General features: G+C 48.1%; 28 protein-coding genes across 28 annotated transcripts; 16 read left to right on the forward strand and 12 right to left on the reverse strand.

The window, feature by feature from the left end:
* Window positions 1-18,680: 18,680 nt before the first annotated feature.
* Window positions 18,681-19,309, forward strand: EDB91DRAFT_1086209 (uncharacterized protein; the record flags this gene model as incomplete). The annotated part of the gene is made up of 2 exons (XM_041316005.1): window positions 18,681-18,712; window positions 18,736-19,309. 2 exons carry the CDS (start codon window positions 18,681-18,683, stop codon window positions 19,307-19,309), a joined length of 606 nt encoding a protein of 201 aa, XP_041172029.1.
* Window positions 19,310-19,863: 554 nt separating this feature from the next.
* Window positions 19,864-20,808, forward strand: EDB91DRAFT_1060787 (uncharacterized protein; the record flags this gene model as incomplete). The annotated part of the gene is made up of 2 exons (XM_041314376.1): window positions 19,864-20,454; window positions 20,506-20,808. Coding segments are annotated over 2 exons (894 nt in total), but the record flags the coding sequence as incomplete, so codon positions are not given.
* Window positions 20,809-21,211: 403 nt separating this feature from the next.
* Window positions 21,212-21,508, forward strand: EDB91DRAFT_1025443 (uncharacterized protein; the record flags this gene model as incomplete). Its single annotated transcript, XM_041312627.1, has 1 exon — window positions 21,212-21,508. A coding segment is annotated over one exon (297 nt), but the record flags the coding sequence as incomplete, so codon positions are not given.
* Window positions 21,509-24,754: 3,246 nt separating this feature from the next.
* EDB91DRAFT_1253636 (uncharacterized protein) lies at window positions 24,755-25,358 on the forward strand (the record flags this gene model as incomplete). The annotated part of the gene is made up of 4 exons (XM_041323683.1): window positions 24,755-24,889; window positions 24,936-25,012; window positions 25,067-25,159; window positions 25,211-25,358. The coding sequence occupies 4 exons, from the start codon at window positions 24,755-24,757 to the stop codon at window positions 25,356-25,358; spliced, it is 453 nt and encodes a 150-aa protein (XP_041172032.1).
* Window positions 25,359-40,670: 15,312 nt separating this feature from the next.
* On the reverse strand, window positions 40,671-41,111 carry EDB91DRAFT_1001974 (heat shock protein 70 family; the record flags this gene model as incomplete). The annotated part of the gene is made up of 2 exons (XM_041312246.1): window positions 40,671-40,784; window positions 40,935-41,111. Coding segments are annotated over 2 exons (291 nt in total), but the record flags the coding sequence as incomplete, so codon positions are not given.
* Window positions 41,112-41,464: 353 nt separating this feature from the next.
* Window positions 41,465-42,213, forward strand: EDB91DRAFT_1086212 (uncharacterized protein; the record flags this gene model as incomplete). The annotated part of the gene is made up of 4 exons (XM_041316006.1): window positions 41,465-41,605; window positions 41,655-41,726; window positions 42,020-42,130; window positions 42,184-42,213. 4 exons carry the CDS (start codon window positions 41,465-41,467, stop codon window positions 42,211-42,213), a joined length of 354 nt encoding a protein of 117 aa, XP_041172034.1.
* A 1,369-nt stretch (window positions 42,214-43,582) lies between these two features.
* EDB91DRAFT_1060800 (uncharacterized protein) lies at window positions 43,583-44,384 on the forward strand (the record flags this gene model as incomplete). Its single annotated transcript, XM_041314377.1, has 4 exons — window positions 43,583-43,803; window positions 43,851-43,995; window positions 44,046-44,194; window positions 44,246-44,384. 4 exons carry the CDS (start codon window positions 43,583-43,585, stop codon window positions 44,382-44,384), a joined length of 654 nt encoding a protein of 217 aa, XP_041172035.1.
* A 2,477-nt stretch (window positions 44,385-46,861) lies between these two features.
* Window positions 46,862-47,365, reverse strand: EDB91DRAFT_1086214 (uncharacterized protein; the record flags this gene model as incomplete). The annotated part of the gene is made up of 1 exon (XM_041316007.1): window positions 46,862-47,365. The coding sequence occupies one exon, from the start codon at window positions 47,363-47,365 to the stop codon at window positions 46,862-46,864; it is 504 nt and encodes a 167-aa protein (XP_041172036.1).
* An 8,081-nt stretch (window positions 47,366-55,446) lies between these two features.
* EDB91DRAFT_1162827 (WD40-repeat-containing domain protein) lies at window positions 55,447-57,752 on the reverse strand. The gene is made up of 8 exons (XM_041319878.1): window positions 57,617-57,752; window positions 57,397-57,570; window positions 57,258-57,341; window positions 56,969-57,205; window positions 56,526-56,915; window positions 56,262-56,478; window positions 56,146-56,203; window positions 55,447-56,094 (listed from the first exon to the last, which is right to left on the reverse strand). The coding sequence occupies exons 1-8, from the start codon at window positions 57,703-57,705 to the stop codon at window positions 55,790-55,792; spliced, it is 1,554 nt and encodes a 517-aa protein (XP_041172037.1). The 5' UTR covers window positions 57,706-57,752; the 3' UTR covers window positions 55,447-55,789.
* A 124-nt stretch (window positions 57,753-57,876) lies between these two features.
* EDB91DRAFT_1239438 (transmembrane protein 6/97) lies at window positions 57,877-58,621 on the forward strand (the record flags this gene model as incomplete). The annotated part of the gene is made up of 4 exons (XM_041321855.1): window positions 57,877-57,939; window positions 57,997-58,187; window positions 58,242-58,291; window positions 58,344-58,621. The coding sequence occupies 4 exons, from the start codon at window positions 57,877-57,879 to the stop codon at window positions 58,619-58,621; spliced, it is 582 nt and encodes a 193-aa protein (XP_041172038.1).
* Window positions 58,622-59,532: 911 nt separating this feature from the next.
* EDB91DRAFT_867939 (ribosomal protein L37ae) lies at window positions 59,533-60,323 on the forward strand. The gene is made up of 6 exons (XM_041328653.1): window positions 59,533-59,614; window positions 59,668-59,712; window positions 59,774-59,809; window positions 59,860-59,907; window positions 59,960-60,069; window positions 60,121-60,323. The coding sequence occupies exons 1-6, from the start codon at window positions 59,612-59,614 to the stop codon at window positions 60,155-60,157; spliced, it is 279 nt and encodes a 92-aa protein (XP_041172039.1). The 5' UTR covers window positions 59,533-59,611; the 3' UTR covers window positions 60,158-60,323.
* A 1-nt stretch (window position 60,324) lies between these two features.
* Window positions 60,325-61,985, reverse strand: EDB91DRAFT_867985 (uncharacterized protein). Its single transcript, XM_041328654.1, has 5 exons — window positions 61,860-61,985; window positions 61,548-61,811; window positions 61,282-61,474; window positions 61,169-61,227; window positions 60,325-61,090 (listed from the first exon to the last, which is right to left on the reverse strand). Exons 1-5 carry the CDS (start codon window positions 61,909-61,911, stop codon window positions 60,423-60,425), a joined length of 1,236 nt encoding a protein of 411 aa, XP_041172040.1. The 5' UTR covers window positions 61,912-61,985; the 3' UTR covers window positions 60,325-60,422.
* A 74-nt stretch (window positions 61,986-62,059) lies between these two features.
* Window positions 62,060-64,522, forward strand: EDB91DRAFT_1228589 (uncharacterized protein; the record flags this gene model as incomplete). Its single annotated transcript, XM_041321026.1, has 3 exons — window positions 62,060-63,384; window positions 63,433-63,784; window positions 63,886-64,522. Exons 1-3 carry the CDS (start codon window positions 62,106-62,108, stop codon window positions 64,520-64,522), a joined length of 2,268 nt encoding a protein of 755 aa, XP_041172041.1. The 5' UTR covers window positions 62,060-62,105.
* A 37-nt stretch (window positions 64,523-64,559) lies between these two features.
* EDB91DRAFT_1162843 (topoisomerase II-associated protein PAT1) lies at window positions 64,560-68,303 on the reverse strand. Its single transcript, XM_041319879.1, has 10 exons — window positions 67,999-68,303; window positions 67,796-67,939; window positions 66,738-67,741; window positions 66,375-66,687; window positions 66,123-66,325; window positions 65,920-66,071; window positions 65,800-65,871; window positions 65,412-65,748; window positions 65,247-65,359; window positions 64,560-65,194 (listed from the first exon to the last, which is right to left on the reverse strand). The coding sequence occupies exons 1-10, from the start codon at window positions 68,189-68,191 to the stop codon at window positions 64,852-64,854; spliced, it is 2,874 nt and encodes a 957-aa protein (XP_041172042.1). The 5' UTR covers window positions 68,192-68,303; the 3' UTR covers window positions 64,560-64,851.
* On the reverse strand, window positions 67,994-73,806 carry EDB91DRAFT_1314484 (glycoside hydrolase family 13 protein; the record flags this gene model as incomplete). The annotated part of the gene is made up of 14 exons (XM_041325150.1): window positions 67,994-68,632; window positions 68,692-68,772; window positions 68,831-69,153; window positions 69,202-69,288; window positions 69,346-69,860; window positions 69,917-70,384; window positions 70,433-70,973; window positions 71,029-71,125; window positions 71,176-71,582; window positions 71,637-72,148; window positions 72,197-72,785; window positions 72,837-73,429; window positions 73,481-73,626; window positions 73,681-73,806. Coding segments are annotated over 14 exons (4,689 nt in total), but the record flags the coding sequence as incomplete, so codon positions are not given.
* A 1,165-nt stretch (window positions 73,807-74,971) lies between these two features.
* On the reverse strand, window positions 74,972-78,168 carry EDB91DRAFT_868247 (uncharacterized protein). Its single transcript, XM_041328656.1, has 3 exons — window positions 77,374-78,168; window positions 75,242-77,313; window positions 74,972-75,186 (listed from the first exon to the last, which is right to left on the reverse strand). The coding sequence occupies exons 1-2, from the start codon at window positions 78,026-78,028 to the stop codon at window positions 75,257-75,259; spliced, it is 2,712 nt and encodes a 903-aa protein (XP_041172044.1). The 5' UTR covers window positions 78,029-78,168; the 3' UTR covers window positions 74,972-75,186; window positions 75,242-75,256.
* Window positions 78,169-78,179: 11 nt separating this feature from the next.
* EDB91DRAFT_1162861 (mitotic-spindle organizing gamma-tubulin ring associated-domain-containing protein) lies at window positions 78,180-78,938 on the reverse strand. The gene is made up of 4 exons (XM_041319880.1): window positions 78,875-78,938; window positions 78,757-78,819; window positions 78,596-78,699; window positions 78,180-78,537 (listed from the first exon to the last, which is right to left on the reverse strand). Exons 2-4 carry the CDS (start codon window positions 78,806-78,808, stop codon window positions 78,472-78,474), a joined length of 222 nt encoding a protein of 73 aa, XP_041172045.1. The 5' UTR covers window positions 78,809-78,819; window positions 78,875-78,938; the 3' UTR covers window positions 78,180-78,471.
* EDB91DRAFT_868273 (uncharacterized protein) lies at window positions 78,908-79,807 on the forward strand. The gene is made up of 3 exons (XM_041328657.1): window positions 78,908-79,162; window positions 79,217-79,435; window positions 79,484-79,807. The coding sequence occupies exons 1-3, from the start codon at window positions 79,003-79,005 to the stop codon at window positions 79,765-79,767; spliced, it is 663 nt and encodes a 220-aa protein (XP_041172046.1). The 5' UTR covers window positions 78,908-79,002; the 3' UTR covers window positions 79,768-79,807.
* A 40-nt stretch (window positions 79,808-79,847) lies between these two features.
* EDB91DRAFT_1086222 (Pkinase-domain-containing protein) lies at window positions 79,848-82,275 on the reverse strand (the record flags this gene model as incomplete). The annotated part of the gene is made up of 2 exons (XM_041316008.1): window positions 79,848-82,117; window positions 82,167-82,275. The coding sequence occupies 2 exons, from the start codon at window positions 82,273-82,275 to the stop codon at window positions 79,848-79,850; spliced, it is 2,379 nt and encodes a 792-aa protein (XP_041172047.1).
* A 150-nt stretch (window positions 82,276-82,425) lies between these two features.
* On the forward strand, window positions 82,426-87,177 carry EDB91DRAFT_1208074 (ATP dependent DNA ligase domain-containing protein). The gene is made up of 28 exons (XM_041320730.1): window positions 82,426-82,696; window positions 82,748-82,807; window positions 82,858-82,992; window positions 83,045-83,175; window positions 83,227-83,312; window positions 83,362-83,498; window positions 83,547-83,722; window positions 83,771-83,866; window positions 83,917-84,002; window positions 84,053-84,088; window positions 84,138-84,412; window positions 84,462-84,498; window positions 84,548-84,644; window positions 84,701-84,865; window positions 84,916-84,959; window positions 85,012-85,101; window positions 85,148-85,202; window positions 85,249-85,288; window positions 85,339-85,420; window positions 85,473-85,533; window positions 85,581-85,663; window positions 85,719-85,824; window positions 85,875-86,208; window positions 86,264-86,293; window positions 86,340-86,539; window positions 86,605-86,739; window positions 86,789-86,865; window positions 86,925-87,177. Exons 1-28 carry the CDS (start codon window positions 82,499-82,501, stop codon window positions 86,936-86,938), a joined length of 3,066 nt encoding a protein of 1,021 aa, XP_041172048.1. The 5' UTR covers window positions 82,426-82,498; the 3' UTR covers window positions 86,939-87,177.
* An 889-nt stretch (window positions 87,178-88,066) lies between these two features.
* On the forward strand, window positions 88,067-89,270 carry EDB91DRAFT_868582 (uncharacterized protein). Its single transcript, XM_041328659.1, has 4 exons — window positions 88,067-88,297; window positions 88,347-88,438; window positions 88,490-88,905; window positions 88,957-89,270. Exons 1-3 carry the CDS (start codon window positions 88,226-88,228, stop codon window positions 88,860-88,862), a joined length of 537 nt encoding a protein of 178 aa, XP_041172049.1. The 5' UTR covers window positions 88,067-88,225; the 3' UTR covers window positions 88,863-88,905; window positions 88,957-89,270.
* An 878-nt stretch (window positions 89,271-90,148) lies between these two features.
* EDB91DRAFT_1022189 (uncharacterized protein) lies at window positions 90,149-91,422 on the forward strand (the record flags this gene model as incomplete). Its single annotated transcript, XM_041312584.1, has 7 exons — window positions 90,149-90,218; window positions 90,274-90,392; window positions 90,449-90,610; window positions 90,662-90,741; window positions 90,782-90,918; window positions 90,966-91,150; window positions 91,198-91,422. Coding segments are annotated over 7 exons (978 nt in total), but the record flags the coding sequence as incomplete, so codon positions are not given.
* A 495-nt stretch (window positions 91,423-91,917) lies between these two features.
* Window positions 91,918-94,984, reverse strand: EDB91DRAFT_1228613 (uncharacterized protein). The gene is made up of 4 exons (XM_041321027.1): window positions 94,370-94,984; window positions 94,208-94,309; window positions 92,982-94,157; window positions 91,918-92,925 (listed from the first exon to the last, which is right to left on the reverse strand). The coding sequence occupies exons 1-4, from the start codon at window positions 94,889-94,891 to the stop codon at window positions 92,254-92,256; spliced, it is 2,472 nt and encodes an 823-aa protein (XP_041172051.1). The 5' UTR covers window positions 94,892-94,984; the 3' UTR covers window positions 91,918-92,253.
* A 2,891-nt stretch (window positions 94,985-97,875) lies between these two features.
* On the forward strand, window positions 97,876-98,867 carry EDB91DRAFT_1350209 (uncharacterized protein; the record flags this gene model as incomplete). Its single annotated transcript, XM_041326051.1, has 3 exons — window positions 97,876-97,983; window positions 98,041-98,364; window positions 98,422-98,867. 3 exons carry the CDS (start codon window positions 97,876-97,878, stop codon window positions 98,659-98,661), a joined length of 672 nt encoding a protein of 223 aa, XP_041172052.1. The 3' UTR covers window positions 98,662-98,867.
* A 4,506-nt stretch (window positions 98,868-103,373) lies between these two features.
* EDB91DRAFT_1253656 (uncharacterized protein) lies at window positions 103,374-104,274 on the forward strand (the record flags this gene model as incomplete). Its single annotated transcript, XM_041323684.1, has 4 exons — window positions 103,374-103,487; window positions 103,545-103,592; window positions 103,650-103,967; window positions 104,026-104,274. 4 exons carry the CDS (start codon window positions 103,374-103,376, stop codon window positions 104,272-104,274), a joined length of 729 nt encoding a protein of 242 aa, XP_041172053.1.
* Window positions 104,275-107,175: 2,901 nt separating this feature from the next.
* Window positions 107,176-110,557, forward strand: EDB91DRAFT_1314520 (adaptin N terminal region-domain-containing protein; the record flags this gene model as incomplete). The annotated part of the gene is made up of 16 exons (XM_041325151.1): window positions 107,176-107,197; window positions 107,250-107,278; window positions 107,327-107,598; window positions 107,654-107,795; window positions 107,854-108,027; window positions 108,088-108,123; window positions 108,149-108,206; window positions 108,229-108,421; window positions 108,469-108,778; window positions 108,829-109,044; window positions 109,099-109,396; window positions 109,445-109,488; window positions 109,511-109,898; window positions 109,927-109,979; window positions 110,034-110,126; window positions 110,181-110,557. 16 exons carry the CDS (start codon window positions 107,176-107,178, stop codon window positions 110,286-110,288), a joined length of 2,436 nt encoding a protein of 811 aa, XP_041172054.1. The 3' UTR covers window positions 110,289-110,557.
* Window positions 110,558-112,296: 1,739 nt separating this feature from the next.
* On the reverse strand, window positions 112,297-114,082 carry EDB91DRAFT_1060813 (major facilitator superfamily domain-containing protein; the record flags this gene model as incomplete). The annotated part of the gene is made up of 7 exons (XM_041314378.1): window positions 112,297-112,544; window positions 112,597-113,104; window positions 113,155-113,314; window positions 113,374-113,508; window positions 113,556-113,716; window positions 113,781-113,846; window positions 113,900-114,082. The coding sequence occupies 7 exons, from the start codon at window positions 114,080-114,082 to the stop codon at window positions 112,297-112,299; spliced, it is 1,461 nt and encodes a 486-aa protein (XP_041172055.1).
* A 1,613-nt stretch (window positions 114,083-115,695) lies between these two features.
* On the reverse strand, window positions 115,696-116,807 carry EDB91DRAFT_868859 (EAP30/Vps36 family-domain-containing protein). The gene is made up of 2 exons (XM_041328660.1): window positions 115,970-116,807; window positions 115,696-115,915 (listed from the first exon to the last, which is right to left on the reverse strand). The coding sequence occupies exon 1, from the start codon at window positions 116,747-116,749 to the stop codon at window positions 115,997-115,999; it is 753 nt and encodes a 250-aa protein (XP_041172056.1). The 5' UTR covers window positions 116,750-116,807; the 3' UTR covers window positions 115,696-115,915; window positions 115,970-115,996.
* Window positions 116,808-122,424: the final 5,617 nt, after the last annotated feature.

Genomic DNA, 122,424 nt, shown 5'->3' on the forward strand with positions numbered 1-122,424 from the left:
GTGATGAAGTCATCAAAGTCAGTCATCAAAGTATCTCATTCAGTGCATGTGATCCATCTCTTTCTCTCTTGTTCTCTTTCTTCACAGTCAATCTGAAGGAGGCACAAGATATCATTTTTGCATTGCATGTAATAGAAGATGGTCATAGTGGTGTCTTTTTGTTCTTTTCTATCGAACTCAAAAGCTATTGTTGCTGTAGGGGTTGCAATTGAAGCGCTTTGCACCCATTGCCCTGCCCTTGTATCCCTTACCAAATCCTCTTTCTAATTCCTATTCCACGACTAGTTATTATTCTTTGAGTAATCAGATTCGGAATTCATGCAGAAAAAAAATAAAGAGTCATACATCCGTAGGAAGGTTCTAATACCAATAATATGTACACAAAGTACTTTGTTGACCTCCTTTATTTCCTATAACATGTTCTTTCCAAGTGACAACACCACCAAGTGTGTCCACAACATCATTTGCTCTCATAATTGGCTAACAAGGGCTTCCCGTAATTGCTGGACCAAACACCCACAATTCCTTTCCCATTACTCACAATGATGACGAGCATCAACACTTGTCAACTACAACAACAACAAGCGCCAACACTTGTTTGTTCCAACATCAATGACGAGCGTCAACGCTTGTCAGTTCCAGCAACTACAACAACAATGAGCGCCAACACTTGTTCGTTCCGACATCAATGACGAGCGTCAATGCTTGTCAGTTCCAGCAACTACAACAACAATGAGCACCAATGCTTGTTCATTCTGACATCAACAACGAGCGTCAACGCTTGTCAGTTCCAGCAACCACAACAACAATGAGTGCCAATGCTTGCCAGTTCTGACATCAATGACGAGTGTCAATGCTTGTCAGTTTCCGACAACTACAACAACAACAAGTGCCAATGCTTGTCAGTTCCAGCAACTACAACAACAACGAGTGCCAATGCTTGTTTGTTCCAACATCAATGACGAGCATCAACACTTGTCAGTTCCAGCAACTACAACAACAACGAGCACCAACGCTCATCAGTTCTGACATCAACGACAAGCATCAATGCTTGTCAGTTTCCGACAACTACAACAACAATGAGCACCAATGCTTGTTGGTTCCGACATCAACAACGAGCATCAATACTTGCCACTTTCCAGCAACTACAACAACAACGAGTGCCAATGCTTGTTCGTTCCAACATCAACAATGAGCACCAACGCTTGTCAGTTCCGACAACAACAACGCGCACCAACACTTGTCAGTTCCAGCAACTACAACAACAATGAGCGTCAACACTTGTTCATTCCAACAACTACAACAACAACGAGTGCCGATGCTTGTCTGCCCCAAATGGGTCGATGAGCACAAACACTTACCTCGGTACACGAGCACCAACCTTTAGGTATCATTTTCTCTTCACCAGCAATTATTCACTAACCCTTCACACCCAGTTTTAATGTCACTCACATGCACATGTTTATTATCCAGACTATTTAGACTTTTAGTGCGGCTCCAGAGTCCAGACTTCCACATTACGTTTTAATTTACCTAGTAGCTGCCTGCAGTCATCCGTATCAGTACTTTGTCACGTACCGCTACCTCCCAATACATACCCCAAGAGGAACACTTATACTGCAGATACTTCACTACCTTCCTGACATATTTTGCCAGGAATGTACCTTTTCAGACATTCGCAGCCCTTACACAATGCTACCCCGCCAGCAACCAAACCCTTTCATCCAGACAAGTTCGCTGCACCATGCAACCTCCTATGCTCTAGCATTGTCTTCCACTTCACTGTTGACCTTTATATCCTCTCTGTTAAGACTGTGCTCAGGGGTAAGGCTGGATCTGAGGGGCTCAGCTTCAGCTCGTGCACTGCGCCCCTTACCCAAGTACATGCCCCTAATTTCGGATTGTAGTCCAACTTGAGTTCTACAAGCTCCAACAGGATGTTGGAGTGGAGGTCCTCCGAAGGAGGACCGACGGACTACTAGGTAAGCGCGGGAACATCAGGTGGAGATTGGTCCGCCCTACAGGGGAGAGTCGGAGGGCTACTGCAGTTGGAGCTAACAGTAGGAACAAAGCGGAGGAGACTGCTTGGATGAAGTCCGACGCAGGATGAAAATATGGCAGAGAGGGGTACAAGAGTATTAGCCACACATCCAACACATGGGAAAGGCAGTGGAGGTGTGGGAAGTTGGACAAGCGGAGAAGGTGGCAGACCTAGGGAGTCAATCCCCTAGGCTGGCAAACAGGAGTTGACTTGGGTTGAGCCTAAGTCAAAGGACAGGAGAGCAGGGCTTAGGAAAGGTAATATTCAGACTAAAGATCTACAGACAGATGTACATATGTTTATATACTCTAATTAAGTAGCATAGCATAGCAGAAGGCTGTGTGCTGAGTGTACAGAATTACTAGAAGGATGACTGAGACATACGAGAAAAGGCTCAGGAGAACAGTATGTACGTGACGGATCAGTAATCACTCCGGTATAGGAATTACCGGTGATCCAAAAGGAGGAACTATGATACTAAACAGAGATAGGACCAGTTGAGTAGTACCTAGTCTAGGAGTGGACCGGTGAGGCGGTCGGGCGGACTAATAGTCAGGTGAGGCGAAACGAGAGAAACTAGAGGAACTGAGTGGGTCAGAAAAGCGGAGATGGTGGAGGGAGTAGGATTGGTCAGACCAATGGAGCGGAGCTCCAGATGGGGTCAGGAGGGTAGGGATATGGTTGACAATCAAGTTACCACACTCATTCATGATACCCTCTATTCCCTCCTCCGACTAATGAGCAACAAGTTCTTGAAGAACTGAATTAAAAGATCTGTTCACTCTATTTCTCCTCACCTACCACTTGATGGGCAACTATGGTAACACGAGTCGCATATCTCAAGTACCGCCCACCATCAGTAAGGCCCAGTGGTGCTTCAGAGCAACAGCTGCCCGCGTCATCAAGGATAATATGCCATCCTACGAAGATAACCCCATGGCATAGGTATTTTCAATGTACCCCAACGAGAATTTGCTACTCACTGCCGTCCACTCAGGGTATATCATGCACTTATCAAACCTTTCCTCATTGATGGTCAGCAGACACTGTTCATCTGTCTTTGACAGAACATGACATTCCTGTCGGCTTTATCGTATTCGGAGCCAGGGCTGCCGTGCTTCGCATGGAATGCCGAGATGACCGTGCTGTCTATAGATGGGTTTCCAATACAGTTGCAAACATTTAAACACTCAATCAAATCATCGCTCAAGGATATGAAGGCAAAGATGGACAAGCTATTCCGCGGTTGCCCATGGGAGGACATCCTACATGATATCGACAATCATACAGATCCCAATGTTCCTGGCAACTGGTACAGAGACCATCCACAGTGCATAGACCAACATACATCAATTTTTAACTTTCCAGAGAATGGATGGAGCCAGTATACCCACCATCTCCTCAGCCATCTCACCACAGACCCTGCGCTTTTTTACAGCCTGGATGGTAAATGGCACGCTACCCAAAGTCAGTCGATGTATCACCACCTCACATTGTCCAGGCTAACCTATTTGATAGGCAATGTATGGGAATGGATTGCCCTCTTGAACGATCTCTGTTCCATCATGTTTTACTGCGTCATATCCACATGGGGTGGTGGTGCAAGAGGGACTGAATGCAACCACCTCCAATTTCACATAGACAATCAAGGTGTTAGAATAACCAAGTGAACCAAGCCACAAGTGAGCTAATGAGAGTGAACAGGACTATAGTCCAGTGTCAGTTGCTATTGTGTTGTGTAAACTAATGAGTGTACTATACCTATAGTCCAGTGTCAGTTGCTGAAGAGCAACCAACACAGGACTTGCTACCTATGGGTGAGTCTATGTAAACAAGTGTAAACACTGCCTGAGTAAGTAAGGAATTCACATCACATGCTAAGTGAGAGTCCAATAGAGGAAGCAACATCATAACACAAATAACTCGCACCATAAGGTGCTCAATCACCACAACTAACACTCCCCCCTGATTGTGCACCTCTACACATCTCAGCTCCCCCTCAAGCTACTCAGTCCCATCATCTGGCAGAACAACTGCACCTTGGGTCGAGCCAATGCCTTGGTCAGGATGTCAGCTGGCTGGTCAGCAGTGGGCACAAATACTGGTGCAATAATCTCCTTGTGCACCACATCTCGAAGCCAATACCAGCTGAGATCAAGCTGCTTCATCCGACCATGGTGCTCTGGGTGCTTGGCCACAGAGATGGCGCTCTGGTTGTCGATCCTAAGGACAGAAGGTGCAGTGGCAGGGAAGCCCATCTCAAACAAGAGGTTTCGCATCCAGCGGATCTCCTTGCCTGCCTCAACTGCAGCCATGTACTCAGCTTCAGTGGTGGACAAGGCCACAATGCTTTGAAGCTTCGACGACCAGGAGACAGCACCAAGGCCAATCTTGACCAGGTAGCCACCAGTGGAGCGACCAGTGTCTTTGCATCCACCATGATCAGCATCAGAGAATGTGGAGAAGAGTTCCATGGAATTGGGATCAGGAGCATAGGTGATGGAGTAGTCTGCAGTGCCTTTCAGATAGCGGAGCAGGTGCTTGACAGCTTGCCAATGGGCAGGGCCAGGGTTGGAGTTGAATCGAGCTAAACAGCCAACAGCATAGGCAATGTCTGGTCTGGTGGTGGTGGCAAGATACATCAGAGCACCCACAGCTTCAAGGTAAGGAGTGGATCGCATGTCCTGAGTCTCATCAGCAGTCTGGGGACACTGAGCACGAGTGAGTCGAAGATTGGGCTGCATGGGAGTGGAGACAGGCTTGCAATCAGCCATGCTGAAGCGATCAAGGATGTCAAGGCAGTACTGGTGCTGGGAGATGGTGATGGAGTGCTTGGAGCGATTCCTGTCAATCTTGATGCCTGGAAGCTGGGTGGTAGGGCCTAAGTCTCGAAGCTTGAAGCGCTGAGACAAGTCCTTGATGATCTGATCAATTGCAGAAGCAGATTTTGTTAGTTGTGGTGATTGAGCACCTTATGGTGCGAGTTATTTGTGTTATGATGTTGCTTCCTCTATTGGACTCTCACTTAGCATGTGATGTGAATTCCTTACTTACTTAGGCAGTGTTTACACTTGTTTACATAGACTCGCCCATAGGTAGCAAGTGTTAGTTGTGGTGATTGAGCACCTTATGGTGCGAGTTATTTGTGTTATGATGTTGCTTCCTCTATTGGACTCTCACTTAGCATGTGATGTGAATTCCTTACTTACTTAGGCAGTGTTTACACTTGTTTACATAGACTCGCCCATAGGTAGCAAGTCCTGTGTTGGTTGCTCTTTAGCAACTGACACTGGACTATAGGTATAGTACACTCATTAGTTTACACAACACAATAGCAACTGACACTGGACTATAGTCCTGTTCACTCTCATTAGCTCACTTGTGGCTTGGTTCACTTGGTTATTCTAACAGGTTATGAGCCCTGCGCTTTAAGGACCTCAAGTCATTCATTCCTCATCCAACTGCTGCCCCACTCCTTCCCTAGTGTATTCCATCGCATTCTACGCCCCAGGAAACCCTTATCTTTGTGTCTGAGCACCATTTGGACTGTTGGAACACCCATTGTGTTGCTTTTGAGTAGTTCAACCAAGTGGCTTTGTTGAAATTTTCCATAGCCCCTTTTGGTCATCTACCCCCTGTCGCTCTCTGTCCTATCCATTGCCTTCCTGAACGTCCTGCATCATCCTAGAACGTTCTACTTGCCACCCAATCCCTTGCTATGTCAACCATGACTATCGCTCAACTCAGCTCTTCCAACTATCTTATCTGGAGATCAGAGATGGAGTCTTACCTGCGCTCCAAGGGCTTGTGGCTGCTTGTCAGTGGCTCTGAGAAGCGTCCTGCAGACTCACAGCCTGAGGCACAGGCTGTATGGGACCTTAAGGCTGACCAAGCTGCTGGGGAACTCTATCTGGCTTGCCCATTGGAGATGAGGTCGCAGATTGATGCTATTGAAGATCATCCTGTGCTTATCTGGTCTACCCTTGCCTCCCTGTACTCTAGACAGCGTCGTAGCAGGAGGAAGAAGACCAAGAAGCTCTCCAGGAAGACTCAGAGTCTCACAGACCCCACTGCATCGCCCTCTCCCACTTCCTTTCCTATTCCTATCAACTCTGCTATCATTGAGTTTGCTGGCACTGCTTGTCTTCGCTCTTTTGACCCTTCAAGCACTATCTGTCCCCTTCAACTTGATGCTACTGTCGACTGGAATGCAGACACAGGTGCCACATCCCACATGACCCCTCATCGTCACTGGCTTCGCAATTACACTCCAAATCGCATCCCTATCAAGCTAGCTGACAACACCTTTGTCTACTCTGCTGGTGTTGGCACTGTGGTCTTCAACCCAGTCATTGATGGCAAGAGCGTTAGACCTGTCGAGTTTTCAAGAGTCTTGCATGTCCCTGACCTTCGCAACAACCTGCTCTCTGTCCTCTACCTCACTCGCCACAGTGGCTTCCATGTCACCATTGACTCCACCAAGATGTCATTTCAGCGTCCTGCAGGCACCACATTGTTTGTTGCACCCATCAGCAGCAGCAATGCAGCATTCTTAGATGGCTCCACCATCCCCTCTCTCTGAATATGCCTCTGCAGCGACCACTCTACCTCTGGACTTGGACCTATGGCACAGGAGACTCGCCCACCATCACTTAGCAGGTGTCAAGAAGCTTATTGATCATGACATGGTCACTGGACTCAAGCTAGATTCAAAGAAAATGCCAGATCCCATCTGTGAGCCATGCTTAGCTGGCAAGATGCATGCAAACCCATTCCCCTCGTCTCAATGGCGTGCTACTCGACCTCTGGAGCTTGTCCACACCGATGTCCATAAGGTCCCCTACCCCAGCTTCTCTGGCTATCGCTATTGGGTCACGTTCATCGACGACTTCTCTCGATTTCGCTTTGTGCTCCCTATTAAAGCTAAGTCTGATGTCTTTGAGGCTTTCAAGACATTCAAGGCCTATGCTGAGAACCAGTCAGAGCGAAAGCTAAAGATCCTCAGAGATGACAAGGGAGGGGAGTACATGAGCAATGCCTTCATTGAATTCACCACCCAGTGCGGCATTGAGAGGCAGCACACTGTTCGTGCTAGACCACAGCAGAATGGGGTTGCTGAGAGAGCTAACAGAGTCCTCTCTGAGCGACTCACTGCTATGCTGGACGAGTCTGGGCTTCCCAAGGCCTTCTGGGGCGAGTGTCTTGCTGCTCTGGTCCATGTCTGGAACAGATGCCCTACTGAAGCTGTAGACAGCGCTACACCCTATGAGCTGTGGCATGGTAATAAGCCTGATGTCTCACATCTTCGAGTTTGGGGATGCACTGCCTATGTGCACATCCAGAGGGACAAGAGAGATGGACTTGGCTCCCACATGGAAAAGTGCGTCTTCATTGGCTACCCTGCTGGCTACAAGGGCTGGAAGTTCTACAACCCCACCTCCAAGAAGACAATCATCTGTGAAAGGGCTGACTTTGATGAAAGATACTTCCCTCTGTCCAAGCGCCCATCCAGTCCATCCATTCCAGCTCCCATCGCTCCAGCACCTCCTGTCGACGCTCCCCATCCTCCCAGACAGTCAAAGACTACCTCTGAGCCCCCAGCAGCGCCCTCCTATTACTATCCTCCTCATTCAGATGACTCTGACTCTGATTCTGACTCTGACTATGATGAGTCCAGTTCTGATGAGTCACTGGATCAAGGGGGAGATGTGGTGCCTCCAGCAGTTCCTGATGTCCCTCCTGTCGTCCCTGTTCCTGATCCAGTCACTCCTCCTCCTGCAGCTCGTCCCAATCCACCTCCTAGACCACCATCTCCCATAGGCATTGGTGCCAGACTCCCTCGACGCAATAGGCAACCTCCCAGAGACTGGTGGAAGCTCTCTCCAGCTCAGCTGACTGATGTTGTTGATGATGAGACTGAGGATGCTGACTTTGCTCAAGGATTTGAGCTTGCCTTGTCTACCAGCTCTTCCACCGAGCCATTGTCTTATAGGGAGGCATTGACTCGAGTTGATTCAGAGCAGTGGAATCAAGCAGCTCTTGAGGAACTCAATGCTCATCGAAGCAATGGAACTTGGAAACTTGTACCTAGACCAGCTGGGATCAAGGTCATTGGCTCCAAGTGGATATTCAAGGTGAAGCGCAATGCTGATGGCTCTATTGAGCGCTACAAGGGCAGACTTGTTGCCAAGGGCTACAACCAGCGTCCTGGCTTTGACTATGTCGAAATATTTGCTCCCACTGTGCGTATGCCCACCATTCGTGTTGTCCTTGCTATGGCTGCCATCCATGACCTCCACCTTCGCTCCATCGACATCTCACATGCCTATCTCAATGGGGAGATGGACTGTGACGTCTACATGGAACAACCTGAAGGCTTTGCTGAAGGTGATCCAAAGAAGATGGTCTGCTTGTTGCAGAAGAGCATCTATGGCACCAAGCAAGGTGGCAATCGCTGGAACAAGAAAATGCGCTCTGTTCTGGAGTCTATTGGATTCACCCAGTCCTACTCTGATGCCAGCATCTATATCTATGTCAAGGGTGAAGTCAGGATCATCTTGCCTGTCTTTGTTGATGACATGACCTTTGCATCGAAGTCTGCTTCTGCAATTGATCAGATCATCAAGGACTTGTCTCAGCACTTCAAGCTTCGAGACTTAGGCCCTACCACCCAGCTTCTAGGCATCAAGATTGACAGGGATCGCTCCAAGCACTCCATCACCATCTCCCAGCACCAGTACTGCCTTGACATCCTTGATCGCTTCAGCATGGCTGATTGCAAGCCTGTCTCCACTCCCATGCAGCCCAATCTTCGACTCACTCGTGCTCAGTGTCCCCAGACTGCTGATGAGACTCAGGACATGCGATCCACTCCTTACCTTGAAGCTGTGGGTGCTCTGATGTATCTTGCCACCACCACCAGACCAGACATTGCCTACACTGTTGGCTGCCTTAGCTCGATTCAACTCCAACCCTGGCCCTGCCCATTGGCAAGCTGTCAAGCACCTGCTTCGCTATCTGAAGGGCACTGCAGACTACTCCATCACCTATGCTCCTGATCCCAATTCCATCGAACTCTTCTCCACATTCTCTGATGCTGATCATGGTGGATGCAAAGACACTGGTCGCTCCACTGGTGGCTACCTGGTCAAGATTGGCCTTGGTGCTGTCTCCTGGTCGTCGAAGCTTCAAAGCATTGTGGCCTTGTCCACCACTGAAGCTGAGTACATGGCTGCAGTTGAGGCAGGCAAGGAGATCCGCTGGATGCGAAATCTCTTGTTTGAGATGGGCTTCCCTGCCACTGCACCCTCTGTCCTTAGGATCGACAACCAGAGCGCCATCTCTGTGGCCAAGCACCCAGAGCACCATGGTCGGATGAAGCAGCTTGATCTCAGCTGGTATTGGCTTCGAGATGTGGTGCACAAGGAGATTATTGCACCAGTGTTTGTGCCCACTGCTGACCAGCCAGCTGACATCCTGACCAAGGCATTGGCTCGACCCAAGGTGCAGTTGTTCTGCCAGATGATGGGACTGAGTAGCTTGAGGGGGAGCTGAGATGTGTAGAGGTGCACAATCAGGGGGGAGTGTTAGTTGTGGTGATTGAGCACCTTATGGTGCGAGTTATTTGTGTTATGATGTTGCTTCCTCTATTGGACTCTCACTTAGCATGTGATGTGAATTCCTTACTTACTTAGGCAGTGTTTACACTTGTTTACATAGACTCGCCCATAGGTAGCAAGTCCTGTGTTGGTTGCTCTTTAGCAACTGACACTGGACTATAGGTATAGTACACTCATTAGTTTACACAACACAATAGCAACTGACACTGGACTATAGTCCTGTTCACTCTCATTAGCTCACTTGTGGCTTGGTTCACTTGGTTATTCTAACAGCAAGTCCTGTGTTGGTTGCTCTTCAGCAACTGACACTGGACTATAGGTATAGTACACTCATTAGTTTACACAACACAAAAGCAACTGACACTGGACTATAGTCCTGTTCACTCTCATTAGCTCACTTGTGGCTTGGTTCACTTGGTTATTCTAACAGATTTCGATGCAAAGGTCATGTCATCAACAAAGACAGGCAAGATGATCCTGACTTCACCCTTGACATAGATATAGATGCTGGCATCAGAGTAGGACTGGGTGAATCCAATAGACTCCAGAACAGAGCGCATTTTCTTGTTCCAGCGATTGCCTCCTTGCTTGGTTCCATAGATGCTCTTCTGAAGAAGGCAGACCATCTTCTTTGGATCACCTTCAGCAAAGCCTTCAGGTTGTTCCATGTAGACGTCACAGTCCATCTCCCCATTGAGATAGGCATGTGAGATGTCGATGGAGCGAAGGTGGAGGTCATGGATGGCAGCCATAGCAAGGACAACACGAATGGTGGGCATACGCACAGTTGGAGCAAATATTTCGACATAGTCAAATCCAGGACGCTGGTTGTAGCCCTTGGCAACAAGTCTGCCCTTGTAGCGCTCAATAGAGCCATCAGCATTGCGCTTCACCTTGAATATCCACTTGGAGCCAATGACCTTGATTCCAGCTGGTCTAGGTACGAGTTTCCAAGTCCCATTGCTGCGATGAGAATTGAGTTCCTCAAGAGCTGCTTGATTCCACTGCTCTGCATCAACTCGAGTCAATGCCTCCCTTTAGACAATGGCTCGGTGGAAGAGCTGGTAGACAATGCAAGCTCAAATCCTTGAGCAAAGTCAGCATCCTCAGTCTCATCATCAACAACATCAGTTAGCTGAGCTGGAGAGAGCTTCCACCAGTCTCTGGGAGGTTGCCTGTTGCGTCGAGGGAGTCTGGCACCAATGCCTATGGGAGATGGTGGTCTAGGAGGTGGATTGGGACGAGCTGCTGGAGGAGGAGTGACTGGATCAGGAACAGGGACGACAGGGTGCAACAAACAATGTGGTGCCTGCAGGACGCTGAAATGACATCTTGGTGGAGTCAATGGTGACATGGAAGCCACTGTGGCGAGTGAGGTAGAGGACAGAGAGCAGGTTGTTGCAAAGGTCAGGGACATGCAAGACTCTTGAAAACTCGACAGGTCTAACGCTCTTGCCATCAATGACTGGGTTGAAGACCACAGTGCCAACACCAGCAGAGTAGACAAAGGTGTTGTCAGCTAGCTTGATAGGGATGCGATTTGGAGTGTAATTGCGAAGCCAGTGACGATGAGGGGTCATGTGGGATGTGGCACCTGTGTCTGCATTCCAGTCGACAGTAGCATCAAGTTGAAGGGGACAGATAGTGCTTGAAGGGTCAAAAGAGCGAAGACAAGCAGTGCCAGCAAACTCAATGATAGCAGAGTTGATAGGAATAGGAAAGGAAGTGGGAGAGGGCGATGCAGTGGGGTCTGTGAGACTCTGAGTCTTCCTGGAGAGCTTCTTGGTCTTCTTTCTCCTGTTACGACACTGTCTAGAGTACAGGGAGGCAAGGGCAGACCAGATAAGCACAGGATGATCTTCAATAGCATCAATCTGCGACCTCATCTCCAATGGGCAAGCCAGATAGAGTTCCCCAGCAGCTTGGTCAGCCTTAAGGTCCCATACAGCCTGTGCCTCAGGCTGTGAGTCTGCAGGACGCTTCTCAGAGCCACTGACAAGCAGCCACAAGCCCTTGGAGCGCAGGTAAGACTCCATCTCTGATCTCCAGATAAGATAGTTGGAAGAGCTGAGTTGAGCCATAGTCATGGGCGACATAGCAAGGGATTGGGTGGCAAGCAGGACGGTCTAAGATGATGCAGGACGTTCAGGAAAGCAATGGACAGGACAGGGAGCGACAGGGGGTAGATGACCAAAAGGGGCTATGGAAAATTTCAACAAAGCCACTTGGTTGAACTACTCAAAAGCAACACAATGGGTGTTCCAACAGTCCAAATGGTGCTCAGACACAAAGATAAGGGTTTCCTGGGGCGTAGAATGCGATGGAATACACTAGGGAAGGAGTGGAGCAGTAGTTGGATGAGGAATGAATGACTTGAGGTCCTTAAAGCGCAGGGCTCATAACCTGCTAGAATCACCAAGTGAACCAAGCCACAAGTGAGCTGATGAGAGTGAACAGGACTATAGTCCAGTGTCAGTTGCTGAAGTGTTGTGTAAACTAATGAGTGTACTATACCTATAGTCCAGTGTCAGTTGCTGAAGAGCAACCAACACAGGACTTGCTACCTATGGGCGAGTCTATGTAAACAAGTGATGTGAATTCCTTACTTACTTAGGCAGTGTTTACACTTGTTTACATAGACTCGCCCATAGGTAGCAAGTCCTGTGTTGGTTGCTCTTCAGCAACTGACACTGGACTATAGGTATAGTACACTCATTAGTTTACACAACACAACAGCAACTGACACTGGACTATAGTCCTGCTCACTCTCATTAGCTCACTTGTGGCTTGGTTCACTTGGTTATTCTAACATGAAGCGCACAGAGAAGTGTTTCAGACCTTCAAGGTGTTGCACCATGACATCCACATCAGTAATTTATATGTCAAAACAGAAACTGGTAATGATGGAGGTGAACTTGGAGATTGGGGTTTTGCAGAGTGTCAAGATCTACACATAGTACAACAATGTCTCCAACCTCTCAACTGCGCATTCCCCAAAAAGGCTGAGCCCATCATCCCCACCTCCAGCCCTATGTCCACAGCCTCCAGCTTGACATCAATGCCCTCTTCTCCCGAACCATTCCAGCTATGCAACTTGAAGACACTTTGCCCATGGCAGCCAAGGGTGCTGGCACAGGCACCATCATGGCAAACACTCACCACAGATAATGAATCAGACCCTGATGCCCAACGGACATCAACTTCTGATCCTTGGGACCAATTCAGGTCTTGAGCTGGCGCTGCTAACTCCAACATTGATCTAGCAGAACGGACGGTGAGTAGAGTCCCACCCAAGTTTTGTATAACTTTAAGAATTGAGTCTTTCCAGGGAAACACCACCTGCGTCTCAGTTCGTTTGATGTATGCAGCTGCCGTTGAACAATTTTGCCCTCATGAAGTACATGATGATCTTGAATCATTCTTCTATATGATTGTGATCATCATGGTTGCCTTCCATGAGGCTGGCAAGCAAAAGTCCACTGAGGAATTGGAGGAGATGATGCTGGCGGATCATTGGTGGAACCAGCAGCACTGGAGATCATCTGCAGAGTGGAAGGTTACCACCATGAAGCAGGACACTCTATGGAAATCACACATAGCACCCCACATAGGTCCGTATTTTGATTGTTTCAAACCTGTGGTGGACAAAATGTTAGTTGTGGTGATTGAGCACCTTATGGTGCGAGTTATTTGTGTTATGATGTTGCTTTCTCTATTGGACTCTCACTTAGCATGTGATGTGAATTCCTTACTTACTTAGGCAGTGTTTACACTTGTTTACATAGACTCGCCCATAGGTAGCAAGTCCTGTGTTGGTTGCTCTTTAGCAACTGACACTGGACTATAGGTATAGTACACTCATTAGTTTATACAACACAATAGCAACTGACACTGGACTATAGTCCTGTTCACTCTCATTAGCTCACTTGTGGCTTGGTTCACTTGGTTATTCTAACACAAAATGCGCAAGGCGTTATTTCTGTTAGTTGTGGTGATTGAGCACCTTATGGTGCGAGTTATTTGTGATATGATGTTGCTTTCTCTATTGGACTGTCACTTAGCATGTGATGTGAATTCCTTACTTACTTAGGCAGTGTTTACACTTGTTTACATAGACTCGCCCATAGGTAGCAAGTCCTGTGTTGGTTGCTCTTCAGCAACTGACACTGGACTATAGGTATAGTACACTCATTAGTTTACACAACACAATAGCAACTGACACTGGACTATAGTCCTGTTCACTCTCATTAGCTCACTTGTGGCTTGGTTCACTTGGTTATTCTAACAGGTTATGAGCCCTGCGCTTTAAGGACCTCAAGTCATTCATTCCTCATCCAACTGCTGCTCCACTCCTTCCCTAGTGTATTCCATCGCATTCTACGCCCCAGGAAACCCTTATCTTTGTGTCTGAGCACCATTTGGACTGTTGGAACACCCATTGTGTTGCTTTTGAGGAGTTCAACCAAGTGGCTTTGTTGAAATTTTCCATAGCCCCTTTTGGTCATCTACCCCCTGTTGCTCACTCCCACCCCTGTTGCTCCCTGTCCTGTCCATTGCTTTCCTGAACGTCCTGCATCATCCTAGACCGTCCTGCTTGCCACCCAATCCCTTGCTATGTCACCCATGACTATCACTCAACTCAGCTCTTCCAACTATCTTATCTGGAGATCAGAGATGGAGTCTTACCTGCGCTCCAAGGGCTTGTGGCTGCTTGTCAGTGGCTCTGAGAAGCGTCCTGCAGACTCACAGCCTGAGGCACAGGCTGTATGGGACCTTAAGGCTGACCAAGCTGCTGGGGAACTCTATCTGGCTTGCCCATTGGAGATGAGGTCCCAGATTGATGCTATTGAAGATCATCCTGTGCTTATCTGGTCTGCCCTCGCCTCCCTATACTCTGGACAGCGTCGTAGCAGGAGGAAGAAGACCAAGAAGCTCTCCAGGAAGACTCAGAGTCTCACAGACCCCATTGCATCGCCCTCTCCCACTCCCTTTCCTATTCCTATCAACTCTACTATCATTGAGTTTGCTGGCACTGCTTGTCTTCGCTCTTTTGACCCTTCAAGCACCATCTGTCCCCTTCAACTTGATGCTACTGTCGACTGGAATGCAGACACAGGTGCCACATCCCACATGACCCCTCATCGTCACTGGCTTCGCAATTACACTCCCAATCGCATCCCTATCAAGCTAGCTGACAACACCTTTGTCTACTCTGCTGGTGTTGGCACTGTGGTCTTCAACCCAGTCATTGATGGCAAGAGCGTTAGACCTGTCGAGTTTTCAAGAGTGTTGCATGTCCCTGACCTTCGCAACAACCTGCTCTCTGTCCTCTACCTCACTCGCCACAGTGGCTTCCATGTCACCATTGACTCCACCAAGATGTCATTTCAGCGTCCTACAGGCACCACACTGTTTGTTGCACCCATCAGCAGCAGCAATGCAGCATTCTTAGATGGCTCCACCGTCCCTCTCTCTGAATATGCCTCTGCAGCGACCACTCTACCTCTGGACTTGGACCTATGGCACAGGAGACTCGCCCACCATCACTTGGCAGGTGTCAAGAAGCTAATTGATCATGACATGGTCACTGGACTCAAGCTAGATTCAAAGAAGATGCCAGATCCCATCTGTGAGCCATGCTTAGCTGGCAAGATGCATGCAAACCCATTCCCCTCATCTCAATGGCGTGCTACTCGACCTCTGGAGCTTGTCCACACCGATGTCCATAAGGTCCCCTACCCCAGCTTCTCTGGCTATCGCTATTGGGTCACGTTCATCGACGACTTCTCTCGATTTCGCTTTGTGCTCCCTATTAAAGCTAAGTCTGATGTCTTTGAGGCTTTCAAGACATTCAAGGCCTATGCTGAGAACCAGTCAGAGCGAAAGCTAAAGATCCTCAGAGATGACAAGGGAGGGGAGTACATGAGCAATGCCTTCATTGAATTCACCACCCAGTGCTGGCATTGAGAGGCAGCACACAGTTCGTGCTAGACCACAGCAGAATGGGGTTGCTGAGAGAGCTAACAGAGTCCTCTCTGAGCGACTCACTGCTATGCTGGACGAGTCTGGGCTTCCCAAGGCCTTCTGGGGCGAATGCCTTGCTGCTCTGGTCCATGTCTGGAACAGATGCCCTACCGAAGCTGTAGACAGCGCTACACCCTATGAGCTGTGGCATGGTAATAAGCCTGATGTCTCACATCTTCGAGTTTGGGGATGCACTGCCTATGTGCACGTCCAGAGGGACAAGAGAGATGGACTTGGCTCCCACATGGAAAAGTGCGTCTTCATTGGCTACCCTGCTGGCTACAAGGGCTGGAAGTTCTACAACCCCACCTCCAAGAAGACAATCATCTGTGAAAGGGCTGACTTTGATGAAAGATACTTCCCTCTGTCCAAGCGCCCATCCAGTCCATCCATTCCAGCTCCCATCGCTCCAGCACCTCCTGTCAATGCTCCCCATCCTCCCAGACAGTCGAAGACTACCTCTGAGCCCCCAGCAGCGCCCTCCTATTACTATCCTCCTCATTCAGATGACTCTGACTCTGACTCTGACTATGATGAGTCCAGTTCTGATGAGTCACTGGATCAAGGGGGAGATGTGGTCCCTCCAGCAGTTCCTGATGTCCCTGCTGTCGTCCCTGTTCCTGATCCAGTCACTCCTCCTCCTGCAGCTCGTCCCAATCCACCTCCTAGACCACCGTCTCCCATAGGCATTGGTGCCAGACTCCCTCGACGCAACAGGCAACCTCCCAGAGACTGGTGGAAGCTCTCTCCAGCTCAGCTGACTGATGTTGTTGATGATGAGACTGAGGATGCTGACTTTGCTCAAGGATTTGAGCTTGCCTTGTCTACCAGCTCTTCCACCGAGCCATTGTCTTATAGGGAGGCATTGACTCGACTTGATGCAGAGCAGTGGAATCAGGCAGCTCTTGAGGAACTCAATGCTCATCGCAGCAATGGGACTTGGAAACTCGTACCTAGACCAGCTGGAATCAAGGTCATTGGCTCCAAGTGGATATTCAAGGTGAAGCGCAATGCTGATGGCTCTATTGAGCGCTACAAGGGCAGACTTGTTGCCAAGGGCTACAACCAGCGTCCTGGCTTTGACTATGTCGAAATATTTGCTCCAACTGTGCGTATGCCCACCATTCGTGTTGTCCTTGCTATGGCTGCCATCCATGACCTCCACCTCCGCTCCATCGACATCTCACATGCCTATCTCAATGGGGAGATGGACTGTGACGTCTACATGGAACAACCTGAAGGCTTTGCTGAAGGTGATCCCAAGAAGATGGTCTGCCTTCTTCAGAAGAGCATCTATGGAACCAAGCAAGGTGGCAATCGCTGGAACAAGAAAATGCGCTCTGTTCTCGAGTCTATTGGATTCACCCAGTCCTACTCTGATGCCAGCATCTATATCTATGTCAAGGGTGAAGTCAGGATCATCTTGCCTGTCTTTGTTGATGACATGACCTTTGCATCGAAGTCCGCTTCTGCAATTGATCAGATCATCAAGGACTTGTCTCAGCACTTCAAGCTTCGAGACTTGGGCCCTACCACCCAGCTTCTAGGCATCAAGATTGACAGGGATCGCTCCAAGCACTCCATCACCATCTCCCAGCACCAGTACTGCCTTGACATCCTTGATCGCTTCAGCATGGCTGATTGCAAGCCTGTCTCCACTCCCATGCAGCCCAACCTTCGACTCACTCGTGCTCAGTGTCCCCAGACTGCTGATGAGACTCAGGACATGCGATCCACTCCTTACCTTGAAGCTGTAGGTGCTCTGATGTATCTTGCCACCACCACCAGGCCAGACATTGCCTACACTGTTGGCTGTTTAGCTCGATTCAACTCCAACCCTGGCCCTGCCCATTGGCAAGCTGTCAAGCACCTGCTTCGCTATCTGAAGGGCACTGCAGACTACTCCATCACCTATGCTCCTGATCCCAATTCCATGGAACTCTTCTCCACATTCTCTGATGCTGATCACGGTGGATGCAAAGACACTGGTCGCTCTACTGGTGGCTACCTGGTCAAGATTGGCCTAGGTGCTGTCTCCTGGTCGTCGAAGCTTCAAAGCATTGTGGCCTTGTCCACTACTGAAGCTGAGTACATGGCTGCAGTTGAGGCAGGCAAGGAGATCCGCTGGATGCGAAATCTCTTGTTTGAGATGGGCTTCCCTGCCACTGCACCCTCTGTCCTTAGGATCGACAACCAGAGCGCCATCTCTGTGGCCAAGCACCCAGAGCACCATGGTCGGATGAAGCAGCTTGATCTCAGCTGGTATTGGCTTCGAGATGTGGTGCACAAGGAGATTATTGCACCAGTGTTTGTGCCCACTGCTGACCAGCCAGCTGACATCCTGACCAAGGCATTGGCTCGACCCAAGGTGCAGTTGTTCTGCCAGATGATGGGACTGAGTAGCTTGAGGGGGAGCTGAGATGTGTAGAGGTGCACAATCAGGGGGGAGTGTTAGTTGTGGTGATTGAGCACCTTATGGTGCGAGTTATTTGTGATATGATGTTGCTTTCTCTATTGGACTGTCACTTAGCATGTGATGTGAATTCCTTACTTACTTAGGCAGTGTTTACACTTGTTTACATAGACTCGCCCATAGGTAGCAAGTCCTGTGTTGGTTGCTCTTCAGCAACTGACACTGGACTATAGGTATAGTACACTCATTAGTTTACACAACACAATAGCAACTGACACTGGACTATAGTCCTGTTCACTCTCATTAGCTCACTTGTGGCTTGGTTCACTTGGTTATTCTAACAATTTCATCAGTATGATACCATGCACGATCTTGATGCAGTGAGGAATATACTGTTTCTTACTGTTGGGCGTAAGCTAACTTTGAATGCCTTCTTAGATATTGGACCACAGCATCACCTATGAGGAGATGATCGGGTTTCTTTCTGAAATGGTCAAGATAGCGGAATGAGAGGAGGAACACTCAGATAGAGGCACCCCAGCCATAACGGAGGTTGCCTCCTCCTCACTGTGGGAGGAATCACATGCCAGCTTTTTCTCCCTCCTGGAAGCGGAGGTCAGTAATGACATTGACTCAAGGAGCATTCCAGAAGATAAGCTAGCCCTCCGACCCACTGATGCAGCATCGTACACACCCACCAAAGTGTTCAAGATCTCCTTGGTGCTGAACGCTGTGGCAGCAACAAGTGAGCTTCCTGAGGGCGACGTCCAGCCAGAACCCATAAACGAACCTCCTAGTAGAGCCGTCATCAAGAAATCCTCTCGTGCTCACCCCCCTGCAACCATTTCCACTGGCAACCTGCCTACCGAGGAGGGCACCATCACTGATCCTGTTGCCAATCACGCTTCCAATGCTGTGGCCGGTTCCTCCAAACGCAAGGCTCCCAAGGATGTCGATAACAATGCACGGAAGAAGTCCCATGCCAGTGAGAAGAACTCACTTGCTAATGAAGGTGGGAAGAAGTCCCACGGGGGCAAGAAGTCCATCACTAGTGACTGGGTCAAGAAATCCTGCACCAGTGATGGCGGCAAGAAAAAGTCCGTTGTCATTGGTGCAGCTGAGAAGAAGTCTGACACTTCACATTCTCGTTACAACAATGATGAAGATTATGTCCCGGGTAAGGCATCGACATCTGGGAAGAGGAAGAACTAATCTATGCACCGGTTTGAATTCTCTTTTAAAAGTATCACCAATGTTATGGGTTTGAACCTGCTGCACAGAGGATATCTTTATACTATGTTGTTGTATGATACTTACCCCTTCGTCTATTTAAGCTGATGAATCTCTTATTGATACATGTCATCCCCATACCCATCACCAGCACCCATCATTTACCATTGAGAATTTGGACTTCAAGTTAGTTTTCCGTCATTGGTTCAGAGCACGTGATCTCCCATTTCTTCCTTGGTGGTTTTCATTTAGCGTCTTGCCTTGTCAAACTGCTCAGATTATCCTGGAGCAAGGTATACATTTATCTCTTCATCAATTTTGGTATCTCACGTTGTCTCTGGCACGTTCAAGTTTCCCCAACTCCAAGATTGCACAGATTCAAGAATACGCACTACTCTGCTTAATATGCAGCCATGCACCAGATGCCTTAAATGTTTGATAAGATATACACCGCAATAATGTTGTGCTATTTCCCACACTCACCTGTTACTGCCATGGCCCTGCATATGTGCCCCGCATGCGGATGACACGACTTCAAAACTTCCAAGGGCCTCCTTTCTCATATGGGACAGGCAAAAGGGTGCCGATGGTATCATAAGGGAAAGCTAAGGGATCTTGGGAATCTGGGTACATTTAAACATGCTGTGATCCTGGACGCTCTGGTTGAGGAGGGGGAGGACATGAACGTGGATGAAGGGGATAGAGGGGTTGATGAGTGGGATCCTGAAGATGCTCAGGAAGCATGGAACCAAGAGTTATTTGACCTCATACCTATGCGGCCTCCCACAGATGATGCTCCAGCAAGATCAGAATTGCCAGAGGTGGAAGAGCCCATTCAAGGTTCATCAAGGAGGGTTCTAAATGTTGATGAAGATTGCCAAGTGGTGGTAGAGCACCCAACTGCAGGCGCTATTATGAGGGAGGGCGAAACCGTTGTTGAGAGCTGGCATAGGCACATCCTTGGGGACCGACTTCAATTTGATGGTGACGGTGATGTTGATATGGATGGCGTTGCTTCCCGAAAATACTCACCCTTTGCTTCTGAGGTTGAGTGGAGGGTAGCCCAGTGGGCAACCAAAGAAGGTGTTGGACATAAATCTCTTGACCGCCTGCTGTCAATTACAGGGGTGAGTAATATGTGACTTTACTTATCATACTCACCACTTAATTCCAAACAGGTTGTTCAGAACCTTGGCTTATCATTTCACAACTCACGCGCTATGCATCAAATCATCAATACTATTCCATCACATTCGCTTTGGCACACCACCTACCTGTCCTTTCCAGATGATCCAGAGGAACAACACATGGTCCAGTATAGGGACCCACTAGAAGCCATACGCACTTTACTGGGAAATCCTGCTCATGCAGAGACCATTGTCTACAAGCCTTGCAAGGTTTTCTCTGATAAAAGCAAGGAAAATAGGATCTATAGTGAGATGTGGACGGGAAAGTGGTGGCATGCGCTCCAGGTAAGCTGATATGAATTCAATTGACGTATAACAACAACTCACCTATTTCTAGGAACAATTACCAGAAGGCTCAGCGGTCGCACCAGTGATCATAGTGACCGATAAGACACAGCTAACCCAATTCTCTGGCAGCAAATTGGCGTACCTAGTGTATCTCACTCTTGGCAACATCCCTAGAGCCATTAGGCGTAAGCCTTCCCAACAGGCATGTATCCTAATAGGTTACCTCTCCATGGACAAGATATCAAACTCCAAACTCTGCAAGAAGGAGAAAACGTCCAGAATCCAACATTTATTCCATGACTCTATGCATACAATCCTGGAACCTTTAAAGGAGGCTAGGCATACTGGGATGGACGTGGCGGGTGGAGATGGAAAGGTCAGGAGGATACACCCTATTCTTGCCTGTTATGTGGCCGACTATCCAGAACAGTGTTTGGTCACCTGTGTGAAGTACAGGACTTGTCCCAAATGTCAGAGCCCAGTGTCAGAGCTTGGTTCCAATACACCTGGAGAACCTTGCACTCAAGCATGGACCATGGGGGAGATCAAGGACACCAAATCCAAATCCCACAACCTCCATAAATTTCACTCGCTCTGTCAATCCAAGGGAGTTTCTGGTACCGTCAAACGTCCATTCTGGGAAGGATTTCCCTATTCCAACATTCATCTCTCCATGACGCCTGATGTCCTAACTCAGCTCTTCCAACTATCTTATCTGGAGATCAGAGATGGAGTCTTACCTGCGCTCCAAGGGCTTGTGGCTGCTTGTCAGTGGCTCTGAGAAGCGTCCTGCAGACTCACAGCCTGAGGCACAGGCTGTATGGGACCTTAAGGCTGACCAAGCTGCTGGGGAACTCTATCTGGCTTGCCCATTGGAGATGAGGTCGCAGATTGATGCTATTGAAGATCATCCTGTGCTTATCTGGTCTGCCCTTGCCTCCCTGTACTCTAGACAGTGTCGTAACAGGAGAAAGAAGACCAAGAAGCTCTCCAGGAAGACTCAGAGTCTCACAGACCCCACTGCATCGCCCTCTCCCACTTCCTTTCCTATTCCTATCAACTCTGCTATCATTGAGTTTGCTGGCACTGCTTGTCTTCGCTCTTTTGACCCTTCAAGCACTATCTGTCCCCTTCAACTTGATGCTACTGTCGACTGGAATGCAGACACAGGTGCCACATCCCACATGACCCCTCATCGTCACTGGCTTCGCAATTACACTCCAAATCGCATCCCTATCAAGCTAGCTGACAACACCTTTGTCTACTCTGCTGGTGTTGGCACTGTGGTCTTCAACCCAGTCATTGATGGCAAGAGCGTTAGACCTGTCGAGTTTTCAAGAGTCTTGCATGTCCCTGACCTTTGCAACAACCTGCTCTCTGTCCTCTACCTCACTCGCCACAGTGGCTTCCATGTCACCATTGACTCCACCAAGATGTCATTTCAGCGTCCTGCAGGCACCACATTGTTTGTTGCACCCTGTCGTCCCTGTTCCTGATCCAGTCACTCCTCCTCCAGCAGCTCGTCCCAATCCACCTCCTAGACCACCATCTCCCATAGGCATTGGTGCCAGACTCCCTCGACGCAACAGGCAACCTCCCAGAGACTGGTGGAAGCTCTCTCCAGCTCAGCTAACTGATGTTGTTGATGATGAGACTGAGGATGCTGACTTTGCTCAAGGATTTGAGCTTGCATTGTCTACCAGCTCTTCCACCGAGCCATTGTCTAAAGGGAGGCATTGACTCGAGTTGATGCAGAGCAGTGGAATCAAGCAGCTCTTGAGGAACTCAATTCTCATCGCAGCAATGGGACTTGGAAACTCGTACCTAGACCAGCTGGAATCAAGGTCATTGGCTCCAAGTGGATATTCAAGGTGAAGCGCAATGCTGATGGCTCTATTGAGCGCTACAAGGGCAGACTTGTTGCCAAGGGCTACAACCAGCGTCCTGGATTTGACTATGTCGAAATATTTGCTCCAACTGTGCGTATGCCCACCATTCGTGTTGTCCTTGCTATGGCTGCCATCCATGACCTCCACCTTCGCTCCATCGACATCTCACATGCCTATCTCAATGGGGAGATGGACTGTGACGTCTACATGGAACAACCTGAAGGCTTTGCTGAAGGTGATCCAAAGAAGATGGTCTGCCTTCTTCAGAAGAGCATCTATGGAACCAAGCAAGGAGGCAATCGCTGGAACAAGAAAATGCGCTCTGTTCTGGAGTCTATTGGATTCACCCAGTCCTACTCTGATGCCAGCATCTATATCTATGTCAAGGGTGAAGTCAGGATCATCTTGCCTGTCTTTGTTGATGACATGACCTTTGCATCGAAATCTGTTAGAATAACCAAGTGAACCAAGCCACAAGTGAGCTAATGAGAGTGAACAGGACTATAGTCCAGTGTCAGTTGCTTTTGTGTTGTGTAAACTAATGAGTGTACTATACCTATAGTCCAGTGTCAGTTGCTGAAGAGCAACCAACACAGGACTTGCTACCTATGGGCGAGTCTATGTAAACAAGTGTAAACACTGCCTAAGTAAGTAAGGAATTCACATCACATGCTAAGTGAGAGTCCAATAGAGGAAGCAACATCATAACACAAATAACTCGCACCATAAGGTGCTCAATCACCACAACTAACAAAATCTGCTTCTGCAATTGATCAGATCATCAAGGACTTGTCTCAGCGCTTCAAGCTTCGAGACTTAGGCCCTACCACCCAGCTTCCAGGCATCAAGATTGACAGGAATCGCTCCAAGCACTCCATCACCATCTCCCAGCACCAGTACTGCCTTGACATCCTTGATCGCTTCAGCATGGCTGATTGCAAGCCTGTCTCCACTCCCATGCAGCCCAATCTTCGACTCACTCGTGCTCAGTGTCCCCAGACTGCTGATGAGACTCAGGACATGCGATCCACTCCTTACCTTGAAGCTGTGGGTGCTCTGATGTATCTTGCCACCACCACCAGACCAGACATTGCCTATGCTGTTGGCTGTTTAGCTCGATTCAACTCCAACCCTGGCCCTGCCCATTGGCAAGCTGTCAAGCACCTGCTCCGCTATCTGAAAGGCACTGCAGACTACTCCATCACCTATGCTCCTGATCCCAATTCCATGGAACTCTTCTCCACATTCTCTGATGCTGATCATGGTGGATGCAAAGACACTGGTCGCTCCACTGGTGGCTACCTGGTCAAGATTGGCCTTGGTGCTGTCTCCTGGTCGTCGAAGCTTCAAAGCATTGTGGCCTTGTCCACCACTGAAGCTGAGTACATGGCTGCAGTTGAGGCAGGCAAGGAGATCCGCTGGATGCGAAACCTCTTGTTTGAGATGGGCTTCCCTGCCACTGCACCTTCTGTCCTTAGGATCGACAACCAGAGCGCCATCTCTGTGGCCAAGCACCCAGAGCACCATGGTCGGATGAAGCAGCTTGATCTCAGCTGGTATTGGCTTCGAGATGTGGTGCACAAGGAGATTATTGCACCAGTATTTGTGCCCACTGCTGACCAGCCAGCTGACATCCTGACCAAGGCATTGGCTCGACCCAAGGTGCAGTTGTTCTGCCAGATGATGGGACTGAGTAGCTTGAGGGGGAGCTGAGATGTGTAGAGGTGCACAATCAGGGGGGAGTGTTAGTTGTGGTGATTGAGCACCTTATGGTGCGAGTTATTTGTGTTATGATGTTGCTTCCTCTATTGGACTCTCACTTAGCATGTGATGTGAATTCCTTACTTACTCAGGCAGTGTTTACACTTGTTTACATAGACTCACCCACAGGTAGCAAGTCCTGTGTTGGTTGCTCTTCAGCAACTGACACTGGACTATAGGTATAGTACACTCATTAGTTTACACAACACAATAGCAACTGACACTGGACTATAGTCCTGTTCACTCTCATTAGCTCACTTGTGGCTTGGTTCACTTGGTTATTCTAACAAACATTTGACAAGATGGCGCCTTTCTGCAATCCTATTTTCAAGGATCTCTTTATTTCCCAGTGGTTTGGTGTCAAGGGTGAGGGAATATGCTTTGCTGACGCCTTCAAGCACATCCCCCATACCACTTTGGCTCTTATAGCCACAGCGGTGAGATTTAATTTCTTCATACAATCCTGTAATTTAATTAATGTAGGTTGAGTGCGCCCTCAACTCCTGGCATAATGGAACAAGGTCCCAAGTCAAATTCAGTGAGATGCAATTCCGTGCAAGGTGAGTAGCTCTTTGCTGGTTTTGTGATCCTAACACCATCTCATACACATCCAGATATCAATTTTACGCCAACAAGCTGGAGCGCATGCAAAAGGACTGTCCTCACTGGATGAAACAATTCAAGAAGGAACTATATGACAGTATTTGGTATACGCATTCTTTCTACATTAACATCTAGCTTCTAATGTACACCAACAGTAAAGAATCTGGCCATGAGTTGCTAGCGCCTCAGATGGATGATGAGGGTAGTGGTATTGAGGAGACCTATGCGGACATGGAAAAATCAGCTTTGTCCAGGATGGAAGGGAGCAGTGAAGGGAGGGTTGATGACAATGTTAGCACATGACCCTCTTAGCTTATATACCGTTTTCAATATAGTACATTGCAATGATCTATTATCGCTTTTGACGCTCCATGGCTAAATAAAATATTAAGGGAACTGTTGCATCTATTACATCTCTTATAGCTTTTGACACTCCATGGATAAGCAAAATATTAAGGGAACTGTGGCATTTATTACAACTGTTCTAAGCAATTCTAAGCATAGCACCTCTAGAAGGTATGGAGACTGTGGATGCTATGTCAACTATGGAGTTTTGGTATATTTTGTCCAGCTATATCGCACTCTATAATAGGCACTTATCTGTAGATCCTATGGTTGCCCTGGGTACCTATTGTGACTATATAAAGCTATATAGAGCTATATAACAGAACAGTTTTTCCTGATGAGGTAGGCAGGAGAGCCCAGATGGTGTGGAAAGGGTGAGTGGGAAAGCCCAGATAGTAATAGAGGGGCCGATGGGAGAGCCTGAAGAGTATAGACAGAGTTAGTGGGAAGGCCCAGATGGTGGTAGAGGGGTAGGTGGGAGAGCCCAGATGCTATGGAAAGTGTCATATACTGGATCCAACCGCTTCAATATCATTCACATCTGCTCTGCCTGACCCTATACCATTCCACTCTCCTCTTACTTCCACTCCACTCATTCCCTGCCCCAGCACATCCACTCCACCGCCTCATCAGTTACTTCCTGTATCAGTTCCATTCAACTGGAACCATTTCCCCATTAGGTATATACTTCCCCCTTCAGTACATAGTTAATCCTCTCAGATCACTGGTTATTCCTATAACCGTCCAATTATTGATCTGTCACATGCATACTGATATCTACTCTGACTTGTATGTTTTCCCTGTGATCATACTTACAAATTGTATACTCAGCACATAGCCTTATGCTATGTATTACTGATCACTGCCTCTTTACCTAGAGTATATAACATATCCTGTACTTAGCTTGTAGTTTCCTTAGTCTTAATATTACTTGTCTTCTTCAGTTTCTACTGAGGGAATTCTCTGTAGGACTTGCTCAACTCTGGACACAAGTTTCATCTTGTTGTTGCTTCCACTCCTCTGACTTGGAGCCATGCTCTAAGTCATTACCTCTTGTCCCCCTCCGTCCAATATACTTTACATCCAATCCCCTTTGATCCCTTCCACCTCCAACTTACTTCCTCTGCCTCTCCACCTGCATACTAGTTGGCCTGCCGCTAGTAACCTTTACTTCCCCAACCCTCAAGTGGACCAAAGTGGTTCACTCATTGGTCCCACTCCAAATTTGGGGCATGTACTCAGCTAAGGGTGCAGCACAAAAGCTGAAGCCAAGCCCCAACCCCTCCACTTCTCCATCCAAGCATAGTACCTAACAGGAAAGGGTGAGTGGGAGAGCCCAGATAGTAATAGAGGGGCAGATGAGAGAGCCTGAAGAGTATAGACTGAGTCAGTGGGAAAGCCCAGATAGTAATAGAAGGGCAGACAGGAGACCTAATCTAGTCTTCTCTCATCTCCCATATGACTATACAGTGACCTGTACCATACTGTCAAGGACATTGTGCACACCGTATAACATATAGTACAATAAGAGAAGTATCCATAAGGTCCCTATACATTGTATGATCATAACCATATGTAGTTACAGTGACTAGCTCTAGTAATAATGTTAAGGAAAGACATGCATCTTCCAATTCACTGTTTAGACATCATATTGTTCAATGACCTAATTTTATTTTACATGTATATTGTCATATACCAGATTCAACCACTCCCAATATTGTTCATAGACATCCCTACCGCTGGTCCAACCCCCTATTTCCCCATCTACTCCATCCCTCCTTCTCCAACAAATACATAAAGTGTATCTCAGCAGGACTATCCCTGCTACCTTTGCCTGACTCCGCTCCGCTCCTCCAACACTAGCCCTATTTCCTCCAACACTATACCCCTACCATCCGACCCTATCTGGAGCTCCACTCCTCCACCCTATTAGTCCGCCCGATCCTACTCCTACTCCCTCCACCATCTCCACTTTTCCGACCCATGTGGTTCCTTCAGTTTCTCTTGTGTCACTCCACCCGACTATTGGTCTGCCCGACCACCTCACCGGTCCACTCCTAGACTAGGAACCACTCAACTGGTCCTATCTCCTTTTAGTATCATAGTTCCTCCTTTCAGATCACCAGTAATCCCTATACCCGAGTGATTATTGATCTGTTGTGTACATACTGTTCTCCGAGCCCCTTTCTCATATGTCTCAGTCATCTTTCTAGTAATTCTGTACACTCAGCACATAGCATTCTGCTATGCTATGCTACTTACTTAGAGTATATAAACATATGTACATCTGTCTGTAGATCTTTAGTCTGAATATTACCTTTTCTAAGCCCTGCTCTCTTGTTCCTATTCTTGGGCGAAACCCTTGACAACTCCTGTCTGCTGGCCTAGGGGATTGACTCCCTAGGTCGGCCGCCTTCTCCACTCATCTGAATTCCCATGCCTCAGCCGCCTTTCCCATGCATCAGACTTGTGGCCAATACTCTCATACATCTGTCCTCTCCATCTCCACTCTGCTTTAGACTTCACCTGAGCAGTCCTATCCGCCCCACTTCTACTGTTACCTCCAACTGCAGTAGTCCTCCACCTCTCTCCTGTTGGGCAGACCAACCTCCATCCAACGTTCCCATGCTCATCTAGTAGTCTGTCGGTCCTCCTTTGGAGGACCTTCACTTCAACGTCCTGTTGGAGCTTGTAGAACTCAAGTCAGACTACAATCCAAAATTAGGGGCATGTACTTGGATAAGGGGCGCAGCACATGAGCTGAAGCCAAGCCCCTTGGACTCCGCCTTACCCCTGAGCACAGTCTTAATATATATCATCTGCCTTGCATATGTATATACTTACTACTGCTTTCTATCAATGTACAAATTGTGGATTTCAATGTCCTGAAAATGTTTGAAAAAGGACCCCTGTCACTCATATTTATCATGGGAAAGCCCACCTAATAAATGCACTGGGATGTCCCAGAGACATACTGAAGTGATCCCAGATGGGATTGGGAAATATCAGAAATGGGTACTAGGGATAGCCCAGATACTTTGTGTAGTGTGGACTGGGACATCCCAGTACATAGGGTAAAATATTGGGAATACCATCCTAGAACACACCCACTAGGTCCTTTGCTAGTCACAAACCAATAGATCTAAGAAGTCTTTTTAAGTGGTTGACTGAAGTGGTTACTGGTGGATGGGGCATCAATGGTTCTATGGGCTAACTTCGTGTGTGTAGCTTTATCAACCAAGATTCACTCTCCTTTGTTGCTCTTGGCTCCTTTCTGCTCCCTTTGTTTTGTAGGTGAATGTTGGCATTCATACAATGATGGAAGCACCTGTTAGGTACTGTGCTCAGATGAAGAAGTGGAGGGGTCGGGGCTTGGCTTCAGCTCTTTCACTGTGCCCTTAGCCGAGTCCATGCCCAAAATTTGGAGTGGGATCAACATTGTCCAATGATAGGACAAATGGACTGCTTTGGTCTGCTTGGGGGTCAGGGAAGTAAAGGTTACTAGCAGCAGGCCAACTAGTATGTGGTGGAGAGGTGGAGGAAGTAAGTCAGAGGCAGAAGGGATCAAAGGGAATTGGTTGGAGCGGAGGGTCGGAGGTGACAACAAGGTGAAACTTGTGCCCAGAGGAGGCAAGGTCCTACTGAGAATTCTCACAAGTAGTAACTGCAAGAAGACAAGTAATATTAAGACTGGGGAAAATATCTAAGTACAGGATATGTTATATACTTCTATGTATGAGGCAGTGATCAGGATAACTATGTTGTAAAGCTATGTACCAAGGATATAGTTTGTAAGTACTTTACACAGGCGAAGACATAAGTCGGAGTGGATATTAATATGTACGCATTGGATCAGTGATCGAGCGGTAATAGGAATTACCGGTGATCCGGAAGTAAGGGTCCATGTACCGAAGGGAGAAGCATGTATCTAAAAGGGGAAAGTGGATCCAGTTGAATGGAGACGTTATGGAAGGGGACCAGTTGGGTGGTCGAGCGAAAGCATAGAAGCGGAGTGTGGACTGTGATTGGACGGAGCGGAGGATGGATGGAAAGCAGAGTGGATATCAATATCGGAGCGGTTGGATCAGGTATATGACAGGGACAAGAGGTAAAGACTTAGAGCACAGCTCTAAGTCAGAGCAGAGGAGTGGAGGTAACAACAAGATGAGACTTGTGTCTGGAGTTGAGCAAAGTCCTATGGAGAATTCCCACAGTAGAAACTGGAGAAGACAAGTAATATTTCTGGAGTTGAGCAAAGTCCTATGGAGAATTCCCACAGTAGAAACTGGAGAAGACAAGTAATATTAAGACTAAGGAAAATACAAGCTAAGTACAGGATATGTTATATACTCTAGGTAAAGAGGCAGTGATCAGTAATACATAGCACAAGGCTATGTGCTTAGTATACAATTTGTAAGTATGACTACAGAGGAAAACATACAAGTCAGGGTGGATATCAATATGTACGCGATGGATCAGTAATCGGGCAGCTATAGGAATAACCGATGATCCAAGAAGTAAGAGCTATGTACTGAAGGGGGAAGTATATACCTGAATGGGGAAAGGGGTCCAGTTGAATGGAACCGATACAGGAAGTAAGCCGACCAAGGTGGTGGAGCAGGTGCGCTGGGGCAGGGAATGAGCAGAGTGGAAGTAAGGGGAAAGCAGATGATAGGATCAGGGGGAGCAGATATCAATGATGTCGGAGCAGTGTTAGAGACCGTGCTTGGATGGAGAAGCAGAGGGGTTGGGGCTTGACTTCAGCTCTTGTGCTGCACCCTTAGCCAAGTACGTGCCCCAAATTTGGAGTGGATCCAACGATGTCCGATGATAGGATGGGTGGACCGCTTTGGTCCACTTGGTGGGTCAGGAAGTAAGTGCTGCTAGCGGTAATCCAACTAGGAGCAGAGCAGAGGAGGTGGAGGGAGTTTATTGGGACAGAGGGGAGCAAGGGGATGGAATGATGAGGTCGGAGAGGTAAGAGTAAGTACTTAGAGCGCGGCTCTAAGTCGGAGCAGAGGGTCAGAGGTGACGACAAGGTAAACTTGTGTCTGGAGAGGGAGCAAAGTCCTATGGAGAATTCCCACTAGTAGAGACAGTGGGAAGACAAGTAATATTAAGACTGGGGAGTAGCTATGTACAGGAGGTGTTTTTATATACTTCTATCTAGGAGGCAGTGACTAGTAGTCCTTGGTATGAGGCTATGTACTCAGTATACAATTCGTAAGTGAACACAGGTGGAAAACATATGTCGGAGCGGATATCAATATGTATGCATCGGATCAGTTAGTCGAGCGGTTATTGGAAGTACCGGTGATCCAGGAAGTAAGTACTAAGTGCAAATGGGGAAAGTATATACCTAAATGGGGAAAGGAGTTTACAGTAGAATGGACTATGTGGAAGACAACTGATGAGGTGGTTGAGTGGAACTGTAGGAGCCAATGCAGGAGCCGACTGGGTCAGGCAGAGGGCGGGCAGAGTGGAGATGGTAGGAAAGCAGGGGAAGTATGAGGTCAGGCAGAGCAGATACTGATATCGGAGGAGCGGTCGGATCAGGTATATGACAGATCGGGGTGGTGAAACAATCCTTGAGAAGGAAACTGTTGGGTCATAACTGATGCACTCTGAACTCCCAAACTTGATAGCAGCCATGATGTGTAAAAATGCACTGGGTTGCATGTAAATATTGAAACAAGGGGATACAGCACCACCAGAGTGGTCATACATCAGGACTCTAAGGTAGCGATATGTGTCTGTGAATGATAATATGAGAGCGAAGCACCTCCAGGGCTGTTCACTCATCATAATATAGGCATGGGTATCTGTGGCCTTCCCAAGTTGCATTGCAGGCTGGTATCAACTGTGCATGAGTTCAGTTGATACCCTAATGTTTCCCCACTTTGCTGATATGTTGCCAGATAGAATGAGATCTGGCTTGCGCTTGATGTCACTGTCAGGCAATGGCTTCTGTGCATTGGCTGCACTCCATGTGCCATTTGCAAATTGCATTGCTACTGGTTTGGGCTGCAACAACGCCAAGCAGCCAGCCAGAGCATTGAGAAATGCTGCCACAATTCCTTCATAAGTTGCTTGCTGTGTGACATTGCCCTCCAACTCAACCTGAGCTGGAGGGTTACTACCATTTGCAGGGGGGTCAACTGGGAGAGCCTAGTTCCAAGTCTTCACTTCAGTGTCATACAGTGGCACTAGGGTATCTGGTGATGTTTCACTGAATTTCTTGTTGATGCGTTGGTTGTGATAAAGGATTTTTCTGAAAGGCATTTTAAGGTCACATGCATCAGGAAGAGGAATCATGAAAGACTGGAATATTTGGGAAAGTAGGTGTCTTAGTGGTTGTGAGGCCTTTGGTGCATCCTTGTGAGTGACCAGACAATTAAGCTCATTGGACATGATCTTGTTCATAGTAGGGACATTGTTGGCGTCGGGGGTGGACAGCAATGATGATGATTTGATTCCGTTGTCAACCATCCTGAAAAAGAATGCCATTTTTTTGTACAAAAATAGCGGGACAACTGGGCTTACCATGTGTTAAGACTGTGCTCAGGGGTAAAGCGGAGTCTGAGGGGCTTGGCTTCAGCTCATGTGCTGCGCCCCTTACCCAAGTGTGTGCCCCTAATTTCGGAATGTAGTCCAACACGAGTTCTATGAGTTCCGATAGGACGTCGGGATGGGGGTCCTCTGAAGGAGGACCGACGGACTACTAGGTGAGCATGGAAAAGTTGGGCGGGGTTGTTCCGCCCGACAGGAGGGAGGTGGGAGACTACTGTGGTCAGAACTAACAGTAGAAGTGGAGCAGAAGGAACTGCTTGGATGAAGTCCAAAGCAGAGCAGAATGGAGGGGACGGATGCGAGAGTGCGGGGTCTAGTTCTGAGGCACAGGAAGTCGGAGGAACGGAGGAACGGAGGAACGGAGGAACGGAGGAACGGAGGAACGGAGGAACGGAGGAACGGAGGAACGGAGGAACGGAGGAACGGAGGAACGGAGGAACGGAGGAACGGAGGAACGGAGGAACGGAGGAACGGAGGAACGGAGGAAGGAACGAGACGGAGGACGGAGTAACGGAAGAACGAGGAACGGAGGAGGAGGAACGGAGGAACGGGAAGGAAACAGGAACGGAGGAAGGAGGACGGAGGAACGGAGGACGGAGGAACGGAGGAACCGAGAAGGAGGAACGGGAAGAGAACGGGAACGGAGAACGAGAAAACGGAGGAACGGAGAACGCGAACGGAAACGGAGGAACCGGAGGAACGGAGGAACGAGGAACGAGGGAACGGAGGAACGGAGGAACGGAGGAACGGAGGAACGGAGGAACGAGGAACGGAGGAACGGAGGAACGGAGGATGGCTGACCTAGGGAGTCAATCCCCTAGGCCAGCTTTTAACAGGAGTTGACTAGGATCAGGCCCAAGTCAGAGAACAGAAGTGCAGGGCTTAGAAAAGGTAATATTCAGACTGAGTACCTACAGACAAATGTACATATGTTTATACACTCTAAGTGGTGAGCATAGCATAGCAGAAGGCTATGTGCTGAGTGTACAGGATTACAATAGGATGACTGAGACATACTAGAATAAGGCTCAGGAACAGTATGTACACGACAGATCAGAATCGCTAGGGTATAAGGATTACCGGTGATCCGAAAAGCGGAACCATGATACTAAACGGGGATAGGACCAGTTGAGTGGTTCCTAGTCTAGGAGTGGACTGGTGAGGCGGTCGGACGGACTAATAGTCGGGTGGGACAGGACAAGTGGAACTGAGCGGGTCGTAAAAGCAGAGGGAGTAGGAGTAGGATCGGGCGGAACCCCAGATAGGGTCGGATGGAAGGGGTATGGTGTCAGAGGACATAGGGGTAGTGTCGGAAGAGCGGAACAGGGTCGGGCGGAGGTAGCAGGGCTAATCCTGCTGAGATGCACTTCGTGCATTGTCAGAGAAGGAGGAATGGAGCAGATGGGGAAACAGGGGGTCGGACCAGCAGTGGGGATGTTCACAGGTGGTATTGGAGGTGCTCGGATCCAGTATATGACACCATGCCACATAGTGCCCATCAAAGTTCAGTCCAGTGATCTAAGAATAAAACAGACTAGAATAACCATAGGCTAGACACTCATGACTCACCTGACTTGAACATTGCATATGAAAAGTAAAAAAGGTAACTCTACATCAAAGCTACATGGAAAGAGTTGTCCCAATACCTGTTGAGCCAAAACTGTGAAGCATGTTCCATGCTATGAAACAGGGTGAGGTGGTTGTCCGCACTTACACTGAAGCGAGGGACAAGGTTGACAGGTGCTCTGAGCTGCACCACAGGTATGATATCACCCACCCAAGTACCATTTGAACGCTTCACTCATTTGAGCAAGTGAAGCTGCGTACTTGGCTCACGATCATTGGTACTGGAGCTTTTGGGAACAATGTCAAAGTGATGCATGTATACCAGAAAGTGGTCCTTCCATGACTAATTTGTGCCACTCTTTCCGATGGGACACATGATAAGTCTGATTTGACCAATAGTATGACCTATGACTTAATGGTAAGTAAATATTCAGCACAATATAAGAATAATGTACCACAAAGACCATCTGTGTGCCATAAGCATCTCACCTCATTGTTGATGATCACTGTGTCATACCAGCCAGAGGTCCAGGGATCAGAAGTGGGTGCACAATTGAGGGTCTGTGGAGGCTGTATGATGCTAATATTGTGGAAATCAGTATCCTGCAGCCAAAGCTTACATCACCAAAACTTCAAAAATCTGATATTGCCTGATTAGGTTGTGAGAATTTTTTTTGCATCACGGGTGGCATTAGCTGCGCACATGACGTCAGATGAAAACAATGCTCGATCATAATGCTAAGACGTGCTTGCACTATTTCGCCACTCATATCAATATGCCATTCACATGCTATTCACCTGTAAGACTGCCATTGAAATGCTAAGGTAGCTGTAATTCTGATGATGATATGATACACTGAATAGTCATCTGGCGAGTAATGGTACAATCACAAGGCACCATACCCCTCCTGTGTGAGGACATCATCATTAAGTTCCTCCCCTTTGTCAGCCCTAACCCTGTCCTCCTCCTCACTATCATTCTCACCCTCACTGCCCTCGTCGCTATCCTGGTCACTGCCCTCATCCCCATCCTCATCAACTTCACCATCAATGTCCCCATCATCTGTCGGCTCAGCGACAACAAAATCTTCAGTGTTGCCATCATCCACGCTAGCACCATCACTCCAGAGAAGTTCATCCAGATCTCGCGTCATCTTGTGACCCACCCCTCCTCCTCAGAATTGCATAAACATATCCCGATCTACGAAACTAAAAGTATAGTTTAGAATGTTGAATAGCATACTAATATAGCACGAAATAATACATACTGGTTCTGTTAGGTACCGTGCCGGCTCAGGAAGCAGAGGGGTCGGGGCTTGGCTTCAGCTCTTGCGCTGCGCCCTTAGCTGAGTACATACCCCAAATTTGGAGCGGGTCCGACGTTGTCCAATGGTAGGACAAGAGGTCCACTTAGGTCCACTTTTGAGGGTTGGGAGGTAAGAGCTACTGGCAGCAGGCCGACTAGGAGCGGAGTGGGGAAGGCAGAGGATAATGCGGAGGGTGGAGAGGAGCAGGGGGAATACTTGATAGGAGCGGGGAAGGCGGAAGACAATGCGGAGGGTGGAAAGGAGCAGGGGGAATACTTGACAGGGGTGGAGAAGTAAAGAGGAGACTTAAAGCACAGCTCTAAGTCGGAGTGGAGGGTCGGAGGTGACAACAAGATGAAACTTGTGTCCAGAGGAGGCAAGGTCCTACTGAGAATTCTCACAAGTAGAAACTGCAAGAAGACAAGTAATATTAAGACTGAGGAAAATATCTAAGCACAGGATATGTTATATACTTCTAGGTATGAGGCATTGATCAGGAAGACTATGTTGTAAGGCTATGTACCAAGGATATAATTTGTAAGTACTTTACACAGGTGAAGACATATGTCAGAGCGGATATCAATATGTACGTGTTGGATCAGTGATTGAGCGGTAAGAGGAATTACTGGTGATCCAGAAGTAAGGGTCTATGTACCAAAGGGGAAAGTATATACCCAAAAGGGGAAAGAGGTTCCGGTTGAATGGGGACGTTATGGAAGGGGACCGGTTGGGCAGTCGAGCGAAAGCGTAGGGGCAGATGCAGATGATGATTGGATGGAGCGGAGGATGGATGGAGCAGAGATGGTCGGAAAGTGGAGTGGACATTAATATCGGAGCGGTCAGATCAGGTATATGACAGGTTCACATAAAAGTACATGAAGTCCATGTCCTTGTCTTCAGGTGGACGGACAAATGAAGGTCCAAGTCAAGTGTCAGTCTGTCCATATGAAAATCCAGGAATTAACTGAACTCCTTGGATCACTTGATCGGGGTCGACAAAGCCGAAGCTGTCAGGATCATCATGTTTGAAAAACCCAACACAATGGAGTCATTTAGCAGACCACCCGGCTGTCATGTACCTGATCTGACCGCTCCAATATCAATATCCCCTCCGCTTTCCGACCACCTTCGCTCCTTCCATTCTCTGCTCTGTCCAATCATTATCCACATCTGCCCCTATGTTTCCGCTCGACTGCCCAACCGGTCCCCTTCCATAATGCCTCCATTCAACTGGAACTGCTTTCCCCTTTTAGGTATATACTTTCCCCTTTGGTACATAGACCCTTACTTCCGGATCACCAGTAATTCCTCTTACCGCTCAATCACTGATCCAACGCGTACATATTGATATCCGCTCTGACTTATGTCTTCACCTGTGTAAGTACTTACAAATTATATCCTTGGTACATAGCTTTACAACATAGTTATCCTGATCACTGCCTCATACTTAGAAGTATATAACATATCCTGTACTTAGATATTTTCTTCAGTCTTAATATTACTTGTCTTCTTGCAGTTACTACTTGTGAGAATTCTCAGTAGGACCTTGCCTCCTCTGGACACAAGTTTCATCTTGTTGTCACCTCCGACCCTCCGCTCTGACTTAGAGCCGTGCTCTAAGTCTTCTCTTTACCTCTCCGCTCCTATCAAGCATTACCCCTGCTTCCTCTCCACCCTCTACACTATCCCCCGCCTTATCTGCTCCACTCCTAGTCGGCCCGCCACTAGTAGCTCTTACCCCCCGACCCTCAAAGCGGACCTAAGCGGTCCACTTGTCCTACCATCAGACAACGTCAGACCCGCTCCAAATTTGGGGCACACACTCGGCTAAGGGCGCAGCGCAAGAGCTGAAGCCAAGCCCTGACCCCTCTGCCTCTTGAGCCGGCACGGTACCTAACACTGGCTTGGAAGGTGATGTCTCGTCCAAACCAGAGCACAAATAACACGTGCATGTGAGTAGGTGCTGTTTGAGGCATGGCACCTGGGCCATAGTGCCACACATTGACATGGTAAATCTTGATAATGCGTGCATACCAATAAGGATGTCAGTCTTTGTCGTCCTCATACGACAACACCATAATGTTAGCACAAGTTCACGGGTTCATTGAGTCTTGCTCTCTGTGAAAGTCATATGCCATGTAGTTGATGCGAAGGACGCTATGTTCAAAGAGTTGGTTAGCGAAGATCACCTGACTCCTGTCCTCACCAGAGAACTCATCCTCATCCCTGGAATATTCAAGGCCACACAATCTGGCTAACAGGTGGTTCTTCAACCTTGGAATGAAGTCCTTTAAAATCATGTTAATAGATCTCACAAACACCAATAATCCATACTTGCCTTGATCGCTGGGTCATCTGTGAGTTCACCAAGCCATGCAGTCATATCATACAACAATTTAGGATATTTGGAGATATGGTAATGGGTGGCGAGAGATGTGCGTTCACGTGGCTCATGGCGTGGCCCCAATAATTCCTCGCGTCGTTGATTTATCTGTGATATAACATGCTCACGAGATTCAAGGTGGGTCATCATAGCAATCATTGTCTTCTTATTTTTTGCTGTCATTGGGTACCAATGCTTGGCTCGCCAGTGCTCGAGTTCTCCCTAAAAATAGCATGTCAGATGTTTGATAGTAGTAGTGAGAATTCGAATATACTTACTGATTGTGTGGAATAGCTATCTGTGGTACCAAAATGTCGGATTGTGTTAGGATAACGTCCAAGAGCGTGAAATTTATAAGTTGACAAATTGAGGGCCTTGAACTTGGGACCGGACTTCTGCTTCCCTTTCCCTGAAGATGAAGGCTGTTTAGCTGCTAATGCAGCCTCTCGTCATCCTTGCGCTGCATACTCGTGAGGGAGTTCCGTTGTGTGGTAGCAGCTGCATGTAATCTTGTAGAACGTTCAAATGGACTGACCCAAGACCACAGTTGCAGTATCAAAGAATACGAGTGTATCTTCTGTGTGCATGTGAAGTTTCGCACATCCATGCCAAACAGAGAGATCAAATAGCAGATCGAGCACTATTTTATTGTGGGGTTCTGGCAATAGGTTCTCAAACACAGGCATAGCACACTGTGAAGATTAAAGATAGACAAATGATGATGATTAAGATCAACTTACCTTCAATAGGTCCTCAAAGTCATGAGTGGCAAGTTTTTTCATGGCCAATGCATTGTGATGGAAACGATGAATTGTACCCCTTCCAAATGTTGGTACTCCTCGGTATCTAATGCAACCTACTGTGAGCTCATAGGACAAATTATATACAAAATGAAAATTACCGTCTATTGAGATCTTGAATCACATTCCCTCCGGCCGCATGAAGTATGCGCATCAAATGAGTGAACTGTGCCTTCCAAGCACCAATCTTGAACTCATGAAGCTGATCAACAACAAACATATCAAACATATTGAATCCATGATCGGCCAGTCTTTCAGAAAAGGCACTCTGAAACTATATATTAGTTAAAAGAAATGTAGAATATGCAGCATTACTTACATGGATCAGAACGTATGATGCTTCATTGAGAAGTGCTCTGACATGACTCCCACCCACAGGCACTCCAAGCCGGAAAATCAACTGTCAAGCTTCTTCAACAACTGTCATCATCTAAAGTCATCGACTCACTGGCTAGTCACGTGACTCTTCATGTCGAGTTTCATCCCCATCTTGTGGACGTTGGCCTTCTTGACGAGGCAGCATGGGCAAAGACACTGTCCGAGAAATTTTATAGTAGCAAGGAGAACCCTGTGCAATGTGTTGGTCAATGCCTCATGTCTCACATGTAACATGAAACATGTACTCACTTTTCCGGATAATCAGCTGAATATGAAAAGAAATGTGGAGATACTCTTTGTGTGATCCTATCAGAGCACCGGATCACTATTCTGTGCTCATATGCTTCCATAAACTTACTGTCGAGAATTAATCTCCACACAGTGTGCATCAGCTCATGTTTCAGATGTGTATATACATCACTTGAGGTGGCCTCTCCAAATATGTCGACATATATTTCCTGTAGATTATCAGGAAGCTGAGAATCATAAGCACAAGTAAGATGCCAGTATTGAATGATATGACGTACTGTTGGAATATACGCCAAATGATGGGACGCATGAGCTGTGGGTTTGCCTTGTGTATACTTGGACTGGTTGCCTAAAAATACATAAAAAGGCCATAGGGATGTATCACCAAAACTAGCCAGGTGTGTGGCATCTGACCAGACCATGTCTGAGGTGACAATGCGTTCAAGATCATCTCCAGGGTCATGAGGAAGGGCGTTAACTTTTTTGTAGGCTTCCATCAAGGTGGGGGATGTATATGCCTCTGAGAAGACTTTGACCGTGCGGTTGTCAGGAGTGGTCCAGAACTGATTGAACAGAGTCATATTAAAGGTCTGCAAGATGTTGCTCTCGAATGCGTGCGTGATGATATCTGTCAAGGAACAGTGGTAAACACCTGGGATCTCAAGTTCAGGCGCATTGGCTTCTGATGGGAACTTCATCTTCTCCTTCGGTAATTGAACCTTGATGGTGGATTGGCGCCATCCATATTCTTCTCGAAAGGGGTTGGACTTATCTTCGATATACTTGTCCAATAACTTCATTTCACATGTGAAATTAAATCCTCTCATGTGTGAGAGCGAGCAAAGGGGGTCTGAACTAAGGTATTCTGCGAGGCAATTGACATTAACCCCTGAATTACTATTTGTTCCAGAATGATGCCATGCCATTAGAACTCCGGAGGTGTGGTTTGAGAATGCATCGAATAAATGATCAGCAGTGATTTCGGGTGTGGGGAGTCCAGGGTGGGTTCCAGAAGGTGCGCACTGTTCACCATTGAGGGTAGGAGCATCTGTCATGCCCTCTAACGTCAAATCACCCTCTGGTGCTTGAGTGGGACGTGTGGGGTACACACGGTAAAGCCCCATCACATCAGGCTCTGTCTGGAATGGAATAAGTGCAGGGGCAAGATCTTCAGGCTCAGAAACCAGGGCTGGGGACAAAGACAGCACCCGATCTTGATTGCCTTGATCGTTGGTGGCATATGTGCCAGGTATGTAGCTGACCCTGGAAGGTAGTCAATGAATCGACGGGGGATGCGGACTGCACGTCCAGAGCACTTAGATGTGACTGGGGGAGGTGAGGGCGAGTGGGGAATGTTTGATGGTCCTGTAAAATCTTCATCCTTGTAAAGTTAGCGTCACTGAAGTAGATATAAATAAATGGTTGAAATTACTTGCTCAAACATGATGCCCTCATTAACATCCATCTGAGCTCCATAGTCAACTCCCCCTTCTTCATCATCTATACCTTGCTCAATTATTTCTTCCCGCTCAATGTGCGTCCGCTTGGACTTCTTGCCAGACTTCTGACTTGTAGCATTTCTTGGTGCTGAAAGCGGAACTCGTGAGATTCAACACTTTGTTTTGTGAGCATTGTGAGGCATGTCCAGATAATTGTTTCTGGGTAGGAAAGGTTTTACCGCAGCCCAGACATGCCAAGTCCAACATCAAAGGAGGTTGATTCCAAGAGTGAGACATCGATGCACTTTATATCCCTCACTCAAACCAAGGAGGAAACTCTGGAAACTCTGATCAATGCATTATCATTACATGCCAGGAATATAGAATACAAAAGTAGGAAAGTAGCATGGAGGGGTTAGCATGTTAACCCACCAGTATCGCAGTGCACAATCACCCTCAATGGACATAAAGGTGGGGCTGTGTGCTGGTTCCTTCATCAGTAAGGGATCCACTGGTTCCTGCGAAGACCCACCATGAAGATTACTGAGGGAAGTGTAGAAGTCAATACCCTCGAAGAGGGTATCAATCCCGAGGGACAGAGGAGCAACATTGAGAAGCAAGAGGTCCTGAGTCTTCTCAGAAGTGTCACCAGAAAGGATGGCATCCTGGACGGTGGCACTATAAACAACAGCCTCATCAGGGTTGATACTCTTGTTAGGCTCCTTGCCATTGAAGAAGTCAGACATAAGCTTGACGATACGGGGAATACAAGTAGAACCACCGACCAGAATGATTTTGTGGACATTGGCCTTGTCGATCTTGGAATCCCAGAGATAAGCAACAGCCTCATCAGGGTTGATGCTCTTGTTGGGCTCCTTGCCATTGAAGAAGTCAGACATGAGCTTGATGATATGGGGAATACAAGTAGAACCACCGACCAGAATGATTTTGTGGACATTGGCCTTGTCGATCTTGGAATCCCGGAGAACTTTCTCAACGGGCTTGAGCGTGCTGCAGAATGCCATGAGTGACCAAGGTGCTCAGAGCAGCCGCCTGCGTGTGCAAACCTAAAGAAAGCTATTAAAAAATTAGAAAATTAAGAAGAGGATTCCCTTAGTGCTCAGGGACCTAGGAGACACAAGATAACAGCGGTTGGTCATGCAAAGTGCATGTATTGGTCTCTGGAATGGGTGGGCGCCCAATGGTACTAACTAAAGAACAAAAACTCCTAAGTTCAAATTATTTTTTGGGTGTTGATTTAAATGTCCGCCAGCAAATTATGGCTCACTGATATTAGATAGTTGACGCGAAAAATCCAAGTTGCATCCTTAATGTTATACTACCACTGTATCACCTACTATTTTTTTTCTTAATGTCACTGCCTGATGGACCCCTCGACATTAGCCACAAGTTCGGTGTTGACGGCAATTTCATTGTCATCAATGTTGAAAATCTTCTGATTGACTGGCCTACATACCTGGTTAAGTTTACACCAAAGAATCCAGGCCCTGTCGTAAGTTTACATGTCACAATAACCGAGTATTATGTTAACTATGTTACAGAAGCTCATCTTGCACTTAAAAGATGCGTCAAAGCTCACCTGGGATCAAGACAGCGACACAGAGACACCAGCAGTAAAAAAATCAGGCAAACTGTTACAGCTGTGTTGTTCTATGAACTTCTTTCTTCTTCCCTTGATCCACGCTGACTATGCATGACTCTTATCGCTCTATATTTAGTTCAGTATGACTCAGACACCTCATTGCTCACACATGTAGCTTACTGATCATTACCTATTATTACGTCATACCCTGTACCCTGTTTACTATATAAACCCTGGCTAGGTGATGCTGATTCCTCAGCTTAACCTACACTGGTTTTCCTCTGAACATCTGACTTGATTCTAAGCTACCTCTTCGGTACTTAGTCTATACTTGAACTTGGACATTCTTTAGACAGTTGTCTAGAACGTATTGACAGACCTTTGGTCTTATTGGTTGATTGTTTGCCTGCGTTATACTTCGGTGTAACACAAACGGTATGTTACTGCTTGTTGCACTGGCGAGTACATAGATTGATGTATTTCCCTAGATCCTTGCACAGCACCATGACGGACACTAGTATATCAATCTCGGAGACGTCTTATAAGCCAAAGTATGTTTTTTGTGTGTCTAACCTCACTGTACTTGCAGGAATGTCTCTACGCTCACCTGGTCCATTTCAGTGCACTTCCTAGGTATTCAAAAAGAGCCTGCCTCGGTCATGAAAAAATGCAAGTTTCAAGATGAAAGTTCAATTTGGCCCCCTCACCGTGCACATGCCTTCAAACCAGTATTAGACTTACCGATCTCAGTGTTTGACAAGCTCACCATTTTGCCTGCTGGTGTATCAGCTGTGACTGGGGATATTGTGTAGTTTTCATTTCACACATACTGTTGTGTTATGTTCTCGCTCTTGCTTTGCTAACTTTGCATACTTTCACATACTTTCGCATACTTACTTGTTGTTATGCTGTCACCTGTCTCACTGCATATGTTGTTGCTCATACTTGTTGTAGCATCAAGATTAATTGTAATACAAGGCGACCACCAATTATATAAAAACATTTGATAACTTTAGTCAACTGCTGAAATATGACCATCACATGGCAGAATTCATAGCCCACCGGAAAACTCCTGTGTAGTATCATATTGACATGTACTATTGCATACTATTCCTTAATATTATACCACTTACTACTTTTCCATAGTACTATATTACCATGCCTCACAAACAACATGCCATATCGATCAGTGCATCTGAAGGCAGTAGCGCCTCTGAATCTGACTCCACGATCTCAAGAGACGCGTCATCAACATGTTCATCTCCAACTCCAATCACCAAAAGTAAGGCGCAAAAGGTGTCCAATAAGGACAAAAAGGCTGAGAAAAGGCCAGTGAAGTGAGTTGCAAGCACTGACTGACAAAATCATTCCTGTTAATAGTGCATATATTCACAGAAAACCTAATAGTAGGGATGATTCTAATGAGAGGTAGTAGATCTCACTCCTATTTCGTGAGAGAACTGACTGGCAGTGGAATAGGGACCGATGTCTGCACGTTGCATGTTGGATTCTGTGTGTGATCAACATGTATGTTGCCCTCAAGGATACCTTTAGGATCGGTATGCTCCTCGAGCAGGAAGAAGCTGCCAAGGATGGCACTCTGATTGAGGACAATGCCACCAAGAAGGAGCGCCATGCAATCCTTCAAAATGTGTAAGTGCCTTTGTTTTCTTATTAAAATACCTGAACATTGTTTGGCAGGAAAAAAGAAGTACAAGAGCATTACTTTAGGACCTACAACAGGATCCTCATCAGCGCACCCTACCTCCACACCCTCATAACGGGTAATACCAAGAAACATTGAAAGGAGTTGGATAGTATCCTGTCTGAGGTGCGTATACTAATCCATGTAGTGTACAGAATTGTTAGCGCTAATTCCATGAGAAGATGCAGGACACCATTGGGCAAATATGCCCTGAAGACGCAAGTAAACTAAAACCTTACATAGGACATTATGCAGCTGTGGAGCCTGACATGAAGGGGCTGGAACTGCTGATTTTCTCCGACAATAAGAAGTCCCGCACTAGGATGGGAGTTAACCACCCCCAGATTGCTGCCATGCTCTGTCCGATCAAACACCTTACATTGTACAATGAGGATCACAAGAAGTAAGTTTATATTTACCCAAAGTGTTGCATTTTAAACGATTTTGCAGAATTCAAGCACAGCTGCAAAATGGAGAGGTAAAGATGCATGCAGCTGCATGGCCTGCATTTGCATATGAGGGCGATTCACCTGGAGAAAACTTCGATCTGCTGAATATGCAAGATGGCCTTTTCAAAGGCTATCTTATGAAATGGGTATGTAACATGTTTTTCTTTCTTGGCACTGGCTCGACTTTTGACAACAGGTTTTCCGTCATATATTCAAGGGTCCTTCCTCCGCACTTGTCAAGGACAGAGAGGCCGTAACCACCTGCTCAGGCAATGCGAAGCTTCACAACATGACACGGGTGGATGCCGAACATATTGCCTATACATTTGTCCAGGCATGTATGTCGTTACCTATCTGTGAATATCTTTTACAACATAATTTGTAGTGCTGTTTCAGTATTTCATCACGCAACAACTGGCAGGCAACTGATGGTAATTACAACTATCATGACACATACTACCGAATCATCAAAGCCATTCGGGACCCATTCGATCAGGAATGGGCAGATTCATTGCTCAAGTGGTGGAACATGTAAGTATTATTTATCCTCTGCCTTCATACTGAGCTATACTTCTCATAAAGGTCTGTCTTTGGTGACAAGGCAGGTGTGCCTGTCTTTGATGTCAGCGATGACGACAATGAAGAGGAGGATGATTTAATCATCATGAGAAAACAGTTTGCAAGTCGTGCTGCAGCAGCACAAGTCGAGGTTTGTGTATGTTCTTACTCCGGGATATTTTACTAATTTGTCATTTCAGTCTGTATCTATGAAAGCACAGCCCAGCAAAGGTAGTACTCTTTCTGATCCTAACCCTGATAAATCCATGATGGACATGACTTTGACTCCTGCCACTATGCCACCTCCCATCGAAGAACCTACTCCTCCCCCAGCCAGGGCAATTCCTAAGCCTCATCCTGTCAAACCTACTCCACAGAAGAAGGCGCCGCCTGAAACTGTGGCTCCCATCGAAGAGACTCCAGCTAGGGCTAGGCGGAGTCCTGTCAAAGTTACTCCACAGAAGCAGGCACCGCCTGCAACTGTGGCTCCCATCCCCTCTGGTTCACGCACTGGCACCTGAACATCCAAGAAACGTGGCAGGTCCAATGTTGTGGAATCTGATGGTGAGATATCCGAGCTGACAGAAGAGGAATCAGATGCGCCTGCTCCATCAAAGCGTGCCAGGAGAAGCAAGGGCGCCACCACTACTGTGACCAAGAGGACACGCAGGAGCAGTGTTAAGACTGTGCTCAGGGGTAAAGCGGATTCTGAGGGGCTTGGCTTCAGCTCATACGCTGCGCCCCTTACCCGAGTATGTGCCCCTAATTTCGGAATGTAGTCCAACACAAATTCTATGGGTTCCGACAGGACATTGGAACAGGGGTCCTCTGAAGGAGGACCAATGGACTACTAGGTGAGTGTGGGAAAGTCGGGCAGGGGTTGTTCCACCCAACAGGAGGGAAGTGGGAAACTACTGTGGTTGGAACCAACAGTAGAAGCGGAGTGGGAGGGAACTGCTTGGATGAAGTCTGACGCAGAGCGGAACGGAGGGGACAGATGCAAGAGTGTGGGGTTTAGTTCCGATGCACGGGAAGTCGGATGAGCGGAGGAACGGGGGAATGGGGAAATGGGGGAATGGGGGAACAGAGGATCGGAGGAATGTAGGAATGGGGGAATGATGGAACGACGGAACGATGGAACGGAGGGACAACAGAACAGTGGAACCAGCGGGATGGAGGAACGGGGAAGCGGGGAAGTGGAGGATTGGAGGACAGCTGACCTAGGGAGTCAATCCCCTAGGCCGGGAAACAGGAGTTTGACTTGGGATAAGCTTTAAGTCAAAGGGCAGAAGAGCAGGGCTTAGAAAAGGTAATATTCAGACTGAGTATCTACAGACAGATGTACATATGTTTATATACTCTAAGTAATTAGCATAGCATAGCAGGAGGCTATGTGCTGAGTGTACAGGATAAGAAGATGACTGAAACATACAAGAATAAGGCTCGGAGAAAAGTATGTACGCAACGGATCAATAATTGCTAGGGTATAGGGATTACCAGGTACCCGAAAAGTGGAACTATGATACTAAATGGGGATAGGACCAGTTGAGTGGTTCCTAGTCTAGGGGTGGACCGGTGAGGCAGTCGGATGGATTAATAGTCGGGTGGGACAACACAAGCGGAACCAAAGGAACCAAACAGGTCGGAAAAGCGGAGGGAGTAGGAGTAGGGTCGGGTGGACCAATAGGGTGGAGGAGCGGAACCCCAGATAGGGTCGGATGGAAGGGGTATGGAGTTGGAGGACATAGGGGTAATGTCGGAAAAGTGGAACGGAGTCAGGCAGAGGTAGCAGGGCTAATCCTGCTGAGATGCACTTTGTGCATTGTCGGGGAAGGAGGAATGAAGCGGACGGGGAAACAGGGGGTCGGACCAGGGGTGGGGATGTTCATGGGTGGTATTGGAGGTGCTCAGATCCGGTATATGACAAGCAGGAAGTAAACCTTGTTTCAGTACGTGGTCTATCAGTTTCTTCGGAACATTTTACTGACTATGTGGTATAGTTTAGTTTACGTCACCATGCATCATGCTCACTGTATTCTGCTACCACTCGTCATGTTTTCTTTTGTCATGTTTTCTTTCACTATCACATTGCAGTCTCTGGACTCTTGTTACCATCGCACAACTGCCAGACTCTCACAATTGTACTCGTCGTTTTCATGCTGTCACACATACCTGTATTGGTTGCTCGTGTTTTCTTCATGCTCGGTTTACATGCAATGCTTGTACTATGTTACAATGATATATGCTTACCCAAAACAAACAGTCCGATAAGGTGTCAGAAGGTGCCAGCAAGTGCCAGTAGTTCAGCAAGTATACAGCATATGATGATGGATAGATCAAATCAATGAGCACATGCCAACAAATCCATCATCATGATTGACCAATGCTCTAGAAATAGGTTCCTAAGTAAGACTATATCTAGATGCTCTGGAGCTGCTGGTAGATACTGTATCATTATATAACCTTTGCTTGGTATATCTGGGTTGTGAAGTTTTGGTGATGTAAACCAGACTTGTAGTTGTCAAAGGGAAGTGGAGTGGTGGGTCTAGCTCTTCTAGTCCCCCCAATAGTATAGATGTGATCCCTCCTGTGAGTAGCCTCACAATGAAGAAAGTTGGCAATGGCTGGTTGTAAGTCAGGAAGGCCAAACTTAATGGCAGCATCATCAACAGATATATTTCTGATGGAAGGGTCATAGGCAAGGTGAAATGCTGTGTGTTCAATAATGAATGAGCACAATGGCACAGGGACCATTCCCATTTCCCTGTGCTGGAGGGTCTTGGCAATTTCAAAGTAATTGGTGATCGGACACGAATGTCCATGGTATTTGATCATTGCCAGAAGGTCTGCTGGGATATCATGATTGTCATCATCATCAAAATCAACATAGTCATCAACATTGCCATCGTCATCTGAACCCTGCTGCTTCGAGTCTGGCATATTGTTGAGCAGACTCATAGTGAGGTCAAAGTGGCGGCATTTATCAGCACGGTCAAGATGGCAACATATCTGGGGGTCATAGTTATTGTTATTGCTTGAGCAAGCAGGATCCTTGATTTCCATTATATGTGCATGCTCCGTGGTGTTGGCAGTCCATTGCAGAGGAACTCTAGTGTTCCTTATGCTCAGAACTATGGACTGCATGAGCTCTAGCTTCAGTATGTACCAGTTCTCAATGGCTCTGCCTGTCATATACCAGATCCGGGTACCTCCAATACCACCTGTGAACATCCCTGCCCCTGGTCCAACCCCCTGTTTTCCCATCCACCCCATCCCCCCTTCCCCGACAATGCACGAAGTTTATCTCAGCAGGACTAGCCCTGCTACCTCTGCCCAACCCCGTTCCACTTCTCCGACACTACCCCTATGTCCTCCGACACTATACCCTTTCCATCCGACCCTATCTGGGGTTCCGCTCCTCTGCCCTATCGGTCCGCCTGATCCTACTCCCTCCGCTTTTCTGACCCGATTGGTTCCTTCAGTTCCACTCGTGTTGCCCCACCCAACGATTAGTCCGCCCGACCACCTCACCGGTCCACTCCTAGACTAGGAACCACTCAACTGGTCCTATCCCTGTTTAGTATCATAGTTCCACTTTTCAGATCACCGGTAATCCCTATACCCTAGTGATTCTGATCCATCGCATACATACTGTTCCCGAGCCTTATTCTTGTATGTCTCAGTCATCCTATTGTAATCCTGTACACTCAGCACATAGCCTTCTGCTATGCTATGCTCATCACTTAGAGTATATAAACATATGTACATTTGTCTGTAGATACTCAGTCTGAATATTACCTTTTCTAAGCCCTGCCCTTCTGCTCCTTGAGTTAGGCTTAACCCAAGTCAACTCCTGTTTGTTGACCTAGGGGATTGACTCCCTAGGTCGGCCACTCCCCCGCTCCTCCACTCCTCCACTCCTCTGTTCTGCTGTTCTGCTGTTCTGCTGTTCTGCTGTTCTGCTGTTCTGCTGTTCCGCTGTTTCTTCTGTTCCCCCATTCCTCCATTCCTCTGTTCCTCTGCTCATCCGACTCCCCACACATCAGCTGCCTTTCCCATGCGTTGGAACTGATCCCAGCACCCTGCTACATCCATCCCCTTTGTTCTGCTCTGCTTCGGACTTTGTCCGAGCAGTCCTTTTCGCTCTGCTTCTACTGTTGGTTCCGACTGTGGTAGCCTTCAACCTCTCTCCTGTTGGGTGGAACAACCCCCGCCTGACTTTCCCGCGTTCACCTAGTAGTCCATCAGTCCTCCTTCAGAGGACCCCCATTCCAATGTCCCATTGGAACTCATAGAACTCGTGTCAGACTACATTCCAAAATTAGGGGCACATACTCAGGTAAGGGGCGCAGCACACAAGCTGAAGCCAATCCCCTCAGACTCTGCCTTACCCCTGAGCATGGTCTTAACAGGTACCGAAAGTCCATCAGAGCTCATATGGCAGTCATCACAGCGCTAGGTACTGCATCCATGCTGACCATGATGATTGAGCACTGGATGTTGCGTTGAGTGCATCCCATAACCTGTTCAAGCTTTGAAATCCTGCCATGAAAATGACGGAACCCAGTGATGGCCTGCAACACAGAGAACCAAAAATCAATCTCTGTATCACCGACTGCACAAATAAGCCACTTCACATTGTGTTGTAGAACTTGCAATGAATGAGGTGAAGAAATTTGGGAGTGAGAAAATGTGATAGATCACTGAGGAGCCAATCCAGCCAGAAAGGTATATTCACACCATTCAAATGAAACTTCTGTGCCTCACGAAAAAATGCCTCAATGTCGTTGGAATCAACTTTACTCTGTGCAATGGCCAGCTGGGAGAGTGTAGTTGCTCGTGTGCAGAGACTCATGACAGAAAGGGTCTCCAAACTGTTTGTACATGGCCATGGGGAGGTTTTCCTGCCAACAGCAGCCAGCATCATGGCCTCCAGTGTGTCAACAATATAGCTCACGAGTGGCATAAAACAGTAGTGACTGTGTCCAACAGGGTCTGACAGCATGACCCCTTCGCGAGCGGCTAGCTTGAGTGGATGTAGAACAATATTCAAGCATTCATGAATGAGGCAATCCTTGAGTACACCTTGCATGCATTTTTCTTGTAGATGAATTTTGGGACAGGGAGTAGAGCAGTAAGTACAAAGGCATTCAAAGACGACTTGAGTCATGTGGACATGCATATGCTAGCAAGGCTAACAAGAAGGGGATGTGCGACTCTGTCGCCAGTCATGGTTGATATATTTGTCTTGTCAGATGATAAGATGGTCCCAAGGAGTGTTGCACCTCTTGGTAGGGTTGACTGTCTGAAAACCAATAAGTACGACAATTCACACAGATGAAACTATGTGTATCTGCATATTCCATGCATCATCACCGGTCATCCATTCCAAATACATGCAGCACAGCCACTGCGCAGTGGTATACACCCTGCAAGGCGTGAAGTCCAGCTGATTGTGAAAGGCAGGATGGTTGAGAAGGCTCAAAATACAATCCAGGGGATCATGCCAATACAACACAACAGGTGATTTTGTGGGATGTTGTTATGGCTGTGTTGTTCTATGAACTTCTTTTCTTCTTTCCCTTGATCCACGCTGACTATGCATGACTCTTATCAATCTATATTTAGTTCAGTATGACTCAGACACCTCATTGCTTACACATGTAGCTTACTGATCATTACCTATTATTATGTAATGCCCTGTACCCTGTTTACTATATAAACCCTGGCTAGGTGACACTGATTCTTCAGCTTAACCTACGCTGGTTTTCCTCTGATCATTCTGACTTGATTCTAAGTTACCTCTTCGGTACTTAGCCTTTACTTGAACTTGGGTGTTCTTTAGACAGTTGTCTAGAACATATCGACAGACCTTTGGTCTTATTGGTTGATTGTTTGCCTGCTGTTATACTTCAGCGTAACAGATGTGCTGTAGGTATCATTTGAGACATCCAGTGTGGACCACTGGGCAACATTTTCGCTCTGCCACATAGTTCCTTGGCTGAACAGAACGACAATAGAAGGGTCTTTATCTGAACCAGACACTTTCAAAAATTGTAAATGTTATCAAAGAATTTACTCACCATCTCAAGCGAAAGAAAACTGTCTATCTTCCCCATGCTCAATCCTGAGTGAAGTAGCCATGACCCAACTTCCCAGTCTTTCCGGCTGCTGAATGGATAATATGGATTCATTGCATGGTGTTTGCTGTTCTCCTCAGAATTGAATAAATTGAGGAATGTGTAGCCCCTGCCATATGATTGAGCACAGTCAGGATATGAGTCAATAACTTCTGAGTTGCAAGTTGGCATTCCCCCATCATGAACCTGGCTCTCACTACCGCTCCCTCAAAACATCTCATCCCAATCTCCAAAACCACCAGACTCAGTGTTGGGAATATTTGGTCCATCGTCCATATTCATATTCAGTTCATCATCCATATGGGAATCATCAGACTCAGAGCACAAGCATATCAGATCCTGCAGCCACATACTGCAGCCAGAGTGAGGATGGCTCATGTGATGAGCAACAGTGACATGGTCCTTGAAACCGCCTTTGCCACACAAAGGACACTGGAATGACGACACAGCATGCACATGAGAATTCTGAGATTCAGAGGACAGTTAAACTGTAATGTTTGGAATCAATACCCATATTGGTTTTTCCAACACTCATGTCTGAGTCAAGCTGTGCACCAATCCATCTCAATATCTCTAGTGATGTACTATCAGCATCACATATGGCTCCTATGTTCCCATGATACACCAATAAGTGGCAAGCCAGCCATGTTCTGGGTGACTCTGGCAGTGGTATCACTGATTTGTACGATGTGGTCGATGCTATTGGCTCAATGGTAAGTGACTGATATCTTACTAGGCAATGCTTGTTCACATGCCTACAGACCATCAACGATGTTGACAAACTTGAAACCAACCTCATCATGGACCTCACAAGGGCCCAACATGATATATTCAATGCAGAGAAAACACTTGCTGATTGTGTCATCCGAGAACACAATGTCATGACAAATCTTTCGAAATACAAGTCCACCATTTCTAAGCAGAAGTGTTAGAGACCATGCTCGGATGGAGAAGCGGAGGGGTCAGGGCTTGGCTGTCATGAATGTTACCAACTGCATCTAAATTTCGATTATCAAACCTAAGAGACCCTATCCGATAAGATTAGATTAGATAAGATCCCTGATAAGATAAGATGGATAACTGATTAACAATCACTATCTTTACATCACATCTATACTACATCGATGTCATCCATCTATATCCGTAACCCTAGACATCCGACATCATCATATCCTTAGAAGTCCTACGATTAGGCAATGGGTTACATCATAAGCATCTACATGCCTCTATGATCAAACCATAACCGAGAGTCCTTTACAAGTCATCTCTCGAAGAGTCATCACTCCTTCACACCGCACACCTTCACTTCTCATGACATGTTAAGAGTTACCTCTGTCATTCACCGAACCCCTTACATTAGAACCTGTTGCACAGTCACAGCTAAACCCTGAACCCCTATCACAGAAGCGCCACTCATAGAGAAGCATGCTCATTTCTGAAGACCCTGGAGAACCCTAGATCCGATCATACCAATACATCTCCAGATCCCATCTCTTATCGAGATCCTTAATCACCGCTCGAGACTTCTTGTCACAGAACTCTCTCACCCTTCTTAATCTCCGCTTACCCTGAAGAGAAGCAGTACCCTGAAAACCCTGCTTAATCACCGATACCCCTATGGACCCTTTTCCCTTCCTTGTAGTTGATTGGTTGATAAGACACCCTATACCCTAGGCAGCAATGTTATGATCTTATATAGATATATCACTACCTTTCATACTCAGATATCTCCGCCTAGAGAGTAGTATATAGTTTAGGTCGTAGTCAGTAGTACTCCTTAGACTTAACCTCTTCGTTCTTACGTCATCGTAGGCCTAGACGTTCCCTCTCAATCTTATCCTTGCTTTATCCTCTCTCAGACAAGTCCTGTGGTGTGATTCAATCTCCAGACACCTACTAGTTAGGTTAAGGGACGTTGGTCATAACATTGGCTTCAGCTCTTGCGCTGCGCCCTTAGCCAAGTATGTGCCCCAAATTTGGAGCAGGTCCGACAATGTCCGACAATAGGACGGGCAGACCACTTTGGTCCACTTGGTGGGTTGGGAGGTAAGTGCTACTAGTGGTAATCCGACTAGGAGCGGAGCGGGGGAGGTGGAGGAAGTTTATTGGGATGGAGGGGAGTAAGGGGATTGATTGATGTGGTCGGAGAGGTAAGAGTGAATACTTAGAGCATGGCTCTAAGTCAGAGCAGAGGGTCAGAGGTGACAACAAGGTAAACTTGTGTCCAGAGAGGGAGCAAAGTCCTACAGAGAATTCCCACTAGTAGAGACAGTGGGAAGACAAGTAATATTAAGACTGGGGAGTAGCTAAGTACAGGATATGTTTTTATATACTTCTATGTAGGAGGCAGTGACTAGTTAGTCCTTGGTATGAGGCTATGTACCGAGCATAATTTGTAAGTAGACACAGGTGAAAAACATAAGTCAGAGCAGATATCAATATGTACACGTTGGATCAGTTAGTCGAGCAGTTATAGAAATTACCAGTGATCTGGGAAGTAAGTGTTATGTGCAAATGGGGAAAGTATATACCTAAATGGGGAAGGAGTTTTACAGTAGAGTGGGAACGATGCAGAAGGTAACTGATGAGGCAGTTGAGTGGAGCCATAGGAGCCAATGCAGGAGCCAACTGGGATGAGCGGATGGCAGACAGAGCAGAGGTGGTAGTAAAGCGGGGAAAGTATGAGGTCGGGCGGAGCAGATATTAATATTGTCAGAGCAGTTGGATCAGGTATATGACAAGAAGCTTGACAAGGCAGATGTAGGACTGGGTCATATGCGCATCACATTCAAGAAACACGGTCTTTCTCACCACCCAGCACCACACAGTTTTCATGGTAAGTAAGCCTATCATGTACACAGTATTACCAACTAACACCTTCGTATCATAGACTCATTCACATCCTGCCATCAGGTAACCATCCAGTTGGACTAATGACGAGTACCTTCTTTTGAGTTGTATCAAATAGAAACCTTGTATTTAGCAGTACTAGTACCTAGTAGTAGTAAATATAATGGACATGAAATTTTGTTTTGTCTTGACATTTGACTTGGCAGATATGCTTCAAATTGTGACTTCAAATTTCAATATTTTCTAAGTACAGCCTGAACTACTAGCACTCAAGGTATCATGACTACTAGCATTTTACTGACAAACACTGTGAGCAGCTGTACATCCTGTGAGCTCTGTCCTTCTGTGGGTTACTGTGGGGAACTATCAAAAAATGTTGATGCTTTGGGAGAAATTTACTGTGAGCTCTGTCCTGCTGTGGGTTACTGTGGGAAACTGTCAAAAATGTTGGTGTCTGTGGAGAAATTTACTGTGAGCTCTGTCCTGCTGTGGGTTACTGTGGGAAACTGTCAAAAATGTTGATGTCTGTGGAGAAATTTGGGGTTTACTGATGTGGCTGTCACAAAAACACAATTTTCATACTTTCTGTGGAGAAAATTGTAGTTTACTGATGAGGAAATGTCATGAATGTTACCAACTGCATCTAAATTTCAATTATCAAACCCTAAGTCACCTTATCCGATAAGATTAGATTAGATAGATCCCTGATAAGATAAGATGGATAACTGATTAACAATCACTATCTTTACATCACATCTATACTACATCGACGTCATCCATCTATATCCGTAACCCTAGACATACGAACTCATCACATCCTTAGAAGTCCTACGATTAGGCAACGGGTTACATCATAAGCATCTACACGCCTCTATGATCGAACCATAACCGAGAGTCCTTTACGAGCTATCTCTCGAAGAGTCATCATCCCTTCACATCGCAGACCTTCACTTCCCACACATGACATGTTAAGAGTTACCTCTGTCATTCACCGAACCCCTTACATTAGAACCTGTTGCACAGTCACAGCTAAACCCTGAACCCCTATCACAGAAGCACCGCTCATAGAGAAGCATGCTCATTACCGAAGACCCTGGAGAACCCTTAGATCCGATCGTACCCGATACATCTCCAGATCCTATCTCTTATCGAGATCCTTAATTACCGCTCGAGACTTCTAGTCACAGAACTCTCTCACACCCTTCTTCATCTCCGTCTACCCTGAATAGAAGCAGTCCCTGAGAACCCTGCTTAATTACCGATACCCTTAACCCCTATGAACCCTCTACCCTTTCCTTCTTGTAGTTGATTGGTTGATAAGACGCCCTATACCCTAGGTGCAATGTTATGACCGTATATAGTTATATCACAACCTTTCAGACTCAGATATCTCCGCTTAGAGAGTAGTATATAGTTTAGGTCGTAGTCAGTAGTACTCCTTAGACTTAACCTCCTCATTTCTACGTTATCGTAGGGCCTAGATGTTCCCTCTCAATACTATCCTCGCTTTATCCTTCTTCAGACGAGTCCTGTGGTGTGATCCATACTCCAGACACCTACTAGTTAGGTTAAGGGACGCTGGTCATAACAGGAAACAGGACATGGGAAACAAGAATGGGGAAACAGGAAATAGGAAACAGGACATGGGAAACAAGAATGGGGAAACAGGAAATAGGAAACAGGACACAGGAAACAGGAAACAGGAAACAGGAAACAGGAAACAGGAAACAGGAAACAGGAAACAGGAAACAGGAAACAGGAAACAGGAAACAGGAAACAGGAAACAGGAAACAGGAAACAGGAAACAGGAAACAGGAAACAGGAAATAGGAAATAGGAGATGGGAGATGGGAGAATTGGGGGGAAAGGCATGAGTCAATAGCAAGACACAAACAGTGAGACTGAAGTTTACCTGGGACACTGGCTTGCATCCCCCTGGCCGAAGCACGAGGCCACAGGATGGCAAGCCAGTGTCCCAGGTAAACTTCAGTCTCACTGTTTGTGCAACATCCCACAACTAAAACAAAAGTATATAATATTTTTTAAATGTAAGATGTAAAAAATTATTGATTTCACACAACTAAATAATAAGTAGTCAACCTGTGTTGAAGACACAGTGAGGCAAGGCACCGAAGGTGCCCCCCAGCAGAGCGCTCTGCTTGCTTCCTGTGCCGAAGGCACAACGAGCTTAGGCTAATAAGCACATATCGAGCAAGTCAACGCAAATAAGGACAACACAAACAAACGGATGGTATACTGAACGTGCGCCCAAGCGCAGCGGTTACATATTTGCTCCTACCGACGAACCCGAAAGCGCAATTGTAAATCCCATGTTTACTGGGATGTCGGTACAAATGGTAGCAAACGTGCATGACCAGCCCGAAGGTTCGGGTTTATGCCGTGCCTACATCACCGGGCACAAGGGTGTCTCCTACTCCAGGGCTTGCCAGTGGCTCGAAATCCAGACTTTCTCCGTGACCTCCCTCCTGCAAACGCCGCAGAGCTTGCTTATGCTTCAATCTTCCTAATCCTCTCTTGGTAATGTCCTTATCGTCTGATCTACCATCTGCAGTTGCGGTATCATCGACAGCCATCTCAGACAGGTCCTCGGTCCTGTCCTCAGCTTCTGCTTCGACATTCTTGGGAAGTGCCAAGAGATCTGAGTACAAGTCCAGAGTCTTGAGATCCACTTGAGTAGCTAGGATTCTCGTCATATTGAATCTGAAGTTGAAAAGATACAAAGATTTACCGGGCAGGGTGCAGGAGTTAAGTGCCGAGGCCAAGGGCGCAGGATGGGTTGTAGTGAACTGTTGAGAATAGCACCGTGAGTGGCTGATCGGCGAGGTAAGAGAGAAAGTAAGTGACATTATCTGATGTCCACCGTCGTACTTCGACCAAATTTGAGTCACCTCCTTTTCCCTTACCACTCCGGCTTCCTTGTGAGGACCAATCAGCATCAAGTAAAACACAAACAGACCCATCATCCCCCAGGGTGAAGTCAATGACAGGTTTATAGAATGGCTCGTGCCGTATACAAGGGTCGGGGCCGTCGTCCATTAAAAGCCAGAAGAGAGCAGTGGCCCTATCAGACATCATTAGCTGACAGAACATGCGACATGAAACACTTACCCGACTACGCTGAACACGATTCTTTGCCCAAGTGAGGCAACAGATGCCACCTTGTGCACCACAAACACGAGTTCGCTTTCCTCTGTCGACGCTTTGTCTTGACTTTCTTCTGCGTCCCTGTCGTCAACACTTGGTGTTCCTTTGAGTTTCTTTTTGCCTTTTCTTCGTCCTCTTTTTCTTCCGGTAGGCTCCACATCTTCGTCTTCATCCTTCCACTCCCTCTTCTTTTTAGGCGGCTTCACCACAATGAAGGGCTGAACAGCAGAAAATACATCAATGTTACGTAGTAGTTTCCCGCTCATCCAATCCCAAAGTTTTAACACGGAATCGCCACCACCAGAGATGAGCGTCCCGGGAGAAAATGAAGGAATGTGGATTGCAGAAACATATCTGAAGCACGTTGTATTAGCGTTCCTGAGCTCCGAAAGAGCAATGAGCCGCACTTTTGATGACCGAGGCAATAGCTCTCGATCGTGTATCCTTGTGGGTACCAGCTGACTCTGATGTGTTCATCCCTATCGGCAGTCACGATGTACTGCTCGTCAGCGGTCAGCTGAAATGTAGTCAGGAGGGAAGCGTGACCAAGAATGAGTTCCCCGCCAGAGGGGTTTTCATGAGATGCCAATGCGTCGCGCGTATACCCACTGGACGATTCGTCTGAGTTTGGGTGCAGCCGATAACTAGGGCATGACAAGTCACTGCAGAACAGTGTCTGAGGTCGAACATTCCTACCGGAATATGTCGCCGAACTTGTCTGCAACGAGTATGTCGTTGCTATGCGCAAAATTGATACATGTTGGCTTCTTCGGCATCTCTCTATGCTGCCTTCAGAACAGCAACAGGTTGGACCGTTAGAGGTACATGTACATACCTTGAGCTGAGGAGTTTTAAACCATCAACTTCCCAGGTCTTTAGTTTTTTATCATCTCCTGAAGTTGCGAGATATTTTCCGCAACTACTCAATGCGGCACAACGGATGGGTCCTGATGTGAGGACGATTTGATCTTCCTCACATTTCGCGGTTGAATGCAGAATATCGCCCGTGCTGAACAGTAGTGAGTGAAAGAATGTAAACAAGGAAAACCTGCTACCTGGTGTCAAGGACTTGTATATGAGGTCCTGCGATGACGACGGAGTGCTCCAACTGCGAAAATAAACGGGTGTAAGGGTATCGAGACATATATCGAACGTCGAAGATTATCGGTCTAGATCTAACTTGGCATGTAGAAGCATCCGAGTGCCGACGGCCCGACCGTCATCATCATACTTAATAGGCATCAGTCGAATGATTTTTTCAACTACTTGTAGACTCTGCTCGAAACCGCAACTAAAGGCGTCGTCGGTGTCAATCATGAGTACCACGATTCCGATTACTTCTCGTCCCTTGGACCTAGTCTACTTCGCCTTTTTCGTGGTGCGTCATTGACAAATTTAGGCTTCAGTTAGTATCTTACAAACTTGACGAAACTAGGTCCATATACCCGCAACACTGCTCATTGACCTGCAAGCCCTGTACCCTCCTGCATTAACACCACATTTCATACGCGCTCTCCCACAATTCTATGTGCAGATGTCGAATGACCCGTTGATTGGAAGCGTCTTGGGCTTGTTGGGAGATAGCAAGCATTTCATTTGGTTCAAAACCTTTCTTGCACTAGAAGCGTACGAGTTTTTCTGACTGAATATTGTTCTCCGTCCTAAACTGCATCCGCCCAGTCTCTTTCAACTTCCCGTATTCGTGCTCGGAGCACGCGGCCTTTGGCGAGGTGAGACATCGCAGTTTTATCTGCTCGAAACGTGAAGTTAACGGGCAATTAGATTCGCGGTCAATCTATGTACTTCTCCTCATCTATGCCGCATCTACCACCACCACGACGCTACCATGTCTGTCTGTCTTACTGACGACGCCTACAACCAGTGCGCAGACCATAGTTGACAAAGTAGTCTCTGTAACAACCTTCCAACGCGTCCTGCTGTTATCGAGCTACATTCCATTCTTCGTAATACCCTTCATTATGACCGTTGATATGGCTTTTCGCCTTTCGAAACTGATCACGATAGGGATAGACGCCGCTGATGACAAGAAGTCATCGTGATGCGGCCCAAGGTTTCCTTTCAAACTGGAAGGACCTTTTTAACCGTGCATTTTCTTTCCAAATATCACTGGCTTCGTTCCACTGTTGAGCATGAATCCAGAATAAGTGCAGATGCAGATACAATATGAGTCAGACGGACAGGTTTACCGCGGCGATCCATGGTCCTTGAATCCATGGTAGAACAGCCGCGCTCGCGAAAGCATCGTGGTGCAGGCATCAAAGCATGGTGGGCATCAAAGCGACAAAGAAGAAGCTCAGACTCCTCAGAAAATGATGAAAATGTGAGTAACTAAACTTCCGAAGCTACAAAAACTCACTGGCATGTAGGTTCACTGTTTCACATTGCAGATGTCATGTCCATATACATAGCTTCCACTATTGTTGCAACTCATTTAATACTCGTATACATTCTCTTGTACCAAAGTCGTTACACCTCTACTTGTCCTTACTGTACCTCGGCATAGGTTCGGCATCGCTTATGCATGCAGCGTCACATCGTGTCACATTCACGTGATGTTCGTCGAATCCACAAGTCCTCCTTTGAACGTTGGCCGCTTTCACTTCATGACAAAACCACATACAGGTGCTGTACAAGAAATACAAAAGAGACAACCATCGAATTTATTCTTCCGCGCGTGGTCACGAAGCAAAGGATATGTAGTAAATGTTTGGGCGTTACTCAGGTTTAATCTTTTCAAAACTTTACAGTGGTTGGTGTGTTGCGCACCCATGATCATCAAGAGGTGTTTCTTGACAGACGGGTATAGAAAATCCCGTGCTCTATCAAGTCAAATTTGATTTTGTGGTGGTGACGTTTGAAATTTGAGTATCGGAAGGAACACACATTGAGCCAACAAGGTGCCAATCGAGTTGTGGCTTATTGCCTATACAGTTTATCTAAGAATTTCCCACAATCCACCACCGCTCGTACCCAAAGATATTGGCAGTCCCGTCTAGCACTCCCCCTCCTCAAGACCCCTACTCCTCAAGATGGTGGGTGTTATCTCCGAACCATATTTTCATACTAACCAGAACCTGCTCTCCAGACCAAACGCACACGCAAAGTTGGTGTCACCGGAAAGTACGGCACTGTGCGTATACCATCTTATCCTGTTGCAGCAGGACAGGCTTTCTTAGTCGCGTTTATTGTAGCGTTATGGTGCTTCCCTGCGTAAGCAGGTGAAAAAGGTGCGATCCTTGCCCGAGGTCCATGCCATCTATTGACCTTGGATCTTCAGATGGAAATCACCCAACACGCTCGGTACACTTGCACCTTCTGCGGCAAGGTTAGTGTAGATCTTATGGGCGCATTGCGCAGCCATCCTCATTTCATCACAGGACTCCGTGAAACGTACCGCCGTTGGTATCTGGCATTGCAGCGCTTGCAAAAAGACGATCGCTGGCGGTGCATGGACAGTATCGACGACCGCCGCTGCTACCGTACGGAGGTGAGTCATTCCCATTCGCATTATTGGAGTCGAGTCTAATCATCTTCCTAGCACCGTTCGTCGTCTGCGGGAGATAACGGAGGCATAGATAAAATCTCATGGGTTCTCTTGCCATGCTTTTCCACACTTTGTTACATATATCTCGACCCAATGACTATGAGCTTCATGATACACGCTCTATGCGCCTGACGTGGTCAAAAAGTACAGGATCGTTGAATATCGAGGATTCATCAATCTTGCAAAGCAGCGAATGGTCTATGAGGAGATCGCACGACGTTCGTATTGAAAAATCAAAAAAATTGTATACATGTGCCGAAACTGATAATGTACATCAACAGAAGATGATTCTAAAATCATGTTAATGGACCGTCGTCTGAGCCATCTACTTCATTGTTGGGGCTTAAGCCCTCTTCCTCACCACTGTCATCCTCTCCTTCGTCATCATCATCATCATCATCGCTTTCTTCTTCGCTTTCATTGAACATAAGAGAAATATACTCATCCCCGAGCTGGGCGTCCTTGACCGGGACATACTGTGAACTCAAAACATTGTCAGAGCTAGTATCAGAACCAGGAGTGACAGTGGAAGAAGTAGCAGCAGCAATATCCGGAGCCAAAGGGCTTGTTGGGACTGGAGGCTTGCGGTTGCGGTTGGCGCGTATGACGTGAGGAAGCTTGCATCCCTTTGTCGAACAGATTCCCTTCTCAGCAAAGTCTGGGCACTCTCTGACATGTTGCATGTCGCAGTCGAGGCCCTTGGCACAGTAACCAAGTACTGCGAAATCCCGACACACGCCGTGTCGCTGACCCACACGAACGTGGGGGAAGGGACAGTTTTCTCGAGTGCATCGTCCGTTGTTGGCAAAATGCACGCAGAGAGGCGTCCGTTCAGGTGTCGGGTCGTGTGAGAGGCTACAGGTTTCAACAGTGCTAGAGCAGTTGCCGTGCAAGAAGTTCCAACAGATGGCAATCTTGTTGGGGTCGTGCTGGTACATGCAAGTTAGACCGCGGCTGCAAGCACCTGTTGTAGCACGAGTGTTGGACGAATGCCATGTGAATTTAGCGAGGACACTGTAAAAAAAGGATGCTGACCACGCACCTGTAGTTGTGAAGCGGGGGCAGGGTTTTTCAAGATATTTCATGCGCTTGTTCCTACGTCTAGGAGGTGTCATCAGGTTGAATATGTAGTAAAAACTTGATCGGTAGACGGACTGGTGAGGAGCTCGAGTGTTATCGAGTGTCATGTTCCGGTTTCTTGGCCGACGCTGACGACCCCGGGATGAAACCTTGGACTTGTACGCACGGCCAGTTGGGATAAGGTGCCCTGCAGTGGTCCTGGAGAAATCTACTTGTTGTGGAATCGGTCGAAGGGGAGCCTTAGGCGGGACAGATGGAGGCTTGGGTACTGTAATCAAACGGCTGGTGGTTACAAAAAATGGGACTACCCCACAACCGAAATGAGATAGGAAAAAACTCACAATCTTTGCGCACGAGAGATCGTGTTGATGATTCGAAAGTCACGCCATCGATAACAACGTCACGGGTAGACGAAGCCTGAGGTGGATGTGATGGTCTTGTGGGGGGGCGGATGTACTTGGTTGCTGGTTTCTGGTATTCTGATGGCCTATAAGATGCTGGCGGTGTATACTTTGGATTGATATATGCGTTGCTCCTCGGGTAGGTCCTGGGTCCTGGGAAAGATCCAACCGATTGCTGGGTCGTTTTGTGTTGGTTAATTGCGCCTAAATGACTTGTTAGAATTAAAGACTAGAAGAACAAAATAAAAAGACCTGTTAGTCGAGCGATTTCTTCCTTGAGTGCTGCGTCCGATGTCGAAGCCATGATGGATGTCGAAGAAGAACAGTCTCAGAAAGAGTTGGTCAGCACCAAAATGATGATTCGATGACAAACAACACGTTAACCCAATTTGAACCTTGACGCTAATCCTCCACTAGATTATACTTATATAGGTCTGACCAAGGACCACAATGACTCGATATAATAATCAACAGACTTGCAAGGTGCCGCTGCCACGGATGCGGTCATTGTTTTTATTGGGCTTGTTCGCTGCGACCTTGTGGCTGTGGATGCCCCGTGGACCCGATACGCTTTCAGCACCTGGAAATTCAGAAGGAATGGACAATGTCGACAACGTTCCGCGCACGCTATCGCTCGTTTCAAATTTCTCGGGTACACCACCCATCGAAAGCCACTCTCTGACAGTGGTACTCCCAATTCTTCCCCATCATCTTGAAGGTCTCGACGTTTTATTGTCTCCGTTTCTTGTTCCTTCCGACAATATTCGAGAAGTCATTTTGATCTGCCCACAGAACACCCTTTCAGATGCGCGACGGGTACTCAAGAAGATCCTATCATACAGTGGGACTGTTGACCACCCCAACCTTTCACTGCTACCCTATACGAGCTCTTCGTCCCACAACAGCACACTTTTAAGTTCTGCGTCTCGAGTTAGAACGGAATGGATTCTTCTTCTCGATGAGTGTGGCTTGAAAGGCCTCAGCAGTGGGCAGCGAGTTTATCTACTCAATCCACTATCAATCTCCCTACCAGTTGGACCTAATGGTTTCCTCCGATTTCCTGCCAATGCTAGCTGTATACCTGCCACTCGCGATTTCGAGTCTGCCGACTATCTCGTCCCACCTTTCGTGTCACCAACCCATCTTTTCCCACGCACTTTCCCGCATCTTGCCAATTCTGATCCTTGGCTATATTTTGGCGTCCACGTTGCGAAGACCCATCTCGAGATGATAGGAGGATTAGTTCTTCCTTCCAACATCAACGACCTCAACTACTACGAACAAAATCCTCACCCTTTATCCCTCGAAAGGACTCAGATAGAGCGCAGCCCGAAAGGAATTAGATCAGACGATCGTACGCAAAAACGGCCCTCTCACTCAGCATCAGCTTCGGGACATTTCGTTCTGGTTTTTCCTCATTTAGAAGACCTCCATGCTTTCATGCCTGTCGCCTGCAGACTCCACTCCGTTGGTCATACTCTATCGGTATTACTATACCAGGCCTCGTCGAGCGATGCCATGTATTGTTCTTCCGAGGACTGCACTCTCCATTGTTCGACGCTTTCTCATACCACCCCAACCTTCAACCATTGGCTAGAATTTCTGGATATTTTGCCCGACGTTGTCTTCGCTTTGGACGTTCAAGATTTCTTGTCCGTCACACTCACAATGGTTCTTCTGCACGAGTCCTTCCGTGAAACCACGCTAATTCGATTACCTCGAACTGACCTACCGTACTCCGACTGGATCGGCTCGCTCACACTTCGTGAACTCCGCAGTCAGTCACGGATGTCATTCTTAAATGTCATTATCTAACTGAGAGCAGACTGGAACGTACCCGAAATTACCATTAGCGTCATAACCGATCATAGGCCTCACTCCTTACAACGGTTGCTGACGTCCCTTACCAGTGCTCGGTACTTTGGAAAAAGAGTCGGACTGCGTATCAACCTGGAACAAACTGCCGACCTCGAAACTTTGAGAGTAATACAAGACTTCGAATGGCGGCATGGCGACGTCTTTGTCCATCACAGGGTCATACATGGCGGTCTCCTCCCTGCTGTCGTCGAGTCATGGTACCCAAATTCAAACTACTCTTATGGCTTGCTACTTGAAGATGACATCGAGGTGTCTCCCTTGTTCTTTGCGTGGATCAAGATGACTGTCTTGAGGTATCGGTAAGTTCACCACGAATCTCCAGTAAAGTTTTCGATGATCAATAAATTTCTTGAGGCATGGTGGACCCGAAAACATCTCGCCGTCCGTATTTGGCCATCAGCCTTTACCAGCAGAAAATGATCGAGCTCAGACCAGAAGGCCGGAGATTCTTCGACGCTATGGCGCTCTTCACCACCAATGACATTCCGAACCCTGATACACCCTACCTATCCCAGATACCCTGCAGCTGGGGCGCAGTCTACTTCCCAGAACACTGGCGCGAGTTCCACGACTACCTCTCTATCCGCCTATCCGAGTATTCCATGAAAATCCACGAAAACGTGGTCCCCGACATCCGCTCCAACAAGTGGGTCAAGTCATGGAAGAAATACTTCATCGAGCTCGTCTATCTCCGTGGCTACGTCATGCTCTATCCCAACTACGCCAACTTCACCTCGTTGTCCACCAATCACCTCGAGGTCGGCTCGCATGTCAAAGACCAGCCGGAGGACGAATACCTCCGCAAGAAAGCGTTGTTCATGCTTCCCTTGATGTCGTTGCCGAATGCGTCGGGGCTCTCTTCCCCCGGCCTGCTTGACTTGCCGAAGAAGAAACTCCCCTCCTTGTCTTCCTTGCCTGTTCTAGATCTCATGGGAAGGCTGTCTTCGGCATCAGACCTATTGGAACGAGGCACCAAACGTCGGACGGAGCTCACTGGACTGCAGCACTACCACCTCTCTGACTCACGATGCTCGTGAGCTGACGTGTCTTCAGGATTTCACTTGAACGTGGAGCATTTTATCACAGGATGGCGAGGCCACTCGCACCAATATTTTTGTTGTTGTCTATCCAGATCACTGTCCTGTAAAAACGATAGATGTAGCTATGCAGTCTCAAAGCAACGTTTCAGTTTCAGTAACATAAACTATGGCAAGAACATAACGTGAAATCGAATCAATCTCAGGTAATTAAGCAAACGAGCAGCCCATTTAGCTTGCACGAGCCACAAGCCATGAGTAATTTTATCCTTTTAACGACGCGAGGAATGATATAGTGATACATGATAATGCCGGAACCATAACCAGAATCACACTGATATCTGCGAACTGTCCAGCCCAAGCGCATGGAGGAAGAGGTTGACGTTAGCCAGCTTGGTCTGTCGCTCCTCCTCATCTGCTACCCAGCCCTTGCTGACGCTTGTCACGATGTCCAATACTTTTTCGCGCAGACTCGTGACGAGGATAGATTGTTGATCGGATGAGGCGTGGAGTGCAAGTGCGGCGAGGAATTGCCAGACGGGCTGGTCAAGTATATCTGTAGGTGGGAGGGGAGCCGCTACGGGAAGTGGTTGGGCAACAAGACGAGTCGATGGAAATAAGAGCACGAAATGGGGCATCAAAAGCTGGAATAGATGATCGAACATCGTTTGCCTGCGAACGATCGCATGTCAGGTAGATCAGTGTTTGAGCGAAAATTGCATACCACTGTTGAGCTTCCGCGGGTGTTGGTATTTCTGAGGAATCTTGTGCACTGCTCATGCCCTGTTTGACTATCTCAACTCGGCTCAAGAACAACGTTAACATGGCGATTCCAGGCTGAGTACCATGAATAAGTAACTCCGTGCATGATGAGATAAAATGCTCGTACCCGAGTCTGAGCAGAGACGACAATGTTGGTACGGTCCAAGAGTAACCCAAGCAACCCAGTAATGAGCCTCAGTTCAGCCTTTGCAACCACAGGCAAGATACTCTGCAGAACACTTCCCAAGAAAGCTTGCGTCTGTCGCTCGACATCCTGACGCTCCGGAGTTTCCTCTAGTGTGTCGAGAAGAGGGGCATGCTTGACAACGTCGAGCTGAGAGAAGCAGGCGACCAAAAGCGTAAGAAGGGTGAGCATCCTAGGCGGCGCAATGTGGCGGCTGAGTCGTGGCAGAAGCCTTTTTCCTTTGACTGGAGTAAGTAGAGAGACAAACGGATGGGGATCGCTGAGATTATACATCAATAACGAAACGGGTGTCAAATACATTGTAACCCACCTCGTTTCAAGAGGCACCATGACCTTCAAATTCGTCCATAGTTGCTCGACAAGATCATTGTATGTCGTTGACCTGGAGAATTGTCAGTGCCGTTTCATGAAACGAGATATAATAGAATACCATGCAACAAAAGCCTCCTCATCCTCCTCGTCTTCCTCTATAGGCTGATCCCGTCTGAGTTGCTCGATATTCAGGACGAGATCATAGAGCCCTTCCAACACAACAAGTGTTTGCCGTTGGGTGAGTGGGTCCTTGCGTACCACGCCGTCACTCTAGATACAACACGTAAATGGTCAACCTAAAAAGAGGGCATCAACACGCACTCCAGCAGCTTGTCCGAGCGCCTCGCGACCGAGTTTGGCAGCCTCTTGCGCGGCACCATTTCCATCTTCTTTTGAAATGTGAGGGTGGGTACCAGACATGGTAGGAGTTGCTGAAGAGGCATCAACCTGCAGAAGCTGTCGCGGCGCAGCCTTGTAGCTACGACCAGACGTTTTACCAAGAGCGCCCTGGAGGCTGTGCAAAGCTGTTGCAGCGATGAGTACCAGAGATGGAAATACAGTTCCTGGACGTACAGTGCAATCCCTTTTCCTTCTCCCTAAGCCGTGCATTGTTGACGATCCGTTCGACCTGCGCTTCCATCTTTTGCATCGCACTCTGCCTTCTGCCACTGCCCTTCTGTGCTAGTCCGAGACCGACACCGCCACTGGAGCCAAACTTGATCACGCGCTCATCCTGCGACTGGAGTCCCATTCGTGAGCGAAGAACAGCACCATAAACCTGAGCGTAAAAGTCTTCGGCGTAGGGATCCTGTGTAACGAGCTGCGAAACTTGGATACGAGTAATGAAATCCTTATCAGATTGAGTCATCAGATCATTGTAGCGAGACTGTCAATCATCATTAGCATGAGCAGTGAAGGCGGGATTAAAGGCATTACCATGTGTGCGATCTTGGCAGCCTTGCGACGGCGCCTCTCCTCCATCCGCTCAGTTTCCATGATCTTACGCATGGCCTCAGCTCGCAACGCTTCCTGCTCAGCCTGGCTGATGCCCTGCATATCTCGCAAGAATTCAACTTGTGCCATCTCTGACAAAAGTCTCTGTTGCAGCTGGATGCTCTGGGGCAGATACTGGGCGTTTTGCTGATTAAGCAGTGCATACTGAGAATCGATAGCAGGAGAATGCGCGCGACGCTGTGCGTCAGCGTAAGGAGAATGCGTGCGACGTTGTGCGTCTGCGTAAGGAGACTGCCTACGCCCGAGCAAATTCTGCGGCTGTTGTAACTGTGATAATTGCTGCGCGCGAAGCTGCCGTTCGAGTTCCTCCATACGGAGGCGCTCTTGGAGTTCTTTCAATCGCTCTTGCTGCTGACGCTCCTGCTCTTGTTGGAGGAGTATAATTTGCTGCTGGTGCTGGTGCTGCTGATTGAAGCGAGGGGATGGCACAGGAGGGAGATGGGGAACTCGCGGAGTGGACATTCGGGCTTGCTGTTGCAAGCGAAGCTGCTGTTCTTGTGCCAAAGCTCGCATGCGGTCTGCAAATAAGTGTTCCTGTTGAAGCCTCTGAAGGTCTTGCTTTTCAAGTTCTTGCCTGCGTAAGTCTTCTTTCCTGCGAAGTTCTTCCTCTCTCTGAAATTCTTGTTGCATCTGAACCTGCAGGAGCATCTCTTCTTGCTGCTTGCGCTTCTGCTGGGCGGCCCGCATTTCAGCCTCAATCTCCTGTACAGTGCGAACGCCCATTTGGGAGATACCGTGGGAGATGGGCTGCTGTTGACTGAGGGGCCGATGCTCCGCATATGCATTGAGCGCCGGGGACCTCGAGGTCGGGAACGGAGGCTTCAAACCGGAGGTCATGCGCTGATGATCTGCAGGACGGGCAAGCATGGAGAATGGTGACTTGTCGTCCCATATTGACTCAAGGGATTTAGGAGCTGGAGAAAGGCCTGTGACGAAAAATGATAAGAACCGGAAGAGATTGAGAGTATCCGAACGCATACCTCGATCACGGGACTTTGGCTCAGGTTCTGTTCGTTCAATTACAGGTGTCCACTCTCTGAGAAGCTCTGCAGTAGGAGTTGACCTGCCGAGTTTGCCTCCGATGGGCGTAGGGAGAGTCTGAGTCGTAAAATCGAAGTCTTTGCCTGGTTGCAAGTAGACATTGTCACTCTTATAGCCCTAGACAATTATCATTAAATCTCACCGACAGCACCTGTCCCGCCAAAGGTCTCGTCGTTCAGCTCATCACCGCCCTCAAGGAGCGCATCTCCTAGCCCGTCATAGCTCTCTTCACCCCAGGTGTAGACCGCAAGGTCCTCGGTTTCCCGGAGGCCTCCTTCCAAGAATTTCTTCTTTTCTCGTTCTAGATTGCTTGTTTCGAATCCAAAGAAAGACATAAGAAAGAGAAGAGCTGATGAGTCTGATTGTGAAAGTTGGAATCAAGGACTTACAAGCCCATCTCCCCGCAACAAACATGACCATACACCAGACCCCCTCATCGATCATCCCTACCTCATCTCAACGTAAATTCGTGTGCTTCTCAATGCTTCTCAAATGTGACGATGTAAAGTTTGATGGACCCTTCTTTTCAACTACTAATATTTCCTACATTTGTCACAAACGTATTCTCGTGGTCACTTAGATGACCCCATTTCATGAACTTCTTCCAAAAAGTCTAACAACGTGCTGGCGCTCCAGGCTTGGGTATTACATGAGTCGGCGCAGTATTGCCCATTCTTATTTGTCAGCTCAGGGAGGCCAGCCCACGGATCGGTCTGGATATGATGCCTAGGGGCGAGCAGAATTTTATGAAGATAGTGAAGGGTCGGAGTTGGGTCCTGCAACCAGCGCCAGTAAGCTTCATGCATTGTGATTGTCCATGACAGTCTGTACTGACCCCTTTGCCTGCACCAAATCGTGTGTCGAAGTAGAGGTAAGCGCGGAGGAAATAGCCAAGCGGCCAACCCCACTCAGGTCCCTTCAGAGCATGCACGCCGCTCAGACACGTAATATGGCACAATAATCATACAGCTTACATTATGGTAGTTCAGTCCCTTTGCAACGGAAGGATCCGTAGTGTCATTGGAGTTGTCATATTGAGGCCGATATTGCATGTCACTGGGGTCTAAGGTTTTCATTCCAAGTGGACTCCGCAGAACCTGGTCAGCGAGGCGGAGTGCGTGAATAGCATGCTGAGCATCGAACAATTCGGGCGCTACAGTCATAGCGATCGGGAAATTTGGTCTGAACTGGTAGTCGGACCATTCTCGACCTGAGCCAGAACCATACACGTCCTTGTAGATGCCCCTTCTATTGATGATAGCGGAATTTACATCATAGAGCGAGTCCTCGTCGGTATCTGTTTGAGAATAAGAACGACGTGTAATGATGAAAGTATCCAGCTTACTCAGGGGAACATAGTAGCATCTTTCGAAGGACTGCTGTATGAGATCGCCCCAGTCCTTGTAGGTAATGAAAATCTCCTGCCTATTAACTTCGAAGGATCATTCGATTGAGTGGACCAAATAGTGAGTCAGTAAAGAAGCCTTACTTTTCGCCTCCACACCCTTGAATGGGAAGCTTCCAGTACTCGACAGCATGTCGAGCCAGCGCAGCGTACTTTTCAGTAAACCGGTGATTTCGACCGGCGCGCCATCTCTCGGTGTCCCAGGAACCCCCTTCGTGCCCGCCTTCGCAGATTCGCCCATCTTATCCATCCAAGTCCCGCAATTGTGCTGATTCCCGCCGAAAATAAATCCCGTTTCCCAGTCAACTGCGATATCTATGTTGAACCCCTTATCGTTCATCTGCATGTCAAGGTTGGGGCCAGCGTTATGCTCGCGAAATGCGATCCCACTCGCGTGACGCTGGAGTATTTCTTGGATGATATCTGCAAGAGTGCTCGTGTACGCGTACGCGCGTGGATCATCCCATGCAACCCATGTATCATCTTCAGGGAATCTACGCTTCACCGACTCAGATAGGATCGACAGACCATCAGGTGCACTGGCCACATAATCTTGAATACTCTGTAACATCCACCATGGTGAATCCCTCGAATTGTACCTGACAAGGTTTCAAATAATGAAAATCATTTCGCAGAATCATCTCCTGATTCGTACCGTGGTTTCCTGACGGAGTCCAACAAATTGGGGATTAGTCCATGCTTCAAAGTCGACGCAAAAGCGAGGATATGTTTTCTCGCGCCCTCGAAATTGCCCGTAGTCAAAAACAGCCCTCTTAAAGAGATGAAGACGTCGCGGCCCCAACAACGTGCCCACCCTGTGGTGAAATGCGGCAGTCCTGCTGCCAATGATGGGGTAGATTTGACCGGATCAAGGGATGCGGATTGTACCCTTCCGTGCATCTGAATGGCGCACATAGCGAGATTCTGTGTGAAATCATGCCCTGTAAACACGAACGCAGAGCATTGTTCGATCGCTGCACGGCGAGCGGCTTTGTATGCAGTTGATATCACGATAGCAAAGTACTTTGGACGCAAATAAGCAGGAACGGAGGCTTTGATGCGTTCTGTGCGCTCTTTAAACCACTGTGCGGGCAACACAAGTTTCGGAAATTGAATTATTTGCCTGGCGACAAGTAATCAGCCAGGCCAGAGGCAAAAAAAAAACACCTACTTTTGCAGTCTTGAATAGATATAGTCGAGTGCCCAAAGACCTTGCCTGAGATTCTCGCAAAGTGGATGTCCAAGATCGTTGGACTTCATGATGTGCCGAAGAGGATGCATCCATCCCTCCAGCCCACAATACGTCAACTTGCCAAGGGCTGGAACATCATAGACGCCGATATCGCCACTCGTTGCATCCATTTCTTCACCATCTGCGCGATATAATACCACGTTCAAATCAACGAGGTCAAGGTCACCAAAGGCCTTGTCTGCATCTGAGGCGCAGAAGGAGTCCAGCTCCTCGTCTAGGTTCTGAACCTCGACCTCAAAGATGAGAATACTTCCGGGCGGGAAGTAGTCTGGAACTGTGATCCTGCAGAACGGCACAGCAACATGCGATATCTGCGGGACAACAACATTGGGCATTTCAACCAGCTTCGCGGGGAGCCCTCGGATCGTGTCGGAATCATAGGGTGTTTCATACGATGAAAACTCGGTCGAGGCGCCATATATGAATCGAGCTCTGGTACGCAACAACTCGATAGTGTTCACTGTTGATCGGGAACAAGTGAGGGTGAGACGTGTATATTATGCGACAGGACATACCGATGCCGCGGTCCTTGGAGCCCTTTGAGAATGCAGTGTGGGCAATGAGCAGATAACCCTTCTGGGATGTCGGATGCATGCGCTGAACGAGAATATACTTGTTGTCTTCAGCATCTGCACAAAGACGAACCTAGATCATATACTTACATCGCCCTCCTGCCAGTAATGGCCCTCCTCAAACCCGCCAAGAACCATTTCACGATGCAAGCCATTCAGCAGTCTCTTTGCCCTTGCAATGCCCGAGTTTTCGCCAAGCCACGTTAGCTCATATTGCCGCTTGTCTTCGACAAGATTCAGTAGTTTCGGATACAGATCGTCAAAACCTTTCACTGAGGCAACAGCACAGTAACCAAACGTCACAATGCCAGCGACGGATAGTGCATGCTCAGCAGAACGCTTGTCGAGATAAGACTCGTTGTCATGCGTGAGATCATACATGAGTGCATGAGGCACAGAGCCGTTCAAAGGGCTAACGATGCACGGACGCGTTGGACCCCTCCCGAACGGAGGATCGAGTTCTTCCATGGTTGTCAAGCATGCGCCATCCATAGATCCTAAGATGAGAACATTAGCACTCGCTACACTCTAGAACCACCTTTGCGACTTACCAAGCGGCTTCCCAAGCCCAAATCGATACATGACCCTCGAGAACTCCTTCGGATCCCAGGCGTTACCTGCTTCCCTAACCAGACTATTGATACCCAACCTCTGCACGAACAATAGATCCATCTCCTCGCTGCCCGTGAAGAGCTCGGCGCAGACGTAAAGATCCGGATTGACGACACGAGCCACATCGAGCATTGCAGCACCGACATGCGACGGTGTCGAGTGGCAATTATCGATACGAAAACCATCAAATGTTGCTGCGAGCATCCTCACGTAGGACGTCATATGTCCCCAAAGCCATGGGTTATCGTCCGGTCCCGACCCATATCGAAGCTTCACACAATCGCCCCATACAATGACCTCACGCCGGAGGTAAGCTTTTGATGGAGGAAGAGCGAAATTCTGAAGTGGGTCCGCATTCCATATCCAGCCGTTATTCGCGACACTGTATTGGGCCTGGTCAAACGGACCGAGTGGTGTCAAACGAGTGAAATAAGGCTCCACGAGAGGACAGCTACTCCCTAAATGAGCAGAGTATCGAGATAGGGTTTCAGTAGCTGACCTTGCTGAAATATCACCCAGTTTTGGCCCGTTCTCCTCCAGCCGAATGTACTTGAGGCGATTCTTGATGTGATCTAAGGCAATTTTTGTGTCCTGTTCCCACTCCTCGTACAGGGGAACATTGATCGCGTCGATCACGCGACCCCAAGCTTCCACCAGGGTATCGACATCATTTCCTATGTTTACGAACGCTGCATTGATGAGTCCCGCTGCCATCTCGCCGTCTGAACGAGCGCCATAGCGCGAGCCCAGCTCATTGAGACCTGAAACAATGGATGAGGTCTTGACAATTTCGGCCAATGCCACAACCGGTTTTCCAGCTACATCTGGGCCAGTCCATGGTATGATGTTTCCGTTCTTTATCGCGTCATTCACCACTTCTTTCTCCCGCTGAACGTCTAGGACATAGTACTGCCACATGTTCCGGGCCTCGATGAATTCGGCCAGGCTACTCATGAGCAAGTCAATATCTGTTTCAGACCGAATTCGTGTAGGAAGGCCCTTTAATGCAAGAGACGAAGAAAATTCCAGGATCGCGGTATCGAGTTCCAAAGCGGGAGTCAGATGAGGTGTGTTCGCTGGACTGTACCCTGGCAAAATGTCAGTTTTCGATTCCAGTACCTTTTTCCTTTGTTACTCACCAGCCTCTGGGTGATCTACGAGCCATGGGCTGTCGCTAGCAGTGTGATTTAACACGACATCGGTCAAGTTGAGTAGACCGTATTCCTCTTTCGCAATACGCAAAATCTTCTTGACCTGAGCACTGGCATCTGGAGTACCCGGTTCAATACTGCCCATAAAGATCGAGGGGTCATAGTGTTTCTGGTCCTTGATAGAGTATGGGCTGTCACTTGAGCCCCGTTCTTGTAGCGGTGTCCAATGCAACATGGTATAGCCACGATCACCTGCCTCAGCAAAGTGTTCTCGCCATTTGAAAATTGGGCCCATCCATTTGGAAACGACAGTAAGCATAGCCAGGCCATCAAGAGGTAAGTATACCGTCTCTGGCGAAAGAACTGCGCCGCCTTGCTCAGGAGTCAGTGGCTTCAGATCTGACGAAAGAATTGGGGATCGCGCTTTGGTGCGCAAGATCGGATCTATATTAAAGTAACCTTCTCTCCCTTTGGTACGTTCTCCAGGAACGTCACCATCATACTCGACCCAATACACGAATGCTCCTGCATGAGAAATGGGCAAGTCCACTTGAATGGGCTTCGAGAAGTTACTAGGAAGCCTATAGAATGTCTAAATTCAGCATATCTTTGAAGAAGTAAATAAGACTCACTCGCGCTCAACAAACTTGTTCCGTTCGAATATACCGCCATCCAAAGGAAAATTGGTCTTGAACACGCCATTCTTTGAAGCTGGCGTGCCTGCGTCAAGAGAGACACGTAAAATATATGGAACATATGCTGGCGGAAGGCGGATATACTACGGGCTTTCAACTTGACTGCGGCAGATCAAAGTGACACCAGTTGTACTCACAGATCGATCTTTGTTAGGCCCACCATCGGGATCCAATCTCAGCTCGTAAACGCGTATGGGCCGCTCATTTGCACGCCGCTCGCTGAGAAAATACTCCTTTCCTTCATCTGCTGGTGTCTTTGGCGTAATTGGATCATCACCGAGCGCTTGCAGCGCGTGAGATGCATTGTATGCGCTTGAATTTGTCTGCTTTAGCAGAGGAAGGGAGATGGATTGTTTCAGTGTCACTCTATCGAGTTCCTCCGCTGCCTTCGTCATAACAATGGAGCTGGTAGAGAGTACGGAAGAAATGAAAGGTGAGCGGAGGTTGATAAACCTTCTACTTATAAGGTGTTTTCATGGCAAGTGGTGAGAGTGACGTCAAGACTCGAGACCGTTCTGTGGGATTGTTATCTTGTGCCAAAATAGGACGTCCCCCTGTTGCACAAACTCTGCGATTGCAACAGGTTGATGGTAACTGAAATTATTATGTAGGTGTACTTAGAATAATCTTCTGGGGCATGAAGCGCCCCAGAAGATTATTCTGAGGTATCCTCGTAGCGTACGTCTCGAACAATCACCCCAACGTTGACCACTCCATCGACTCCACGGTGATTTGAATCGCATGAACCTTCTGGAAGCAACAGAATGGACAATAAGTACTCTTTTTCAATTCCCGGTCCGAATGGGCGCGGCCCGTGCATAGACTCATCCTGTACGATAATGAGGTCTAAATATATCAAACAGCCCCAATTTTGCGTTGGACGATGACCCAAGGGGTTGCAATCCAGGCGCATCTGATAATGTTTCTATTACTGTCATAAGGATTTGCTTCCACTGGCCCCGAAGAATTGTCATCGAGGAGTGATGTGACTGCCTTTGCAATCGACGTCGAGTTGAAAGAACTTGTGACTCCGCTCCCAGCTCATGCCTTGAATTCCATGTCCGGTCGATATTCGTTTCGTGCAGGAATGTGACATCTCAACGATTACAAGGAGGCATTCCTTAGTGTAGATCTCAAGCAGGGATGGGGGAGAGAATCCCCTAGCCACGAACCCCAGGTACAAATCCCAGAGCAGCATATGTCTGATCTTCCCGTCTCACAAGACACCATGTGAGAGGACGCCGAAAAAACGTATTTGGTGAAATGAAATCTGCTGGAGGAAACAACGCTGCCGACTGACACGTAAGAAATTGAATGGCTTCCTTGCGCCAAGCGGGCGGGTGTCAGAAAGAATCCACTGACGTCCGAATTCTATAGATCCTTGATTACGAGTCCACTGTGAATACAACGAACGTATAAGCAGGAAGATGCCGCGGTGCTTCTGCTGAACGACGCAAATACAACGTAATGCTGGGGGAATAAAAAGCAGTAGTACTGTATGGTAAAATGGTCCGATGGATGAATGACTTATCCCAAGAATAACCTGGACGCAACGGGTCTTAGATGGTGCTGAGACCAATGTCAGGGTTGGAGACGTAAAAGCAATTTAGCAAGTGGAGGAAGAAAGCGCGAATTTGGTAAAACTTATCAATACCGTCAGTGAAAGAGCGCGTATCGAACAAAGAGACCTGCACTCACATTAACCAGGTAGGATCATTTTCGCCGTTGCTGCTGCCACACTGCTAAGGGAACGTCCTCCTCCTCGCCCCGTTCTGTGCGGGGCGGAACAGGTTCTGCGTGTGCTCTTGGTCTTCTGTTGGGTGTCGTTGGCATAACGGCATGCGCGCTGGTCGCCTTCCTGGCCTTCCCATCGGTGGGGAGGGGCGGAGGAGAAGAACCCGCGATCGCAGTCGCAGATAATGAGCGTGTTGTGGTCCGTGTTGCTTGGACACGATTGGTAGCGGCGGGTGACACATTTGCAGAGTATCTGTTATGATTTTGCGCTGGTGGAGACCGCGACCGGCGGGCAGGAGCTTGCTGGGGACTAGCAGCAGTACTTGGAGCATGATTGGGAGGGGGTGAAGGGGTTAATCGCGTGCGCGGCAGGGGTGGAGCTCCCGAAGTGGATGACGAAGCCCACGACTCAGTAGACTGCATAGCGACAGGTGGAAACTGTTGTTGATCTACCGCCCCAGGCCCCGTGTATCCAGGGTACATGTAACTTGTCGATTGAGGCTGGACAATCTGAGGCGCATTCACAGGTGGATTTGACTGTCGCGGCATCCTTGGCTGCGGAGATGGTGAGCTATACCCGTAGCTGGAGCCATTGTATTGCTGCTCCATTTCCCGATGCTGCATCTCGTACTGAGGACCCTTGATTGGCATTTCGGCGACCCGTCGAGCACCTTGCGATCCGCTGGGAGGCTTTGTAAGAGCGCCTCTCCTTGGTGACTCCTTTTTCTGTGGTTGCTGCAGCTGCTGTTGCTGTTGTTGCTGTTGAATTTGAAGTTCTCTTTCGCGCTCAATCTCCCTCTCCCTCTCAAGCCGCTCATTCTCAACTCTCTGCCTCTCTTCCGCTTCTCGACGTTCATTCTCCCTCTCTACCTGATCATTGTCAGAAATAGACGCGACCGGAGTGGTAGCCGCTGGTTGATTTTGCGCCACAGGAGGAGTCGCCGCAGGGTTCTGCGTCTTGTTGATGACACCTAGATACCAAAACATCAAATTGCTGATGAGAACTTGCTCATATAACGGCCTTCGGGGGTTCGCCAGCTTGATATGACTTAGTCTATAGATCGCGCGTTCCACGTGGATAGGATATCGAGCATACGTGCCCTGCCCGCCGGGCAGTTGCGGCGATGGTGACGGAACATACTGTTTTGATGATTTTGACTGGCCAAGTAAGGCAGTAGCAGCTTCTCGCCCAGACCCGTATTGATTTGGCTGAGAAGCCTGCTCATCGGCCTTCTTTTTGCTGCTGAACAAGGACCCGAAGAACCCGCCCTCCTTTTCCACTCGCTGCACTTCCTTCTCGCGTTCCCTATCCTTGCCGTTCTTCCTTCCACCTTTGTCACTGGCCCATTTGAACAACCCCTTTCGGTCCTTCTCCTTCTTCAGCACGGGGCTCGGTACCTTCTGCGGGGCGCCGGATGCCGCTATACCTTCGGTGGATGGTGCTAAAGTGGAGGTATCTGGGGATGGCGTTCGAGACGACTCCTCTGGAGGAGGGCTCAAAGTAAGTCTCTGGGGTTGAGGATGATGCAAGACCAGCTCAGGAGTGGACACATCCACTTTAGGTTCGATTTGGGTGGGTGGTTGCTCGTCATGTGCTAGCGAGAATGACAACATCGGGGGGTTTGGCTTTAGCGATGAGTTCGAAGAGGCTTCGGCATCAGGTGCATCACAGAGGTATGCTTCGAGAATGAGTGTTTCATCTATCAGCACGTCAGTTTGCGAAGTATGCCCGTCACTTGTCATGCTTTCGTTAGAAAGCGCACGTGGTCGTCTACCTGTTTCTGTGGCATCGCCGTGATCATTTGACGAAACATGATCACTGGAGGACAGTTCACTGGAGGTACGAGGTTCGGCCTGTGTTGCAGCACGAGGCCTGCGTCCAGACCCAAATCGATGACCCCCGCCATCACCAGGTAAGGTGGTTTTGCGGATCTTGGTGCGTGCAGCTCGACGAAGGATTAGGCCGGGAGGAGGAACAATGATGGGTGCATCGGCCTCATCTGGCATGTCAGGGATATTGTCCATTTTGTCCATGGCTACAGACAAGGGCCTTGAGCGGATGCTAAGGATGACCGGAAGTTATTCTGCATACTGACCTGAAGGAGATACATTAAGGCTTAAACTTCGCCTGATCACATTCCTAAGTTTTGTAGGATCATCACTCTTTGAGGCCTCTTCTGCCAGTACTTCTAGTCTTTGTAGGTCGCTGATGGTAAGCTGTGGCGCGGTATTTGTGAGGGGTGTGCGATTGGGACGCGAAGGGACAATCTTCTCATCTTCATCCTCGACCTGGTCATTTTCTGATGGTTTGTACTGTCTGCTGAGCATTGAACGCTTGCGTCCTAAACCTGTGGAAGGGACACTCAAAGAGCTTGACCGAACAGGACCAGCGGCGCCATCTGGGGGTGGAGTACGGGAATGTTCTTTGAGAAAAGCGCTAAATTGACCAGGATCGATTTCGGGATGGAGACGAGCTGGCACCCAGAAAAGATGGAAAGGATCATCTAAGCCCGTGCTGCGGTCTTCTGAGCTAGAGCTGTCTTCGTGAGAGCCGCTGCTGGAGTCACCATCAGGTAGCTGCTGAGGCACAGTGGCAGCCCAGTAGCTGGACGTTGGCGATGTTGGAGACGATGGGTTTGGAAGATCAGGGTCAAGAATTAGAGCACCTGGTCCGCCTTGTGCGGTAGAGCGCCGCCTGATGTCTCGTAAAGCCTCGACCTCGCGCTGTATCTCCAACTGTGAAGGCTGCATGCCTGGGAGAAGCGGGCTTCAATGGGGAAAAGGAGCGTCAGTAATATCGTGCGGTCGTCGTGAACAGGGCTTGAACGTCGGGGAGGTCGATGAAGGCTAAGTGAGAGGTTGCCTTGCGGTGGTATAAAATTAACGCTGCAGGCTAACTATCCTTGCAAGCGTTTCTTGATCAACCGAACCGGCGCGGCAGCCGCGGCATCAACTGAGTTCAAACTGGCTCAAACGTGCTCAAGTCTAACTAATAGCTACAATTCAGAACAAACCATATGCTAGTCGTTACATATCAAGCCCAGTGTCTCCTCGAAGGGCGAGCTCAGTAGTACTTATGTGGCACAACTCGACCGCGATAAAAAAGACCCTGAATCCTGATGGGCCAAATCCACAGCCGGACCCGACGGCCGTCAAGTATGGGAACTTTTGCATAACACGCGCTAAATATCAGTTCATCGTACGTCAGGCTGTGTGTTCTGTGCAGCAGCAGCTTCACGACGCAGCTCCTGAATAACAGCCTGCATAGTTAATTGTCAGCCTTAAATTACCACAAGATGACTCGGAATGTCAACATACTGCCAGGGCCTCTGGGTTGACGCCACTCTCGATCATGCCCACGCATGTTGCAAGCGTCTCCTTATCAAGTTGCGTGTTAAGCAGCTGCGAGATCTCATATAGGGCTGTGGACCGCGTTCATGAGGTCGCAATACCAAGGATGTGCAACCTGGATAACGTACTATCAAGGGTCTGCTGAGCAGCGTTGATTCTATCTGCCTCTTTAGACGACATGAGGTCAACACCTGTTTCAAGAGTAATTAGTCACGCCGCTATGACCGATGAGAAATCTTGACCTACGAGCCTCGAGGTTCCTAGAAGTTCGACTTGGAAGTTGAACGTTGGGAGAGCACTCCCAAGTCCATAGCATTCCCGAAAAGGAAATACAGAATTATCTTGGTCCTGCTGCCACTAGCAGTGCCTCCTCCATGGCACCCTCAAAAGTACCCAAAAGCACCTCGAGGCCAAAGAAAGAAAAATTTTTTCACCCAGACTCGCGCAAGGCCAGTCAGCTGAGCCGGGTGCAGCTGCGAAAAGCAAAACTCGCGGAAGCAGCATCCAAGCGAACTAAGAAACAATCTGCGCAGGGTGCGTACCTCATGTTTTATTGATGTGATGCATCTTCTCATGAATTAGCCTCAGCTGATGTATACGGATTTTTCTACCATGCTATACCCCCAGAAGGCACGCTCTCCCTCGAAGAGCTACATGCTATCGTTCGTAATGTGTGGTTAACACGCTACGACGATGAGCTCGAGCAGGAGAGAGCTGCTCGCCGCAAGGGTCGACCGAAAAGTACAAAAGAGCTTAAGCTGGAGGAGATAAACCTCCGTGAATCAGAACAATATCGCACAGGGATGGGTAAGATCGAGTATCATGCTGCCTCGCTGTTGTCTGATTGTACTTGAGCAGATGTACCTGATCTTACACACGAGGTTACTGTTGAGCTCTTCCGCAAATGGGATCAGAAGGAAGTTGCTTACATCCAACTCCTGCGCTTCATCCGAATCAACAGCGTAGATTCTACGTCTGCAGTCGTATCAAAATCAGGGGAACACCATTCCCTAAAAGAATCAGTCCCCTCGCAAGCGAACGATGAAGCCATGGTCACTGATCGTGATGATACACTCCTCACTGAACCACCATCGCGGTTTGCAAGTACGATGATAATGATGGACGGTCCCCTCTCGTAGCCAAGGCGCAAGCTTAAATACCAATGTTGGCAGTATCTACCACAAATCATTTTATATATCCTACAGATCGTGCAAGTAATCTAATCGGCGTACACCAACCTCTCGCCAAACTCGTATCCTCCCATGTCTGTTTCCGTGGGGCTGAAAAGTGGACTAGTCGGTGCCATCAGCATTCGCGGAATGTCCAGCTCCCAGTTCCTTCTCAACCTGTAATGAATCGCCTGAAAGCTCGACGACGCGCCCCTCTCCTGTATCAAGTGTAGTGCGACTTGATATCCAGTAGCGATTTGCACAGGCGTCGGTCTCTGCACCTCCACGCGGAACCGCACCGACTTCATCACTGGCAAAAGTCCAGACTGGTCCTTCGGCTCATCCGTTCTACACTTGAGTATGCCTACATTTTCCGCATGCGTAAGCACCACGCGAACGCCCATGTTCACCAGCATCCGCCGGCACTCCTCGCGTGTTGTGAACGCGTCATGAGTGGACATAAGCTGGTATGTTACGGGCTTGAACCTGAACACACTATCAAGCCAACGCCGTCGCGGGGTCGAGGGAAGTGTGAATGAGCTGTCAGAAAATGCAGGTGAGACGGCGGCCGGGGTGTCGCCGCCGCTCTTCTTGCGCAGTTTGTTTGGCGTTGGCTCAATGATCTGCACACGTAGTGCAGGGCGTCTGTCACCGTCGTTGCTCCGCAGAGACGACTTTTTCATGATGCCGGGTCCACTGACGCCAAGAGATAGATTCTCCTTGTCGGCCTCCCCAAATTGGCTTCGTCGTTCACGTCTCATATCTGCGTCAGTTATGATCTCCCGGGGCGATGAATAGCCTCTGTTCTGCGCAGCGTTTCCCTTTTGACACTTCCCGAACTCCGTATTAACGGGCGTAGGTGGAGCTGAGGAGGTGCCAAGACCAAGACGGGATGTGCCTGCAGTGCGCGCCTCCATTGCGTTGAGGTGCTCCACAATTTGCTGGAAGAAATGCTGCATCTTATCATCCTTGAGTTCTGGTACTTCAATCGCGGGCAGATTTGTAGAACCGAGCGTGGGTGATAAGGGCGATGTTAAAGATGTGATATATGACGACAGGGGGGAGCGGAAATCAGCCCCTGGACGAGGCGGTGTCGGTGAACAAAGCGTTATACGAGGACCGCCCAGCTGTACATAGTCGCTATTATCCCTGTGCAGCAGGGGGAGCGTGCGACCAGCTGCCCTACGCGGAGTCGGAGGAGCTGCGCGAGGGGGAAGAAATGAAGGCGCGCGCGCCAGATATAGTGCTTGGGACGAATTCATACCCTGAGGTTCATGCGTGGTCGATTTCTTCTTGCGTCTTTTCCGGTTCGCCAACTCTTCTTCCTCATCGTAATTTTCGAGGCGTTTGTCCCTATATTCGGTGAGCAGTCGGTAGACGCCTTTCTGCCAGTTTGGCTCAGAGCTTTTGAGGCTAGCTTTGATGTTCTCCTCGGATGTGCCGTGCCAAAGCGTGCGGAGATTCGCGAGGATGTCCCCGTCAATTTCTTCGGAAGCAGAGAGAGGTCTTGCTATATCGTTGAGCCTGGGCGTGCTCGCGTCGATAGACTTTGGCTTTTGGGAAAGGTAGAATGGGTGTGTGAGTATCTCGGGGATGGTGATACGCTTTACAACGTCCTTCTGCAACATCTTCGTGATGAGATCCTTGGCCAAGGGATCGATGCCGGATGGCATGTCGAACTTTCCTGACTTGACTTTGTCCAGTAGCGTTGGTAGGTCCTCATCGTCGAAAGGAAGGCGTCCTACAAGCAAGGCAAATAGTATCACGCCACAAGACCAGATATCGGAAGCGCGTCCATTATACTCCTTCCCCATTATAACCTCCGGAGCCGCATAATGAGGGCTTCCACACGCCGTCTGAAGCAAGCCGTTTTTGGAGCTGGCCTGCCAAGCTGCCATACCAAAGTCTGCGACCTTGATGTTCTTGTTTTGGTCCATGAGAAGGTTCTCAGGCTTTAGATCTCGGTGTGCGATGTTGAGTCGATGGCAGTAGTCTATCGCGGAGATGATCTGCTGAAAATAACCCAACGCTTCGAAGGTGGATAGCCGCCCCTTGTTACACAGATAGTCAAAAAGCTCGCCACCCTCCACGTACTCCAGGATAAGATAGAGCTCGCTGGAGGTCTCCCATACGTCATAGAGGCGCATTATGTTTGGATGGTCAATGAGCTTCATGATTACGATTTCGCGCTCGATGCTGAGAAGCATGTGTTCTGCAGAATCGGCGAGCTTGCTGACAGAGTTCATGAGGATATTTTTGGACACGATCTTGACTGCGGCATATTGTCCTGTTTTCGAATGTCGTGCGATCCTCACGCGGCCTGCTTGGAGTCAGCGAAAGAGCATGTTCGCAGCAATACAGATAGATACCTGAGCTTCCCTTGCCAATAGTCCTGCCAACTTTCCATAGTCCAATCATCTTTGGGTCATCCTCGCTACGATTCCGACGCGGAAGTCTTGGATAGCCGTCGTCCTCCATAGTGGTGAGTGAGTAAAGAAGAGGGTCGGGAGGCTGACAGGAGGAAGGGCTGAGCCGATTTCTCGGAGCCGAGTGCAAAGAGGAGCCAAACAGACCCAAAGAACACGTCCTCATTAGTTTGAGTCACGGGTTTTGACTTTCTGACTGCGACCTTCACCATCCCCTGACAATAGGTTTTGTAGACAAAGTTACAACCAAGAACAACATCTATCTTTGTTTGAATATGATGCAGCATACGCCTGCACCGACGTCACCTCCAGGTTCACCAAAGCCGACTCACGATGAAGAAACTACAGTCTACCCACCTCCACCGCAAAACAATGGCAGTGCCCCCTTTTCAGTACTAGTCGGGCTATTTGAGAAATTATCGACAGAAAGAAAGCCCGAACGCAGACGCCGACTTTTGGATGTCTGGTTCAACGTATGTCTTCTTCTGTGCGAACGAAACCAATCTTGACGCGTGTGGCGCCAGCATTGGAGAGAAGACATTGGGCATGATCTTTATCCCGTTCTCCGTCTGATCCTTCCACAGGCACGTCTATTGTCGCCTTAACAAACAATGTAAGCTGAACATGTGAGCAGAAAGACCGCGAACGTGCTGTGTATGGCCTGAAGGAGAAGAACCTCGCCAAGACCTACATCAAACTTATCCCACTCGGTATAAGAGACCCAGATGCGATCCGCCTGCTTAACTGGAAGAAGCCGACAGAAAAAGATGTATGTGTATTGTATCTCGTGACTTAAACGCGTTCGTTGAGCTTTCCTCTAGAAAAGCTCTGGCGACTTCCCCACAGTTTTGTACGAGGTTGTGAGTAAGCGATCCTCCGTTGTCGAAGGAAGCCTGTCAGTCCATGACTTGAACGAAATCCTGGACGACTTGTCTAAGATCATGGGCAAGCAGTACGCGCTGGTTGATATTTGATATGCCCTCTGGCTAACGACAGAGCACAGGGACATTCAGTCCAGAATTCTTCAACGTATTTATAATCGTGCTACGGCTGAGGAACAGCGATGGATTGTGCGCATAATTTTGAAAGGTATGTTCTCTTTCATAAATGTCTCCAGTCTTGATGCCAACTTTTCAAGACATGGTCATTTCTGTGAAGGAAACTACTGTCTTTGGCGTGTTCCATCCGGATGCCCAAGATCTGTTCAACATATGTTCGGACCTGAAGAAAGTTGCTTGGGAACTATGGGATCCTTCGCGGAGGTTGAATGCCGAGGTATACATATCCTATTCATTGAGGATTTCAGAGTCTGATGTGACACAGGATAAAACCATTCAATTGTTCCGTGCGTTTGCACCGATGCTGTGCAAGAGACCAACCCATAAGATCGAGGATTCTGTGAAGGAAATGCAAGGATGTAAATTCATTATCGAAGAGAAACTTGATGGCGAGCGCATGCAGCTGCACAAGCGTGGAAATGAATATTTCTACTGTTCGAGGTAGGATCCATCGCGTGCGCCAATGGTCTAAGTTGACCCTTAATCTAGGAAAGGGAAAGATTACACTTACCTGTACGGACAACATGTCGGACAGGGTAGTTTGACGCCTTTTATCGACTCTGCGTTCGATGAGCGGATCGATGAGTGAGTTTATTTCGGCGTTTCCTCCGTTTTTCATCGAAGCTGTGTTGCAGTATCATTCTCGATGGAGAAATGCTAGTCTGGGACCCCGTTTCTGAACGTAACTTGCCATTCGGTACCTTGAAGACTGCTGCACTTGGTCGGTGTCTTCAGTTATTCAGTTGTCCAAGCGCTGATGGTACCTCTCAGACAAATCAAAGAAGGAGCACAATCCCCGACCATGCTGTATGTGCCCACTGTTTCAGTAATTACAGCACCGTTCACGTCATCCTAGTTAAGGTCTTTGACCTCCTCTATCTCAATGGCATGTCCCTCCACCAGAAGTCGCTCAAGTTCCGTAAACGCAACCTGCGCGCCTGCATCCAGGAGATTCCAGGCCGCATTGAATTCAACGTAGAGTTCGAAGGCAAGACTGCTAAAGATGTTCGGCAGAAGATGGACGAAGTCATGGCGTCAAGAGGGGAGGGCCTCGTGATCAAACATCCTGATTCTGAGTACATGTTAAACGGAAGAAACAAGGATTGGATAAAGGTCAAGCCGGAATATATGGTGAATTGGTTGAGGCACTCCGTGGCATTTACGCTCACAGTCGTTTCAGGACAACATGGGCGAGACCGTGGACGTGTTAGTAGTCGGTAAGTTCGCAAAATTCCGGAGTTTGCTTAGCATACAAGCCACATGTAGCCGGAAATTACGGCACTGGGAAGCGTTCAGGAGGTGTTTCGACACTCATCTGCGCAGTCCTCGATGATCGGCGTCCAGAAGGTGACGAAGAACCGAAGTAGGTCTTGCGATGGATGTAGCGTCTGATGTATAACCTTTCTTGGATCCCACTAGATACAGCACCTTCGTCAGAGTAGGAACGGGCTTGTCATTTGCAGACTATGTCTGGCTCCGACAGAAGCCTTGGAAAGTTTGGGATCCGAAACATCCCCCAGAATTTCTCGAAACTGCGAAGCGGACATACGAAGACAAAGGCGACTTGTATCTGGAACCTGAGGAGTATGCCCCACGCTTGTCCTGCTGGCACAGACTGACCATATGATTGCTAGTTCGTTCATACTGAAAGTTAAGGCAGCTGAGATCACAACTTCAGGTATGAGTTAATGGTTTTGAACGCGTTGTCTCACTGAGGTGCTCTGAAATAGATCAATATCATTTGGGCGTTACAATGAGATTTCCTCGAGCTTTGTCAATCCGTGATGACCTGTCCATTGCAGATTGCATAACTGCATCAGGTGCGTGCTTTCGTATTCTGTTGGTACAAAGACGGACCCGTTTCAGCTATCCTGGAGAGCATGCGCTCTGAGCGCAAAAGAAAGATGGAAAGTGATGCTGGGTGAGTGATCATTGGTTATCTAGGCAAGACTGAGGTTCATCTCTAGTAGCATGTCCAAGAAGAAGCGAAAGACAACAGCAAAGAAGGTGAGTGTCTGTGGTGTCTTCCGCATCATTATTATCCGAGTCTCTCTCAGGCAACCGTCCTGCCACAATACCAGGGACCCAATCTACGTGCGGTCGAGATTGTGTCAGATCTATTTGAGGATATGAAATTCAGTGAGTCTGGCTTACTGCCTGGTGTTCGATCAAAGACGACCTTGCTTGCAAGTGGTGTCGTCGGACCCAAAATCACAAACAGGCAACCAAGACCGTCAGGAATTGATGAAATCGTAAGAGCAACACCTCAAAATATGTGCTAAATCTGAGCGCACTGCAGGATCCGTGCCAATGGGGGTACCTGCGTGCAGGTTGTTACATCCCAACAGCCTATTACAGTCATTTATGGAGGGACGACTACGCGTCAGTAGTGATTTACATCTTTCGACTGCCTGAGGGGCTGATCGCAATCTCGCAGCCTACGACATCAAGTTGCTGATTGACAAAGGCATCGTTGACATCATCAGGCCCCAGTGGATCACGGATTGTGTACTCCGGAGGGAGCTTGTTCCTCTCCAAAAGAAGTGAGTGTCGCAGTCCCCGCTGACTCTGCAGAGGGTCACGGTCGTCACAGGTACTTCTTTCACGCAACCCCAGAACGCCAAGAATCCGACGATTATCATCAGATGGACGTTGACGAGGACCAGGTAATGACCGACAGAACTGTAGAGGAAGACGCTAGCTTGAAGGTCCCGACCACTCCAGAAAGCATCGAGCCGAAAATCGAAGATGCCGAGGAGCTCGCGGACTGGTTCAAGATCGATACCAAGCCTGCCGTACCAGAAGACAGCGAAACGGAGGCTGAATCTGATGCTGATTCGAACAATGAAGAAGAAGATGCTGACGAAGAGTGGTTCCAAGTGCCAGAAGTGCTCCGCAGTTCCACTGTTGAGCCCCTTGATGATGATGTGCGTGATTTGAGCAGATGGTCACATAACCCATGTTCATTGATTGTTTTGGCAGTCAAGTACTACGCTTCATTCACAATCAGAGGTAAGTATTCCTTCATTCACGTGTTCTCTTGTTACAACGGCATCAGGACGTGACAATGGGGGAGAACGACCAAGCGAGGGAATACGACACAACCGCAATATTCAGACATCTGTGGGTCTCATGTCTCTCAGGCTGTCTGCCAGCTCTCACCATCGGTGGTAGTTGCTTTTACCTTGACACGCCTGATAATGCACGGAAAAACGGCATGTCAGTGAAAACCAAGTTCGAAGAGGAAATCTCCACAGCGTGAGCCTTCCATTCATTGCGGTGCCTAGGGTTGTCCCCCTGAAATCAAACTTTGATATGTGAAGGTTCGACCAGATTTCAAGAAGCATTCAGGAGAATGGTGGAAAGATAGTTGCACTTGACGATCCAAAGCTCACGCATGTTGTCTTGGATAAGCGAGACGACTCGCGTCGACTGACCCTCATACAGCGTACTTCGAGGTCAGTGCTTTTACATATCCTCGTCATACATAACTCACGCGAATCTTAGACCTAAGCGACGTCGATTAGTGATATCCGATTACGTGACCGCTTGTGTAGAAGAAGAGTCGTTGCTTGATGAGGAAGGTGAGTGTGAAGTTCTAGCCGCTACTTATCAGGTCCCATGCTGAAACTTTTGCTCTCAGATTTTGCTCCGTAGTGTTTATGACTTCTATCCGTATTTCCTTGTTTCGTATTCAATGCCTGTTTCCTCAGTTTGTGCAGTGTTGCGACCAGAATTATGTGCCGATGCATGTGGAACTGGCTGAGGAACCAGGTGAGTGGCGCACAGCGATAAAAGTGTGCGCAGCCACTTGTTCAAACGTGCTGCATGATATTTTGTGTCCAAAAATTATACTTGAGATCTATGGACGACAGTTTGCACATGCTTAGTCCCTAATCGAAGGGAGACAGTCGTTCCTTCGCAGCAAACGCTCATGCTTAGCTTAGCACGTTGCAGTAGGTGCGGTGGTGATGCCGGCAATTTCCCAAAGCGATATCGGATGCCATGAGCAGCCTAATGTCATACTTCAAAGGCTTGCCATGAGCAATAATCGAGTCAATCGGTTCAGGCTTGAGTCTGGAACCTTTCGCAACGTCGTGCGCTGGCTGTCTGTCCACTATTAGAAAAGGGCTCGACATCGAGCTTGGACCTGGATCTGGCGGTCCCTTCAGGCTAGCTAGGCCAATTAGATCTTAGTGTCTGTTGAGCTTAGGGTTTACCGTTTGCGGGCGATTGTGGGGAATTGTTTGTGCTAACGACGTCCACTGGTCCACTGACTTCTCAATGTCGGGACTCACGACAGGAAGAAATGAACCCCCCAAAGCCGAGTTCTAGTCTCTTGCTGAAGAACTCCAGTCTTACATTCTGAGCTTCCTTCCTTACCGAGACATTCTTCGCTGTACATCTGTGAGCTCCAATTTACTAATCGATGCTGTTGGACTTTTTTCTTGACGATTGTCTTGCAGGTATGTAAGGCCTTTCGCCAGACGTACATATCAACCTCCGAGCTTCAGTACATCGTTGAACTCGGCGGTCAGCAACTGGTTCTTGTCCCCAACGCTGATCTCGACAACCATACTTCTGTTTTCTAGCGCCTACAACTTTTGAGAGACAAAGTTCATGCATGGTTCAAGCTTGATGTCCACTCTTTCGAAACAGTCTCTATACCACCAGCCCATAGTGAAATGTGGGTTGCCAATTGGCATCTCTGCCTCTGGGAGCGACACGAAGACTTGACCATGATCTTCCCAATATTACCAAAGCCCTCACAATACAGCATCGAGCATGATCGATCTCCAACATCGTTTCATTCAGACCCCAATGCACGCAGCTTTAGTCTCTTCATGGACCCAGTGCAACACTTGATTGCCATCGCGTATATTACTGTCGAGGATCATCCCCAGTGGGGCGACGAGAGGATTCATATAGACCTTGGGGCCCTGGATGGAGGTGGTATCCACCCCAAAGCCGCAGGACGGACAGTGTTTTTATCGGAGCTGCCTGGAATCGAGAACGGTAACGCTTCGACATACTTGGGGGATATGAAACTCAAGGTTTTCGGAAGACATCGCTTTGTGGCGCTCCCTGGAGCTTGCTTGTGACTGTATCATATGGGGGTTGCAGATTTGGGACTGGTGATACTCAACAACGTCCACTGTGAGCCTCGGTCATAAATAGTTGAAAGACTTGCTGACACTCGATTTACAGTGTCCTGGCTGATGATGTAAACCCAGCATTTGACGAGGCAATCGATTTTTGTTTCCTCGGAAACGATAGATTGCTGATTTTCAGCGATAACACAAAGCTCTATTCGATTGAGGATATGTCCCAGGCATCGCAATTACTGGCGTGCTTCTTGTTGCCTGTCTCAGTGACGAGGATACATGGCATGCAGTCGGTGGATGGCGTTGCACATGGCTCGCGGTCCCAGATGCAAGCTCAACAAACGATATGGACCTCGGACCCTAACAATCAAATATTATCGGTTGTCACATTCTCTCCGAGTCTCGTCTTCATCATTTCCACCAGAATTTTCTTCACTCTCGATTTCTTCGAAGGAATGACAGCGGCAATACCATAGGAACACTGGGGCCCTTTAAATGCTCGTCTGTTCCAGTCCCAATGTCAGGGCGTTGGCGTTAGTGGGAATCATGTTTTACTTCCATTTACCGCAGATGGCACAGCAAACCCCTGATTGGACCAGGACAGGACGTTCGGATTTTGGGCGTCCGACAGGGCATGAATTGATAATGACAGGATTTATTTCGTGTGTTCTTCCCATTTTTCAAGTGAGTGCGGCTCACTGATTTTCATCTAGTATCATAGATCGAATCAGCTCGAGGTCATTGAGATTGCGCCAAGGGAACAGAGGTGACAAAGCCACAACATCGTCGGACTAATAGTACAGATCACAGATTGCTGTATGATGTGTGTGTGTAAATAATGTGAGTGGAAGGTGTTATTGAAACTGGCCATTGACCCTAGTCTCCCCTAGGCAGACTAATGGAAGGAAGTCAGTCGTTCCTTCTATAAAGTCAAAAGGTGGCGGATAGCCTTTCCACGAAACACTTCGTCGTCGTCATCGTCCCGCCTGCAACTTCCGGTCTTGAGTCGTGTCAGTTGTGACTCAACCCAGACCTCGAAAACTATCCTGTCTGACTGCTTCTGTTGAATTATTCCCTACATCGATTGGGCACAGTAGCAGGGGGTTCTCCTGGGTTCTCTACCCGAGATGCTGCGGCAGGCCACATAGGAATCGTCGCATGGTAAAATGACATCGAACCAAAGGGTTGACTCAGATCTTTAGATTCCATCTTTCTGATACCGATATTTCTGGACAGACTCGCGATGTTGTCAACTTGCTCCTCCACATCCACGACGATTCCAATTTATGATCCTGCCGTATGAAAATCGCACAATCGGTTGTCATCCTTTGCTACTATATACATTGAGCCAGCTGTTTCTGCGCAGCTGAGACGCAAGGCGGAGCTTCCTACTAGGTCTTGTATCACTTATACAGTCGACGACCAAACTTTGTTGCACACAACGAGCTTCATCATAGGCCGAATCGCTGTGAACGATGATCCTCACTCCCCACGGCATACCACGCTGCCACCACGACTTTACGCAAAATGGTTGTAAATTCCCTCCGGTCCTATTTGCGGATTTTAAGCTTTACGATGGATTGCATGTAGGCGTTGCTTATTATAGGCGACGATACTCACAGATCAGATATCTAAGTTAAGCCCTCGGTTTCCATCATGTCAAGAATCCTAGTAGCCTCCACGCAGATATAAGGACGGAGTCCATGGGGATACCTTTATCATTGTCCTCTTCCTCCCGATCTATTCCCCGGGCTAATCTGCGATGGCGCAACCCAATATCCCCTTGGACACTGCGTCAGTTATCTCGACCGTGCTAGAGGGGATACTGTACGGTAAACAGAGGCATCGAACTCGAACTTGTGGACATTTCTAACGCATCAGGATTAGGGTTCTCCGTGCTCATGTTTATAGGAACCTTATGGGCCCTGGTTCAACGAAACATGAGTGGTGCCGTCAAGCGCAGGATGATCGTCATAGCATACTCATTGCTCTTATTTAGTACTGCGGTAAGCAATCTCTGAGTAGACACCGGAAGCCACTAATGAAACAAATGAACATCTAGCATATTATAATTGACATCATCCGGACAGAAGAAGGTCTGGTACAGCAGCGGGACACGTTTCCCGGTGGCCCCGTCGCATTTTTCGCCGACGTCGCACAATGGAGTTTCGTTTACAAGAACTTGCTGTATACGTTGCAGACATTGGTCGGGGATGGTGTCGTGGTGAGTTCATTGTTAGGATATGACTCTTCTTTATCTCACATCGTCTTCCAGATTTACCGGTGTTATGTGGTCTGGCAATCTTGGTATATCACTATCATTCCAGGTTTACTGTGGCTCTCTGTCGCAGGCACGTCCATGTCTGTCCCACTATATCATTCCTCTTACCTGCAGACCAGGCACCGGGATAGGAAGCGTCTTCTCAATCTCACGAGCGACAGTGAACAAAGAGAACATTTTTGCACCAGGTACCGGACCATGGATCACCTCATTCCTTGGTGCAACTCTGCTCGCGAACCTCGTGAGCACATGTAAGTTTCTGAGAACATCATTAGGACAGCTGCTGACGGATACATAGCCCTGCTCGCCTATCGAATTTGGAGCATAGGGAGGCGGGTGTCGAATACGGCTTCGGGGACAGGCGTCCTACGGCCTGTTCTACGCATCGTACTTGACGCCGGCGTCTTATACTCGATATCACTCCTGGCTGCCCTTATATGCTTCGTCACCAAAAACCACGGACACTACATCCTGTTAGACATGGTACGCATCTCATACTCACCCAGAACCGCGCTCACACCAGTATCCAGATCATGCCTATCATCTCTATCACCTTCTTCATGGTTATAATCCGCATTAGTCTCAACGCAAGCTCCTCCCCCAGCGAAGAGCGGCTAGAGCCCTCTGAAAGCGTATTCAGCACGTTCATCACCCGACATGGCCGCACCGCCTATGATGACCAGGAGCAGCACCCAATGAAGAGAATGGAGGTTCACATCACTCAACTGACCGAGCATGATGAATTCGGCCCTGCCAAAATACGTCCGCGCAGCGACGACAACTCGCCATGCATGTCTTCCTCAGCGAAGTATGATACGGCTTTTGCTGTCTAGGTTGCGTTCCTTGATATCCGATTATGATACGACACGAGGAAACTCATCTGACCTTGAATTTCTATTCGTCATACTATTCTACTGGCGACAGATCATAGTGAATGAGGATGCAATTCTTCATATATGGAGCCGATAGCAACTCGACGTGTTCCCTCTCCCTATAAGCAGCTTGATACAGCGCTTGCTGTCTTGATTACTCACGTTCCTTGATGGCTGATTTATCATACAATGTACGAGAGGACTCATCTTACCTTGATTTCGATTCGTCATATTATCCTACTGGCGACTGATCATAGTGAATGAAGATGCAACTCTTCATATATGGAGTCGATAGCAAGTCGACGTGTTCCCCCTAGATTTACTGTCCAACATACTCACATACCTCGATTGCTGAATATGATACCACACGAGGGAACTGGTCTTTCCTTTCATTTCTATTCGTCATATGTATTCTACTAGGAGATCATAGTAAATGGAGATGCAACTCTTCGTAAGTAAAACACTCGAGAGAGAGACAACAAATAACACGACGACCACGACCAAGAGCCCAGCAAACAGCAACAGCAATTGCAAATCGTCAAAGTGAAAAACGATAGATACAGAGTAGAACGAAAACGTCCAAAACCTCAGGCCTCAGCACTCATAACAATAGTAATACAACTTGTATCATGAAAACAAGATCGAGATCAGAACGAAAAATCAAAACCAAAACCAAAATTCAAACAACACAACGCATCACATCACCTATCACTGTCAGAACCACCGAGACCATTTCCCCGGACTCGGCATATTCGGACTCTCGTACAACAACCCGCGTCGGCTCTCAAACAATCCAACAGGACTCTCTTGCATCCCTTTCGCACCAAGCCGCGCAAGCTCTTCATCTAAAATCGCCCCTGGATCATGCGGATCGAATATCGACCTCGATCCAGGTGTACGGAATGGCGACTCCGCAGAGCTATGCGTAGGGAAGACCAGTTTCTTTGGCGTTACAGGCGGGAACAATACAGATGTATCTTTATGGTTATGGTTATGGTGGTGTCCATGTGCGTGCGTGTTGCGCTTGCGAGACGGCGTACGGATATTCTCGGTATCAAATACAGCGGGGTTGATCCCGTCGTCGGGGCGGAAGGTGATGGAGGGGGGTGGATCGAGGTTGAATTTGTAGTGCGCGAGGCTTGCGGAGGGGCTCATGTGCAGGCCTTTATGAGACAGGGGTGTGCGGATGGGGGAAAGTTGTACGGTACTGCTGCCACCCCTGCGAGGAGGTGTTGAAGGACGTGGAGGGGGCGTCATGGGTCGTTGTGATGTAGAAGTTGGGAATACGCGTGGAGGGCAATCCTTAGCAGGTGGTTTGCCTTTCTTAGACTTTCCGCGACGGTCAAGAGTGGGAGATACAGGCACGGGAGGAAGTCCGACAGATTTCTGCACAAACGCAGTCTACAATTAGGCAAAACACGGGATAAAAGGGATGTGCTCACCTTCGGAGGAGTTTTAGGAGGTGGTAAACTTGCCTTCGTCTTGCGTTTGTCTAAAAGAGCAATTCCACACTCTAGTGGAGGGGTTGACTCGATGTGAGGGCTCATCCCGCCATCGAGGTTCAAAAAGAGGTGATCCTCAGAGGACAACTGGGGACTGGAAGAACTTTTACTTGGCGTAAGGGCGGGTAGGGAGGAGGGAGGGATCGGCGATGTCTGCGCCACATCGGAACTTTTGACAGCAGATGAAGGAGGCAATGATGATGATGAGCCAGCACGAGCATAACTTGATGACGATGGTAAAGGAGGGAAGATGACATCAACAGGCATCTGTACACAGTTTTGGTAATATGGTTGATGATGAGCAGAACTACGAGGAGGAAAGAGAGGGAGGAGTTGCGAGTATGGCACAAGGGTTGGCAGAGTTGAGCCTGTCAATGCAGGCAATGCTTCCTGTACAGGCGAGCTTGTCGAGGGTTCGGTAGGTACAGGTGCGGCACCTTTTTTCTGCCGTTTCGTTCTGCGACCGGATGCTGATTCTTCCGCTGCGCGTTTTTTGGGAGCAGTTTTCTTGTTAGCTTCCTTAATTTCCGCACAAAATTCTTTCCTGAAACCACCACCAGCGAAACACTCGAGATCGCAGTCCCAAATAGCCCAGAGTGTGCGCCCGACACTACGATCGCGGGGAACTTTTCGGAAGCATACGGTTGTACTGAGGACATGACGAATAGAGTTCATCCAGGTCATTTCGCTTCGGTTGTAATAAGGATAAACGATCGTAATCCAATCGTAAAGTTCCTGCAAGGTGAGGCGGTGCTCTGGGGACGAAAGCACTGCCTGGCCGATAAGAGCTGCATAGGAGAGGTCTGGTTTCTTTGTGGAATATGGACCCGGGGGAAGGGTATATGGAAGATTCTCGTAATCATCTTCATCTGGGAGGGGACCCATGGGACCCGGTGACGATACGAGGTTGACGATACGCTTATTAGAAGGCGTCGCGAAGGGAGAAGATTGAGGTGGAGATGAAGAAGGTAGAGGCGACTTATAATAGGCATTGCGGCGGGGAGTGATAAAATTTGCATTTGAAGATTCTGCAGCACTTGTATGAGGTTGGTCGAAGATTGAGGAAGAACGGTGGCGCGTGGGAGTTGGTGAGAGATCCCGGGGGGTGTAAGAACCCTTGAGGCGAATTTGTAGCCATTGTGATTGCCTGAAATTAATGAACACACCTTCTTGAGACGTGAGGGGTGCTCTACGGTATCATAGTCTCTATAATACTTGCGGTGTTGAGGGGTGACAGGAAGGAGAGGGGGTTCATCCTCGTGGTTGTCCTTCAGGGTACGTAAGCAACAAGAGCGAAACCGCGCGTGCGATTTAGAGAGGGTACACACCAGTGAGGTTATGCTGGTAGAGGAATCAGATTGCTCCAAGGATGGGACGCGTCGTGAATCGCGTGATTGCATGAACGCGTCGAGACTGAAAGCGGCGCTTGCGGGGGATGGTGAAGGTGGGTTGCGGTCCTTTTCCTTCTTTCCTCGCTTATCGCGCTTTATTTTTCGGCTCCTTCTCTCGAGGATCATTTCCATGCTATCCATATGACGGAGGGGGATGGCGGGTTCTACTGGCTCTGATTTGACAGGCGTGGAAGGGGGAGGAGTCTGAGAAGCGGTAGACGCGTTTTGACGCGAATTTGAACTGGAATGGGAACAGGAGCGAGAGTTTCCGAGTACAGAAGTAATACTCTGTTGTGCATCTGAGGACTCTACAGAAAAAGCGCGAAGAGACTTCGCGTCTTGAGTAGTCAAAAATTGACGCATTTGGTCGCTATGACGGGTGAGATCATGGCGGGTCAAACCAATTTTCTGCAAGAGGTTAGATATCGGGGAGATAGGTTTCGCAGGTTCATCCGCCATATTAGCGGTTTAGAAAAAGAAAGGAAAGTATAGAGGATAATGGCACGTAAAGAGTACTATAGGAGGATTTTGAATGTGAGATTAACTAGTTACAAGAACGTTTAAAACTCCGACTTGGTAGTTCTTTTCAGTGTTCACATGTACAGGGGCGTGGTCAGCCTCATGTCCTCCTCCAATATTTAAATGACATCATGTGAAACATCCATCAGTGGATGTTCCACAATATCCGTCCGCGTATAAAATGCCGACCTTTGATTCAACTTCAACTTCCACTCCAACCACAGGTATTCAATGGCACGACGCCAAACCACGAATTTGGTACGATCGAAAAAGTCTCGAGCATGCGACCTAGACTGTATTCGACCTGGCATTTACGACGGCTGACCTTGGACCCCTCTCTTGGAGTTCTCCCGAGTAACCAATGAGCTTTCGCATGTCGATCTCATAGTCGATCTCCGATTCTCGAGGCTCGGTTTTGACGATCTCGTTTACTCTGTGTTCCTGTGGAATCCGATCACAAAGCCTCTTCCGGTCTCTTCCCGAAGGTCCAGCTACGATTGACTCCCTCCATCCGAAGGTTTACCCTACTGAGAACTGAGGCGAGCACAGACTTGTGATGTTGTCCTTTACCCGATGTTTCTTGGCATTCCGGACACCTCCTTTTCGAGCTCTGATCGACTTCCTCTCTCAAGTCTTGCTAACTTGGCCAACCGGATTATTTCGATCAAACTTTTACTCGCTCATTCTTTCGATGGACTTTGCTCGCGGGCCACGATGGCTTTCACCCTCCCACAAGATGTTCATCTCACAATCGATCTCTTTTGAAGATCTCCTTTACTGTTTCTTTGGATCACCTCTCTTGTGGTCCCTTCGAGCCCCGATCGGCTTCTTAGTCTCGTTCCCAACAAACACTCGGCTGACGGGATTCCTTCAATTGAACCGATCTCATTAACCGTTTCTTTGAATCCTACCACCTCTCTTGCTGTCTCTTCGAGCTCTTATTGACTTCCTGGTCTCGCTTTGAAGACTCACTCGACTGACGGGTCCTTCAGTCGAACTTACACGTAATCTCTTCTCGGCTGACGGGCTTCCTTCGATCAAACTTATCTCTTTGGACGATCTCATTTACTGTCTTTCTTTGGATCCGACAACCTCTCTGAGACTCTCATGCCAGCCCTTCGAGCTCCGATTGGCTTTCTGATCTCGCTTTGAACACTCCCTCGGCTGTTGGGCTCTTCGACTGAACTTATACCCGATCTCTTTTGACAATCTCATTTACTGTTTCTTTGGGTCCGACCACCTCTCTTGCGTTCCCTTTGACCTCCGATTGGCTTTCTGGTATTTCTATAATACTCACTCGGCTGACCGGTTCCTTCGATCGAACTTATTTTGACGATCTCTTTTACTGTTGCTTTGGATCCAACTACCTCTCTCGCGGTCCCTTCGAGCTTCGATTGCCCTCCTAGTTTCGCTTTGAACACTCACTCGGCTGACGGGTTTCCTCAAACTTATATCCGATCTCTTTGGAAGATCTCATTTACTGTTTCTTTGGATCCGATCCCCTCTCTTATCCCCTCTTGCGGTCCCTGCAAGCTCCGATTGGCTTCAAAGTCTCGCTTTGAACACTCACTCGGCTAATGGGTCCTTCGATCGAACGTAGACTTATCCCTGTTTCGAAGGACCTCGCTTGTATGCCACGACGCGACGACTTGAATTCCGATGACTTGAATTCGATTTTTCTGCGGCTGACAGGTTACCGGCTACCTTCGATCGAACTTATACTTGTCTCCGACGACTTGATCCTTCCCCAAGATGCTTACGCTCGAGTTAACCGACTGAAATTCACACTTTATTCCTCCTCCGATGGATGCCTCTGCAACGTCTACAGTCGAAGCGCAATTTTCAACGGTCACCACTCCTTCAATCGTTTTTTGGGGCCAGTCACGTTTTCGACGTTTGGACCCTAGGCTGCTTTCCATCAGGGCTCCTCCGATCTCGAATCATCTTGCGCATGTCACCTAATGCGAATTTCAAGAGCGACGATGAACGTGGAACACAGCCTTTAAGCCTAGTACGGTGTCATACCCCTACCCTGGCCTCCGGTTTATCTCGTTCTTTGCTATGGTCCTTTAAAGCGGTATGCGAGCGCATTTGGCTGGAACACAACGTAATTAAATCTTCACCTCGTGTTTCAAGTTAGACTTTAACACACATCAGGCCACCTTGTACCGCTCTCCGCGTCATCCGTCATGAATTTCCTGGCCTTAACAATCACTTTATCTCCAAAGCCAAAAATCTTCTCCTCGATCGAAACCACGGCATTCTACTAGCAGCAATAACTCTTAGGATCGAAATGCGCCAAACCGAGGATGTCTAAATGAATTCTGGAATGTACGTGCTTTCTCGTGCTATCAAAGGCTAAACCTTCCTGCTACACCCTCCACAGCGAAATCTCTCCCGATTCCTCCCTACCATTGCAGTCTGCTGCATCATGCACCACTGCAGGACCACGTGAGTCTGTTCTGCGTCTTTCCTTTACATAATTCTGATCGGCAGTTGGAAGTATGTTAGTTAGCGCTGCGAGGGGCAGCACGAAGCTGCTTGTCTTTTAGGTGGTTGAACACAGTGGTTGCTTCATTGGTACAGCAGCTGTTACAGAGGGACTCCCAAGTATGTTGCCGATTTTCTGCCAATATTAGAGCTCATGTGTGAACATCAAGTGTCTTGGAGGAATTCGAGTAGTGGGCATGAATGTAGTTTTTGTGACCAACCAAATCCACATCCACCAGATCGCTCCTCAAGGTGCCTCGGGTAAAAGCCGACAACCGTGGTATTGCGTTCTAGGCCAGACATGATGCACGAGATCTGAGATACAGCCTGCCTTATAGGGGTTTCGTTTTACTTATGACGCAGCTATTAGGGGAAGTTATAAGGAGCTAACCATAGTTCGGACGAGTATAACTTGCCGTTCTTGTTACTACAACATGCCATCTGAGTCGTCCCCCAGGGTGTGCTACGGTTATGCACAGACCGGCAGCTGTCGATTCGGCTCCCAGTGCAAGTTTGCACATGTCGAAGGGGTCAACAATAATGTAGGTCAACAGAGTCGCCCCTAATTTCGCGGATAGGCTAAAGCTTCGCTTCTCTAGAACAACAGGAAGCGCAGGACCAGGCATAAACGACCCCAGACACGTACACAGACACCTCTAGACCAATTTTTCGCAAAATATCCCCAGTTTGAATATGACTCATCCGAGTCAGCTTCATTGGAGTTTTACCGGATGTGCGACGAGTTTGACTGGGATAGGGACGATGAAGAGAGAGAGGAAGCCTCTCGCTATTTCAAGGACGCCATTGTTCACCAGTTCAACCACATCTACGGCACAGATGCAGACAATCTCACCTCATGGCATACTCTATGTCAGATCGTCCAAGTTTCGCCAGTTCCTGACACCCTCGAATCATGCCGCGAGGTACAATCTCAACTGATCTCCGTCTGTGTTATACTGAAAAACGCGTTTGCATTCTAGGCAGTCAAAGCCACTTATGTCAATATTGTGGACTTGATTGATACAGGTGTAACCGAGGGGGCAGTAACGGTATTCGTCTCGGAGGTGGAACTGAGCGAGTACACGAAGAGGACGGGAAAAATCTTTCCAAGAGACAATGTACACGCCGGTGGTCTCTTGAAGTACCTACTCCGCCGCATCATGAACCCCAGACCAGAACGCGTGTCTGGCCGGAAGACGCAGAGCAGGCGCAAGCGTTAACTCCTTCACGATTTTTATATTCTTCCACATATAGGTGTCCTTGTAAGCTTTAAGTTGACTGTTGTGAACGAGCATATTTCGTGCATGTTCTCGCAATGGTAAACGACTATTAGATACTTGGGCTTCTGACGTATGAGTTTATATCTCGCACGTGCGGCTATAGGAGGCTTATTAACTGAACGGAGGTCGCACTAACTTCTATCCAGGCAATATGTTGCTCCTAAAAGCTACCACGCCGAGATAGCAAGTCAATCAGCCTCGGTTGACTTTGTACTCTTGACAGCGTCGTGCTTAGTTGTTCGTATGCGGATGGATCAGACAAAGGTCGAGAATTGTAAGTGTGAAGGAACTCTGACAGGAGTGCAGGAATATGTGGGTTTACAAGTATCGAAAGTGACTCACCACATTGCCCCCATCCGGGACCGCAATGCAAAAATTTCGCTATTTCCTCTTCATTACTATTTCCTCTTCATCAGCGTGAATTGTAATTCAAGTGCATAGTGTTTGAGAAGAATCGTGAATCATTGACCGCAAATGAATTTGCGAGATCAATCACGCAGCACCTGGGTCATGGCAATTTAGGTCTTGAATGATGTGATATTCACTTGATTGCTCGGCGGTCCAGAAAATGTATCTATTCCATGGTGGATTGTGTTCGCAGACGGTCGACCAATAATTGACATGAATCCCTCATGAACTCTGTAGTAAGTTCATCACTATTCGCGTGTAACCATGTGGTTAGCGCAGTCCGCCACTAATCAAACTCGACACATGAATAGAGATGTCAGGAGAATCAGAGGAACAGATTGCACGTACATCCTTATATCGAGGCTCTGCGCCTGTGTGATGACTTTGGCGATTGGGAATACCAAGTACGCCACATTACAGTGTCAGTGACTCTTTTCTTTAGATATGACTGTCTATGGAACGGCAAGACAGTGAGTGTAAGCGGTGGAAACCAAGCTAAAGGCTATATAGTTTCATTACCTCGTGTGTTTTCTTCAAGGAAAAATCTCGCCACCGGATGAAACAGAATAACTTGGGAGTGCAAGCTCGCGCAGCAATCATGACAGTTACCAAAGGTGCGACGCTGGAAAAAAGTAACATAGAATGTGTGCCACTAGGAACGACCCCACTAGTAAGCCATGCTCTACTGCCCTATTTTTGGCGGACAGAGAGAATGTATTAATCGCAAAATTACATTGAGTAGACGTTTTGGCTTGTGGGCGACACTACAACTTGACGGGAAGTGCAAAGAAAGTACGAAAAAGCCTTCTAGGAAGCCTTCATCTTAATGGGTTGTCCAGATTGCAAACTGTGGCATAGCAGGACTGGTAGAAATTCTGGGACCTTGGTTAAATGACGCCTGAGCAGTGAGAAGACTCGATTGACCTGTTTCCGATTAATTCAGAGAGCGGGTAATAGAAATGGTTATGTCACTGTTCACAAACCCGCCTCTCTTACTGGGACATTAGTCATTCCGGAACTTTGGTAGTGCTCAAGGTACTCTACAAGTCGTAAAATGGGAAGACACGGCTGTAATGGTGTAGCCTGTGCTGGGAGGACCAGGAAAATGCGCGTCGCACCAAGTCACATTGATGTACAGAAGCAACCCGATTTTGAAGACTTCAAGTTGAAGCTTGAAGCGTGGGAACTTCCCATACACATCGGTGTTCTGTACGTGTTGAAATTCATTGAACTTGAACTTGAAGTAACTTGACTCTACAAACTACAGGCTACATGTACAGCCAACGTGTTTCGCTTCCCGTTTGCACCAAGAATGTACAGTCTATTTCACGATTGAAGGGCACAATACTAATTGTCACTGTTCAGAATTGGGAATTTTTCTGAGTGAGATTTTGTAGGACTCGGCAACACATCTGGATTCTCTATCAGCCCAAGCCCGAACTAATGATCGCCAGATGGGCGCTCCCCTACACCTGTGTGCAGTTCATGATAATAGGTGGACTTGTCCTCACTGACGTCATACGTCATAAAACGGCTTCAGTTAACATCGAAATGACCTCATCAGAGGCTCACTACAGTTGTGAAACATCCGCTTCCACCGTCGTGTGGATTCACTGTGGAATATTGCGGATGTTCCACAATTGCCTTCGATGTCCACCAGCATATGTAGGGCAGTTGTTTGATTTAACCTTCGCTTCTCTCTACTTCCACTTCCTTCACCCGCATTGGCCTTCAACTTAATATAACCCTTGTGTATTCGATGGCACGACGCCAAACCACGAACTTGGTACGATTTAACAGATCTCGAGTATGCGATTACCTGCACTTGCTTGCACGACTGGATTCGACCAAGAGGACCATCTTACTGTCGGGTGTTGTCCTTTTGACCCCTCTTTTCCTCGACTGGATGCTCCCGCCTCACCAACGACCTTTCCCGTGTCAATCTTATAGTCAATCTCTGATTATTGATATTATATTTTGACGATCTCGGTTTCTTTTTCTTTCTTTGGAATCTGATCGCAAAGGCTCTTCCGGTTCATTCGAGCTACAATTGACTTCCTCCACTTGACCACGGGTCACAATCGAGCGAACCTATACCCATTCCTTCTATCAATGGACCTCGCTCCTGTGCAGCGATGATTTTGACCTGCTTTTGTCCATGGGATCAACGCTGTTACATTGTGTGCCGTTTCCTATCTGCCCATTCAATGTTCGTGATCTATTCAATCTTGGTTTCACCCTCAATCTCCGCTTCCGAATCATCCTTGGCATCTGAAGGTTTCCTCCACAAACTGAGGCGACTATGGCCATTTGCCTTCTTCTCGAGATGTTGGTTTCGATCACGTTTACCCAACGTTTTTTGGACCCCCGTCAACGATCCTTTTCGAGCTATGGTTAAACTCCCCTCTTAAGTTCTGCTAACTTAGCCAACGGGTTATTTTCGATCGCAATTTTCCTCAATCAATCATTCGTTCAATGGAATTTGCTCATGGATGACAATGGCTTTGACCCGCCCCAAGATATTCATGTCCATCCCACAGTCGATCTCTTGTACTTTTTCCTTGGACCCAATCACCACCTCTTGATGTCCTTTCGAGCTCCAATTGGCTTTCTGGTCTTGCCTTGAACACTCACTCGGCTGACAGGCTTCCCTCCATTGAACTTACACCCAATCTCTTTTGACGATCTCACTTGCTGTTTATCTGGATCCAACCACCTCGCAGTCCATTCGAACCCCGACTGGCTTCAGTTGGCTTCCTGGTCTCTCTTCGAACTATCACCTGCCTGATGGGTCCTGCGATTGAACTTAAACCCGATCTCTTTTGACAATCTCATTCACCGTTTCTTTGGATTTGACCCGCCCCTTCGATGTTCCATTGGCTTCTGAGTCTCGCTTTTTTGATTACTCGCTCGGTTGACGGGCCCTTCAATCGAACGTAGACTCATCCCTGGTTTTGATCAACCTTGCTTCTATGTGACGATGACTGCATCCTTCCCTAGGATGCCTATGCTCTATTTTTCTGGATGTTACCCGATTGAACATCGCACTTAAATTTGGCCTGAAAATGGCCATGTCCATTTCACAATCGATCTCCGCTTCTCGATTGTCTCGAAAGCCAAAAGTCATTTTAGCAATCGAAATCTACCAGCAACAACCCTTACCACCCAAATGTGCCAAACCGACGAGAATTGTCTAAATGAATTCTGGAATGTACGTACTTTCTCGTGCTAGCAAAGGTCAGACCTCCCTGCTAACCTTCAATAGTCAAATCTCTCTCGATTCCTCCCTACCATTCGCAGTCTGCTGCATTGCGCATCCCTGCAGAACCCCATCAGTCTGTCCTGCGTCTTTCCTGTACACAACTCCCTTGACAGCATTCACAACGCAAAGGAGCTTGCGCAGCTGTTCCAGCTCTTTACAAGATTGGAATGCCAAGAAACAAGCTCCTCAACTTGATAAAATCATCAGCCTCTGTCGGACGGGCGGCGAAACCAAATTCATTGCAGCGAGAACACAGTCTTTCCTTGCCCAATGCTTTGGTTAGTTGCATTGTGCCTCTGAATTGATTCTAACGCACCCCCTCATATGCGATTGAACTAAAGATGAAACAACTCGCATACATTCACGATCCAATAAAAAAGATCCTTGCTATGTTCAAAGAAGTGAGTCTTGCCCTCCCAATATCCCACGCATTCTAATTTGTATCCCAGCAACAATCATTGTCATTGCTGCGTTGAGGATCCTAACAGTTATGTCCAACAAAGGTCAGCCCCAACATAGGTTCATTGAAATCATGCCATTCTGGTATTTCGTGTTCAGGGAACATCCTGCAGGATAATATGTCTGGAATGAGAGGGACGAGTGGATATGCGCTGCTGGTGCTGGCATTGGCTATGCCAATTAGGGAGTTGGAGGCAGGGTGCTGCCAGCGGCAGCACGAAGTGGTTTGTGTCGGTCTTTTAGGTGCTTGAACACCTTGGTTGCTTCATTGGTTCAGCAGCTGTTACAGAGGGACGTTAAGTGTACAAATATTGCCAATCTTCTGCCAGTATTAGAGCTCGTACTATGTGAACATCAAGTGTCTTGGAGGAATTCGAGTACAGAGGGCACAGATATAGTTGTTGTGGCCAGCCACTAATTAACTGCCTTATAGGGGTATGTGTATGAGAGTATCCTTCAAGCGTTACGTTTAAAGGAGACCGCTTAAACGCTTTTCATACAACTTGTAGTTCGTTACTACCACATGCCATCTGAGTCACCCCCCAAGGTGTGCAACAGTTATGCACAGACCGGTAGTTGTCGATTCGGCTCCCAGTGCAAGTTTGCACATGTCGAAAGGGTCAGTGTTACCAGCAATGTAGGTCAACATGATCGCCTCCAATTTCGCAGATAGGCTAAGGCATCGTCTATCTAGAACAACAAAAAGCGCAGGCGTGTCGAAAGGGTCAATGTCACCAATAATGTAGGTCGATGTGGTCACCTCCAATTTCGCAGATAGGCTAATGCATCATCTATCTAGAACAACAAAAAGCGCAAGACCAACTTACCGACCAAGCGCTCTGGTACACAAACACCCCTAGACAATTTCTTCGCAAAATATCCCGAGTTTGAATACAACTCATCCGCGTCAGCCTCATTGGAGTTTAACAGGATGCGTGACGAGCATAGCTGGGACGACGAAGAGAGAGAGAAAGCCTACCATGATTTCAAGGACGCCATTGTTCACCAATTCAACCACTTCTATGGCACAGACGCGGACAATCTCACCTCATGGCGCACTTTGTGTCAGATCGTCCAAGTTTCGCCAATTCCTGACACCCTCGAATCATGCCGCGAGGTAGAAGCTCAACTAATCTCTGTCTGTTGTTATACTGACACACGCGGCTACGTTTTAGGCGGTCAAAGCCACTCACGTCAACATTGTGGACTTGATTGACGCAGGGGTAACCGAGGGACCAGTGAGGGTATTCGTCTCGGAGGTGGCACTGAGCGAATACACTAAGACGACGAGGAAATTCTTTCCAAGGGACAATGTACACGCCGGTGGTCTCTTGAAGTACCTGCTCCGCCGTATCATGAACCCCAGACCAGAACGCCGTGTGTCCGAGTCTGGTCGGAAGAAGCAGAGCAGGCGTAAACGTTGACTACTTCATGATTGTTTTACGTTCTTGTACATGTAGGTGTCGTTGTAAGCTTCCAGTTGACTTTTATGAATGAGTATTTCGTGCAGTTTCTCAGACATTAGCAATGGCACTGACGACTTGTAGACGCATAGAATTCCAACTACCACACTGAGTTTCGCCCCTATTTGAAAAGTAAATCGCTTACTTTGAGTCTTTGAAGAGCTTTCAGTACCGAGAGCCATGACGGCAGACACCCGAACAGCTATCGAGATATTTCTATTGTTTGGCGAAGTACGAATTCGCTCAGTAGATGCGACCAGGTCTTGACTGTTCACCGACTAGCGCTCTTTGGCACTGCCTCCACATCTATTTCCTTTTCCGTCTGTGAAATCGCATACTTACACAGTGACTTCACATCGCGACCAAGTACTCTATACGCTTTACCTCTCTTTCTTACACTTTGACCAACGCCACCGCCACACCCCCATGCACACCCCTACACTTCATCCTAAGTCCACTGTTGCCACTTGCGCTTTGACAGCGCTTTGGCATTAGCCTCATCGTATATAAGCTCGCATGTACTTATCGTATCCTCAGTCAATCGATTCCCCAGTGATCTGCATATACAGCAGTCAAAATACTCTATCTATTGAACCTCAGTTGGTCTTCCCTTACTCTTGTCCTCGCTGACGCCACCCTTCGTAGAATGTCTCTGACTTATCAGTCAAGATTGAAATGACCTCATTCTACATCCGTCGCACGCGTGTGGAATAGTTCGGATGTTTCACAATTGCCCTCGATGAGATCCGGGTATAAAAAGTCATCATTTGACTTGACCTTCTCTTCTCTTTACTTCCTCTTGCTTCACTCGCCTCGACCTCCAACTTCATAACCTTTTCGATGGGACACCCCCAAACCGTTGGTACGATCTGACCAACATGCACTATGCGACTATCAACTGGACTTGCTCTCACGACTTTGGACCTGGATTCGAGCGAGTGGACCGTTTCACTCCCCAGCGAGCCTTTACGATTGCTATCTCTTTTGTTCGTCTTTGAATCGACTGGATTCTCCCGCCTAACCTATGACAACTTATGACCTCATCCATGTCGATCTCCTGGTCGATCTCTGCTTCTCGAGACACTATTTTACCGATCCCGTTTTCCCGCGTTTCTTTGGAATTCGACGGTCACTAGGCTCTTACCCACCCTCAAGTGACAAGACGCACATGCTCGACTCACCTGTACGTCCTTTGCCGATATCTTTCCCCTACCGAACATCGCACATCAACTCGATCCGAGATTTCGAGCGTTCACAGGGCTGATTCCCTCATCCGATGGACTGCAAGGTGGCATCTCTAACCTGCCCCTTATTTTATCGCGATTGTCAGTGCCTTTGATCGATCGAACCTTGTGACGTTTGGACCCTAGGCTACTTTCTGCCCCGATCTCGAAGCCTTTCACGACCAGTTCTATCACCGTACTTTGTGCCGACATCGAGTTGGTTGGAACATTCCCTGCTGTAATGCTCTGTCCTGATTTACGAACAGTTGTCCAGCCGAACACACCTCCCAATGTCTCGAAAGGATTATCATGGCTTGCCCTGGTTTCTACGAATGGCCTTCAAGCATGCTTTTTGCACCCACTCGTATGAAGAGGTCCCTGCTACGAGAGCCAAGAATTCCACCTTGGACCAATGATGAACACACATAGATCACTTTGCCGAAATTGAGTACCCTCGTTCCCTGACCTCCAGTTCATCTTTTTTTCTGTAGTTCTTCGTACTGGTATGCGAGCGCGTTTGACCGGGACATCAAGCATGATCAACCTGCGCCGACGTATTACCACGGAGTCTATCTACGAATACGAAGGAAATCACGATCGTCTATTCGCCGAACAAAACTCTGGAGTCGCCAATCTTGAGACGATCGGTCGCATCTTCTACTTCGACTCGCATGTGGCTGTTTTCTCTCACCAGCTACAATGGCCCCCGATCAAACCAGAACATTGTACCCGTCGAATTCGACCAAGGTATTTGTCACCCTCAATACTGGCTGACTTCGACTACACGATAGATCTTCGTCAAACGCAAGGAGTTTCAACGTCATTGTGAGTATTTTGTGCACTCAGGTTATGACTGGACTTTCCTGACGTCGAGTCCCGGCAGTCTACTCTCATATTTCGCAGGTGAGTCGGCAAGTTCATTCTCAGCGTTAGATCCTCGCTTGCTAAATTCAGGTTCAAGGCTCGAGAGGGATCCTCGTTGGTCCGAGTACATCGCAAACCTGGAAAGCCACCTTCGAGTTGTCAAAGTCTGCTTGTAAGTCATCAACCTCTCGATCGATTCCTGATAAAACTTGTAGCTGGTGATCACTCATATTTCATTTCTGGAGCGCATATACTAATCTTCATTTCCAGCCTTCTCTGTCGCAGCAGAAGAACATCTTTTGGGGTAGCCGTGGTGGTCTTGGTTCCCTTTGGACTGTTCAGTTCTCACACAGACCTCACAGAGCTATGGTTTTGATGCATGCGTCAACAAAGACAAGGTACGTCGGTCAGTGGGAATAACTAGGATGTTATTGCCACTTGTCCGACGTATGTTGGCTTGTTATTCTAAGCTCCACAAATGAAAGAGATCGATACCAACTTGCCTCGCGGAAGAAATTGTACAATTGATCGCACGCCGGAGCACTGAGCTCAAAGGATTGACATTTAGCCAGCTCAGAGCGAGGCACATTTCATACCGCTGCTATTTCATTTGTGTGGTCAAAGAAAGCAAGAAGGTTGAACACATGCTGCGATGATACATAGCGCGTTGATGCTTCGTTCATGGAATCACGTTGGAAGTCACGTCACAGAAGTCACGTCACATATCGTGACCTCCCAATATTGTATTGACCTCACTTCTAGCGAGCGCGCAGCCATGGTGTACCATAATCTCAAGGGTAAGTAGTGCTGACTTCCGGTTTGAAACTCTCGACTGAAGCCCCCAGATAGCCCTGATCAAAGGAATAAGGGCCTGCAAGGTAGATCTTTCAAATCCAAGGTCTTAAAGCCAGCTCAGACCCTTGCAGACGGTCGCGGACGAACGGGCTCTCATCCAGCAAGAATCAGCTGCTATTCGAGCATCGTTCAGGGAGGAAGATGTGTACGCGCGACATAACAACATTGCAAAGCTGCTGTACATCCACATGCTGGGGTCGCCCGCCCACTTTGGTCAAATAGAATGTCTGAAGCTGGTCGCGAGCCCCCGATTCACGGATAAACGCCTTGGATATTTGGGTATCATGTTGCTCTTGGACGAAAATCAAGAGGTCCTCACTCTCGTAACAAATTCGTTGAAGAAGTACGTGTCACAAGTCATGATCCGCCACCTCTGAGTTTACTCCATGTCCTCGCAGTGATATGAACCACTCAAATATGTATGTCGTTGGGTTGGGACTTTGCACGTTCGCAAACATTGCTTCGGAAGAAATGTCGCGGGATTTGGCAAATGAGATAGAGAAGCTTCTGGGCTCAAGTAACACTTACATTCGCAAAAAGGTGCGCCGTACTCCTTATTCGCATCGTGGCTAAGTTTTAAGACTGGAACATAATTCAGGCTGCCTTATGTGCTCTTCGCGTCATCAAGAAGGTTCCTGAACTCACCGATCACTTCATCTCGAAAGCCAAAAATCTCCTCACTGATCGAAACCACGGCGTGCTATTAACAGCAATAACCCTTACCACCGAGATGTGTCAAATTGACGAGAATTGTCTGAATGAATTCCGGAATGTAAGTGTTTCCTCTTCGTGCTGGCAAGCTTGTCATCATAGATTATCCACGTGTTCACAGGCTGTACCGCTACTGGTGCGGAACTTGAAGGCCCTGGTCACCACTGGATACAGCCCCTGAGCACGACGTCTCTGGTATCACAGATCCATTCTTGCAAGTCAAAGTCCTGCGATTGCTTCGTTTACTTGGCAAGGGCGATAGCCCGTGCTAGCGAGACCATGAACGATATCCTGGCGCAGGTTGCAACCAACACTGATTCGACCAAGAACGTTGGGAATTCAATATTATATGAAACTGTCCTGACGGTCCTTGAGATCGAAGCAGATTCTGGTCTGCGCGTCATGGCTATTAACATCCTAGGTAAATTCTTGGGTAACAAGGACAATAATATTCGGTCAGTTACAATTGCTCTCTGAAAGGATCTTTACTCACTTCGCCCAGCTATGTTGCCTTGAACACATTGAACAAGGTGGTGGGAATGGACACAAACGCAGTTCAACGGCACAGGAATATCATTCTAGATTGTCTGCGGGACGGCGATATATCCATCCGACGGCGTGCTCTCGAATTGTCCTACGCGCTGATTAACGAGCAGAACGTGCGGATACTCATTCGCGAGCTGCTTGCTTTCCTTGAGGTAGCGGACGACGAGTTCAAGCTCGGCATGACAACGCAGATATCGCTCGCTGCTGAGCGATTTGCTCCAAACAAACGGTGGCATATCGACACAGCGCTTAGGGTGCTCAAATTGGTGAGTGGGTTCTCAACGTCAAGGGATCTGTTCACTAACGTTCATGGCAGGCTGGAAACTTTGTTCGCGAGGAGATCTTGTCTGCTTTTATACGTCTTGTTGCTCATACCCCAGAGCTGCAAGCATACACTGCGTCCAAGTTGTATACTGCGCTCCAGGATGACATCTCACAAGAGTCACTAACACTGGCTGCTCTGTGGATCGTCGGTGAATATGGCGATCTACTCTTCGAAGGTGGCGTCGTGGATGATGAACAGCCCAAGCACGTCAGTAACGAATCTCGTGTCTGGAATCGACAACTGATCACTTGCTTCTCTTAGATTACCGACAAGGATCTCTTTGATCTACTCCTCACCACCCTCGACTCGCCCTACGCCAATTCCCTTACCCGTCAATTCCTTATGGCAAGTATTACCAAGTTGGCCTCCAGACAGACAACAAGCTCGCCACAACAACAGCGAATTGCCGAAGTTCTTGCCAAGTACACCACCAGCCCAGAGTTGGAACTACAACAACGCGCTGTTGAATTCGCAAGTTTGTTCACCTTGGGCGATTTAAGCAGCGGCGTCCTAGAACGGATGCCACCTCCAGAGCTCAAAGCTACTGTGATGGGCATCGGTGTGTAGATACCACTTGACTTGCGAGGCTGTTCTGACATTTCCCCAGTCAGCGAAAATAAGCCCGTTGGGTCTACGCAAAGCGGGAAGGACGTCCGATCTTCTTGGCGATGAGGTGGCACCGCCGACGCCTGTTGTAAATGGTCAGGCCACGCCCAACAACCAGGACCTCCTCGCAGAGATCTTCGGCAGTAGTCCCGCCGCTCCATCCCCGACACCTGGTCGCACGCCCTCCATTTCACCGCAACCCCAGAAGAGCAGCGTCCAAGATATTCTTGGTCTGTTTGACTCCTCCCCTTCCCCAGCCTCGCCTGCGCCTGCTCCTTCCCCTGCCCCATCTGCTTTCGCCGCCTTCTCTCCACAACCACAAAGCCAGGCTCCTCCCCGACCTTCTCCGCAACAACAGCAACCACCTGCGCCACGGCTAACTTCTTATACCGCCTACGATAAGCATGAGCTCAAGATCACCCTTACACCTCAGACCTTCAGCTGCGCGACCAGGTGTCGTCAATATCATGGCTCGCTTCCAAGTTTCCGGCTCGAACACGGTCACTGGACTCAACTTTCAGGCTGCAGTTCCAAAGGTGAGAAATAAGAGCACATCAACCTTGTTGCGATCCAACTGAGCTGGTTCACAGTCACAACAACTGCAGATGCTTCCCATGTCAAATCCGGATGTCCAGCCAGGTGCCACAGAAACCCAACAGATGCGCGTGATTGCGCCGCCTGGTGTATGTATCCCTTTTTGCTCAATGTTAAAACCCCTTTCTGATTTTCTACAAAAGTCAAATGTACGGCTACGGTTACGTGTATCATATACCCTTGCTGGTCAAGCAGTCCAGGACCAGATAGATTTCTCAGGGTTTCCGCCAGGGTTAACAGGTAGCGGTTAGCTCTTGTGATCAGGATGTACGGTATTCACTATCTAAGTTGTCGTACCTACTACATAACGAAAGTATTTGGAACACACTTGATCAACTGCAACACATAGACAAAATAAATATGACACCGGCTATCATTGACCTTTATCACCGCAAGAACAAGAGGCGACACCTTGGATACAAACGAATTCAGCTCAGTCTTAATCGCGCCGGAAACATGGGTTGCTCACTACGCCGAACGTCCTGAGACCACGCCAACTGTTGAATCGCCAAGGGATCTTTACAGTACACGCGTGAGATCAAGCATTTAACGAGGGAGCGTGCACGTACCATCCCTAAGCCACACGTCTACTGGAGGAGGTTGTCTCTTATCAACAGGGGGATCTCTCAGCAATTCTAAAGTCTTGAGTCGAGGACAACGTTTGATGATAGCAGTGGCGATGTTTCTTTCGGCCTGTGATCCCTCGAGGTCCCGCTGCACTCCCCAGTGGATATGTTCTAGCGCCGGGAACAATGCCACCCATCCAGCTAGTGCAGCAGTGAAACTGGGCGAGGGCAACTCGTTATTTTGCCCCTTCCAGATAATCGTGAGGGACGCAATGGGCGGCATTGCCCTCTCTGGATCTCCGTTCCTTTGGGATAGCAGCCAAGACGTGTGTTCCGTCTTGATTGCTATTGAGGTCACGTAAACTTTGTCTCTGGCCACCATCGCGTCGAGACAGTTATTCAAAGATGAGATGTAGCCATCCGCATCTGGATCGCTGACGGTTATATGTTTCAGAACTTTGAAGCTAGGGTAAAGGCGGAGGATGTGCCCGATGTCAATTTGGAAATCCAGCGAGTGTCCTCAGTTTGGGAAGGGAATTGAGGGTGAGTACCGATCCGTCATAAGTTTCATTATCCTTTAAGGAGAGGCCTTTCGTAGGTCAGTGAGGTGAGTCCGTTGTGACGTCGCAGAAACTGTGTCAAACATTGGAGCGACAGCGAATTGGAGGAAATAACAAATTCTCGAAGATGGCGAAGGCGGAGCATTGATAGGATATGAGTCCACTTCGGCGCATTGCGAAAGCGAAGGTCAAGGGTTAACGAGGTGATGGAAGAATCATTTAGTGTACGAATGGTCCATGTGCTCATAAATGGTGCGAAGAAGTAGTCTGTTGAGAGAGTGATCGTTTTCAGTGTATTGAGGGAGGGCGTTATTGTGATCCAGTAAGCCTCATCACGACGAAACACCTTTCTACAGAACCTGATAACACTCTGCGGGATAATAAGCGATCGGTATTAGGGAGAAGAAGGGGGAGAAGACAGTAAACTTACATCCACGGTGCTGACCACGCCTTCTAAACGTAAAGTGCGAGTCAGATCTGTGACTCTTGGAACCCATGCTCTATCTGTATGTCCGCCAGTTATGACCATGTCTTCGCACCCCTTCTGCTTGATGACGATCATTAGATCTATGAGTCCGAAAATGACATCTCTCGTGTATGGCTCCATCCCACGCCCAAAGCATAAGTGGAGATTGCGGAAAGGCTCCAACTTAGCAATGAAGCGTATAAGATATGCCAGTTGATTGATATTATTGACAGTGCAGCAGACAGAATGACACTTCTTCACCCAGAGTGCCAACAATAGCCCGCGTAATGCAGTTATAGATGGCTGGGAGATATTGGCAGGTGCATTCGTAGGAGCATTGACGCCTGCGAACCGATCAAAGTAGGCAGTAAGTGCAGCAAAATGAAACTGTTTTGAGACCCTGCAAAGTACGAGGAGTTCGTTATTTGCCAAGTTCCTTGATATAAGGCATAGGAGCTCGCTCGGAAGGTCAGAAAGACAGTACATCGTTGCGGTTGCGGTTGCGAACATAGCCGCACAGCTGCAGACGGCAGCAATGCATCACAGCCACAACACGGTCTCCTGTGTCATCCAAGCACCGCACGCATTTTGGACGGCTTCCAACGAAAAGCTGGACGTCAAGTAGCTTCTCAGACTATTGTAAGACCATTGTCATCTTTTGATATATCTAGTCACACCACAAACGCCTCGGGAGGATGGATCCAACACCGATCGCAATACAAACCATTCCAGCCATTAACCAATACACCATATTTCCACCGAGGAGTTGCTTCTCGATACTTAGTGAGTAAGCAGAATTCGCCAGCGCTGGCCCAACAGCGCGTGTGACGGATACCACAGTCTGCGCAAGCCCATTTGTTGCACCGATTGACGCTCGGTTTGGCGCAGATGCATTGATGTACATGAATACGACACCTGTGCGAGTAACTTGAGCATTCGTCCTGATCAGACTGACGGTCATGCGCACCATAGGCGGAATATGAGATTACAAAGGCGAGGAGCTGCAAGCCCACCAGGAGGTAAACGAAGTAGCTCAGTCCCTGTGCTTTGGCTGTGGAACTGATGACCGGGAACAGTGCAAGCATCGGGAAGCAACTGAAGACAGAGAAGAGATACAGATTTCTTCCTCCTAGCCATTCGTGCAACCGCACAAAGAATAAGGCTTGGAGCACTCCGTTCAGAATACCAAGCACCGCCAGAATTATGCCAATGGCTGGAGTATCCAGTCCAAGGCCACCCATTTCAATAGGTGTAGCATAAAATACTGGTTGGACAGCACGAAACGAGATTTCGACCAGAGCGATGGCAGCGTAAGCGCAGGTTGCGATGACCACCCGTGTCACCAGCAAATCGCGAAACGGCAATGGCTTAACTTCTGGTGCGAAGTCACAATCCGATAGCATGGTCCGTGAAGCAGTTGTTTCGCTCTTTTGCAACCCGAGAAATAGAGCCAGACTAGTGCTAGGTTTTGTGCTCTGTGGAGATGGTCAGTTTCCAAGTCAACTGCTCGGGCGGTTTGACAAACCTCGCGGAGAAATAAGAATGTAACGCACCACCATACAATCGCTAATGTTCCTATCACGGCACAAGGAAGGAAATAGGGATACGCCCTTAAGAATTCAAATCTCTCAAAAAGTTCCGGATACCGGACTGTTGGGTGTGCTAGAGGTCCGCCAAGAAGAGGCCTGTAAAGTCAAGCTTTCAATAGATCAATGGTTCGTATGGAGCAGCCATGAAGACCCACCCCAGAGCGATACCAGTCTGCCAAGCAAACGGAATATATCCATACGCCCGAGGCATGTTTGTGGAGTCCGTGATATCTGCGATCATGCTCTTCATGACTACCACGTTCCCATTGAGCGCACCACACAGACAACGGCTTGTATTTTCAATAAGAATCGATTACGAATGATAGGTCTTGCATACCTTAAGATGACACTCCAAAAGGTTCTTGAGAGTCCAAAAGAGTACATAGAAATAGAGACGCCCGTGAGACCAATCAATAAAATCGGCTTACGGCCGACAACGTCAGAAAGACGGCTCCAATGAAAAGTGGTTAATGCCTCAGTTGCAAAGAAAAGTGATTGCTGCATGTATCAGACATTCGTCAATAAGTTTATCAAAGATGATGAGCGTAGTGGCATTGTGTACCAGCAGGCCAACATAAAATCCGACAAGGGCTTCTTCGCCATTGGTAACTCCAATGTCACGTATGAGCTGGGCGTCTTTCTGTCATCGATCACTTTTATGCAATGCAACCAGGTCCTGACCTGTGGTGCAAACGGCGAGATGACCTGCGAAGTCATTGGTTCTAGGACTTGAAGTGACAGTATAATAGAAAACTGTCGCCACGGGAGAGGTGTGATGCCTATCACTGCCGCCTTGGGTCGGGGTTCCACATACTCACTAACACGCAGCAGAGGAGTCTCTTCGTCAGCGGTTTCATGGGACATAGTTGCTGTGTTCCAAAGTTCGCATTTGACATTGTAGCTTAAGTACAAGTACTTCCCTGGTTCTGACACTCGTGGGGATAATGGAGTATAAAGTAACCATACCGTGGATGTCGCTGCGCCCTGCCAATTGGAAAAAGTGGCACTCTTCGGTTGAAGATCCCGGGTTCGGAAGTGTTCCTCAGGCGCCACAAAAAGCATTTGAACCATCAAAAGAGGTCAACAGACTTGACTGGGACCCCGGTGCCCTGGAGAGCGAGAGCCTGTGTTCAAGATAGGACGGTTAGCTTCTATGTTCCCACCAAAATCGGACCTGCTGACCAGTTAGCGATTGAAATCGCATCCGCCAAACAAAGGTGCCCTCTTTGTTCTCAGTTAGCCGTACATGCAGCGAGGCAACAAGACACCTACGCATCACAAAATATACCGGATCCCCCAAGATACTGAGGATGCGGAGTTGACTGTAGCCGGTCCAACGGCATGCACATAAACGATCATCTGTTGAACGCAATGCCTGCCATAACTTGAACAACATCAGGAACTTTATTAGTGAGGGAATGATGACAACAAACTATATGCGAAACGCGCGCCGCTCAGAAGAGAAGAGTAATGTGTAATCCCACTAGATAATGCCACCAGAACTAGCGAGCGTATTGAATACCGATAAGAGAGGTGCCACACGCAGAGCGCTAGCCATAGCGAAATGCCAAAGATTTTCGCACCCATAATGACATGAAGCTTCTGCCAGGATAGTCGGGGTATTGAGCCCCAGATCGCCCAGTAAAATGGGAGTAGCGTTGTACGATGCGATGCTAATAAGGGAAAGGGCGTAAAATCCGTGACATTAACCAGCCAAACGTTGGAGTAGGTGGCCAGGGAAGGAGGCAGGGTAAGAGGCGAAATCTGCAGCAGTATAGTCCTTCAACTCGGGTCTTGTAGCATAGTTGTTCGATCCTTCACATCTACCAAGATACACCATGGGCTGGAGAGCAATAAGACCGCTAGTCGGCTCCGAATACAAGCAGGATAAGGCATTTGCAGACTTGGAGATGCGGCACAGGGCGCAGGGCCCCCCTAGACTAGTCAGTATTTTCCGACATAGGGTATAGATTACCCCAATGGGCATTAATTCGCATATTCAATTCTCGCGGGCAAGGCCCACAGACATTTGTGCCCGTCCGTCCATGGGATCGTGCTCTCCTCGAGCTGCCTGGTCCTGCAGACGATGCGCGAGAAAGACTGGTCCGACCCTGGGTCTCCTTTACATGTTTCCTCCAGCGAGTCTCTTGAAAACGACCCATTTGATTCGGAGTAGAGTGAGCGAGCGTTGCAACTAGTAGTAGTTCACCTTGGACAGCCTTTCGGCGCATTCTTGCTAGCACAGCAGCGTGGTGGAGAATACAGGAGAATCGCTTTGGATCACGATATTATTGCACAATGTCAAAGACGTGGCTTCTGTCAGTGTTAACAACATGATGGACATCGGACCACTAGAGATGTTGTAGGTGTATCGCATACTAGTATATATTCAGGATATATGTTACTTTCGATACTAATACTTATTGCATTCGTGTCACTGTCAATTCGGTGAAGTCTAAGTTCTCTATCGAGAGTCCCTCGTAGTACTTATTAAATGTCCCTTCCATCTGACGCCACTCCAAATTGCATGGACTGAATGATTCCATCCTAGACTTGTATCTGCCTCCCGAGCGGCGCTTTCGCCGAACTTTGAACTGGCCTTCGGAACGAAAGCGATCTTGGAATTTCTGACATGATAACTGCAAGTGACTGGTGCAACCCCACTCGATCTTTGAGGGGAATTTGTATCTTCGGGGGCTGATATAAGTATCAGAGTCAAATAGAGCATAACCATAAATACGGCTCACACACCTTAAGCTTGGTGGGTGAGTGACAAAATTACTCGTCCCAATGCATGGCGGAAGGGACCCAATAGGCTCGCCCGTAGTGCTCGTCTTGAGAATCGAGCCAGCAGAGTCCGTCTCGAAGAAGCATATTCTCCAGAGCAGCTCGAGCACGGTCTCTTGTCCATCCTCGACGGTTCTCCAAGATTGCTTCAACAATCCATCCACCTTCTACTTGTGCTTCTGCAAGAACCACAGCCTGATCCGCATCGAGTTCCTTGACCACGCTTCTCACCATCTTCTTTCCACCGCCAACGTCAAGCACTTCGTATCCAGCGCCGAGCGGTTGGAGTGTCTTGATGCTTCTAATGACGTCTTCCTCTGTAATGACACCACTAGCATCCTCGCCGTTACGTAGCTTGCTGACCATACAGACGAGCTCCCCCATTTCTATCACGCCCCCGTTCCTTTCTCTTGTGCTCACGCACACGTCTACTATCTGAACTCCCAGCTCATATTGCCAATCGCCCATTCCAAGCATCTCCGCCCACCAGCCGCCTTTTCTTGGTCCAGCGAGCGGGTCCACGCCGATTGATAAGCACATCTTCTGAAATGCATGGCGGAACGCTGGATCGCTACGAATGGAATCTCTGTGTGTCGTTGCAAAGTGCGAAAGGGCGGTTCGGAATTGTGTCAGTTGCGATTGCAGATGATCGACCTGGGTTTTCGAGAGCTCTGAAGATAGTTCTGCAAAACGCTGTGATACTTGTTCTCTATCAAAGGCAGCAAGACCGACGCCGCGATGCATGATGTTGCTGACGGTTGGTTGCAACTTGAAAAGCTGTCAAACGTGACCTGCATGTGATTACATGATGACAGAGATAAGATAAGATCATAATTTGATTAATGTCTCCGTGCTCTCAATGTCATATTAAGTCTGTTACTATGTACTGCTTGTCCAAGCTAGAGGGCTGTATGATAACACAGGATCTGGGCTCCTAGCGCCAGGTACTGTTGCAGGGAATTAGTTGCAGGTCAATCCATACTTACAGTGATCTTCAAGATGTGGCTCGGCCGTGATGATTAGTGTCCCAGAACTGTTTGATTATCTTGGGGAACTTGTAGTCGCCACATCGCTCACACACTAGCAAGTCGCGTTTTTCTGGGTTTCGGAATAATGAACAGAGGCGAAGACAATAAATGTTCGAGGGTGTCGGGAAGAAGGGGGTCATATTTACAGTGACACTGTAATATTCCAAACTATATCAGGAGGACTCTATACACTGGCTGGTGGGAAGGGAAGTAAACCTGAAACCTAATTGCAAGCCTTCATATAGTAAAGTTGATAGACTGCACACTGCAGTTTGTGGTCCTGTCATATACCTGATCTGACCGCTCTGATATTGATATCCGCTCCACTTTCCGACCCCCTCTGCTCCATCCATCCTCCGCTCCGTCCAATCACAAGTCCGCATTCTGCCCCTACACTTCCGCTCAACTGCTCGACCGGTCCCCTTCCATAACCTCTCCATTCAACTGGACCTCTTTCCCCTTTTAGATATATACTTCCCCCTTTAGTACATAGACCCTTACTTCCGGATGACCGGTAATTCCTATTACTGCTTGATCACTGATCCGACACGTACATATTGATATCCACTCTGACTTATGTCTTCGCCTATGTAAAGTACTTACAAACTATATCCTTGGTACATAGCTTTACTACATAGTTATCCTGATCACTGCCTCATACATAGAAGTATATAACATATCCTGTACTTAGATATTTTCCTCAGTCTTAATATTACTTGTCTTCTCACAGTTACATCTTGTGAGAATTCTCAGTAGGACCTTGCCTCCTCTGGACACAAGTCTCAACTTGTTGTCACCTCCGACCCTCTGACCCTCCGCTCCAACTTAGAGCTGTGCTCTAAGTCTTTCCCTTATACTCCGCCCCTATCAAATATTCTCCCTTGTCCCTCCACATTATCCTCCGCCTTCCCCGCCCCTACCAAACATTCCCCCTGCTCCTATCCACCCTCCGCATCACTCCCCGCCTTCTCCGCTCCGCTCCTAGTCGGCCCGCCACTAGTAGCTCTTACTCCCTGACCCTCAAAGTGGACCAAAGCAGTCCACTCGTCCTATCGTCGGACCCGCTCCAAATTCGGGGCACGTACTTGGCTAAGGGCGCAGCACAAGAGCTGAAGCCAAGCCCCGACCCCTCTGCTTCCTGAGCCTGTTACGAACTCAGTTGGTTCCGCACTAGATACCCTCAAGGAGTACCGATCTAGTGTTGCATTGGGTTTCAAGGTGAGACTACTAGATGGAGAGTCTAGTAGAAGATAGTGTAAATGTGATAGAAGCGGTGAGGCTTGCTATTTAGCTGTCGTGCTATCCCTCTGTCCTGAGGCTTTAGGCATGATACTGAGTAGATTCAAGTTAAGGACTACTACAGCGTATGGAGTCCTTTATATACGAAAAGCAGAAGATACCGGTTGAACGGTAAGGGTCAAAGGTAATACCGACAATGCGGTAAGGGCATAGGGTGTGAGTCAGAGATAACAGATAAGCCAGATAGTGCGCAAGAATGATCAGCCAGCATGGATAAGCCAAGTGAACGGTAAGATGGAAGTCGCTTTAGCGACAGATAGTGGGAATGAAAAGATAGGCAAAAGAGAATAAGCTAGTCTGAGGGGCTTACATAACGTCCCTGTAACATCACCTCCCGTTCTACGGATGAAGTCACCTGGCTTCATGCGTCAAGGCGGGCATCGTCCAAGAAAACATCGTCGATGTCTAAACCTTCGATCTCATTAACTTCGAGTCTGCGGTCGTCTTCATCGTCGCGGTCAGGGATAATACCTTGGTGGGCGTCATAAAAGCGTTCAAGACGTGTGAGTTGTGCGTGGAAGTTAGGGTCGGAACGACCGCGGCGAAGAATAGTGCGTCCATTAAGACGTGGGCAGTATGAGGTGAAATGTCCTGGGGCGAAGACCCCGCAGATACGACAGAAGTACTGATGGCAATGACAATGTTTATGGCCATATCATTTGCAATTGCGGCAAATGAAGTTGGCAGGGTGGGTTTGCTCTGTTTCAGTAGCTTCGAATTTGGCACGATGGATGCGATCTGCGGTAGTAGTCATGACTCGTTCTGGTTCCCCTGTTTCGACGTTGGGCGCTATACCATGGAAGATGGGAGGGTATTTAACTGATAATGGTAAGCCAAGTGAAAGGAGCATGGTTGTTCCGCGGTTATGGCGATTTTGTTTACTAGGGGAGGTGGCACGGCCGGTTGGCTCAGGGACATTTAATGGTTTTCGTTCAGGAGTTTTCGGAGTAGGAGGTGGGGAGTAATGCATTATGGACGGTGTGGCAGTTCCGTCTGCTTCCAAGAAATCTCCTTCAAACTCGCTCTCTTCAGCGATGAGATTAGGTAAGTTTTCTGCATCAGCAGGGGGTTCCGGGGTTTCAGCGCGGGGTTCTGTGGGTATGAATGGTACTAGCTCGATGTTTTCTTCATCGAGAATGCTCGGTAGGATGGGGGATGGTGTAGGTTGTGCTACAAACTTGCCGTTGTTGATCTGATCAACAAGTTTGCCGAACTTCTTCGTGGCTAGGAGTGTCATGACGGCTGTTTTGATTTTGGTTTGTGCGTAGTGAAGGGATACTGTCCCGAATGTTCCACATTTGCATCCTTGCATGTCGACGATACAGGCGGTGAGGGTATCTGCGGTTCTGAATGCTGCAATGAGTTCGAAGAGGATGGGGTCGTTACGGGCGATGATGAGGTTGTCGATTTCTATAGCGTAGCGGCTATCTAGGATGAGTGCCTCCCAGAGGGCTTTGTCTTCGTTTACGGGTGTCAGATGGGGGTGGGAGGCGAAGAAGTTGGAGTCGTTTGATGAGTTAGACATGATGTTGGCTTAGAGAGTTGTTTTCTTTGCTTCTTTGCCAGCGAGTTTTCTTTTATACGTTGTCAGGATGTCGGATGAATTAGTCAAATCTGATTCGGTTTGCCAGGAGTTGTCCGATTCAGGATATCCTTTCCATGATACAAGGTATCGGCGGTGATTACCCATTCCTTTATGGGCAAGTATCACTTCTATCTCGTATTCTTCTTCGCCATTGACTACATCAGGTGGTGGTTCTTCGTAGTTCGGGCCGTGAACTTCGGTTTCGTGATAGGAGGATAGTTCGGAAGCATGGAATGTGGAGTGAACTCTCCAGGTTCCTGGGAGCTTGATTTGAATGTGATTGGTGATAAGACTTCTTCGACGGTGAATGGTCCGTATCTTTTCAGTGCAAGTTTCTTTGATGGGAGTTTTGTTAATAGATGAGCTGCGGATAGCCAGACCTTGTCCCCTTTCTTCCATGGGGTATACTTTCTTCCCTGCGTCCTTTCTCCCATTCGCTGTTGAGCAAGGGCGTGGCATGCCAGTGCTTCTTCTCGGATCTTTCCAAGATATTTCAGTCGTTCTTCTGCTGCTGGTACCGAAGCTTCAGGGAATGCTTGGGGTAAGCTTTTCGGTTCGTACCCCATCATCAGGGCGAAGGGTGATGTATTTCTGGCAGAATGTTTCCTTGAGTTGTGGACGAATTTGGCCATTGGCAGATGTTGCGACCATTTGGCTGGGGTGGTGCGGCAGTAGATTCTGAGGTAAGTTTCTAGTTCTTGGTTGAGTCGTTCTGTTTGTCCATCTGTCTGTGGGTGGTAAGCTGTGGAGAGGGCTACTTGGTAATCTAGAATCCGTCCTAATTCTTTGGCGAATTTGGAGGCAAATTGTAGTCCTCTATCAGAGATGATTTTGTCATAGAGGCCGAAGCGTGTGAACACCTTTTTAAAGAAAAGGTTGGCAACGCCTTCCGCGGTGATGGTTTTCTTGCATGGACACAGAATTGCCCCCTTCGTTAGGCCATGGTCGACCACGACCATAACAGAATCGAAGCCATGGGACGGGGGAAGGTCAGTGATAAGGTCAACAGAGACCTGTTCGAAGGGGCGAGTGGCGACGGAGGGAATCGGCATCAGGGGCGGGGGTGACGGGGTGGGTATCGGCTTTCATTTGTTGGCAGACGGCGCACCCGGCGACATAGTTGCGGATGTAGGTGCCCATACCGGGCCACCAGTAGGATTTCTTCACATTCCATTCAGTGATAGTGCGGCCGGGATGGCCCACAGTAAGGTGATCATGGTGGAGGGCGAGGACCTTGTGGCGAAGATCAACCGGGACGTAGGCCCGATCTTTATAAAATAACACGCCATCGGTGAACGCCCAATCGGAGAGGGCAGATTTGATTGGAGGGGTGCAGATACTGCTCAAAGCCTGGAGGGCGGTCTGGATTGTAGAGTCAGGCGCCGACTCAGTCAGAGTTTTAAACTGGTGTGCGAGCACGCCATCGACCAGGTGGACGAAGAGAGAGTTGGGGAGTAGGGTAACATCGGTGTTATCAGGATCACCGACAACATGGTCTGGTCGTCGTGACAGAGCATCCGGGGCGGCAAGCTTGGCGCCAGGGACATGGTGGAAAGCGAGGTCGAATTCACTAAGAGTGAGCTGCCACCGGGCTTGGCGACGTGTTAATTGCTGTGCTGAGCGGAAATAGAGGAGATTCTTATGGTCAGTAAAGACAATAACCGGGTGGGGGTTTTCCTTCTAAGAAATGCCTCCAACTTTTGAGCGCGCGTATTACGGCTAAGAGTTCTTGGTCGTAAATCTGGTAGTTCCGTTTGGCGGCATTGAATGATTGGGATAAGTACCCGCAAGGATGGTAGGCGCCATTTTCATCAGTCTGTAACAACACAGCACCGGTGGTGAAGAGTGATGCATCAGTAGCGAGGGCAAATTGTCTAGTTGCGTCAGGATTGTGAAGTACAGGTTCTGTGAGGAAACTGTTTTGAGTTTGTCAAAGGCGTTCTGGCACTGATCTGTCCAGTGAAAGGGTTGATCTTTCTTTGTGAGGTCGATCATGGGTCATGCGATATCCGAATAATGGGCGATGAAGTGCCTGTAGAAATTACAGAATCCGAGGAAAGATCGTACATCTTTGACAGTGTTTGGCGTTTGCCACTGGCTAATGCCTTCTAATTTTGCGGTGTCCATTGCAACCTTGCCCGGGCGGATGATCATGCTGAGGTATTCTACTTCTTGAGCATCGAACGTACATTTCTCCGGTTTAAGGAATAATGTTTTGGTTGTGTAGTTTCTGTAGGATGATTTGCGTTTGTTTTGGTTTTCTTCTAGCGTGTTCAAAAAGATGAGTATGTCATCCATGTAGACAATCAGCCATCCGGCGGCGATTTCTTGTTTGACTGTTTCATTCATGTAGGCTTGGAATGTTGCAGGCGAGTTACACAATCCGAAGAACATGACCTTTGGTTTTGAACAGGCCAAACGACATGGAGACGGCGGCTTTCCATTGATCGTCAGGGTGGTATTAGGATTATTGTTATATCCAGAATCGAATATCCATCTTGGTGAAG

The sequence above is a fragment of the Suillus paluster genome, assembly GCF_016628075.1.
Source record: "Suillus paluster strain FC165 chromosome Unknown EDB91scaffold_89, whole genome shotgun sequence".
In the NCBI taxonomy this organism is placed as follows: Eukaryota; Fungi; Basidiomycota; class Agaricomycetes; order Boletales; family Suillaceae; genus Suillus; species Suillus paluster.

Bases quoted from the DNA above. Each gene is read 5' to 3' on its own strand.
- EDB91DRAFT_1208074 (XM_041320730.1), top strand. From the start codon at position 82,499: ATGATGCAGCATACGCCTGCACCGACGTCACCTCCAGGTTCACCAAAG. The intron at 83,313-83,361 runs GTATGTTCTCTT...CAACTTTTCAAG, and splicing joins TGTGCGCATAATTTTGAAAG to ACATGGTCATTTCTGTGAAG. The intron at 85,825-85,874 runs GTGAGTGTCGCA...CGGTCGTCACAG, and splicing joins CTTGTTCCTCTCCAAAAGAA to GTACTTCTTTCACGCAACCC.
- EDB91DRAFT_868859 (XM_041328660.1), bottom strand. From the start codon at position 116,749: ATGCATCGCGGCGTCGGTCTTGCTGCCTTTGATAGAGAACAAGTATCA.
- EDB91DRAFT_868247 (XM_041328656.1), bottom strand. From the start codon at position 78,028: ATGCAGCCTTCACAGTTGGAGATACAGCGCGAGGTCGAGGCTTTACGA. The intron at 77,314-77,373 runs GTCAGTATGCAG...CCTTGTCTGTAG, and splicing joins CCTTAATGTATCTCCTTCAG to CCATGGACAAAATGGACAAT.
- EDB91DRAFT_868582 (XM_041328659.1), top strand. From the start codon at position 88,226: ATGGAGGTGGTATCCACCCCAAAGCCGCAGGACGGACAGTGTTTTTAT. The intron at 88,298-88,346 runs GTAACGCTTCGA...GGTTTTCGGAAG, and splicing joins GCTGCCTGGAATCGAGAACG to ACATCGCTTTGTGGCGCTCC. The intron at 88,439-88,489 runs GTGAGCCTCGGT...CTCGATTTACAG, and splicing joins GATACTCAACAACGTCCACT to TGTCCTGGCTGATGATGTAA.
- EDB91DRAFT_1228613 (XM_041321027.1), bottom strand. From the start codon at position 94,891: ATGGCGGATGAACCTGCGAAACCTATCTCCCCGATATCTAACCTCTTG. The intron at 94,310-94,369 runs GTGTGTACCCTC...CGTACCCTGAAG, and splicing joins CTACCAGCATAACCTCACTG to GACAACCACGAGGATGAACC. The intron at 92,926-92,981 runs GTGAGCACATCC...GCGTTTGTGCAG, and splicing joins CTCCTAAAACTCCTCCGAAG to AAATCTGTCGGACTTCCTCC.
- EDB91DRAFT_868273 (XM_041328657.1), top strand. From the start codon at position 79,003: ATGGCACCCTCAAAAGTACCCAAAAGCACCTCGAGGCCAAAGAAAGAA. The intron at 79,163-79,216 runs GTGCGTACCTCA...AATTAGCCTCAG, and splicing joins TAAGAAACAATCTGCGCAGG to CTGATGTATACGGATTTTTC. The intron at 79,436-79,483 runs GTAAGATCGAGT...ATTGTACTTGAG, and splicing joins ACAATATCGCACAGGGATGG to CAGATGTACCTGATCTTACA.
- EDB91DRAFT_867985 (XM_041328654.1), bottom strand. From the start codon at position 61,911: ATGGCTTCGACATCGGACGCAGCACTCAAGGAAGAAATCGCTCGACTA. The intron at 61,475-61,547 runs GTGAGTTTTTTC...GTTTGATTACAG, and splicing joins ATCTCTCGTGCGCAAAGATT to TACCCAAGCCTCCATCTGTC. The intron at 61,228-61,281 runs GTCCGTCTACCG...GACACCTCCTAG, and splicing joins AACACTCGAGCTCCTCACCA to ACGTAGGAACAAGCGCATGA.
- EDB91DRAFT_1162843 (XM_041319879.1), bottom strand. From the start codon at position 68,191: ATGTCTTTCTTTGGATTCGAAACAAGCAATCTAGAACGAGAAAAGAAG. The intron at 67,742-67,795 runs GTATGCGTTCGG...TTTTCGTCACAG, and splicing joins GCCAAAGTCCCGTGATCGAG to GCCTTTCTCCAGCTCCTAAA. The intron at 66,326-66,374 runs GTACGTCCAGGA...TCGCTGCAACAG, and splicing joins GAAGGAAAAGGGATTGCACT to CTTTGCACAGCCTCCAGGGC.
- EDB91DRAFT_1162827 (XM_041319878.1), bottom strand. From the start codon at position 57,705: ATGTCTCGATACCCTTACACCCGTTTATTTTCGCAGTTGGAGCACTCC. The intron at 57,342-57,396 runs GTATGTACATGT...AAGGCAGCATAG, and splicing joins TTAAAACTCCTCAGCTCAAG to AGAGATGCCGAAGAAGCCAA. The intron at 56,095-56,145 runs GTAAATCTTTGT...CGAGAATCCTAG, and splicing joins TAACTCCTGCACCCTGCCCG to CTACTCAAGTGGATCTCAAG.
- EDB91DRAFT_1162861 (XM_041319880.1), bottom strand. From the start codon at position 78,808: ATGTCGTCTAAAGAGGCAGATAGAATCAACGCTGCTCAGCAGACCCTT. The intron at 78,700-78,756 runs GTACGTTATCCA...CGCGGTCCACAG, and splicing joins TGCTCAGCAGACCCTTGATA to CCCTATATGAGATCTCGCAG. The intron at 78,538-78,595 runs GTATGTTGACAT...TTAACTATGCAG, and splicing joins TCAACCCAGAGGCCCTGGCA to GCTGTTATTCAGGAGCTGCG.
- EDB91DRAFT_867939 (XM_041328653.1), top strand. The intron at 59,810-59,859 runs GTGCGATCCTTG...TTGGATCTTCAG, and splicing joins TGCGTAAGCAGGTGAAAAAG to ATGGAAATCACCCAACACGC. The intron at 59,908-59,959 runs GTTAGTGTAGAT...ATTTCATCACAG, and splicing joins CTTGCACCTTCTGCGGCAAG to GACTCCGTGAAACGTACCGC.